The sequence below is a fragment of the Uranotaenia lowii genome, chromosome 2 (assembly GCF_029784155.1).
Source record: "Uranotaenia lowii strain MFRU-FL chromosome 2, ASM2978415v1, whole genome shotgun sequence".
NCBI lineage: Eukaryota > Metazoa > Arthropoda > Insecta > Diptera > Culicidae > Uranotaenia > Uranotaenia lowii.
This window is the reverse complement of record NC_073692.1, coordinates 63,016,682-63,152,437: the sequence shown is the minus strand read 5'-3', so window position 1 is coordinate 63,152,437 and position 135,756 is coordinate 63,016,682. Positions and strand designations below refer to the sequence as shown.

Sequence of the window (135,756 nt, the reverse complement as noted above, 5' to 3'; positions counted from 1 at the left end):
AATTCTTTGTCATTTATGTCAATTTTGTCATTTAGGTCATTTTGGTAATTTTTGTCATTTTTGTCATTTTTGTCATTTTTGTCATTTTTGTCATTTTTGTCATTTTTATCATTTTTGTCATTTTTGTCATTTTTGTCATTTTTGTCATTTTTGTCATTTTTGTCATTTTTGTCATTTTTGTCATTTTTGTCATTTTTGTCATTTTTGTCATTTTTGTCATTTTTGTCATTTTTGTCATTTTTGTCATTTTTGTCATTTTTGTCATTTTTGTCATTTTTGTCATTTTTGTCATTTTTGTCATTTTTGTCATTTTTGTCATTTTTGTCATTTTTGTCATTTTTGTCATTTTTGTCATTTTTGTCATTTTTGTCATTTTTGTCATTTTTGTCATTTTTGTCATTTTTGTCAATTTTGGTAATATGGTCAATTTTGTCAGTTTTGTCAATTTTGGCATTTTGTAAATTTTGTCAATTTTGTCAATTTTGTCAATTTTGTCAATTTTGTCAATTTTGTCAATTTTGTCAATTTTGTCAATTTTGTCAATTTTGTCAATTTTGTCAATTTTGTCAATTTTGTCAATTTTGTCAATTTTGTCAATTTTGTCAATTTTGTCAATTTTGTCAATTTTGTCAATTTTGTCAATTTTGTCAATTTTGTCAATTTTGTCAATTTTGTCAATTTTGTCAATTTTGTCAATTTTGTCAATTTTGTCAATTTTGTCAATTTTGTCAATTTTGTCAATTTTGTCAATTTTGTCAATTTTGTCAATTTTGTCAATTTTGTCAATTTTGTCAATTTTGTCAACTTTGTCAATTTTGTCAATTTGTCAATTTTGTCAATTTTGTCATTTTGTCAATTTTGTCAATTTTGTCAATTTTGTCAATTTTGTCAATTTTGTCAATTTTGTCAATTTTGTCAATTTTGTCAATTTTGTCAATTTTGTCAATTTTGTCAATTTTGTCAATTTTGTCAATTTTGTCAATTTTGTCAATTTTGTCAATTTTGTCAATTTTGTCAATTTTGTCAATTTTGTCAATTTTGTCAATTTTGTCAATTTTGTCAATTTTGTCAATTTTGTCAATTTTGTCAATTTTGTCAATTTTGTCAATTTTGTCAATTTTGTCAATTTTGTCAATTTTGTCAATTTTGTCAATTTTGTCAATTTTGTCAATTTTGTCAATTTTGTCAATTTTGTCAATTTTGTCAATTTTGTCAATTTTGTCAATTTTGTCAATTTTGTCAATTTTGTCAATTTTGTCAATTTTGTCAATTTTGTCAATTTTGTCAATTTTGTCAATTTTGTCAATTTTGTCAATTTTGTCAATTTTGTCAATTTTGTCAATTTTGTCAATTTTGTCAATTTTGTCAATTTTGTCAATTTTGTCAATTTTGTCAATTTTGTCAATTTTGTCAATTTTGTCAATTTTGTCAATTTTGTCAATTTTGTCAATTTTGTCAATTTTGTCAATTTTGTCATTTTTGTCAATTTTGTCAATTTTGTCAATTTTGTCAATTTTGTCAATTTTGTCAATTTTGTCAATTTTGTCAATTTTGTCAATTTTGTCAATTTTGTCAATTTTGTCAATTTTGTTAATTTTGTCAATTTTGTCAATTTTGTAAATTTTGTAAATTTTGTAAATTTTGTAAATTTTGTAAATTTTGTAAATTTTGTAAATTTTGTAAATTTTGTAAATTTTGTAATTTTGTAAATTTCGTAAATTTTGTAAATTTTGTAAATTTTGTAAATTTTGTAAATTTTGTAAATTTTGTAAATTTTGTAAACTTTGTAAACTTTGTAAATTTTGTAAATTTTGTAAATTTTGTAAATTTTGTAAATTTTGTAAATTTTGTAAATTTGTAAATTTTGTAAATTTTGTAAATTTTGTAAATTTTTGTAAATTTTGTAAATTTTGTAAATTTTGTAAATTTTGTAAATTTTGTAAATTTTGTAAATTTGTAAATTTTGTAAATTTTGTAAATTTTGTAAATTTTGTAAAATTTTGTAAATTTTGTAAATTTTGTAAATTTTGTAAATTTTGTAAATTTTGTAAATTTTGTAAATTTTGTAAATTTTGTAAATTTTGTAAATTTTGTAAATTTTGTAAATTTTGTAAATTTTGTAAATTTTGTAATTTTGTAAATTTTGTAAATTTGTAAATTTGTAAATTTTGTAAATTTTGTAAATTTTGTAAATTTTGTAAATTTTGTAAATTTTGTAAATTTTGTAAATTTTGTAAATTTTGTAAATTTTGTAAATTTTGTAAATTTTGTAAATTTTGTAAATTTTGTAAATTTTGTAAATTTTGTAAATTTGTAAATTTTGTAAATTTTGTAAATTTTGTAAATTTTGTAAATTTTGTAAATTTTGTAAATTTTGTAAATTTTGTAAATTTTGTAAATTTTGTAAATTTTGTAAATTTTGTAAGGTTTGTAAATTTTGTAAATTTTGTAAATTTTGTAAATTTTGTCAATTTTGTCAATTTTGTCAATTTTGTCAATTTTGTCAATTTTGTCAATTTTGTCAATTTTGTCAATTTTGTCAATTTTGTCAATTTTGTCAATTTTGTCAATTTTGTCAATTTTGTCAATTTTGTCAATTTTGTCAATTTTGTCAATTTTGTCAATTTTGTCAATTTTGTCAATTTTGTCAATTTTGTCAATTTTGTCAATTTTGTCAATTTTGTCAATTTTGTCAATTTTGTCAATTTTGTCAATTTTGTCAATTTTGTCAATTTTGTCAATTTTGTCAATTTTGTCAATTTTGTCAATTTTGTCATTTTTGTCAATTTTGTCAATTTTGTCAATTTTGTCAATTTTGTCAATTTTGTCAATTTTGTCAATTTTGTAAATTTTGTCAATTTTGTCAATTTTGTCAATTTTGTCAATTTTGTTAATTTTGTCAATTTTGTAAATTTTGTAAATTTTGTAAATTTTGTAAATTTTGTAAATTTTGTAAATTTTGTAAATTTTGTAAATTTTGTAAATTTTGTAAATTTTGTAAATTTCGTAAATTTTGTAAATTTTGTAAATTTTGTAAATTTTGTAAATTTTGTAAATTTTGTAAATTTTGTAAACTTTGTAAACTTTGTGAATTTTGTAAATTTAGTAAATTTTGTAAATTTTGTAAATTTTGTAAATTTTGTAAATTTTGTAAATTTGTAAATTTTGTAAATTTTGTAAATTTTGTAAATTTTGTAAATTTTGTAAATTTTGTAAATTTTGTAAATTTTGTAAATTTTGTAAATTTTGTAAATTTTGTAAATTTTTGTAAATTTTGTAAATTTTGTAAATTTTGTAAATTTTGTAAATTTTGTAAATTTGTAAATTTTGTAAATTTTGTAAATTTTGTAAATTTTGTAATTTTGTAAATTTTGTAAATTTTGTAAATTTTGTAAATTTTGTAAATTTTGTAAATTTTGTAAATTTTGTAAATTTTGTAATTTTGTAAATTTTGTAAATTTTGTAAATTTTGTAAATTTTGTAAATTTTGTAAATTTTGTAAATTTTGTAAATTTTGTAAATTTTGTAAATTTTGTAAATTTTGTAAATTTTGTAAATTTTGTAAATTTTGTAAATTTTGTAAATTTTGTAAATTTTGTAAATTTTGTAAATGTTTGTAAATTTTGTAAATTTTGTAAATTTTGTAAATTTTGTAAATTTTGTAAATTTTGTAAATTTTGTAAATTTTGTAAATTTTGTAAATTTTGTAAATTTTGTAAATTTTGTAAATTTTGTAAATTTTGTAAATTTTGTAAATTTGTAATTTTGTAAATTTTGTAAATTTTGTAAATTTTGTAAATTTGTAATTTTGTAAATTTTGTAGATTTTGTAAATTTTGTAAATTTTGTAAATTTTGTAAATTTGTAAATTTTGTAAATTTTGTAAATTTTGTAAATTTTGTAAATTTTGTAAATTTTGTAAATTTTGTAAATTTTGTAAATTTGTAAATTTTGTAAATTTTGAAATTTTGTAAATTTTGTAAATTTTGTAATTTTGTAAATTTTGTAAATTTTGTAAATTTTGTAAATTTTGTAAATTTTGTAAATTTGTAATTTGTAAATTTTGTAAATTTTGTAAATTTTGTAAATTTTGTAATTTTGTAAATTTTGTAAATTTTGTAAATTTTGTAATTTTGTAATTTTGTAAATTTTGTAATTTTGTAAATTTTGTAAATTTTGTAAATTTTGTAAATTTTGTAAATTTTGTAAATTTGTAAATTTGTAAATTTGTAAATTTTGTAAATTTTGTAAATTTTGTAAATTTTGTAAATTTTGTAAATTTGTAAATTTTGTAAATTTTGTAAATTTTGTAAATTTTGTAAATTTTGTAAATTTTGTAAATTTTGTAAATTTTGTAAATTTTGTAAATTTTGTAAATTTTGTAAATTTTGTAAATTTTGTAAATTTTAATTTTGTAAATTTTTTAAATTTTTTAAATTTTGTAAATTTTGTAAATTTTGTAAATTTTGTAAATTTTGTAAATTTTGTAATTTTTGTAAATTTTGTAAATTTTGTAAATTTTGTAAATTTTGTAAATTTTGTAAATTTTGTAATTTTGTAAATTTTGTAAATTTTGTAAATTTTGTAAATTTTGTAAATTTTGTAAATTTTGTAATTTTGTAAATTTTGTAAATTTTGTAAATTTTGTAAATTTCGTAAATTTTGTAAATTTTGTAAATTTTGTAAATTTTGTAATTTTGTAAATTTTGTAAATTTTGTAAATTTTGTAAATTTTGTAAATTTTGTAAATTTTGTAAATTTTGTAAATTTTGTAAATTTTGTAAATTTTGTAAATTTTGTAAATTTTGTAAATTTTGTAAATTTTGTAAATTTTGTAAATTTTGTTAATTTTGTAAATTTTGTAATTTTGTAAATTTTGTAAATTTTGTAAATTTTGTAAATTTTGTAAATTTTGTAAATTTTGTAAATTTTGTAAATTTTGTAAATTTTGTTAATTTTGTAAATTTTGTAAATTTTGTAAATTTTGTAAATTTTGTAAATTTTGTAAATTTTGTAAATTTTGTAAATTTTGTAAATTTTGTAAATTTTGTAATTTTGTAAATTTTGTAAATTTTGTAAATTTTGTAAATTTTGTAAATTTTGTAAATTTTGTAAATTTTGTAAATTTTGTAAATTTTGTAAATTTTGTAAATTTTGTAAATTTTGTAAATTTTGTAAATTTTGTAAATTTTGTAAATTTTGTAAATTTTGTAAATTTTGTAATTTTGTAATTTTGTAAATTTTGTAAATTTTGTAATTTTTGTAAATTTTGTAAATTTTGTAATGTTGTTTTGTAAATTTTGTAATTTTGTAATTTGTTGTAAATTTTGTAATTTTTTAAATTTTGTAAATTTTGTAAATTTTTTCAATTTTGTCAATTTTGTCCATTTTGTAAATTTTGTAAATTTTGTAAATTTTGTAAATTTTGTAAATTTTGTAAATTTTGTAAATTTTATAAATTTTGTAAATTTTGTAAATTTTGTAAATTTTGTAAATTTTGTAAATTTTGTAAATTTTGTAAATTTTGTAAATTTTGTAAATTTTGTAAATTTTGTAAATTTTGTAAATTTTGCAAATTTTGTAAATAAAGTTAATTTTGTCAATTTTGTAAATTTTGTAAATTTTGTAAATTTTGTAAATTTTGTAAATTTTGTAAATTTTGTAAATTTTATAAATTTTGTAAATTTTGTAAATTTTGTAAATTTTGTAAATTTTGTAAATTTTGTAAATTTTGTAAATTTTGTAAATTTTGTAAATTTTGTAAATTTTGTCAATTTTGTAAATTTTGTCAATTTTTGTCAATTTTGTCATTTTTGTCATTTTTGCCATTTTTGTCATTTTTGTCATTTTTGTCATTTTTGTCATTTTTGTCATTTTTGTCATTTTTGTCATTTTTGTCATTTTTGTCATTTTTGTCATTTTTGTCATTTTTGTCATTTTGTCATTTTGTCATTTTTGTCATTTTTGTCATTTTTGTCATTTTTGTCATTTTTGTCATTTTTGTCATTTTTGTCATTTTTGTCATTTTTGTCATTTTTGTCATTTTTGTCATTTTTGTCATTTTTGTCATTTTTGTCATTTTTGTCATTTTTGTCAATTTTGTCATTTTGTCATTTTTGTCATTTTTGTCATTTTGTCATTTTTGTCATTTTTGTCATTTTTGTCATTTTTGTCATTTTTGTCATTTTTGTCATTTTTGTCATTTTTGTCATTTTTGTCATTTTTGTCATTTTTGTCATTTTTGTCATTTTTGTCATTTTTGTCATTTTTGTCATTTTTGTCATTTTTGTCATTTTTGTCATTTTTGTCATTTTTGTCATTTTTGTCATTTTTGTCATTTTTGTCATTTTTGTCATTTTTGTCATTTTTGTCATTTTCCTCATTTTTGTCATTTTTGTCATTTTTGTCATTTTTGTCATTTTTGTCATTTTTGTCATTTTTGTCATTTTTGTCATTTTTGTCATTTTTGTCATTTTTGTCATTTTTGTCATTTTTGTCATTTTTGTCATTTTTGTCATTTTTGTCATTTTTGTCATTTTTGTCATTTTTGTCATTTTTGTCATTTTTGTCATTTTTGTCATTTTTGTCATTTTTGTCATTTTTGTCATTTTTGTCATTTTTGTCATTTTTGTCATTTTTGTCATTTTTGTCATTTTTGTCATTTTTGTCATTTTTGTCATTTTTGTCATTTTTGTCATTTTTGTCATTTTTGTCATTTTTGTCATTTTTGTCATTTTTGTCATTTTTGTCATTTTTGTCATTTTTGTCATTTTTGTCATTTTTGTCATTTTTGTCATTTTTGTCATTTTTGTCATTTTTGTCATTTTTGTCATTTTTGTCATTTTTGTCATTTTTGTCATTTTTGTCATTTTTGTAATTTTTGTCATTTTTGTCATTTTTGTCATTTTTGTCATTTTTGTCATTTTTGTTATTTTTGTCATTTTTGTCATTTTTGTCATTTTTGTCATTTTTGTCATTTTTGTCATTTTTGTCATTTTTGTCATTTTTGTCATTTTTGTCATTTTTGTCATTTTTGTCATTTTTGTCATTTTTGTCATTTTTGTCATTTTTGTCATTTTTGTCATTTTGTCATTTTTGTCATTTTGTCATTTTGTCATTTTTGTCATTTTTGTCATTTTGTCATTTTTGTCATTTTTGTCATTTTTGTCATTTTTGTCATGTTTGTCATTTTTGTCATTTTTGTCATTTTTGTCATTCTTGTCATTTTTGTCATTTTGTCATTTTTGTCATTTTTGTCATTTTGTAATTTTTGTCATTTTTGTCATTTTTGTCATTTTTGTCATTTTTGTCATTTTTGTCATTTTTGTCATTTTTGTCATTTTTGTCATTTTTGTCATTTTTGTCATTTTTGTCATTTTTGTCATTTTTGTCATTTTTGTCATTTTTGTCATTTTTGTCATTTTTGTAATTTTTGTCATTTTTGTCATTTTTGTCATTTTTGTCATTTTTGTCATTTTTGTCATTTTTGTCATTTTTGTCATTTTTGTCATTTTGTCATTTTTGTCATTTTTGTTATTTTTTTCACTGAATCATTAAAACAACTTCGCTTTTGTCTTTTTTTACTCATTGTTTTACATCCGGATGTTTACATCCGGATAACATCAAGCTTGAGGGACATTAAGATAGGAAGATTTTGCTTTAGAAACTGAGCAACTAGTCCAAAACGAGGGCCATATTTCATGGCCTCACAAACTTAGCCAAAAATAAATGATGGAACAAAATTTCGCTTGTTTTGCTGCCAAATTTTGCTGCTCGAGGGAAAGCAGAAAAAAACATTTCTTCTATTCATAGCCAAAGTTGATTCGACGACGACTAGTAGAGGGGAGAAAACAATTTCTTCCATTCCCCATCAGGGTTTGACTTTTGCTCCAAAGTCCGAACTTTCTGGCTGTTGTGTGCATATTTTCTGGTTGTTTTTTTTCTAAAGAAGTTTTTTTTATCCGGCTACAGAAACACAAGAAAACAAAATATGAGCAAAAACAATTCTAAAGATAAAAAGGCAACGAACAACATGGGAGTTGCCTATTGAAATAGATTTTCTGTTTCTCCGGCTAGTCTAAAGTCAGTGTAAGGGTCAGACGGGCGGTTTTTTTTCGTGGTGCTTGTGTAGCACTGAAAGCCGAAGAAAAAATACATACTTCCCCACTTTTTGGCATGTTTTCGCGAATAAAAATAGTTCAATCCAAAAAGAATTGGTGCTGTGACACCAATAAATGTAACAACTAGCGGCACGAAAGCCATGAGCGTCTGACGTGCGATTTTAATAACATTCTTTACGTTATTTACGTTCTTTACGTTCTTTACGTACTTTAGTTTTTTACTTTCTTTACTGTCCTTATATTCTTCAAGCGCTTTTCGTTATATTGAACAGCATTTACGTTGTTTATGTTCTTAAATTTTTTAAAGTTATTTATCTTCTGTCAGAGATTTCCATTCCTAATGTTCTTATCGTTCTCACGTTCTTCCTTTTTTCAAATTTTAAGCTTAGCTAAGCTTAAGTACAATTTTTATTTATGGTACTGTTTGTTGGTATTTTCTCGAGTTGTTTTTTTTTGCTCTTGTAATTTTTTATTTGAACTCTGTTTACTACTTTTTTTTGTTAATAATAGTTTTCCAGGCCCAACTCAGAACATTGTTGTCGACTCCTCTGTGTCGCTCTCAGAAGCGAGGTGAAAACGGCCATCTGATTTCTGCCAGTTGATAAAGGCAAAGACTTTATCCTGGGTCCAATCGACTTCCCTACACCATTACTGTTGAATTCGGCTCCCAGTTCTATGTAAAAACAGGAAGAGTTCATCAAAAACTTCAGCCACAGTTGTTGTTCGGCAGAATGTGCTGGGAATGGAAACAATCCAAAAAAAAAACAGTACTTACCACAAAAGAGTAGATAGTGGAGCTTTTTTGGCATTCGATTACGTTGCCAGTTCAAAGTTGACACCAATGCGCCCTAAGTTATGCAGAGGGTTGAGGGCGAAAAACAAACACGACAAGTGAATAAATCTTCTTTTTTCCCTACTCTGTTCTGTTCCTTTCTCGCTCTGACTCATGCTTGCTGCTACCTCTATATGAAAGGGGGAATGTTTGTCGCCCTCGATAGAAAGTTTTACTATTTGGCGCAAAGTGCTCCCCAGTGGAAATTGAGTTGGGGTTTTCGGCATTTGCTTTCACCTACCTTCTGCGAATTGCGCTCTGTTCTATGGGATTGGGGCGAAATTATTAGCATGTATCTATAATTAACTATGTGTGGCGATACGGCTGCGGAATAAGTAATCGCACCAATAAATGTGCCCATGATTCGCGGGGGTTGAAAAAAGGATTAGCAAACTGGCGTCGCCCAAAATCGTTTCAATTCCAGTACCTTCTCGCGTTTAGATAAATCCTTTAAATTGTTGTACTTACTTTGTAAAAATAGTTTTAGATTTAGTTTCCGTTTATTTTATATACCAGGTAGTTTTTCGACAGCGTAGCAGAACTAACCAGCCACGAGTTTAAGTGCACCATAATAAATAATATTTGAGAACACCAAAAACACCACGGTAAACTATACTCATTTCGCGTTCAAGGATTTTGGCTGTCAATTATGATAAAGAATATATCCCCGACCGGGATCAGAAACGATGCGTTGTTGGAATTAATGGTGACACGAAAAAACACTAAAACAGCTCCTAAGCGCAATAATAAATTTCCGGTACCTACCTTCCAAACAAACTTCGAGGTCAAGGGAGGAACAAAAAAAAAATGCACGTATACCTATACGAAAAAGAGGCCCAATAAAAGTTGATTAAAACAACTTTTTTAGACTCACAGGATATGATCTTGACGGTGGCAGAGATGCCGAGTTCCTATTCGTTTTGCTGATTTTCAAAATAACATGTAAAGTTTTGTCTGATTGAATTGTTAATCACTGGAGTTGATTGAACACCAAGGATTATTGATAAAAAACGCATGTTAAGAAGCAAGTACTATGATCTCAGGTTCAATTGTATGAAAAAAAAAATAAATAAATAAATGCTTTAAAAGATGAGCCAAACAATATGATTTTATTTTATGTCCTCGAAATTAGCTTATGATGCACCTTTGGCGTCACGGGTTTCATACCTAAACCCCAATCATTAGGTGTGTTCAACGAAACTCAATCGAAATCAATTGAAATGGATTGACAGTTGATCAGCTGTTTTTTCCAATTGACTTCGATCGATTTCTATCAGGCTGTTGAATGAACAGCCACCCACTAATACTAACGCTTTTCTTATTCAGCTGTGCGCTTCGAGATTTCGGGATCCTTTAAGCATAATAAAAAAAAGCTTTTAAGCAATCAACTCAAATCAATACCCACGGCATTTTTCGCCGTATTTTTTAGAATTTTAGACGCTTGCGTTTTCTCCGAAGTCATTGTTGTCCTCGTTATTTTTAAAATGGGTATTAACAAAATGTCGGAAAAAAAAACTTGGTAAGTAAATCTCATCAATTTATTCATACATCAGGGAAAATGACAAAGCAATTGGTAGCCAGTCAAAATTTAATAAAAAAAAATTGGATCGGCCCGGACCCCGTTCCCTGAATCCAACACTAACAGGTATTTTCTCTTTTTTTCCAGTATAAAAACGACCCTGGACATGACATCCTTCGAAGTCTACCTGCGCCACCCTCATCCAAAACAAGACATTAGGCAGAGAAGAATGAATCCAGAAGCTGTTGATGGAAATATACGGAAGCTCGACTCTGGCAGGATTAAATCTATAGGTGGAAATAGAAAGCAAGGAATAACAATGCGAATATCGTCTCTTCCGTGTGAACAACACCATACTCCATGGGAATATCGTGATAAAAATAAATTTCTTTCATTGTTCAAAATATGTAACATTTATTTATTATTATTTAAAACTTATTTCATAAAATTTCACATTTGCTTCGGTGCAGCACTGCACTGAAAGATGTTACTGACACCGGATCACTGACACAGCACCTCTGGCACAGCACCGCCAATGCCACATCGACCGACATCACTTTCACTAGCACCTGTGCAGTCCAGCCAGACACCATTCCAAAACTCCACTCAGCGCGATTGGCACAACACCACTGACGCAGCACGACAGGCACAGCTCCACCGACTCAGCACGACTGCAACAGCACCACCGACTCAGCACAAATGGCACAGCACCACCGACTCAGCACGACTGCAACAGCACCACCGACTCAGCACAAATGGCATAGCACCACCGACTCAGCACCCGACAGAGAATATATACCGCACCGAATGACACCGAATTCAAATAATTTTTCACAACACACCGAATCAGCTGTTTTTTGACAGTAAACAACTGCATTTGTGTTAGTGCGATAGAAACCGATAGAAACGAATCCTGCTCTCGGGCTTGATCGATTTCGATTGGTTTCGATCGATTCCGATTGGCTTTATTGAACGTCAATTGGATTAGTTTCGATCAAAACATTGGCTGAGTGAACAACCATTAACCAATCGAAATCGATTGAAACCAATTTCAATTGGCTATTGAACGGGCCTATTGTTCACCTACATACATATTTAAAAATCACGAGGAACGAGTGAAAAATCCCGGGAATTCCCGAATCGAACAAGAATGGGTCAAATTCGACAAGGAAAATTATTGATTTTCCTTGATTAATGAATTTGACATAATTTTTTTTTAATTGGTTTAGTTTGCCCGACGACCTAAAGTTAAAAATTAAAAAATGATACCAAAACATTTAAACTAAACAATTTCACATATGAAAAACAACAAGAAGAATTGGAATGCTGTGTTTGGAACATTCATCATTTAGAACTTCCCTTTCGTAAACTGTGGACACAAACAAACTATCGGTAAAGAAATTACTCTGTTTGTCCATCGAAAGTAAAAATGTTTTCTCATTTTTGTCAAACTTTTGAACAGAACAAAAGAATGTAAATTCTGTCGGTTTATGTACAAATTCCCTTTGTCGTTTAATTTTATTTTTCTTAGTAGGTACACTTATCAATTTAATGATATTTTTAATGAAATCGTGATAATTAATTAGTTAGTTAATGGTCCCACGCCGATCCTCCGGTGCATAGGGCCGTGGTAAAAGATCTTCACTGTTGACGATCCGGAGCCAGCGTCTTCACCTGGTCCCAGTCAAGACTCTCGTCGACAGTTCGGATTTTAGCGGCTAGGCTTCGCCGCCACGAGTTTCTGGGTCTGCCTCTTCTTCGATGTCCATCTGGATTCCAGTCAAGCGCCTCTCTGCAAATCTCGTTTTCATCTCTTCCCAGCGTGTACCCAATCCATCTCCACTTACGTTCCCGAATCTCGATTTCTAGCGCCTTTTGATGACACCGGCGATGAAGTTCAACGTTTGAGATCCAGTTGCCAGGCCACCAAGCGCGGATGATGTTCCGCAGGCAGCGATTCGCAATAACTTGCAGTTTTCGCATCGTCACCGCATATGTGCACCAAGTTTCACACCCGTACAGCAATACGGATTTGACGTTTGAGTTGAAGATTCGGATCTTAGTTCGTAGAGAGATCTGGCGTGAGCGCCAGATGTTTCGGAGACTCGCAAACGCAAATCGGGCTTTTCTGATCCGGATTTCGATGTCCTTCTTGGTACCACCATCAGGCGTAATCTGGCTACCAAGATACTGGAAGCACTCCACTGTCTCAACCTGTTGTCCAGCTACCACGAAATTGGAACGATTTCCTGTGTTGACTTCCATCGACTTGGTCTTTCTGACATTGATTTTGAGACCTGCTGCCTTGGAGCTTTCGGTGAGGTCGTCGAGTTTGCTCTGCATGCCTTGTTGTGTTTGGGCGAGCAAAACAATATCGTCTGCCAGGTCAAGTTCCTTCTGTTGCTCCATTGTTGAAGGATTCCACGGCAATCCTCGGTTTGGTCTACAGTCAATCGATCCAGTCAAGATCTCATCCGTTACGATGAGAAAAAGCAGCGGTGACAAAATACATCCCTGTCTCACTCCAGCAGTTACCGGGATTGGTTCGAACAAGACACCGTCGTGCAAGACCTAGCACGAAAATGCCTCGTACTGTGCTTCGATGAGATGGACTAGTTTCTCTGGGACTCCTCGTCGTCTAAGAGCAGCCCAGATGTTTTCGTGGTTCAGTCGGTCAAATGCTTTTTCGAAATCAACGAACACCAGCAGAAGAGAGTCCTGGAATTCGTTGATTTGTTCCAGTATTATTCGTAGCGTTGTGATGTGGTCCACACATGATCGTCCGGATCGGAAACCAGCTTGTTGCCGTCGGAGTGTAGCGTCGATTTTCTCCTGGATCCTGGTCAGGATCACTTTGCAGAGTACTTTGAGGGTTGTACAGATCAACGTTATGCCTCGCCAGTTACCGCACTCTGTCAGGTCTCCTTTCTTCGGGACCTTTACGAGGATACCCTGCATCCAGTCGGCCGGGAATGTTGCAGTATCCCAAATGTCAGCGAAAAGACGGTGCAACATTTGTGCTGACAAGGCAGGGTCGGCTTTGAGCATTTCAGCAGGAATGCAATCAATTCCAGGCGCTTTGTTGGATTTCATATCCTTGATTGCCGCTTCTATTTCAGCCAGCGAGGGCGCTTCCGAGTTTACGCCATTAATGCAACTTACTGTGGGCGCTTCGAGCTGCGGGTTCTGTTGGCCATTGCTATTTGTAACTCGGAAGAGCTGTTCAAGTTGTCTCAGTCCAACGCTTGAGCTGATCTTTTCGATCTGTCAGCAGCTGATCTGCTCGGTCTTTCAGCGGCATTCTTGCATTAGTCCTTGCACCACTAAGGCGGCGAGATATATCATATAATAATCGGATATCTCCAATGGCGGCGGCTCTTTCTCCCTCTTCGGCTAGAGAGTTTGTCCAGGCTCTCTTGTCTCGTCTACAAGCTCGTTTATCTGCCTTTTCCAGCTCCGCATATCGTAAGCGGGCGGCTGCTTTGGCTGACCCGGTACATGCCTGCTCAATTCCGACTTTCGCCTTTCTCCGATCATCGATCATCCTCCAGGTTTCATCCAACATCCATTCAACTTCGACTTCCACAAACTTTACCGAGAGTACCATGGCTCGTCGTGATAAATGCATTCTTGATTCCACACCACTGTTCTTCAACTGTTCCGTCTGTCGGCAACTCCGAGGCTCGGGATTCTAGCTGTTCATAAGTACTAAAGCGTTGCATTTTTTTCTTTATGTACACCAGCATTCAAGTTTTTTTTTTCGTCCATCGAAAATTTGAATTAGATTAAAGTTTTCATAGAAATTTATGGACCAAACAGTGAAAAACCCTTTGAAAAAAGTCCGGTGGAAGTTTCCGAAGTAGTTTTTGGTTAATTTCAGAATTCTGAAGCTTGGTTGGGGGAAGTAATGAGAGTGAAAAATACATACTGATAATTTTCGATAATGTGGGGAAGCAGATGTTTTTTTCCCGCTAATACTTGGCCCGTTGCGTAGTGATTACAAGAAAACCTTTTAGTTCTTTGTTGAGAAAGGTATGAAAAGTGAAAGATTCGCATTCGGGAGGCCGAGAAGTACGGTTCGGTTTTTGTGTGTGCTCCGGTCGCGTTTACAAATAGCATTATTTCAATATTTCGAGTGCCATTCGAAGGTTTATTTTATTAATACTAAAGTGTCCTTTGGTTTCGCCTGCAAGTTGCTGTTAGGTTTGATTTGATCAGACTCCCAAAAACCAAGAAATTTTGATTTAAAAAAGCGATAATTTTATGAAGAGGCTCTGCCGCCATTCGGCGAAAATTTTTTTTTCTTCCCCTTTATGTGTGACAGTTCGTCGGCGTCGCGAATGTGTGGTTGCTTTTGTCGGCTTGCTTTGATTTTCGGATTATCTAAAAATTTCCGAAATTGGGGCGATCTGTTAAGTTAAAGCTAAGGTTAAGTTAAAAATCTCAAGCAAATCATCCAAAGTCTGGGCTCAGTGATGAATTCGTTCCTGGAACAAAAAAGTGTTAACGTGACGATGTGGAATATGGGCTTGGGTTTAGTCAGAATGTAATGAAAATCTCTAGGAGCACGAGACAAAACAGGTCTCAACATGGACTTGTTGGAACTTTGTTGGTGCACAACAACAAACAACAAATGGTACAGAAGCAGAAAAACTTGGTGAGAACGTTCTATTTTTTTTATTTTGCTGAACTTCTCTCTCTTTTACACTACTGCTGACTTTATTATTGATGAGTGGATCATGTTACTGCCCGTTTCCAAGTTCTGGAAACAAGTTCCAATTTTTCGTATATGTTCGGGCTCTTTCCAATTATAATGATTTTGCAATACGCTTCACAAAATCCACATGTTTCATTCAGCGGCAGTTAATTTTATTTAATCTGATACACACATTTATAACAAGATCCATAGTAATGCCATACTGAAGTCTGCCAATGCTAAGCTTGATGCGACAGTATCATTTTACTTTTGTGCAGTATATTGGTTGAAACCTTCGATAAAATTATTCTCTACTTTTGTTTAACGAAGTCCCAGGTTGTACCAAGCTACATAACTCAAAAGGCTACATTGCAGGTTACAAAGCCAATGGAAATACATGATAAGTTGCTTTGTGTTTCAACCATTTACTAAAAATTTTCTGATCATTAACCCCTCATACTATCCAGTAGACGGAAAGATACGAAGGCAAAACAGCTGATCTACAGAAACCCAAATGTTAAATTCTATATTCTAAATATTATTGCGGTGAGTATAATGTTGGTAAGTATCGTAATTTCTTAGTTCCTTAACAGCATTTGATGTATCAATATTCCATATATACTTTACTTATTCAAAATAATTTATGAAGCGTTTGGTAGAGATCTCCACGCTTCATTCCGCCCCTGTATCCTGTATCTTTCGCGGTTTTCATCAGATGGTTGGCCTGGCCGTAGTAATATCTGCAATGCATAGGAATATGTAACAGGTAATACGCCGAAAAGAAAAATGATAGACGCAAGTCTTCCATTTTCCAGGATGCCTACATGTTTTGGCCATGTTGATGTAAGAAGAAGAAGAAGAAGAAGAAGAAGAAGAAGAATATACACCAGCATTCAAGTGCTAAATTTCACTATATCAGCATATCAATTGCAATTTTCCACTATAGTACAGCTCTTTGACTGCCATTCTGCATCATATTAGAATTCTACCACTCTTTTAAAATCCAACTAGCATTTTATCAGCTTTGCACAATGCCTTTGAAATGCAACATAGCTCTAAATAAGAATAACAAATGCTATATTTTCTAAGCATTAAATTGGCATCACACAAGCTTGCTTTAATGGCCTTAAGCACTATAGTGGCAATAGGCCAAAGTACATTTGCCTTCATTGATGCTGAATTAATGTGAATTTAGGGCACCGATTGCTAGAAATTTTATTCAAAAAGGGCGTTTTTTTACAAGCAGAGTCACTAAATAATGTCCGATCTATGGATGTCATGAGTTCGATTCCCGGTCATCTTCAGCCGAAAAATAAATAAAAAACATGTAGGAAGTTCAACCCGAGAGATCGCTTTTATATGCACAAGTGAATATCGATTGTATACCATTTACACGAAGCCCCTCTCGAGGACTGTTGGGATACCATCAAGACAGCCATCAACAGTGCTGCGGAGAACGTCATCGGTTATGTGGAGCGAACTCGATGGAACGACTGGTTCGACGAGGAGTGTAGGAGGGTGATGGACGAAGAGAATGCCGTGCGGGCGGCAGTAGTGCAAAGAGGCACCCGTCGAAATGTGGAAAATCACCGACAGCGGAAGAGGCAGCGGGTCCGAATTTTCCAGGAGAAAAAACGCCGCCTGTAGGAGGAAGATATCGAGGAGCTGGAGCAGCTGCATCATTCCCAAGAAACACGAAAGTTCTATCAGAAACTCAACGCATCCCGCAAAGGCTTCGTGCCGCAAGCCGAAATGTGCCGGGATAAGGACGGAGGAATCCTGACGGACAGTCGTGAGGTGATCAAAAGGTGGAAGCAGCACTTCGATGAACACCTGAACGGCGCACATGCAGGAGATCAAGACGGTGGGGGAAGGTACATCGCCGGCGTAGCCAACGACGTAGAGGAGCCACTCCCAACGATGAGTGAGGTTAAGGAAGCCATTCGCCAGCTGAATAGAAACAAGTCGGCTGGGAAGGATGGCATCGCAGCTGAACTCATCAAAATGGGCCCGGACAAGTTGGCCGATTGCCTACATCGGTTGATAGTCCGGATCTGGGACATAGAACAGCTACCGGAGGAGTGGAAGGAGGGGGTAATATGCCCCATATACAAGAAGGGCGACAAATTGGACTGTGAGAACTACCGAGCGATCACTGTCCTCAATGCCGCCTACAAAGTGTTGTCCCGAATCCTACTCCGCCGCCTAACGCCACAAGCAAATAGATTCGTGGGAAGTCATCAGGCCGGCTTCATGGAGGGACGGTCTACGACGGACCAGATATTCACTTTACGGCAAATCCTCCAAAAATGCCGGGAACACCAAGTCCCTACGCACCATCTATTCATCGACTTCAAAGCCGCATACGACACGATCGACCGTAACGAGCTATGGAACATCATGGACGAGAACGGCTTTTCCGGGAAGCTGATCAGACTGATCAAGGCGACGATGGATGGAACGCAGTGCTGTGTGCGAATTACGGGTGAATTGTCGAGTTAATTCGAATCGCGTAGGGAGCTTCGACAAGGCGATGGTCTATCCTGCATTTTGTTCAACGAGACGCTAAAAGGTGTTATTCGACGAGCGGTGAGCGAAATGCGGGGCACGATTTTCAACTTATCCAGTCAACTTATCTGCTTTGCCGATGACATTGATACAGTCGGCAGATCATCTGCGGCATTGGATGAGATCTACCGCAAACTGAAACGCGAAGCAGGAAGGATTGGTTTAATGATTTATACGTCCAAGACAAAGTATAAGCTGGCTTGCGGATCCGAGACGGACCGTACCCGCTTGTCCAGTAATAACAAGGTCACGATCGACGGCAACGAGTTGGAGATAGTCGAAGCCTTTGTCTATCTCAGCTCACTGGTGACCACGTACAGTGACACCAGTCGGCGGCATATGATCAGCGGAAGTCGTGCCTACTATGGACTCCACAAGCAACTGCGGTCGAGAAGACTTAGCCCTCGCACGAAGTGTAACTTGTAGGTACATGACGCTCATTAGACCGGTTGTTCTCTACGGGTACGAGACGTGGAGAATGCCGGACGACAATCCTGCAAAACAGGTGTTTGCTGGCAATCTGGTAAGAACGAGACGAGCGAGGTGGTTAGACCAAGTGGAGCATGATTTGGCGAATGTGGGATGTCCGAGCAGTTGGAGAACGGTTGCCATAGATCGGATGAATTAGAGGAGTATTGTTCATCAGGTTTTTTCTGAGACGGAACACCATGTAAATAAATGTGCATGTACTAAATGGCGGAAACATTATTATTCTACTATTTCCATCAACTTTTCTAGCAACCCTGCAGATAAAGTGCGCATTTGGTATAGATGCTGTCGCAATAGCGCGATTTAGTCCCTGGAGCTAAAGCTTTGCGCCAAGCACTAAGCAAGGAGAACGTAACCGAAAACAAAAACAAAAGAGCGCCTAATTCTGGCCAGTGTCGCGTCGTTTACTTACTTCTGCCCTGACCTATGGTCGTCTCTATGCTGTAGTGAGCTTTATATGGCGAAAGTTTGTCTAGGAGGCAAACATAAAGAAAATTTACGACATTCTTAGTCACCCCGCAGTTGATGATCCAGCTCCAACTAGCTAGCTCGCTAGCTAGCTAGTGCACCATCATCAGTAAGAAGCATTTTCCATTCACGAGCGGCGGAGGTCAGAGATCCAATAACCGAAGAATGACGGGGCATAAAGTTGGCTTCAGTGTGAATCCGGGTGGATCGAGGCCAAAACAAGGCGACGCGGCAGCCAGCGACGAGGTTTGATAACGAGTCATAATTAAGTTCCTGTTGGCATAAATAAAGTTAGGCACTTAATTGGCCCTAATAAATCCTTCCGGCGGCGCGTCTTCCTTATTGTAGCAAGTATCTACCTCTAGTTAGTATGGAATAAAATGGCACCCAAGTTGGAAAACAACTCAAATGCGGCTTTTTCATCGCCTGGAATGGGGGGATGAATGCTTGTTGATGGTGACAGCATGAGTATGTTATTGCTGTTGTTGATTTTATTGTTGTTTTCAAAAGATCCTTCCCTTATTCAAGTGCTGCGGTTTTCTCTCTCCTTCTTTATCTGACACATATATCTGTATACAAACGTTGCAGTTCAGTTGCCTGTTCTTAATACAATCATCATTATTGTTATTGATATTTTTCACATGCATCGTTATATGGCATGGAAAAACATCGCCAGACAAACAGAGCCATAAAATTGCGTCCTCAATCGAGGGAAAAAGACGATGTTGATTCCTTATGCTTGCCATTGGGTTATTTTTCTAAGGTCAACGCACGTAGGGTAGAACAGCATTTATTTGAGCGGGAGCTTGATCCAGATATTGTTTTCGATACAAGGATTCTATAAACATTTCTAAATTATTTTTTATAAAACAAGGTTTTGGAAAAGTAAAAATTTTACTGAAGAAATCACCAAAAACCTTTAAGTTGGAAAGCTGAAGAATAGTACGAAAATAATATTTAAATTTAAATTAAATTCTAATCATTACGAAAAAATAAATTGAAAATTTAGACAATAAAGATGAACGTATCTTTCGAAAGTATGATTTTGTTTTTGAGTGCCGTTCATCAATTGTCAGATCGAAAAAATGATAAACCTATTACTGCCGTTAGAATTATATGATTCTACCCTAAGCGGTTGCAAAATTATGTCATAAAAGAAATTGAACCAGCAATGGCTTTGAATGTTAAGTCTGTCAGTTTTGTTTGTCAACAGGCAACCAGTATTCAGAGTTTTCTTTCAGTGTGAAGATTTGGTCTGAATTATCATTTCACGTTCGAAGAATGCTTTCTCCTTCAGATGATCCATCATATTGATAAATAGATCTTAACGATGCTGTCGTTGGAAGCACAATTGTCACTTCTTACATTAGGATATGAATAATATTTTGGTCTGTACCATCTCATCATGATACTTATTTTCAAAATGTTTGATAACAACATATTTTTAGAGCATACTTAATGTTTCTATTGAAAAATGGCAAACCAAACAATTGAAATAAAAAGTCGCCGACCGTGGCCTAAAGGATAGCGTTCAAGTCTTCTAAGTCAGAGTTCATGAGATCGAGTCTTGATCACGATATACATACATAATATACGTATGTATGATGTACGCCTTAGAATTAAGTAAATTAGATCTCTTTAATGAAACGTTCGTTTTTTCTTTTAAATAAATCGAACAGAAATCACAATATCACAAACTTTAGACATGTGACAATTAGGCTTTCGACGACAGCATAGCCTTCTTCGATTGGTTCAAACGTACTAAAACCTCAAAATAATGAACGAAACTAATGTTAATGTTTTTAATAAGAACAAGTTCACTGGTGTTGTGAAAAAGTGGTAGAAATTTTGACACTTGTGGCTCATTTTGAAAACTTTACCATGCAAAAACATTTTCAAGATCTTCAATTTTGTTCGGCCTTCAGTTTTTTTACAACACGTGTTCTATTTTCGCATGCTGTGATGCAAAAATAGCTCGATTTCTATCACATACGGCTGAAATAGAAACGGTGATGTAAAAAAATACAACGCCCAATGATCTTGAAAACATTTTTGCATGGTAAATTTTCAAAATGTCAAAATTTCTACCATATTTTCTCAACACCAGTGAACTTGCTCTAAATTTCTTTTATGGCTACAATTTTTCTCTATTTATTTGTGAATTCAAATGTCCGTAAGCTTTTACCACTTAAAAGTTATTTTATTTTCGAAACTCAGGATTTTAATGTATTCATTTTCCGTAGAAGTATCTTATTGGAGAGTTAAGGAAAAAAATCTCAGGATGTTGAATTAATTTTCATGAATTTTATAAGTAGCGAACAGTGAATTGACTATACAAACAAAACATGAGTTTGAATGTTGATTTTCGGTCCTTTTTTTGTATTCGGAATTGCAATCGTTATGCGTATATATGGTTTGAAGCAGATTTTATAAAAAAAATTGGCCGACAATTGTTTTTCTGGAACTAGGTTGTTTTTGAGAAAACCGGTGGTTTTATGAAATGTTTCAGAATTGACGTTTCATGACGAGCTCCAAATCTTATGAAACAGTGTTTATTTTCATAAGAAAATTTAAAATGCAAACATAAAATGGGAAAAAATCGCATTACGAATAGAAAACATGTCAAAATTTTAAAAATTTGAGTGATAAATAAAGACAAAAAATTATCAAAAGGATACACATGAAAAAAGGACAATAACCTCTAAAATTTCAACAATGACCAAAACTACAAAGATGGTGTGTGTTTGTTTTTATATTAATGTCTTTCTGAATTGAATGAAAGTTGATAAGCAAAAATATTGAAAAAAAAGCTATGAAACCTGCTGTTAACTGGGATGAAAATGACAAATTTTCTAGTTGTTTAATTCCATTCGTTTGTTGAATGAACGTTTCATTTTTTTTTTTTAAATTTGAGGTACAACAAAAAGAGAATTGATTTATTATTTGAATTTCGACCTTTGAAATATTTAAAATTACCATTTAACGTCAAAATGATCAATATTTCTTTTAAAGTTCTGTTGATTATTTGTTGTAGTAATGAAAAAAAAAAATGATGGAATATAACTCGTTTTTCTCGGGGGGCTTCTTTGACTCAATTTTTCTTCAAATGCTATCCTAGAAAATACAAAACCTTTTAAAAGTGTATAAAAGCTGGAGATAAGTTTTGTATACTGTCTTCAAATAGCCATGTTGTCTGCGTAGAAGATAGTTTCTTGTATCTTCAAATAAAAAAAATTAAATAATCACGTGCAAACATTGCGGAAGAGTGTGAAAATTTTTCAAAAATGAAAGCTCTAGTTTAAGCTGCAAAATGCAAAATTTAATCTTATTTCTTCTTAATATTCTTCTCACCAACTTAAATTCTCTAATTAAGAAAAATGACCGGAGAGATATTTTAAATGATTTTCATTTCATCATTGTTCGTCTGGTTTGTGCTTCATCGAGAAATATTTACCGAATGACAATTGGGATGTATCATCAAGGTTTCCGAAAATTATGTTTTAACAACATAAAATTCTGACTTTCTGTGATTCTACCCTTAAATTTTGTAGAGGTTTTCTGTGCTGCTTTTTCATTTCATTCAAAAGTCATGTCAAACTGCGTCTTTTTTACTTTTTTTTTTTTAAAGAAAATTCATTAACAGTACCAAATTTATCATATTTTCCAATAGAAGTTAATAATCCAAAATAAATATTGACATAAAAAATAATTTAAAAAAAAGGCCAAAATTTAAAAATTCTGTAAAATCTGAGAATATTTCAAAAATTCTGTGTTCTGTGACACACATTCTGTGATGAAAATTTGCTCAATATTCTGTGAAATTTTAGATTTTTCTGTGAATTCGGCAACCTTGAGTATCATTTTGATTTGAAACATAGTTCAAAATTATAAACAAAATACTTAAATATAAATTCCATAGAGATACAGATATAAGAGTTTAAAAATTCAAAACTTTAAGTCGGATTATTTTTACAACCATAATTCAGTGTTTCAAATCTAAATCATTATTTCAAATTTTCAATTTAAAATCAAGCAACATGCATTAAATTAAAAAAAATAATACAAATTCAAAGTTACAGTCAGAGCCAAATCAGCAATTGCCCCAAATGTGAATTTAAATTTTACATCTATGAGACACAAAAAAATGAGATGAGATGTTTATGAATATGGTTCTCATCAGATAAAGATTAGTTGTTATCAACTCAAATGTGACAAAAGTTTCATACGATGCCCTCAAAGCCAAAGGGGCTTAAGTGCAAAAAAAAGTCGGAATAGAGATTAAATGTTTTAAACACAGAATCAGTTATCATTGAAAAAAGCAGATAAGGATTCTAAATGAGTAAAGTACGTTAAACAAAGACCCTGAGTTTTAAAAATTCCGAAAAACCTGGAAATTGAACTTCAGTAACTGAAGAAACAACACAAGACTTAAAAATCTCAATTGATTGAATCTGGAAAAAGGTAACATTAAAATCATAGAAATATTCATGTTAAGAGAATCACTCAATGATATTAGCAACTCAACTATCAGGTCGTTTTTATGAAAAATTGAGAATGATCAACTAGAAAATGATTTACTGAATTCAGGATATTTACTTCAGTAGATCATAGAATTTTGGATTAATCAGTTGAAAATGTTTCAATACAAAGTGTATGTCTAAGACATTAATTGGAGTGGAAATTCAATATAGAAACTCTGTACTGTCGATTGGTCCAATTTAAGGAACTACAGTTTTTTTGAGAATTTTATTTTCATAAGGAGTTCAGAATTTAAAAACTAACGGAAATTTAAATAATGATGATTTAAAAGTGTAATGTTATACCCGGTATATTAATCCAGATACGGCTTGGGTAAAAATCTGAAATGTATATCATAAGACTTATGTGTTCCTTCTTAGAACTGTGGCGAAATTAGCTGCTTAGTGCTTAGTTTTTTCTTTATTTTACCTGTTCTGTATAGAATATCCTGACTGACATGTTTCAATAAAAAAAAATTAAAATTTGTGTTACCTCATATTCACCTTTTCCGGATTTTTTTCCGAATTCGGTTCACATTATTTTTGTCCAGATTTTGGGTTGAAAATTTTGAAATTTAGTACCAAGATTTTGATATTCTCAGGCCACAAAATGCGAGAGAACTCCTAGTTACACTGCTTACTCTAGCGGGCCTTTTAACTGAGGTAAAAGAAAACTATTCTTGTTATTTTTTAACGGTTCCCGTTTAGGTGATATATTTCAAGTTTTCATTCCGATTTTCTAGTTTTAAGTTCTTTTCATAGATTTGAAGAAATTGAAGAAGTATAATAAAAGTAATGTTAAAACTTTTTCTTTTCCTCGACCTCCCTCCCCCACCCCCTTAATCCGGCCTAGGCTTGAACACAATAATATGGATCTCTTTCCTTGAGGGGCGGTCCTAGAGCTGGCTCTTGGGGGGGGGGGGGGGGGGGTTGATTTTTCAAATTTTCAAAAATCAGTCAATATAAAGTAACGTTAATATCTGATGATAAAACGACCATTTAAGTGTGCGGATGGAGATGGAGGGGTTGGCGGGGGGGGGGGGGGGAGGGGGGCTGGGCTGATGGTCAGTTTTATATGAGTCTACAATATAAGCTGCACACTGCTCCTCTTTCCCCCATGAATTTCACTGAACAACATGTATTGCTAAAAATGTGAAACAAGAGATAAATAATGAAAACTTTATCAAAGTTTCTCTACATACTAATTTCAATATACTTCTTACAAACCTTAACCATCCTTTTATAAGACAAGCAGCGAGTCTTCAATATCCACTGCGGAAAAATGCTGATATATTTTTTTGGTTTGTTGGTATATCTGGTATTTTGGTAGCTCTTTAAAGAAATTCTCGTTATGAATGTAATTTTTCCAAAGAAAATATTACACACGTGGCTGATATTTTATAAATCTTCGGAAGTATTTTACTTTCATCGATAAGGCCGATAAACTTATTAATGAACATAACTAACGAGAAATCAATTCTTCATTGAATCGTGATTGGGAAATTTAGTATTATTATTTTCAAATTATGAAACACAATTCTCTTTGAAAATTGTGGTTTGTTTTTTTTATTTCTTAATACATAAAATTAACACTTATGTAAATATAAATTATGTAGAAAATGCGATTATTAAAATCAGTTTCTGAAGTATAAAGCTTCTGGAACCAAATTTTGTTTGATTGGTTCTGGAATTTAAAGTTATCATACAAAATTTTCAATTTTAATTGTACTCAAACGATTGAAATAGAAACAAATGCAACAAATAATTATTAAAAAAGTGATTAATTATTATTTATTATTCACCTGCACAGAATTCTAAATTTTTTGAATGATTTTGAATTATAATAAAAAAAATTATGAAATGAAAGAATAATTCTGAAAGTTAAAACTATTCTTTAGGGAACAGTCTCATTCAATTGCAATTGAAATAGCCAAGCTTTCAGATTCACAATATCAAACCTTAAGCTGAATTTTTAACTTAAAATTTCCATATTATTGTGTAAACGAGCAGTATCGGAGACACAATTGGTGTAGATCTTGAAATCCAGTAGTGTTAGTTAAAAATTGCTAAAAGATCTTCCGACTGTTTAGCATGATAGATTGCCTTGTTGCCGAAAAATTGTGGAAAAGGATAGTTCTAATTCACAAGGGAAAAATTAAAACAGATGCAATCTGATTTTGGAAGATTTTTGCTTCCCAAACTCAATTTTTTGGGTGATTTTTTCTCTCACTTCTTATTTTCTGGCGTTTAGTAATTTTAAAACTTAGCAGTTTAGAGTGAAATCGATCAAATAATCAGTAAAGTAACTAACCTACATGAACAACAAAAAATATGTTCAATCTTTTCATTATCCTTTATTCATTCATCAATACAGATTATAGGGAAGAATGCCATAAAGGTGCCAATTCCCGAAAAAAAAACAATACGGATGTTGTCTAGATAAATAAGCAAAAATAAATTAAACATTTTTCTTTTGCATTTGCTGACTTACATCAAAAAAGAAAGTTTTTTTAGTTAATTAATTGGTTCTGAAAATTTTGATCTTTTTTAAAACATTGAATTTTCACTTGTGCATTATCATAAAAATATCCAAGGTTGATTTTGGTTCAAAATGTTTTTAAAATTCCCTTATTTTACAAAATGGGGAAAAATACTTACTCCTATATTTTTTCCTCTCAGAAGTTATGTTATATTACTCACAGTCTTTATGGAAATTGATCATTAACTGATCATTTTGCTGAAAAGTGCACAAACTTTTTCAATGAATTTTTACCTTGTACTTTCAAAATTTATACCGGAAACAAGAGCTGATACAAAAATTTCAAATTTGCATTAGTGCTCATAAAGAAGTGGAAATAAGTTTTCAAATTCTTTGCACCTCGGAAAATGTGAATTTTGTTTTCTTGTGTTATAGTTGTAAATGTAGATTTTGGGTTCTAGAGATGGATTTGAATCTCTATCGCGAACACCAATCCCTTCATATTGAAACAGCTTTTATAAATACTTTTTTGTTCTTTTTTGGCTCTAAAAACCCATAGAGAAAGCAAAGTTATAACACGAAATCTCTTCTTTCAATTTATTGTTGCTGGAATCTCTTGTGTTTCAACGCATTAGCTTGAATTTAGAAATCTTGAGAAGATTTTTTAAAAGTTAACTCTTACCAGTGCTTTTACTATGATTTTTTTACATTCGATTTCTGTTTGGTAGTGCATGTATTTTTTTTTCATGGTCATCCATAATATGAATGTTTGATGTGATACATTTTAAATAGAAATAAATAAAATCAGATCTAAAATTTAAATTTTGGTTTTTGAATTTCATGATATAGGTTATTAATTTTAAGTTTATAATTCATATTAGAATGATGGAAAATTGAGGGTGAAAAAAAACTCGTGAAAGAGAATCTTTGCTGTGATTCAGAATCTGAATTCTTATTTGCAATAAGTCATACATTCTTTGTAAACGCAAGTGAAAATAGCACTGTTTTAGATTTTAAAATGAGGTTAACATTAGACATCTGATATGACTTTATAAAATTTGAAAATTCTCAATAAATCAGCTGTAAACAAAAAAATACAGAGTTTTAAATTCAAACTTATAGTTCATTTTCAGATACGTAGAAGCTTTTTATACTTTAAGTAAAGTTTTATTAGAATGAATCGTCCTGATTCTGAATTGATAATTTTCCTTCGATTAAGAAAACATTTTGAAATACCAAAAAAAAAATCTTAATTGGGAACTTTTTGCTGCTCGAAACTTTTTCAAAAATAAATTGCATGTGGCATCAACATTTGTTATTTATTACGATTCAATTTGATTAGTGAAATATTGGTGAAAGACAAAAAGAAAGATTAGAAAGTTAGAATTAAAGTCATACGTTTCTTAAGCGCCTACTGGAAAATGGTGCTGGCGATGGAGAACTTGACTTCAATTTAAATTTTCTTACTTTCAAGGCAATTGAACACTTGAAGCATGGTAGAACAAGGTAAAAATTTCTAAAAATTAAAGAAATTTGAAAGTCACATGATTCCGTAAGTTAATAGTTTAATGATTTTCTTTGTTGTTTTCGGCTTAATCTGAACAAATAAAAAAGAAACTGTATATTGCAGGCAATAAATGTATGATGACATCAGAATAAATATTTCAAGTATTTCACCATATTCACCCCCATAACCATATTCACCCCCATAAATGACTTTTTAAAATTTGTCACTTCATTAAAATTAAAAAAAACTGAGAATTTAGAAGCTCTGAATTTAAAGCAAATACAAAATTTATTACGATTTGTTCGTGTTTAGGCATATATGGCATATATGAGTGAAATTAGTGAAATTAAAAAAAAAGTTGTCCCTACATTTCATTAACAGCAAATTCAAAATCAACATTCTAAGTAATTCAACAAAAGTTATTTGGTATAATTCAGTCCAGAGAATTGCAAGTTACAGCTGCTTGAGTTTGGTGAACCGACTTATTTCAAAATTGAGCCTTTTAAGTGATAAATAAACTTTTTTGTTGAATAAACACCCCCACGGAGTGGAAAATTTGGAAATTTGAAAGCACATCTACTAAGAAAAGTTACAAGTTTTATAGAAATTCTAGCATTTGCGTTATTTTGTAACGGTTTTTTGCCGCTTGGGGGGGGGGGGGGGGGTGATCAACCCGATCACCCCCCCCCCCCCCTCCCCATAGGACTGCGCCTGCTTTCCTTTCCCTTCGAATCCTTTTTTATTACATCGAATTCAGCTAAATAGTACAAACAAAACATCATCAAGCATACCTCATCAATGACAAGAGTAATGAAACATTTTTGCCGGATAATCCCATTGCACTTAACCTATTTTTCATTCATTTTCCTTTTTCAATATTGAGTACGAACCAAGCTCAACTGTAACCATGTTCCGGTTTGGTTCAATGCACAAAAATGCCGAAATAATACCCGGAGAACTTCGGTACCAAAACGGAAAACGAAAATTATGCTCTTGTCTTTCTTCCGGGGAGTGTCCTTTTCCTGTTCTTGTGATGATGCTCCACGTGCAGAAGTAGGATCAGTTTTTTTTTGTAGGGTTTTGTCTTGTCCCCCGGACAATTTTGGTAGTAAATAACGTGTAACGTTCTGCTTTGCTGGATGGAGCGAGTCTGGCGGTATTTGAACTTGCTCAGTCGATGCCAAACTACATATCCTACGTACCGAACTTCGAAAGACCACGTCGACTATACGCTAAATGGTCCCTCGTTGATAAAGTCTTGTTGGCTGGCCTATACTTGTATGCTTTTTTCATCTGTTGACTCGAGGACTGCTGCTGCTGAAAATTCTGGCAGAAGGAGCAGGATACAGGACGAACGTGAATTGAGCAGTTTGGCTCGGGTTTTTCCGCCATTCTGCAAAGGTTTTCTCCCCGGAGGCAAAATCCGTTTTTTTGGTTCAAACAAAAGCGACTTTTTTTTATTTTCTTTTTCTGATGAGTTTAAAGTCGATGCAAAATTTATGTGTTGGAGTCAACAAGTTGGCTTCCCATGCATACATACACTGGCTTTTCGCTGGAGTTGATTGTCCTGGAACTGGTGGTGGTTCCAAATGAGTAGTCACGAGAGATTTCTATATTCGGTTGACGGGAAGAATCTACCTTTTGAATATTCCAACAAAGGAAATGATTACATAATTATTCCTAGGCACGAAGGGTGGTGAATCTTCCGTGCATCTAAGAGTTGAGAACCAAACATATAAAAAAGGGTGGGAAATAAGAATGTTAGCTCTAATGTTTTTTTTAAATCAAGATTATTTCTTCAAATATACAGTGAAAAAGTGTAAAAAAATGGTTTTACGAACTACTTGAATAGAGGTCTTTAAGGCGTTTTCTAATATTCCAAAGGTTGTAAAGGAGTTTTTTTTTGCTCTAGCATCAATGAATTTGATATTTAAGTTGTAATAGAACTTTATCAAACTACTTAATTGCTCTATTAACCTGACGTAAAAAGATGAAACATAGATTCAAGTCTGAATTTGAATCCTAAAATCAGCCTTCTTATACAAAAATATTTATTTTTTGATCAGTCAATCACTTTTTTCAGGTTCAAGTCGTAGCTGGCAGCACTATCTTGCAGTTAAACGGAATGGAGAGCCTTTGGCCGATGACATAGTGAGTGCGATGCGATGCGAATTGGCGGAAAATTTACGGACGCAGCCTATGCGAACTCGAGCGGCGGAACAAATTGACATCTGCTTCGGCGCGCCGCGTTGAGTATGTCAGGTTTAAGCGATTCACATACATTTTCATCAAATGTGGTTCACCGCATTGAATCGCATTCACCGCATCGCATCGCATCGCATCGTATTCACTGTGTCATCGGCCTTTTTCGACAATCCGGGATAATTGATTTCAGGTGTGCTGGATGATTTTGGTCAAACTTCGGCGGTGGTATATTCTAGTGCTAGTGTTTTTTTTTTGCAAATACAGAAAAGCTTTCTTCAACGCGAACTCCTACTGTGTTGGAAAAATTACCTCGCAATGATGAAATGAACATATAAATCCGGAAAATCAATATTGAGACTTAATGTGGTTTTAACTGCTGCCATCTTCGACTTGGAACTTGGAAAAGTATAGTTTACTGAAGAAAATCTAGATATTTAAATTCCAACTTCTTTTTAAATATAATCCAGACCGTTTGTTTCATCATATCACGTCATGTTAATGAAGAAATTAAGCAGTTTACTAAAGTATTATAGCTAAAATATCAAATTCCTTACTGCTAGAGGAAAATATCCTAAAACCCCATTAAATCCTTTATAATTCTAAAAAACGGCTAAAAATGTAGTTTTCTGTTCAAATAGTGCGTTGAAGCATTATTATCCACTTTTACAGAAAATTTTAAGAAATGATCTTGATTTTTGCATCGCCAATTGCATCATCAAAATAAAGTAAACCTATGCTTGATATATCCGTTAAACAATTTTAAAACAATTTCTAGAAAAAATGTAACGATTTTCAATAATTCATATTTTAACAAGCGAAACGCACAGTGGTACTATTCATGTTTCGGTCACTAAACTATCTAAACAAAATCTTGACCAAAAATATACTTTCTCGGTTCTCAGAAAACCGATGCTTTTATACAATAGTTTTCAGAGTTGCCATATAAGATAAATCACAAATCGCTTCAAATGATATTTTAACAATTTAAATGTTTACAAGGAATCTTTCAGTGAAGCTACCTACTAATCTAGTGTTTACATTACGGTTGCCAGATTGCGGGTTTGCCCAGATATAATTGAAAATGCCAGGATTTTGCCCGGTTTTATTCAATTTATTTGGCTTATCAAACAGAAAATACAAACTGAGTTGTAATTTATTTTTTATTTGGCCTCCAAAATCAGTTTTGGATGAGGATTTATTTTTGTTGAGTAATTCCTGGGGTTTGACAAAATTTGCCCGAATATCGCCTGGCTGGTTTTCTGGTCGTAAACTTTGAAGTTAAATGCCCGGATTTTGCCAGGTTTTTAAAATTAAATAGCTCGGATTTGTCTGGCCCGGATACGAACTAAAAAAATCTGGCAACCTTAGATTACATTAAGCTTGTCAGATTGTCCGGTTTTATCCGGGTTTTCCTGGATATTCAATGTAAAATTTAGGAAAAGTCAGATTTATTAAAAAAAAACCGGATTATGCCCAGAATTATTCATCTTATTTTTAATTATGCGTCCAAAACGAAATTGTTTTTGCAGATTTTATAAAAAAAATCATGAAAAAATTTATGGTAGCAAAAAACACATTTCATAAATTACTGATAAGTTTTGATGAAAAACATTTTTTTATGCTTTTTTTATGAGTTTTTCCTGGATCTTGATTTTGACAATTTTGAATCAAATGTCCGGCTTTTTCCGATTTTTTCGGTAAAAAATTCTGGCAGCCTTAGTTGACATTTGCACATTTTTGTAACGTGGTGGTTTTTGAGATATCGTTCAATACAGTAGGTCATTGAAAATTTTTTTTGGGCAGGATCGCAAAATATTCAGAAAAGTCACAGTTGGAGACTCAAAACAGCTGAAAATCAACTGTGCGATCAGAGTTCATATGGTAAATCATTTAAGGATTCCTAGAGAATCTAACATGATGGTAGGGAATATTAGATGTTTTATCAAGCGCAAATCAAAATATCGATTGAGGAAGTTACATAATAAAATTTGTCATATAAACAAGCCTGACATCAATTTTGCAAGGTACAAAAAGCTGTCCGCCCTAAAAATAAACAAAATACGGTGGTCAAATCGTCCGCAAAATATTGGAACCGTTAGCGGGGAGATATTTGAAAAATGAATGATGAACTTCTTCATTGGACGCTAGCTCAAAAACCATTTGATAGAACGTCACAGAAAGTTGCACATGTTAACATTACACTACAAGATAGCTTTACTGAAATTTTTATCAATTTTTATCAACTTATTCTCAAAAAAAGTGTTGAATTTTTTTCGAATACACTCCTACTTGGAAGTTAATTCTGTGCTCAATTCAATTGTTGAATGTTGACCTCGATGTTAACAGAGATGCTTGCTGGGTTCCGTTTGTCGTAGACAAAAAATGCATCACGATTTAAAAATTAAAAGAAAATGGATGATCAAAGCTTTCCTCTATCATAAATTTCGACTTACTTTCAGTATTGGTCATTACTATCAATTTTGGTGAAATTACCCATCAAACACAGTAAATTTTGTTGTAAAATTTTTATAAATTACAACAAAATTTCCCTATCCGAGTAGATGTTTCTGGCACAAGATTTTCGAAATTTTGGTTATGATGGTACGTGTTCTCCAATTTCAGCAATTTTTAAGCCTAGAATTTTACAGCAAGTTATAACTTCGAACTACATCGTTTATATCTCATTTCTTAAGGGTGCCTTTAAATTATGATCAAAAACATTTGAAAACAAAACAAAATTTGTTCCCACTTTGATCAATTTTTTCGATGTATTTGTATCTTAGTTGGTTTGCCGTATTTTGATGTCAAATTTTGAAATACGATGAGTGTGAATTTAAAAACAATAAAAAATAATAAAATAAAAAATGCAAATTATTCTGACTTGTTGGTCTAGTTGACTTGATTTCCACAAGCTAGAAAAGCTGCCCACCGGTAAAAGGAAATATAAAAATACGCTGGTCAAACCGTGCGCAAAATATTTGCACTTCTTATGGAGAGATATTTTGAAAAATTTCGCAATGGACTGCAAATCGAACTCTTTAGCGGTCACCTGGCAGGATTTAAACAAGAAATTTTTCGTTAACAAGTCTCGCCTGTATTCCCCTGGGATAAAAAAGGAGAAAAAATTGGAAAATTTAATGTCTAGTACTTGAGGAGGCTAACGATCAGTGGACAGCAAATTACTCAGTCTTTCATAACGATTGACACGATTAATGGTTAATAATACAAAGAAGACTGTCTTTAAATGCTACCATTTTCTTTGAAAAGCACTTCAATGGGTTTCACAAAGTTTATACTCTGTTTAAGTTGGATCTGGATTCGTGCCATTACGCAAAAATGGTGTTGTAGTGATAAAAAGTCAAATATGTTGTTTTTGTGTCGAAGGAGGACAATCGGCTATATTTGTTGTGACTTCGATCATATTCAAAATTTTGAGTTATTTTGATGGCGCACGTGTTGCCTCAAAACTAAAGTTGAAAAATTTCTTCTTTGGACGCTATCTCAAAATACACTTGACAGAACATCAAAAAAAAAAAAAAAAATTGCACATGTAAACATTACATCAAAAGGTAACTTCGCTGAAAATTTCATTAATTTACATTCTTTTATACATTGGAAAGTTCTTCACAAAACAAAGTGTTGCATTTTTTTTTAAATAAAAACTCCTTACTCACGAATCTCATTCTTTCTTCATTAAGACCCTAGGAACACTGCCAAACAAATTAAATCATTCTAACATGTTTTGTTAGCCTACTTGGTTGAATAATTCTACTGAATCAAAGCAATCTGAAGTTTTTCTTTAATTCAATCACGGTAAAAGAAAAGTTCAGATACCGGTATTTCGATAGCAACTTAGTTCGATTGATCAATCGAAAACGTTCACTGAAGAAGCTAGTAAGTTGCTTTCGAAATAATGGTATCTTAACTTTTCTTTTACGGTGGCTGAATTAAAGGATATTTTTCGATTGCTTTGATTAAGCTAATTGAATCGATTGTGGTCTTACTCAAAGTTTTGCAAGATAATTTTCAAACAGTTGAGTTCAAATATGTTTTGATGGATAACTTTATATAAATATTGGAAAAACTATACAGTTTTTCCAGAAAATTTATTTAAAGATAATTTGTATGAAATTTTTGATGAATTCTCTCAAAAGTTTCGTAGAAGTTTTTATATTACCGATTTTTTGAAAATATTTGTCACGAATTTCTCATGTATAGAAGCTTAAATACAGTACCGTTCATGAAAGAAATCGGGTGCATCTACAAATATTCTTCTAATATTGACCCATAGTTATTTCAGTATATAGTTTTTCTTGAAATTTGCACATAATCTAGTTCAACTCACAAATTTTCTTTCAGAAAATTTGGTAAAATAATATTAACAAGTATTGACTGATAGCTGGTAAAATTTCATCCAAGCAATACCATCGAAAAAGGCGGCGTGTTGAAAAGTTGGTCCCGAAATTCAAATAGCTATAACCAAGGTTGCCGAATAAAAATCTGTGATTTTGTGAAAAAAAAAAATCGAACTTTCTATGATTTTATCAAGAAATTCTGTGACGGTTTTCTGTGATGAAAAAAGCATTGATTCGCTTAAAATTTGTTTAACCCACTGCACAGTGAGAAAAAAGTGTATACACTGCGAAGAAATTATTTCCTCCTACACGAAACAAATCTATGTAAACATACTCTTCTTTTGTAAAAATTTTGGAGAATCGATTAGGCATAGTTTCAGACGCCATACGAGTGCCTTTTTGACCCCTAATGGAAAATGGATTTTTTGCTGATTTAACCATCAATTCGCCTATATTTTTCAATTATTTATTAAAAAAGTAAGTTCGGACATGAAAGTTTTGAACCAAATGGAACCTATCTTGTGTAAATTTGTCTGGTATCGAATGAAGGCTGTTTGATCCACCGCACGCATCGATAAATGGAGTTACGGCTTTTTTTACCCTCAATTCTCCTACATTTTTCAATTAATTCAGATAAGGGCATGTTCGGACTTAAAAATTTTAAACCAAAGAGGCCTTTCTTTCGAGATTTTTTTCCATTTAATCGAATGAAGCTATTTGAGTCATAGCACGAAACTGGAGTAATGGCCTTTTTACCCTCATTTTCTCCACATTTTCAATATCATCCAGATAAAGCATGTTCGGACTGCATTTTTTTGAGCTAATGAAACTTATTCAGTATGGTTTTTTTTCTGGGAATCGAATGAAGACTATTTGAGCCATCACACGTATTGGAAATGGAGTAATCGCTATTTTACTCCCAATCCCTCTACAGTTTTCAAATATTTAATTAATTGTTCGGAATTAAATTTTTTAAATGAAATGATATTTATCTTCCGAGGAATCGAATGAAGGCTATTTGAAAAATGTAGGGGAAGTAAGGGTAAAAACAGCCATAATCCCATTTACCGATGCGCGCTCGAGCTCAAACAGCCTTCATTTGATTCCTAAAAAAAATCCCATAACATAGTTTTCATTTGGTTTAAAATTTTCCAGTTCAAGCATGCTTTTCTGGAACACATAAAAAATGCAGGGGAATCGAGGTTTTAACCTCGAGCCATAACTTCATTTATCGTTGCATGCGGTGGCTCAACTAGCCTTCATTCGGTTCCTCAGAAAAAAATCACACAAGATAGGTCTCATTTGGTTCATTATTTTTAAGTCTGAACTTACTTTTCTCATAAAATATTGAACAATATAGGGGAATTAAGAGTAAAACCTATCTCCATTTTCCGAAGCGTGTGGTAGCTCAAACAGTCTTGATTCTTCGAAAAAAAAATCCCACAAGATATGTTTGTTTTCAAAATCTTGTAGCCCAAACCAGTGTTTTTCTGGATTGTTTACAAAATTTGGGGGAATTAGGGGTTAAAAGGAACTATATCTCCGTTCGTAAGCTCGTGAAGCGTCTGAAACTATGCCCAATCGATTTTCTGGACAGACATGTTCACTAAAGAAAAGTGTGTTTGCATAAATTTGGTTCATGTAGGAGGGAAGATATTGAATTTCTTCGGTTTATACACCATGAAATACTATAAAACATGCTAAACCTACTAGAATTATCGACCACAAAAATTTTGTGTATTTTTATCAACTAACTATGCTTCCGATCTCGATTTAGAATCTAACAAGTTCTCTTGTATTTTCAGCTTTCAATATTTTACTTGTATCCCGATTTCCGATACTGCATCTGCTAAATGTCTCGATTATCCTGCAATGTAGGCTTCCGAAAGTTTACCCGATACATTCCAGGAAAATTGCTCTCTTCCCACCTAAAAATCCTAACAAATATGAATTCCTTTCCTCGGGGCAGCAAAGTTGTTGGGTGGCGTGGCGATGATGCGAAAATGAAAATAAAAGTTTGTGGGCGCCACCGTGACGAATCAAATCTTAATTTGCCGCCCGTTTGGCGCCAACATTGCCGAGCAGCGTCAGGACGATAACGAATGAACGGATGAACGAGAAAACGACAGAACGAGGATAGGACCCCGGGAATTTAGCCCGCCAAAGCTAGCATCAGCTCATGGCCAATAGAACAGATCCTGGCTAGCTAGCTGACTTGCTGGCAGTAGTTGGTCCAGAATAGGAATGAATGTTTTTCTCCCCAACTTGTTCCACCTCAGATTGTCATTGCGTTTGAACCGGGACAGATTGGTGGCGAGATTTTTCCGCTTCTATTTTCTCATTCTATGCTTAGTTAGTGGAGCGATGCTGAGTAGTATTGCGAAAATTGGTTCAACAACTTTTGCCAATTGTCCATTAAGTTGATGAATGGATGATTGTCTCCAATGATGCTGCAAACACCAAACCGAGTACTGAACTCTTGTGGAAGCAACAATTTTGGCAAGCTTTGCCGACGTTCTACATGTTGAGTAGGACACCAGATAATGATTTTCTACTTAGACAGGGAGTTAGCGAATCAATTTTTCCCGCTTTTAGTTGGCAAGCGAATACGAAGATTCCACTTATAAATAATTAGTTTAACTAATAAAAGTTCGCTTAATCTTTTAAATGATGATTCGGTCAAAGACGAAATGGATGATCATTTCGTCTCCCGTCAAATACGTCCGATCAGATTTTAGAAATAATAATGTTTAGATTGAATGCAGATGATAATGGACCTTGATCATTACTAGAATCATAAAAAAGAACTATGATTTGGATTGCTTTACCTCTCGATTTCAGCGTGGATGTAGAGAAAAATGAAAAATTGATTGTACATCGCTTAACCATTTTCTTCCCACGAGGTTTTCCACATTTTAAAAATAGCAATATTAATTCACAACTAAAGTCCTACAATGGAAAAGATTAGAGATGTACCGAATAGTGGTATTCGGCGAACCACAGTGGTTCAAATCCCCAAAAAGCCGGAAAAAAGTCCATTTTTCAAGTCATCGATAACCAAATTTTTTATGCTGGAATCGAATCTCCAATATTCTAGGAACGTTATGATGTATTTAGATATTTTCTAGGACTTTTTATACACCTTCTATGAAACAAACATGAACGACAACTTTAACACAAGAATTAAAAAGAGGATTTTTTATTCTCTGCACAAAACAACATAAAAAAGCATATAAATCTTTAAAAATTTATAATTGTTTATACCGAAGTGATGTATTATAATATTATTCACAGTTTGGAGATAAAAAAGTTCCTTACTACCATGAACTTATAAAGTTTCGCTTGATTGACAACCCGAAATTAGATGAAAAAATTTTTCGATTTACTCTATTTATTTTTCGGTAACAGAAATAAAGCTTGCGCTGCTGATCGCCGTAGTAAATTATACACCGTTGGATAGGTGAAAGTCTCATCAAAAACATATCTTAAAATCAGCTGCTAGTTTTTGCTATATTTTGAATACGATGTCATTGAGTGGAACGCTGTTTGGTTTAAAAATGCAAATTTTAAAGTATTTATACAGAGTAAACCAAGCATTGTTTGCTTCGATACATACGCAAATCATACTTAAAACATCAGTTTTAATATGTATCCAACCAACCTACAGGAATTTAGGAGTCCATACTTAGTTTTAACAAAAATATTCATAAATAATTGAAAAATATAAAATTTCCCAGTATAAAGCTCAAACCCCGTTTAAGCAATTATTAAAAAAAACAGCAAACTTTGAAAAAAAATCTAATTTATTATTTTTTTCAAAAATCCGCCTATATTCTTTAACAAAATAGCTTTTTAATAATTTTTTCCCACTTTTTTTGATTTTGAACCACTGTGCGAACGGCCGAATACCGAATATTGACCTTTTCAACTATTCGGCCAAACGAATATTCGGCCGAATATTCGGTCGAATATTGTGTTGAGTTTTCAATAGAAATATTTCTATTTCAACTGCTATTTTTAACAGAAATTTTCTACTTCTGTCATCTCAATGTCCCTCATCTTTTTAAGTCGGTTATTTCCAACTAAATGTATCGAATCTTTTTTTAGTAGAGGTTTCTTTGATTTTCAAAATGTCATCAATAGCTGAAAGGACATCAGATGATTTGTCGCTTCTAGGATGTTTAACAAAAAGAGATCAGATTCCACTGAAATCAGGGACAAAACATGTCAAAACAGGTGTTAAGCTATTTAAAATGGCTTTTTTTATATCGATCTAGATGAATGTCTAATTTTTGCTAGATGTCATCAAAATAGTTGCCAAATAGAACGATGATCTTTAACCTTATGCATACAATACTTTCTTCTACACGTATCCACACGGCCGGGTTTGAACGTTTTTTTTTTTTAAACTTGTTAAAAAAAGGGAAATCTGAACAGTAACCAGGCATTTTTCTCAAACAAACAAATGAAATAAAAAATATAATTACTTGAAATTTAAGGTTTTCATCGAATCACAACACAATCGTGTCTTACGAATAAATTTACTCTAAAAATCGATTTCTAAAAGAAAATTTGAAAAATTTCTAAGAGATATTTGATTTTTTTCGTTTGATTAAGCAAAAAAACTCAATAAACCCAGGTAGAATCCGGAAAGTTAAAAAAAAATGTGGCCATTCCGATCAGATTAAATTTTTCTCGTATTCTTTATTTGGTTAATGGGCAAGCGTAGATATATCAAAAAAATTTGGAATAAACGATAATCAAAGTATAAAGCTAGTATGAAAAATATACGGATACATTTGAAATGTTTAACTGAAACCATAAGTTTTTGATGATTTTGAAGGTTTTTCAACATTACCTTCGGATATTTGATAAATTATTCAACGTCAGTTGAAAATTTTGAGAAGTCTGTTTTTGTATAAATTTTGAATAATAAATATTCGGCCTATTCGGCCTATTCGGCCGATTACTTCGCTCAACTATTCGGTGAGCCGAATATTCGTCTTAACGGTTTTTTGGAGGTATTCGGCGCCGAATATTCGGTACATCTCTAGAAAAGATGAATCACTTTAGACTACTTCAATAAGCCAAATGATAAATTTTGGTAAAGTAGGGTGAACTTTGGTTACCTTCGACCGATTTCTTTTGAAAACGGGCATACAAATTTGGGACAGTCTAGTGCACATGAAAAAATGAACTGCATAATACATGGAATTGCATCACCTCATTGATCACAAACTAAAATTTAAAATAAATCTTTCAAAATTTTCATTTCTGCCTTGAATAATGGCCACCATGACACTTGCGCCAGAAAAACAAAAAAATGCCGTTTCTCGAAAAAATCACGAACTTCTGCAAATATTTCGAGACATGTGGTCATTTTTGCAGATGAAAAAACTATCCTGAAGTGAATAAACTTTTTGACGGAATGATTTTCATGAGTATAGATAAAAAGCTTCACAAGAAGAAAAGTACGTTTTGTTCCCAGTGGGCTTGTGATATAGCTCAGTTGGCAAGTCTGTTGTCTCCTGAGCTGATGTCCACGAGTTCGAGCCTAAGAGTAAACATCGAACATAGTTGTACCGGATGAGTTTTTCAATAACGATTCGCCAAACTGCAACGTTGATAAAGCCGCGAATGCCATAAAAATTGTAAAACGACTATAATCGAAACAAAAAAAAGGTTGGTTCTCAGTGTATCCAGTGATCCACTTAACTTATTCGAAAATTTATATGTTATAGTTGAAATCTTAGTAATCTATCATTAGACTCTTCTTGCATGGGCAATCTTCTGCTCGTCAGTATTTTTATTTGAGAATTATTATGAAAACTTGAAGTTATTGAACATCAAACTTGATTTAAATTCGAAAAATAAATACAACTGTAGGGTGGAAGCTCTAGTTATTGATCAAGTCTCAGATATTGAACACTAGTAAAACACAAACCAAGTATTCAAATATTATACAGTAGAAAATTTAAACAGAAATCGTATCATGATATGAACAGAGTGGAGAGACACTCTCTAGATACACCTCATCCTGGCTTACTGATATTCGCTTCTTTTGCTTCAAAATTTCCAATGGTTAACGACGCAACCACAGTAACGACGGTTTAGCATTTACTCGCGAACGAATCAGAACATGCAACAATAGAGCGCCGTCTGAGTGAACTATGTACAATGATTTTTCGTTCTGTTTGTGTTGCCTAGCTGCCCTTGTTGATTTTCACCTCTACATGTTCAGTCATTGATTATTCCAGCAATCATTCGCTTTGCAACTGAACCCATTCGTTCGCGAGTTGATTCGGCGCTATTTGATGACGATGCTATAGATTAATGCCCAGATTCGACCCTTAAGGAAAAATGCTACTAGGAGGACAATTGCCGGGATGAAGTCATATTTGATAAATTATTTACACAACTTGAGAGAAAATAAGCCAATATTGGCATAAATTTGGTTTTTTGAGCACCACTTGCGTTCCTAGAATTAAATCAGATTGCTTCATGAAGCATTCGTGGCGAAGCATGATCGTCAGCGAGTCGAGAAGATGCGCATAATTCGACGCCGTCTTGGCGCAATGTTTTTATTAGAGCGGATGATGATTGTTTAATGGTTACCGATAGTAACTCAGAAAATAACTGATCACTAAAGTGGGGAGGAAAATAATCTAGGTAGGGGAGATAAGGGCATAACGAGCACCCAGGGCATAATAAGCACTCCTTTTTTCTACAAAAGTACGTATTTTCTTAAACAAATTTTCATGAGGATTTGTTTCGTACTACCTAGAGTAATAATTTTTCACCAAAAAAGAAATATCCTTTTCATCTTTACAGAAATATTAAATAATAACTAGCTAGGTTCTCAAGTGACAAAAATATTATAATTTTTGAGCACCACCAAATAAGCTTTTATGACCTTTAACCCTCATCCGCATTAGAGTGTCATTTTGACACTATTGCAAGTTTGAATGCTCGTAACTTTTTTCGGAAGCTTCAAAAAACAAAAAATTCTTCGGGGACCCTAAATGAATTCAAAAGTTCTTCAATATTGAATCTTTACTTTATTTATGGACGAACCCTGGAAGCCTGGACAAAAAAACTCCCTTTTCCGACTAAGAGTGTCATTTTGACACTCCAAAAGTAAAATCTATTTAATTCGTTTGAATTATTTTGAACTTCATACAAAACTTATATCACTATTAACCTTGTAATGTCAGTAAAATATGCTTAGAACATTATATATAGCTAAAGCTTATAGTTTTCTCGTTATTTAGCATGAAAAAAAATCCGAAAAAACATGCCTCAGGAAAAGTGCTGTAGTTCATACATTACACGTCCAAAACATATTTGCTTTATGCATATGAAAGCTGAAGTTAATGTCTACATCATGAAGCCAAGAAATATTTTAAAATTGTTTTTAATGAAATGATCACAAAAAGTTAAAAAAAGTGGTCTGAAAAACCTACTTTTCATTAGATTGCTAGTAAAAACTGTTTGAGCGGTGGTAGAGCTTTTTTTTTTCTTCAATTGACCCAGTCTATTTGAGTGTTCTTTAGATAGAAACTTCTGGAGTTTGGCAGCTTCGGGTGTAGTTTGCACGGTTTCACACATGTGCTTCCAACTACTCCTCTTAGCTTTTCGAATGTTTTTATTGTACACTGTAAGGGATTAACGATAATCGTCCCAGTTTGAGTTAGCTTTTGCTTTGTTGAAAAGTTTTCTTGTTTTATCCTCAACTTTTCTAGTTGTCTGTTCCACCAAGTAACTTTACTGTTTGAAACACGTTCCTTGAGTGGGCAGCTGGCTTCGAAGGCGTATATGATTTTATTTGTGAAACTGTTTGAAGCTTCCTCTAACTGTTTTGTTGTTCGTATTTTTGTTTCCAACAAAGGATTGCAAGCTTCAAGTGTGTGTTTGTAAAGACTCCAGTTGGTGTTCCTGGGATCTCTATAAACGTCCTTGATTATAACCCCTCCCACTATATCAAATGAGATATGTCTGTGATTAGACAGTGATTCTTCATCGGATACCTCCCAGTTTTTAATTTTATCTAGAAGTAGTGGTGTGCATAGAGTTAAGTCGAGGACTTCCTATCTATTTGTCATTATAAACGTTGGTTTGTTTCCCTCATTGCAAATTTCGATATTATTTTGTGAAAGAAACTCTAGTAAGGACTCACCTCTAGCGTTGATGTCGGTACTTCCCCACAGCGTGTGATGTGCGTTAGCGTCGCAGCATGCAAGGAGCCGCAGCATGGTTTTGAGCCCGGCCCTTTCTCATGTATTCTACAACCATCGGTGGGGGTATATCTGTGCTATCTCCGGGAACATACGCTGACGCTACACTTACCGTGTGCCTACCTTTCGGTGTTGGTATTTCGATCCGTATAGCTGCGATGTCTCCGCTGATGAATTCTGTAAGGGGAGTAAATTTAATTCTATTGTTTACTAGTAAAGCAGCCCTTGGGTGAGAACTGCTTTCATCGCATAGAATCTTACCATTCGGCGTATATAGCCCTTTAACTTTACCCTTGTTAGTCCAAGGTTCCTGGATAAAGGCAAGGTCCAGATCTTCGGCGGCGAATCTTCTGAGTAATGTGCACAAGGCTCCTACAGCATGGTGAACATTCGCCTGGACACACTGGTGTTTATTTTGGTAGTGCTTTGCCCGTGGATGTGGGGCAATGCACCGGCTTTTTGCCATTTGCACATGTTTGCTTTTTCTTTTTCTGTTTGCTCCATATGCTCGTTGTTTTCGGAGCCGTTTTATCGGTCTTCGATTTTGTGTTACCAGGTTTATTGGAGGGTAAAATGCCCCCAACGCTACTCATCCCGCCTGGCCCTGGTTTTTGTTGATTAAGTTCCAAAATGCGGCCCTTATACAACTTCCCAGTTCCTTCCGGTGAGCAATTGGCATTGGATCCACTGTGGCTCTCCTCATTGTTCTCGTTAGTCCCGGGGTCCTGTCCCTGGTCCATAGGTTGGCCCTGGTTCATAGACTCCAGTTCATTGAGATCTAGTGAGGCCTCAGTGGTACCTTTGCTAATCGTCTCTCCTTCTGAGGATCGGACTTGGTCTATCGCCGACTGGTTCTTTACAAGGCCCGGTTAAGGCAGCCCAGGTCCTTGAGCAGCTTTGACGGTGTTTTCCCCTCGGTTCCCCTCGGAGACGACGGAGGCCATTCATTCTTCGAAATGAAATCGGTCAAGTGTTCCTCACACCACGCCTGAACAACCCTTGCGGTGTGGGATGCTGCGCCATCTGTCTGGAAGCAAGACTGACGTCTTATTTTGGAACCGGGAAACATTCAGCTTGTCCGCAGGAGCTTGCTGGAGGCTCACACTCCAAACTCGATCATTTTGGTGATTGACTGTTTGCTCCAAAACGAACAGCTTCTTGTCCGAAAAAATAATCTCGTCATCTGCGCGCCAAACCGAGCAGCGATAACAGCTGCCCTTAACTCTGCCATGGCTCACAACTCAATGTAAACAAACTGCACAGAAACGAAACTCTGCCACTTTGGGCAGCAAAGTTAGCCCTTTCATTTGACATATAGAAGGCACCAGAGAGATGCAACGTGTAGGCTACAGGCGACCCCAAAAAAGTGTGACCGGACTTTTTTGTCACCCTGTACATGAAATTTTGCAGTATCGATTAGCGATTGCCAACTTTGGCGAAGTAAGAGATTTAATAAGCTTTTTTTTTATTACATAGACTTTGAGTAGGCTCACTCATTCGTCTCTGATTTAATAAGCGTTTATATTCGAAGTATCACCAAGGTGGAAGCTATTAGAAATGTAACGCAGAAAACACAATGTTTGGCTCTAGATTTGTTCAAAGTGCCATCTGCCAACAACCGATTTGATTTTATGAAATACCCTACTTATAAGTATTTCAACCCTTTTTTCAAATAGATAAAAATATTTCATGTACATTTGAAACATTACTTTGCAATATACAATTTTTGACTCGTTTTCTCTAGCAAATTGACTGTTCCATCTCGTATGTTGCGACAGGATTATTGATGTATGCTATCAAATCAATATCTTCACTACTACGTGCGAAAGCTTTAGAATTCTAACCTGAGCTTCACAAGCCATACATTCTCCTAACCTCAATTTTCAACACGTGATTTCATAGCTTGAAAAATTGTTAACGTTTTCTTCATTGTCTACGAGTGCCTCCGATGTAGGTTAATTGTCAAGCCCGGAATACGGTTAATAGAAGACAGGGGTCATACGCTCATCAGACAACAAGTGACAGAGCTGGAATGTTGCACCAACTAACAGTCCAGAAGCCAGTAGACAAGACATCATTTCCCGGATGGACAGAATCTACGGAAAACATACAAGAACCTGGTGAAATGGAGCTAAATATCAGCTCGCACGTACCGAATCTTAGAAGACAACAGGTAAATCAAAACCAAATTGAGTGGCTCAAACCGGATCAGGAAGTTCGAAAGAAGAAAGGCAAAATTCTTTCTCAACACGTTCTGAAAACAGCGTACATAGAGCCCATAAGGATTGGTTGATCTCCCTGAATGATAAGATTCATGGAATAGATTTGGAATCTATGAAATTCCCGGTAAGAGTCAAACAGCTGCGCTGCCCATATTTGATAAACGGTCTAACGTGCCATGAACATCAATGCGAGAAAAACGCAAAATAAAGGTTTTAACATTTTGTTTGCATCCTAATACTCAACATAAAGCAGATTAATGTGCAAAACAATCATTGTAGGTTTAGGAAATAGGCGGTTGAGTTAAATTGCAAATTTAGATAAAGAATTAATGGAAAAAATAATTTCAATCTTAGTAGCCACTTTATCACTTTTTTGAAAAATGAATGAAGTAGGGATATTGTATAGAGTATAAGCTATGAAATGGCACTATTTTCTCCATTTTGAAAAAAATGGCATATTAGACCGTTTATCAAATATGGGCAGTGCGTAAACGACCAAACTCGTCGCAAATTTAAAGTTCAACTTGAAGAACACAGAAATTTTGTAGACAATGAATCCAGGGTAGCTGCTCTCGCAACGGCAATGGATCTCTCCTTAAACTGGGAAAAAGGGGTCTTCAAGAAATGTGTGAGAAAAGCTTCACATTTGAACGCACGGGAGTCGATGTTCATTAGCACCCCCAAGAAACTGCTAATGAATAAAGATGACCAACCAATTATGTGCATTTCACCTTCACCAAAAAGTCAATTTCATAACAAAACCATCTTTCGACGATTACTACGACATTTGCAGTAATTTCCTGCCAGTGACCGGTCTACAAAAAAAAGTTATTTTCAATCCTTTTTTCCCATTGTGAGAACGGAAAGTGTCGTGTCCTTTAATACGTCATGTGTTAATTGTGAACCTTCTCTTTTTTTTTAATTATCCAGCAGTTCGATTAACGACCAATTTTTTTTCGATAACTCCAAGCCTTGATGTTTAATGAGATTTCAATGAAATAGGTGTACATTTTTAGAAAACGTTATTCTAAAGTTGTCTCATACTTCAATCTGATAGCTTGTTTACGAAATAAAAAGATTTAAAACACCTTATTTCAAGGGTTTTAACTTATCCATCCATATGTTGAATATGTTCCCAAGCCATCGCGAGTTCAGTTGCAAAAACATTCATGTGGACAAACAACACCATTAAACTAAATTAAAACTATCCATTTGTGGATGATTCTGCTGGTGTGCATTTCTGCTCCGGTACAGTAACTTTGCCGCTCACATATCGTTGGTTCTGCGTAATCTCAATTCCCCCGGTTTGCCAGACCCAGTCGCACAGGAAAACTACGAAGCACGACGAAGCCATCACCATTTTAATCCCTGCGATCCCGGTCCAAACTTATAGTTGAAATTGAGTTTGGAACGAATTGTTCTAATTAGATGTGACATGGATTAGCAAAAAGAGATCCTTCTGCTGGTGCGTGGTGGCAGCAGGACAGCAGAAAAAAAGCTCTGTAATAAATCAGATTGGTGATAAATTTTTTAACATTCGCTGTTCTGGTAGCATAAGTAAGAAGACATTCGAAAGTGTAATTTCAGTTTTTGCTGAGATGCATTAGTAAAGTTGTTTTATTGTGAGTGCAGTTTGGATTGGCTGAATAAAATTTCTCGAATGTTTCTATCAATTTTAGCAAATGGGAAGCCCTGCTTACCACAAGTATGGTGGCTCCAGAGAGTTTTGACATTTGAAATAAAATTAAAATTTTATGCATATCAAACAAGGAGAAGTATCTGCAGATATGTACTAACCCCTTTGTGGGGAACCATAACTTATGCAATTATGGTCATAGAATTTTAAGACTAGAGGACGAAAGCATTGATGCAGTCAAAAGGTTTCTAGCGATTTGAGGATGACAAATGTGCTGCAATATAACGTCGATCGTGCTAGAGTTACTCAACCGAGAGTTTGACTGTATAATTTTCATCCACGCCGCAACTTTCACATAACGTTTTTGGGTTGACCAAATACTTTATTATTGGTGATGAAATATTCGGTAGAACAACGAAGCCATTTGAATATATTGAGTGCTTTTGCCGATTTATGATTGAATTGTTAGTTGAAAAAAATAAAACGAAAAAAATGTCAAGAATTGGAGGACCAAAAATTATCAATTCAAGATTCAGTTTCAGGATTCAAGATTCAGATTCAAAATTCAGATTCAAGATTTAAGATTTAAGATTTAGATTCAACATTTAGATTCAAGATTCAGATTCAAAATTCAGATTCATATTGGAATAGAGTAATTCAATTCTCGCAAAGTTTGTTTTTATTATGTTGTGTTATTTTCAATTCCAATCGAACGTAGGTAACGGTTTTTGATTTATTCTGTTTAGTCAGCAGTAAACTTGGAACGACACATTTCAATCATCCTTGAAAAATAATGGCAAGGCCGCATTATGTTTTTCTGCTTCTGCTTCTTCTAACTTCTGAAACCGAAAACATTCTGACCAAGGTTCTGTGTGCTGTAATGGGATGTCCGCAACGAAAAGGACACACTGATTGACGTATACCCACAACGTACAAAACAACCCACTACGGCACCACCGTTCTGGTCAATAAAAAAAGGGGAAATAAATACTGAGCCGCGCGATAAATGTGCAAACCTTGCAAGGCTTATCGATAATAGAGAACTCCACTTGGGTGAGTTATTGGTCCGTATGGGCTCTTTCCGGAGGTTTACTCCCTCCGTTTATGGTTGGTTGTTGTGGGTTGTATCGACGAAAAACGAAGCTTTTCTTGACTTTATTGATTGGCGGTCATTTTTGATTAAAATGGTTAAAAATTCGATTGAGGGTTGGAAACGGAATAGGTAATTTGATTGCTAACGAGTTTCGAAGCTTATACCATTTTCTAAAAAAAAAATTCTGATCGAATGCTTCACTACAACACATTCTATGTTATTTGCCCTAAAAGTACAGGGTGCTCTTAAGGATGTATCCAAATTGGACGTTCGATTAAATCCGCCATTTTTTCAGACGATTTCGACAAACTAACATAATTTTGAAACTTCATCTAACCCTCATACTTTCCTGAAATTTTTCACGTTACAATCTCCGGACACTCCTGAATAGCGTTGACTGATCTAGTTGACAGATCAGCAGTAATGTTAATTGATTCTTTTTTGTTTTTCAATGAGAAAAGACATAGCTCCGTTAAACAGCTAATTACTTTTTTGCCTAATAAGATACGAGGTTACGGTCTTGCACAAAGTTACTCAGCGGAAAATTTTCTGTAGGACCACGATCGGTTACTCTGAAGAAACAAAATTGTGTTGATTTTTCAGTACAAAATAATCAATTTTCCGATTCATATTTAATAGTCAAATTCACTCATGTAAACATTACTTAGAAATTCAGCAAAAAATCATCGATTCAGTCTACTCTCCCATGACAAATTTGATTTATTTTGCTCGATGTATTTTCGAGCAATCCGAAAAATATGTATGGGAGCCTTCTCTCCCTAACTATTTCCCTAATTGAAAAACGGAGGGATCTCAAAATAACATAGAAATATTATCGTATTCAAATAATTCCCCATGCCAAATGTGATTCCGTTTACTTGATTATATCTCCAGTTACGCTAAGAATTGTAACCGAGCCCCCTCACCCTTTCTATCTCCCCACTGAAAAGAAGCAGTGTTACTGGTGCTACCAAACATGCAAAGAAGCATTTCTCGTACCCAAATACCCTTCCATCTCGAGTTATGCAATTAACATGGCATAGAAACTTCCTATATACCCATAATGCAAGGCAGGGATCCCAAATAATCATAGACACATTTTTTTGTATTTTAATACCCTTCCATGCCAAATTTGGTTTAAATAGCTTGATTAATTTTCGAGTTATGTAAACAAATATTTGGAAACTTCCATTCCAAATTCCCCACTAGGGGTAGGGAGGGGTATCAAATATTCTTAGAAATATTTTTCGTACCCAAAAATCCTCCATGCCCAATTTGGTACAGATTGCTTGATCCATTCTCGAGACATGCATACGTTTGTCTTGTGTTTGGAGGACTTCCACTCCCATCCAGTGAGAGGGAGGGGTCTTAAACCATAATAGGAACCTTCAACGACCTCGGTTTAGTAGTTTACGAGTTTACAGAGAACAGACAGACAGACAAACAGACAGATATCCATTTATATGTATACATCAGTAGACTGAGTCGATTTGGGATCATTTTTGAATTTCTCAAACCCTGGGGTCTAAAAAGCTTCGTATTGGTCCAAAACTCATCCATGATTTTTTTGAAGAATTTTCAAATAACGTTTACATGAGTAAATTTGAACTTTTAGGTTTGTATGGGAAAATTGAATATTTTGTTCAGAAAAATCAACATCGTTTTTGTTTCTTCTGTGGAACCGAGCCAGCTGACAATTTTTGTGCCAATTTATAAAATTCCTTAGAGAAATTTTTCGCTGAACAACTTTATCGAAGACCGTCACTTCGTATCTTATTAGGCAAAAAAGTTATTTGCTGTTTAACAGAGGTATGTCTTTTCACATTGATGAACAACAAATACAATTGACATCACTGCTGCAAGAAAAGTAGTCATGCAATACCTTGCTAGGCGCCCTGCAGAGATGTCAATTGAATTTATTGTTTATCAATGCGAAAAGACATATCCCATTCAACAGCTAAATACTTTTTTGCCTAATTAGATACGAAGTTATGGTTTTCGACAAAGTTGTTCAGCGGAAAATTTCCTTTAGGAATTTTATAAATTGGCACTAAAGCTGTCTGCTGGCTCTTTTCCACAGAAGAAACAAAAACGATGTTGATTTTTCAGTACAAAATATTCAATTTTCACTAATCACTAATCACTTATCGTACTTCCATAGCCAGAACTTATGTCTCAGTCCCAAAGAATAATAAAAGTGACTTATTATTCTTCTTGTCTTTGTTCATGTTTTTAATTATTTCAACATAAAAACATTAAAATAATCAAAAATACAAAATGGTTGGGCATTCCATGTGGCAGAAAACGCAGAGACATCCGGAACACAGGAACAGGAAGAAACGTGGACCACCAGTACCATACGTTTCAAATGGGCAATATCGTTGGAAGCATGCTAAGAAAAATGCTCCTCGATGAAGAAACCAAACTTAATGCAAAGTAGATTCGTCAATCGCTAGGACTATTCTTTAGTGGCTGGAAATGATTTATGTTGTACACAGAAATCACAAATTCTAGAAATAGAAGCATTTTGAAGAGTTGAAGTAAAAAAATAAAATTCTAAGCTTTATCTTTTTTTTGTTGATCTGTTTTGGATTTCTGTGTATAATCACTTCTGGTCATTGACCAAGGATATAGCGCCTTTACTCGCTCTTGCAAATAAAAAAGAACAAATAAAATATTAGAAAACAAAATCAAAACCTTTCGAGATCTATTAGAAACGGGTTCAAGAATCGTTATAAATTTTGGAGCATAGAAACTTGAAGTTACAAGCTGTCAGAAAATGTCAAAGACGGCGAGTTGCTAACTTTTTCCAAAAAGATATGGTGAAAATAAGAAAAGGGGATCAAGTATCCCCACTCTCCCCTACTTTTGTAACTTATTGTGATATTTTCTTTGAAAATGTAAAAACAAAACATGGAAATATCTACAACAAAAAAGACAAAACAAAGAATGATACAAAGAATTTATCATATTCAGTTTCTGAAAGCACATTCTTGAATTTTTATGACATTGGATTCTCTTGAAAAAAAAACTATAGCAGTTAAGCAGAATTTAATGTAATTCTATTCAGAACCAAATTTTTGGATGGAAATTTGCAATAGTGCAAAAAGGAATGTTTGTGATACAAATTATTATACAATTACTAAACATATAAAAAACACAAAATAAAAAGATGTTTAATATGACTTACCTTTGATAACTCCGGCTGATGATAGCTATCTGCAAATAACGGAAACTTTTACATATTCATTTCTTTAATTGCCTGCACCACCGCAATACGTCCGTTTTTGAAACTTTCAAAAAAAGATCGCAGCAATCACAGAATCTAGCATTGCCAGCAACAGTTTTTTTTCTGTAGTAGGAAAAGTAGACTGTAGTAGAAATCACCCATTTTTCGTATAGAACGCCATATTTGATACCGAGAAATTTACTTCGCATTCAATTACACGCATGGATTCCATAATTTCTTCCAAATTTCAAGCACAACTACTAATCATCATATATCACCATATATCGCCATAATCACCATTACTTTCTTCACACAGAATTCTTATGTCCTGCCGAAGCTGAGACTAACTATTTTTCACTAATTCAAACATTCACTACAGAGCTTGTGGCTAGGCATATATCTTTCTTTTCAAAACATTTAGTAAATAATGCCAATTAGTGCGTAATGATTTTCACTCACGTTCCCATTCCCCATTATTCCGAATTTGCATTTAATTTAGCATATTTTTCAAAACCATGGAACAAAACGAACGTCGACCTGGGAGCTGCGTTGGGGGTACGCTGAACTTTGAACGGCACCCCGCGAAAAGCTTCCATGTATGATTTAACCGTGAAATTCACTCAAAACTAATATTCTCGCACATTCTCAAATTCATGTTTTCTGAAAAATAGTTTGAATCAATTAATTTAGTAAAACTTTATTTGCTGAAATTTTTCTGCACGAAAAAAAAACGCGTGTTAACTGTTCAGCACACGCCTACTCTTTCTCAGTACAAAATATTCATTTTCCCATACAAACCTAAAAGTTCAAATTTACTCATGTAAACGTTATCTAAAAATTCTACAAAAAATCATGGATGAGTTTTGGACCAAGACAAAACTTTTTAGACCCCAGGGTTTGAGAAATTCAAAAATGACCCCAAATCGACTCAGTCTAATACATCAGCAATAAATGTTGAGCTGTCAATCGTCTCGCTTCTGCGAACAAGTCCTATTTTTTGTACGTTTTCCTCCGTACCGTTTACTTGGAATTTCTCACTTTTTTCTATGTTTAAACTAAGAATTTAAACTCAATTCTACGAGTTTTTACTTAAAATATAAAAAAATAAACTAAGTAAAACTTACATGCATCTTAAATCAATACTTTCTTATAATCATTTCTTTAGTTCGAATCTTTCGTATGTCCACTATAGATTGTTAGGAAATTAATGCGCTCGACAAGTCTCGGTTCTGCGATGTCTGTCAGAGGGCGGCCGACCAAGAAATGACCAGGAGTCAGAGGTCGTAAATCTTGTGGGTCCTCGGACAGCGGGGTAATAGGCTGCGAGTTGAGCAGCGCTTCGATGCGGGCCAACACTGTCGTGTATTCTTCGAAGTTCATGTTCGCTGTTCCAGTGATGCGCTTAAGGTGGTACTTGGCAGAGCGCACACCGGCCTCCCACAACCCGCCAAAGTGTGGGGCATTTGGTGGGATCATGTTCCATTCGATGGCTGACTTGGAGCAAAAGCTGGGACTGAAACAGGTCGTACATCTCTCGTAACTTTGAGCGGCTGCCCACAAAGTTGAGACCGTTGTCGGAGAATAATCTGGCACACTTGCTCCGACGGGACACAAATCGGTGTAGTGCGGCGATGAAAGAATCGGCTGTCAAATCGCCCACTAGCTCTAGATGGATCGCACGTGTAGCAAAGCATACAAAGACGGCCACATATGCTTTGTTCGAAACAGTTCCACGCTTGTTATGCTGTCGCAGGTAGATCGGTCCGGCAAAATCTACCCCAGTGTTGTAGAATGCATGCACACCTTCCAATCGCGCAATGGGTAGGTCACCCATTTTCTGCTGCATTCCTACCGGTTTTGCTTTCATGCAAGTGACACACCGGCGAATAACCCTTCGCACCGTACTGCGGCCATGCAGAATCCAAAATTGATGGCGTAATCCGCAAAGTAGAAGCTGTTGAGCGGCATGCAACATCTCAACGTGATACGCACGAATCACGGCGTGAGTGAAACAGTGCGTGGCTGGCAGAATAATAGGATGCTTCTGACTTTCGGGCAGTTGTGCGTGACGAATTCGACCCCCCACTCGCAGAACATATTCTGATCGATCTAAAAACACAGATAAGCTGATTAGTTTACTTTTACTGTGAATTACCTTTCCGGCGTCGAGGCAGCTGAATTCGTTGGGGAATGTCTCTTGTTGCGCAATACTGGCCAATGCAACCGTCGCTCGTTGTAGCTCTGGAATACGTAGGTCGCCGTATCGATGCTGTCTGTCTTTCTTGGGTCGTATGTGGTCGATGTATCGTAGAACTAATCCCATTATTCGCTGCATTTTTCTAAAGTTGTTCTCCGTCGCAAACAGGTAAAACATGGCAGGAGGGTCAGTAACTGTGAGGCTTATGCTTGGGGTTTTCGTTTCCGGAAGTTGCTCGGTCGGGATGTGCTGGAATCTTTTAGGCCAATCTTCTTCATCGTGGTACAGGAAGTTCGGGCCTGACCACCAGATTTCGCAATCTCGTATCTCGGAAGGCAACAATCCTCGAGATATTACATCTTCTGGATTGTCATGCGTCCCCACGTATCTCCACTCAATGCCTTTAGCCAACTCTTGTATCTCGATGACTCGGTTGCTTACGTAGGTTTTGAGTCGGCTAGGGTCGGTCTTGATCCAGGAAAGTGCTGTGGTGGAATCGGACCAGAGAATGATTCTGGAAAATGAAATCTTAAGGTTGTGCGTTATATTGGAAATCAATCGTGCAAGTACAAGCGCACCGCTTAGCTCTAATCGCGGTATCGTGAGTTTAGCGTTCTTTAAGGGTGCGATTCGAGATTTTGAGGTAAGGAGGGAAATTTTACAGTTGGTCATATCACAAGATCTAACATAGACGCAAGCTCCATATCCCAGACTGGAGGCGTCACAAAATCCATGCAATTCAACAGATTGCGGATTCGAATGGGGAAAAACACAACGAGGAACAACTATTTCACCCATCTCTTTCAACTGGTTGCGGAAAACCTCCCAGATTTCAGCGTCGTTTCGTGCCAATATTTCATCCCAGTCTACGTTCAGTTGCCAGATTTTCTGCATTCGTACTTTCGTAGCGAAAATCAACGGACCCAGCAGTCCCAATGGGTCGTAAAGCTTGGCGATGTCAGAATATATGGTTCTTTTTGTCGTCTGTCCCAGGTGGAATTCAATTTCGTGCAATCTGGTCAAAAATACGTCCTTTCTGGGTTGCCAGGTTAAACCCAAAGTTCTTGTGGTTTTCTCATCTTCGAAAAACGCTCTTTCGTGCTCAGTATTATCAATTTGCCTCATTAATTCGGGATGATTCGACGCCCACTTGTGGAGATTGAACCCACCGGCCTGGGTCATTTCGACGAATTGAGTCTGCAGGTTCAGGGCATCTTCTAACGTGTCCGCTCCACTCAAGATGTCATCCGTGTAGACATCTTCGGTTCCCGCCTTCGACGCTAAGGGGAAACGCTCCTTCTCATCCATGCAAAGCTGTTCAAGTGTTCTTGTAGCCAGAAAAGGCGCACAGGCTGTCCCATACGTTACTGTCGTCAAGTGGAACACCTCTAAAGATTCGTTCGGCTGGCGACGCCAAAATATCTGTTGGTACTTCTGATCTTCTGCTCGGATTCTAATTTGCCTGAACATCTGCCGTAAATACAATCTTGGGCACCCGCAATCGTAGCACGATTTCGGCGAGCTTGGGCTGAATGGTAGGGCCAACGTAAAGGTGATCATTCAGGGAACCTCCCCTCGAAGCTACTGCAGACGCATCAAAAACGACACGCGTCTTCGTCGTGGTGCTTGCCAAGTTAAGCACTGCATGGTGTGGCAGAAAATATCCTTCTGAGCAATTGGTGTCACACTTAATCATATGGCCCTGGGTTTCATAATCATGCATAAATTCTCGGTACTGCTCGTAAAGATCTTGGTCGTGAATCAGTCGTTTTTCTGTCTGTAGAAATCTACGCAAAGCTATCGTTTGACTGTCACCTAATTCCTTTATACTGGGTCTCAACGGCAGACCTACTTCATAGCGACCATTTTCCGATCGGCAGCAAGTATCGGAAAAACTTTGCTCTGCGGCTCTTTCGTCTTGAGTCAACATTCGAGGCTCATGAATGGACTCGGCTTCCCAAAATCTGCTAATTTGCTCGCTCAACGCCTCATTCGTAACGATCTTACAGACATTAGAGATCGTTCGATCAACTTCTGGTCTTTCAATAGCACCACCTACTACCCAACCAAAGACGGTTTCTTCGCACCAACAAGGAGGATTTTCAATTATGGTATGGGTTTGCCCAGTAAACATTTCATGGAACACTTGTATTCCAAGAAGCATATCAATTATTCGTGATTGACTAAACCACGGATCTGCGAGTACTATCTCTGACGGAATTTGCCCAGGATCAATATTGAACGAATTGATTGGCAAGTTTCCTGTAATTTTGCTCATGACCAAACTTTCTGTGCTGTAGGTGAAGTCTGACTTGTAGGTGGAGTGGATCTTTACTCTGACCTGACTCGAAATCATCTTAGGTGCACCCGAAATACCTTCAACGGACATGTTCACCTTCGTCTTTCGCAAGCGCAACGCGCTTACCACACGCGTGGATACTAAATTATGCATCGACCCACTGTCGAGCAAAACACGACAATTGATCAAATTTCCAAACTCGTCTTCTATCATGCAAACTGCGGTATAGAGAATATACTGTTTTGGCTGCGAATTAGTACAAGCAAAGGAAGCTACTAGCGCGTTTGAGGACGTTGTAGGCATCTCAGGGGTCCTACGCGGGGTAGGTGTTGGTTGAGTTGGCTGGTTAGCATTGTTTTCATGCAACGTAGTGTGGTGACGGCCTCCACATTTCTTGCAGGAGCTCCCCTTGCAGTCTCTAACATGGTGTCGGTTACTGAAACAGTTCATGCACAATCCAAGACTGCGCACCTTCGAGATACGATCGCGTAATTGTAGCTTCAGATAGTCTTCGCAGTTGCTCAAATAATGATTCCCCTTACATGCAAAACAAACAGGGTTACCATATGACCTGCCGGTATTGATTGCTAAAACCTTAGATGAGTGTGACCCACTTCGCTCATTGTGCCCGAACCTTCCTCGAAAGCTTGAGCTTTGAACCTCTTCTTTATCCTGGTCAATGCTCTCTAGGCATCTACATCTAGACTGTAGGTACTCGAGAAGTTTCTCCCAAGATGGCAACGAATGATCAGTGAACTTAAGCTCAAAATCCTTTCTGGTGCGGGTATCCAACCGCGCGCATACCAGATAAACCAAGAACTGTTCCGATAAAGGTTCTAATTTTAGCTCAAGATTCGCCAACGCTCTAATGATACGAGTAACGTCACTCAGTAAAGTTCGTAATGCGGATCCAGACTCACGAACTAAAGGTTTCAGATGAAACAGCTGAGCAATATGCCTATCTACCAACAATCGCTTATTCTCGAACTCTGAACATAATGCCTTCCAGAGTGATGAAAAATTGTCTTCGGAGGACTGGACATGACGGGCTGAGCCATCTTGGATGGCAGCCTTCAGGTAGAATAGCTTCTCACTTTCTGACAAACTTTCACGACGTTTAATCAAAGAATTAAATTGGGACTTGAATGTCAGCCAGTCTTCCAATTGGCCATTGAATCGGGGAAGGGGAAAATCTGGCAATTTTGTATGGGAGTGTTGTGTTGAATTAACCGCTGCTGGGGCACTTATCGGCTTGGGAGGATCAATTTCTCGGATAATCTTTCGAACTCGGTGACGGATGTCATCAAACAAATCTTCTATCTTCTCAATCGTCATCTGCAGGGACCCAACCTCATCCTCCTTAATTACCCCATATAATTTAACCTCAGTTTCATGCAATAAAGAACGCATCTGGTCAATCGACTCAAGCTTGTCTTCGAGAAGTGAACTTTCTTGCTTCTCGGTATCAAACGAACGCACAAACAAAAGCAATTTTTCCGCTCGGGACTCAATGGAGTCTATCATACGATAATAGGAGATCACCTGGATCTTCTTTTCAGCCGCCATTGCGAAAAAGGAAAAATACTCAAAAATTCAATATTCAACTTAACTTCCGGAAACAACGCACCCACTTGCACGATCTTACCTGACTTCCAATCAACGATTCCACCGTTTTATGACCGACCCTGAAAACATCAAATCATGCTGGCATATCATTCATACATATCCAGCAATCCAGCCTCGTGGGGGATCAAACTGGCATCAAAATGGCGAATTCTCTCGAGCTCTTTCGACCTGCACAGTACGTCATCCACTCTACTGCACCATGCAAACCGCTTTCGTTCTTTTGTAGCACTTTTTCCTCTGGAACTGTTTCACGCAACTCGATCGTTCATGCACGTGTGATCGAGGGTTGAAGTTCCAATTTCACTTATTTCTACCGATCGCTCAATGTTCATGCACTTGGATCGGGTTTTTATTTTTGCACTTATAGTTCCATTAATTTGGATTTCATTTATCGCACAAATTGTTCAAAATTTCCAGGAACAAGCCACAATTGTTCCGCAGACACAATGTTCCATTGTTCAGAACACGTTGTTCACAAAGTCCACCATTTTGTGATCGCACAATCGTTCCGATGTTTTTTCGCGGGTGAACGTCCAAGTTCCGCGTTTTCTGAAGTCACTTCACTAGCGCACTGTATTTCCGGAAAACTAGACCATATCCGGTTCGAAGGACCACTATGATTGTTCAATTACCTCGACTAGCTCGAGGGGCTAGTGAGGTGGCCACAGAAAAGGCACTACGGAGCACTTGCGACGTTCACGGACTTAGAGTACGGCTCGGATATAAAACTCAAACGCGCGGACTCCAGTAAAAGTCGACCGTCTCGTGCGGTGTTCAAGAGCCAAGAGGCAGATTTATTCAAGTCTACTAATAATCTACCCTAAGAGAGACCAAGTTTGGAGACTCTCTCCTATTACTATTCTAGTAACAATAAGTGTATTGAACAAAGGAAAAGCTCATCTACTTCTCTGCCATAAAACTACTACAGTACAAAACAAATATTTAGAACACAACATTTTTAGGGTGTTTCAGCGTTAACAGGCCGCATTCATACTTTCCATGCGTTTGATATGTGATGATAATGCTCTAAATGAATTCTACCCGATCATTTCAACCATCATTCATTTCATCTAACCTTCTATCCATCAATAAAAGTTTCATAATCTTTAGATATCCCTACTTAAAAGGACATCATTTTTCACCGACAAGGCCGATAAATTTAAAGTAACAATGCTTGGCACAGTTTATGATTATGTGCAAATTTGCCTGTTATTTATGGTATTGAAGATCCCTCCTATTTTTTTTCTAAAGGGTGGCTTCTTCAACCTACAAACCTTTAAGTTACGTTGAGACTCAAGACAGTTTAGAAGCTCATGTCATGAAAAATAGTTCGCTTTTGAATGATGTTGGAATTTAATTTGAAAGGAAATTTATTTTGATTATGATAATTTTAACGAACTTAATTTTTTTTTTTCCATGGAATGGGTAGCAAAGCACACCGGATCAGTTAGTATTTTATTAAAACCTATTCCCATGCCTACATAATATTCTAAAAATAGTTCCAGGTTCAGGCATTTAGAGGAGAAATCAGACTAACACCGTTAAATGACTATTTTATATAAAAGATAGATTGATATAAATAATGTGTGATGCAATCTCATAACAATTTCGACATCATGCTTGGCGACGCCTAATTATAGATGCCTGATTCGAGGCTTGATGTATGATAACCTATAATTAATATACGCTGGTCAGTAAGTAATCTACCTAAAACTGGAGTATTTGGCCACGGTGCATGGTGTCTTCAGATTTTCTATTTTCAATATTTTGTTATAATTTTAACTCTACATGTTTACAAAACAAAACTCTAAATAATATTGATTTTTTCTACTACTAACAAACACGATTCATCATCTAATATGTTTTCTTCAAATTCATCACACTTGGAAAAAACTAATTAACTTAGTATTTTACAAACATGACCAGTGGATTCGAAAATTAAATCTTGCTGGAAGCAATATTCAATAATCAATCATTTCATGCTGTACGTACCCACTAGGTATTTGTCTCAATCTACCGGCTCAAGTCTTCGATTATGCCAACAATTTTGATTTGAGACTGATACCCGACAACTGCCTTCCGAGGAAGAATTTCGCTCCGAACTGCAGCATCCTCCTCCGTGCCTACAGTTCATCATCAATCGGATGTGATTATTTTCTCAGTCCTATCGACGCATTTTTTTCCTTCCTTCCTTCCTTCTAGATGCTGAGAAATTTCCAACCCGGAACAATTCACCGGAGAACGCCGAACCGATGATACCCGATGCCTCCCTCGCACCACAGAGTGATAGTAAGGAAAACATCGTTTAAGAGGATTGCTTTTCCTTCACAGACCGACCTGGAGTTGGGAAAATTGCTTTTCATTGTTGTGCATCGAAGAAGGATTTGCTAAATTGCTATCCGTTGGTAATTGGATTGAAATGAATTGGTTTAAAAAATGTTAAAATTACCACGTGCCTATTGGAAGCATCCCGCTAATTTTATTTGATTTTTTTTTTAAATATAATCGAATAATTGATTTAAATGATATTTTTTTTTAGAAAATCGAAACATTTATCTTATTGATAGAATTTCCACCAATCAACAAATCTCGACGAAGTTTCTACGTGAGACTAACATTGTTAAGTGAATTTTAATTCCAGTTCCAATCTGAAAAATAGACAAGAACATCCTGCTCAAACAAGATGAATGATTTACTCTTATTTCAACTTTTTACCCGTTTTCAATCCAGCCCAGCTGAAAGCCATCGCTAGAGCTCTCGTTTCGAAGTGAATGATGCTTGAGATGCTTCTGCGGATGCAGATTTTTATACCAGTTTTTCTCTTCTCATCTCAGTTTCAGAGCGCTTCGTCCTTGCTGCACGGCGCTTCCGTTTCCGTGTCAAAGGATGGTTTTTCGTTCCGATGATTTACGGTTCCACGACGAGTGGATGGAGTGGTTGTTTTCGGTTTTGCGGAAACTCTTGGGACACTTGAAATGCGAAACGAAACGGAAACACTCTATCGTTTTTGCTTGAGTGTGACAGAGTTAAATATGTATGTTTCACTGCTTAACAACCAATCAATGACAACACAATTTACAACATATTATTATAAGGTTAACAATAAATTTCAAAAGTTTTAATCCTTTCAAAAATTTTTAAGGAAAAAAAATTGTGAATTTTTGATATATTTTTTTTAATCTTTGTAAATTTTTGTACATTTGTAAATTTTTGTAAATTTTTGTACATTAGTAAATTCTTGTAAATTTTTGTAATTTTTTTTTAATTTTTGAAAATTTTTGTAAATTTTTGTGAATTTTTGTAAATTTTTGTAAATTTTTGTAAATTTTTGTAAATTTTTGTAAATTTTTGTAAATTTTTGTAAATTTTTGTAAATTTTTGTAAATTTTTGTAAATTTTTGTAAATTTTTGTAAATTTTTGTAAATTTTTGTAAATTTTTGTAAATTTTTGTAAATTTTTGTTAATTTTTGTAAATTATTGTAAATTTTTGTTATTTTTTGTAAATTTTTGTAAATTTTTGTAAATTTTTGTAAATTTTTGTAAATTTTTGTAAATTTTTGTAAATTTTTGTAAATTTTTGTAAATTTTTGTAAATTTTTGTAAACTTTTGTAAATTTTTGTAAAGTTTTGTAAATTTTTGAAAATTTTTATAATTTTTGTAAATTTTTCAAATTTTTGTCAATTTTTGATAATTTTTGTAAATTTGGGTAAATTTTTGAAATTTTTGTAAATTTTCGTGATTTTTTGTAAATTTTTGTAAATTTTTGAAATTTTTGTAAATTTTTGTAATTTTTTGTTTATTTTCTTGTAAAATTTTGTAAATTTTTGTAAATTTTTGTTAATTTTTATAAATTTTTGTAAATTTTTGTAAACTTTTGTAAATTTTTGTAAATTTTTGTAAATTTTTGTAAATTTTTGTAAATTTTTGTAAATTTTTGTAAATTTTTGTAAATTTTTGTAAATTTTTGTAAATTTTTGTAAATTTTTGTAAAATTTGGTAAAATTTTGTAAATTTTTGTAAATTTTTGTAAATTTTTGTAAATTTTTGTAAATGTTTGTAAATTTTTGTAAATATTTATAAATTTTTGTATATTTTTGTAAATTTTTGTAAATTTTTGAAAATTTTTGAAAATTTTTGTAAATATTTATAAATTTTTGTATATTTTTGTAAATTTTTGTAAATTTTTGTAAATTTTTGTAAATTTTTGTAAATTTTTGTAAATTTTTTGTAAATTTTTGTAAATTTTTGTAAATTTTTGTAAATTTTTGTAAATTTTTGTAAATTTTTGTAAATTTTTTAAATTTTTGTAAATTATTGAAATTTTGTAAATTTTTGTAAATTTTTGTAAATTTTTGTAAATTTTTGTAAATTTTTGTAAACTTTTGTAAATTTTTGTAAATTTTTGTAAATTTTTGTAAATGTTTGTAAATTTTTATAAATTTTTGTAAATATTTATTTTTGTACATTGTTTTTAATTTTTGGAAATTTTTGTAAATTTTTGTAAATTTTTGTAAATTTTTGTAAATTTTTGTAAATTTTTGTAAATTTTTGTAAATTTTTGTAAATTTTTGTAAATTTTTGTAAATTTTTGTAAATTTTTGTAAATTTTTGTAAATTTTTGTAATTTTTTGTAAATTTTTGTAAATTTTTGTTAATTTTAGTAACTTTTGGTAAATTTTAGTAAATTTTTGTAAATTTCTGTAATTTTTTGTAAATTTTTGTAAATTTTGTTATGTTTTTTAAATTTTTGTAAATTTTTTTGAATTTTTTGTGAGTTTTTGTAAATTTTTGTACTTTTAATTTGTTTATTTTTGTAAATAATTGTTAATTTTGTTCATTTTTTTAACTAACAAAAATTTCCAAAAATTTTTAATAACTTACAAAAATTTAATAAAAATTACGAAAAATGTCAAAAAATTTCAAAAATTTACTTAATTTTTAAAATTTTCTTAAAAGCAAACTAATACAACAATTTTCAATTTTTTTATGCATTTGAAAACATTTTAAAATCCCGGAAAATTTACTTAATTTATCGTCCTTAGGGTTTTAAACTAGTTTCAAGTTTTTGTGGTGTGCTAAATTGGATTAAATTCATTACAACCTCTTTTTCAGAACTACATCTCGAAACGCCACCGCAAAAAAGTGAGCATGCTATTTGAGTGGAAAATAGTTGATGAATCTCGTAAAAGGCAAACTTTTTCACTTCCAGTAATCCGTGCTGACAAAAAATAAAATAGGTCCAATTTGCGGCTCTAAAGGTCCGGGGAGCTAGTTACTTTTTTTTCTTTTTTCTCAATCCTCCCTTTTTATCAAGCTCTGATGTGGGGATAGTTGTCAGCAAATCGAGGAAAATCCGATTATGAAGTTTCCCGGATGGCAGTTGTTGAAAACTGTCCCAATCGAGTGAATTTGTCATCGCGTACTGTAGAAAGAGATGACCAGGATAGGGACATGAATAGAGAGAAAAAAAAACAGATAAAAAAATAACGGAAGAAAAATCCAACGCCACGGAATAGAAAATAATATAACTGGGATAAATGTCGCTCCAGTGAGTCTCTCTTCTTTATAGTGTTTCACATACACTGGCAAACATACAAATACCAGAAGCCAGAACTAAGCAGAAATAGTACACTTCCGCTCTACACACCCTAACGCGAATTCTGCTGCTGTTGCTGGTGCTTGGAGTGGCTTCCGGATCCGGACGTTGATTTATGTGCATTTTAATTGGTCCCCACACCACCACTTGGTCCACTTCTAACTAGATTTATTCACGCGACGACGCACGGTCTATTCCGGAATTAGAGATCGGGGTATCCTGGAATGAATGAACAAATTTGCGGAAGGTTAAAAAGCTTAAATAGCTACTACGACAGCTCATGCAGATAGTTCCGGATCATCAGAAACATTTACCGGATTACCCACCTAGTTTTGAATCTGATTCTGATTTGCAACGTGAAAATATCAAAAAGAGAGATCGAAATACACAAAATTTTAAAATTAATAAAATTAATCAAATTTGAAAAAAATATATAAAAAATCAAACCATCAACTGAAAATTTAAATAAAAACTGAAAAATTAAAAAAAAAAAAACAGAACATGATATAAATTCACACTAATTTAAAAACACATACAAAAAAATATTTGACATTTTATGTTTTTTTTTTGTCATTTTGAAATTTTTGCAATTTTTGTAATTTTTCTTATTTTTGTCATTATTTTTTATATTTCTTTTTTTTTGTCAATTTTATCATTTTTGTAATTTTTGTAATTTTTGTCATTTTTGTAATTTTTGTCATTTTTGTCATTTTTGTCATTTTTGTCACTTTTGTCATTTTTGTCATTTTTGTCATTTTTGTCATTTTTTGTCATTTTTGTCATTTTTGTCATTTTTGTCATTTTTGTCATTTTTGTCATTTTTGTCATTTTTGTCATTTTTGTCATTTTTGTCATTTTTGTCATTTTTGTCATTTTTGTCATTTTTGTCATTTTTGTCATTTTTGTCATTTTTGTCATTTTTGTCATTTTTGTCATTTTTGTCATTTTTGCCATTTTTGTCATTTTGTCTCTTTTGTCATTTTCGTCATTTTCGTCATTTTTGTCATTTTTGTCATTTTTGTCATTTTTATCATTTTTGTCATTTTTGTCATTTTTGTCATTTTTGTCTTTTTGTCATTTTTGTCATTTTTGTCATTTTTGTCATTTTTGTCATTTTTGTCATTTTTGTCATTTTTGTCATTTTTGTCATTTTTGTCATTTTTGTCATTTTTGTCATTTTTGTCATTTTTGTCATTTTTGTCATTTTTGTCATTTTTGTCATTTTTGTCATTTTTGTCATTTTTGTCATTTTTGTCATTTTTGTCATTTTTGTCATTTTTGTCATTTTTGTCATTTTTGTCATTTTTGTCATTTTTGTCATTTTTGTCATTTTTGTCATTTTTGTCATTTTTGTCATTTTTGTCATTTTTGTCATTTTTGTCATTTTTGTCATTTTTGTCATTTTTGTCATTTTTGTCATTTTTGTCATTTTTGTCATTTTTGTCATTTTTGTCATTTTTGTCATTTTTGTCATTTTTGTCATTTTTGTCATTTTTGTCATTTTTGTCATTTTTGTCATTTTTGTCATTTTTGTCATTTTTGTCATTTTTGTCATTTTTGTCATTTTTGTCATTTTTGTCATTTTTGTCATTTTTGTCATTTTTGTCATTTTTGTCATTTTTGTCATTTTTGTCATTTTTGTCATTTTTGTCATTTTTGTCATTTTTGTAATTTTTGTCATTTTTGTCATTTTTGTCATTTTTGTCATTTTTGTCATTTTTGTCATTTTTGTCATTTTTGTCATTTTTGTCATTTTTGTCATTTTTGTCATTTTTGTCATTTTTGTCATTTTTGTCATTTTTGTCATTTTTGTCATTTTTGTCATTTTTGTCATTTTTGTCATTTTTGTCATTTTTGTCATTTTTGTCATTTTTGTCATTTTTGTCATTTTTGTCATTTTTGTCATTTTTGTCATTTTTGTCATTTTTGTCATTTTTGTCATTTTTGTCATTTTTGTCATTTTTGTCATTTTTGTCATTTTTGTCATTTTTGTCATTTTTGTCATTTTTGTCATTTTTGTCATTTTTGTCATTTTTGTCATTTTTGTCATTGTTGTCATATTTGTAATTTTTGTAATTTTTTTCATTTTTGTCATTTTTGTCATTTTTGTCATTTTTGTCATTTTTGTCATTTTTGTCATTTTTGTCATTTTTGTCATTTTTGTCATTTTTGTCATTTTTGTCTATTTTGACAATTTTGACAATTTTGACAATTTTGACAATTTTGACAATTTTGACAATTTTGACAATTTTGACAATTTTGACAATTTTGACAATTTTGACAATTTTGACAATTTTGATAATTTTGACAATTTTGACAATTTTGACAATTTTGACAATTTTGACAATTTTGACAATTTTGACAATTTTGACAATTTTGACAATTTTGACAATTTTGACAATTTTGACAATTTTGACAATTTTGACAATTTTGACAATTTTGACAATTTTGACAATTTTGACAATTTTGACAATTTTGACAATTTTGACAATTTTGACAATTTTGGCAATTTTGACAATTTTGACAATTTTGGCAATTTTGACAATTATGACAACTTTGACAATTTGGACAATTTGGACCATTTCGTCAATTTTGACAATTTTTACAATTTTGACAATTTTGACAATTTTGACAATTTTAACAATTTTGACAACTTTGACAATTTTGACAATTTTGACAATTTTGACAATTTTGACAATTTTGACAACTATGACAATTTAGACAATTTTGACAATTTTGATAATTTTGACAATTTTGACAATTTTGACAATTTTGACAATTTTGACAATTTTGACAATTTTGACAATTTTGACAATTTTGACAATTTTGACAATTTTGACAATTTTGACAATTTTGACAATTTTGACAATTTTGACAATTTGGACAATTTTGACAATTTTGACAATTTGGACAATTTAGACAATTTTGACAATTTGGACAATTTTGACAATGTTGACAATTTTGACAATTTTGACAATTTTGATAATTTTGACAATTTTAACAATTTTGACAATCTTGACAATTTTGACAATTTTGACAATTTTGATAATTTTGACAATTTTAACAATTTTGACAATCTTGACAATTTTAACTATTTTGACAATTTTGACAATTCGGACAATTTTGACGTTGTTAACAATTTAAACAATTTTGACAATTGGTTAAGCCTCCAATAAAGAATCAACGGAACAGAAACAGCTGATCCTAGGCTAAAAATGCCATTGGATTGTATGCTTTTCTCATTCCTCTGCTTCTCATTGAGTTGCGTTTTTTCTTCCCATATCTCACAGTTTTTTTTTTGTTTTCAAAAAAAGGCGTGCAGTCACATCGTAATCACGTATCGTGTTAGTGATGGGACACACTCGCCACTATCAGACCTCAACTTCTCTTTTACTTTTTTTAACCAAAGAGTAAAAGAAAAAATATACCCATTGACACATTGTTATTTTCACGCTAATTAAATTATTCCTGTCACGAATCAACCTCCCCCTAAAGCTTGGACTAGAGTGTGGGAAATTTTATCTTAAGGAATTTTTCCGAACCCCGTCTTGGCACTTTTCGTAGATTTCGTGGGAAGGAGTAAGGGAAAAGCTATGGCATTTTTCACATTTGGACGCCAGGACGTTCAGGTAACTGCACCAATCCAAACGTGAAGGAATTTCTGGCCCCGAGCTTTAATATCACGAACGAGGGTTCACGTGACGTGATTTTTTTCCCCGGCGTGATGGTGACAAATCGTTTCGTTTGGAGTTTGGATTTTTACCTGATCGGAGCAGATTACGGTGCGGTTTTGCCCGTTGAAATGTAATTTGTGGTTTGTTGGTTCATGAGAAACGCCTTATCGAATGTTTGACCGAATGGAGTAACTCTGCGGTGAGTTTTTGTTCTTCGTGCAGCGCCTGATCTTGAGTTCACAGTTTTTACCCATTGAATCCTGAATGAAAAAAAGCTCAAAAACATAGCAAATGGCAGAGTTTAGAAGTTTTTAAACAAATGATTTTGAAACTTTTTTTTTATTTTCCCATTGAACGTGACATTGCCCTAAATTTTGCATCCTTATTGATGCATTTCCAGTGGCTGGTACAGAATTAGCTTTTCTACTCTCTGGAGCCACTTGTAATCTTTCGACCAAAATCGTCAATCAGGTAAACTAACCAATAATAGTTTTGCGTCAAAACTTTTGACCTTTCAAACTTTACCTTCACACCCTTTTACTTAAAATTTATTATAGCCATTTTCTACCTCGTGTGGCCAAAATAGTCCATAACTCATCACATTTATAGAGAATATTTGCCATTGTTGTCGTCTGTGTACAAAAAAAACTTAACAAAACTTGAATGGACATCGTTGAGTCGTAATGAAAAAAAAAGTCGATAGCTTTAATTGACCAACCAAAGCTATGAGTGCCTTAATTGCCATCTGGTTCATTGATTTGCCCTTGGATTGAGGGAAACATTCGGAAAGTCGGAAAGTTGGACCCTCGAGTAGCAGCGCAGTCCGGCAAACTCCCGGGGGTTCTATTAATTTTCGAAAATAAACATATTATCGCTCTTTCACGGCGAACGCAAACGAATACCTTCACCTTGTCAGGTTGATTGTTCGCTGGTATTTTTCCGAGACTTTTCCGAGGGCTTCGATGTTTGTTTGGAGGTTATACTTGACCTGGTCTTTTTTCACAACATTCTTTCGAAAAAAAAAACAACGACAACGTCGCGGCATTTGTGGTTTGGCCTGATGAGAAATCGCGTGACTGGCCGAACCACAACTCCAAACACGGATTTACTCTGTTCTAATAGGAATTTAATTTGGCCGTTCCTCTACGCCAAAACATTTTCCCACTTGAACTGGATTCTTGAACCGTGTCACAGCGCTGCTAATGGCCACCCCCGCACCGGGATAAAGGATATGCTAAGCCGTGTTCTTCGATAAAGTTGCGATGTTAAAAAAAATGATGATTGATTCAGTAGCCTAAAAAATAATTAAAACAAGTTTTCCACGAATCTGAAATAGAAAAACAAACAAAAATTGACAAAAACTTACAAAAATTTACAAAAATTTACAAAAATTTACAAAAATTTACAAATATTTACAAAAATTTACAAATGTTTACAAAAATTTACAAAAATTTAAAAAAAGGATTTTGTTATTGTTTAATTGTTTGCTGCCATTGTTAGGAAAAGTGAAACGAAACGGAAGCAAAACTCGGTTTATAATGCTATCCATTCCCATTTATCAAATATAAAATTATGAGCTCCAAGTCCAATGTCACGACGATGGCAGTCAAATAATCGAGACAGACACAAAAAAACTCGAGAGCACTTCTTTTTACTACCGCAATCTCCATACAATTGCGAAACTTTTACAGCAGCTAGCCAGCCAGCTCGCACCATCATAAATCGAATAACGCCGAACATCCATTAATACCGCTCAATTTAATTGAGAATTATGTCCCATTCTTTTTGATTTTTCGCCTGATACTTATACATACCTTCTGGACTGTCAGCTGGAAGAGAGTATCCAACTGAGGAAAGGTTTTCTTGCTGATACGGCATGCGCGGCGATTGATTGTGTATCTCGCGCTTTATGGCAGCAACGACGTTGTCGTCCCGGAAACTGCCATTGGCAAACCCCCGGCTAAGGCATATTGCTGCTACTGACTGATATTACAGCTGCTGCAGAATTAACTGTGGCAAGAAAATGGATTTCCCGCGATTTGTTTTGGCCCCTTCACTCCACCACCATGCATGAGATATGATGGACCTCTTTTATCACCACGCGCGCGATTTTATTTCAATCCCCATCGAGGCAACTTGTGGATGAGATGCTCATTCTCTCGATCTTTTTTAAATTTCTAGTATGAGAAGAGTTGAGAGAGATGTACTCTACGATCTCGCGAGATGCAATGTTCGAGGATATGGTGGTACAGGGGTGTACTTTAAAAAGATACTTTAGGCAGTTGGTTTAACACGTTCGTCGCCACGCTCATTTTGGTAGTTTTACTAGCCGGGCCCAAAAAAATTTTCAGAGAGAGAAAGCAAAGAGGGAGAACTCCCATATTTGAAACGTGTGGCGAAGCTGAGCGGTAAACTCAAGTAAGAGAGCGTCACACGCTTTTTGATGTGACGGGGCCCCCCAGGAAATACACCCGTCACCCGAATATGGGTGCCGTGGCGACGAACGTGTTAAAGGGTGATACGGTCAAAATTTGGTCAATATCAACTTGACGTATTTCTTTCAATTTTGCATTTAAAAAAACCTGAACACCCCTCATTTTGAAGGGGTGTGTGTGTAGAATGTTGCTCCTATTTTGATTTTGGAATTCACTCTTCAGTTGTCAAAATGCCGTCCAAGGAAGAAGAGCAGCGTATCAAAATTTTACTCGCGCATCGCGAAAATCCGAGCTACTCGCACGCAAAGCTGGCAAAATCGCTAAAAGTTGCCAAATCAACCGTTACAAATGTAATTAAAGTGTTTGGGGAACGTTTGTCGACAGCCAGAAAGTCTGGATCGGGGAGAAATCGAAAACCGGAAGCCGCTGAGACGACAAAGAGAGTTACCGGTAGTTTCAAGCGAAACACTAATCTCTCTCTCTCCGAGATGCCGCAAATAAGCTGGGTGTATCGTCTACAACCGTGCATTGAACCAAAAAAACGAGCCCGACTATCGACTTACAAGAAGGTAGTGACTCCAAATCGCGAAGTTTAACTGCGTGGTAATGGACGACGAAACCTACGTCAAAGCCGACTACAAGCAGCTTCCGGAACAGGAGTTTTATACCGCAAAAGGAGGGGGAAAGGTAGTATGTGGGGCACATTGAATGTATTGGTTTGTCGGCACATTCTCTCAGAGCATAAGCAAGCATCTACGTCAGTCTCGGCGCAACAGTCAGCCAAGTGAGTCGCAGCACTAGTCCCACGGTTTGGTGGGTGATCTCTGTTCGAGCCACGTTGCACATTTGGCGACTGACAGGACTTGTTTTTTCTAAGTGACATGTTATGTGTGACGTATGAGTGTCTTTTATAAGTGAGAAATCGTTTTCCATAATTTATCGAACCTTAAACAGAGATCACCCACCAGAGAAAAATACACGTGGAATTCAAAGGCGGAGCGGAACGACCAGTGCTGCCAGAATAGCAGGTTGTGAGTATTTTTTGCATCGAAACAAAAAGTGAAAATTCGTATAAAAACAGGCGAGTTGAGAGGACAGCCTGGAAATGCGTGTTGGGAGGACCGCAAGAGTAGAAACAGCATGTTGAGAGGACAGCTGTGGAAAAAATAAGGCAAGTTGAGAGGACAGCCTTGAAATGCGTGTTGGGAGGACCGCATGAAAAAACAGCGTGTAGAGAGGACAGCTGTAAGTAATAAGGCGAGATGAGAGGACAGCCTGAAAATGCGTGTTGAGAGGACCGCATGAATAGAAACAGCGAGTTGAGAAGACAGCTGTGAAATATATAAGGCGATTTGAGAGGACAGCCTGGAAATGCGTGTTGGGAGGACCGCATGGGAAAAACAGTGCGTTGAGTTAAGCTGTAAGTTAAGCTGTAATAGTAACAAGACGAGTTGAGAGGACAGCCTAGAAATGCGTGTTGGGTGGACCGCATGAATTGAAAAAAAGCGTGTTGAGAGGACAGCTGAAGTTGTAACTAGGTGAGCAAAGAGGACCGTCGTGAAAATTCCTCATGTTGAGATGACAGCTGTAGCAGTAAAAAGGACATCCTTGAAATGCGTGTCGGAAGGACCGTATGTAGAAAAGAAACAGCGCGTTTAGAGGACAGCTGTAATAGTAAGAAGGAAAGCCTTAAAAAATTTGAAAACAGCATGTAGAGAAGACAGCTGTGGGAATAAAGTACGAGTTGAGGAAACAGTCTAACGAATACGAATAAGAAGAATCACATGGATTGTAAAACAGTGTGTCGATAAAACAACTGTTATAGAAAACGGAGAGTTATTAGAACAGCCTCATAATTGGAAGTTGGAAAACCACACAATTAGAAGTTAAATGCGTTAAGCATGCAGCAGTTATAGGAAAAAAGCTGTGATTTGAGAAAGCATAAAAGAAAGTAAAAGTTTAAAAAATCGCAGCGCGTTTGGAGCATTACAGCAGCAGTCGGAGCATTACAATTTTGAGATGAAAAAGAAAAATGAATGCATGTAAGTTGTAAGCATTGAAAATACTTAATGGATAGAGATGAAAATCGCCTTGACAAGGGGAGTGCGTTCTTGAAGTAGCTGCATTAAAATAGATAGCATGAAGAATTACAAGTCAGTGAAGAATATTTGTGATAGGAGTATGCATGAAAAACAGTGTCAAAATATCAAGTACATGCAGTAGCCATTCGCTTAGCGGACATAAAAGAGCTCAATAGATGCGCCCATCACTTAAAATATTCGATTTTCGAATTTGAAAAAAAAAATAATCATAATTTTGGAGGAATATGTCATTATTTCTCGTTTATATTATAAATCCTTCAGAAAATATAAAAAAAGAGTGAAACAGACGGCATTCAAGTATCAAATAGTTATTGAAATTATAGAGAAATATTGTTGATGAAAGTGATCAATTAGTAGAATTTATTAAACAAAATATTATTGAGAAGCAACTGCCCAGCAAACATAACATCGCATTAGAAATGTCAGCTCAACTCGTTAACAATGTTAATGCGAATCGTAATTCCTACCGAACCAAGTAAATGATCGTAAAAATGGTTAGTTAAAGTCTACCGACTCGTATATAACAAAATTGCGCCATGTTTGCAAATTTGTCTCCCGCGTGCGGGATTCAAGTGAGAAAACAACCTTGTTGTTCTCTCTGCGATTAGCAGTGCAACCAGATTTCTAAAAATCAGAGGGTCCATTTGGTTAAACTGTCCAATGAGAGAAGCAGCAAATATTATCGCTGGCAACGGTTTGCATGCATTGAGAGCAAAACTTGCGCTCTCTCGCATACTGTCAGGATGTACGGTAAAAGGTGTTGTATATCGTCAAATTTTCCCAACACTTATCGCATAAGCCAGAAGTTAAAAATATGTACGTATATTGCCTCCACTTTAGTACGTAAATGCTGTTTTTTCGAGTTTTATAAGATGATTTTATAATGTATATGAAGCGTATTGCAAAGTTTTCTCTTAGAAATATACCTACAAAAATGTTTGCTGGGTGGATATTGTTTCAGCTATTGAGAAAACGTCTAACTACCGCTGTGTGATGTGTCCGATTAAGGGGAACTGTAGTATGTTTGATTGAAGAAATATTTATTATTTGTTAAGACTAAGACTGATATATTGATATATTGATTTTTCTGTAGAGATGTTTTAGAGATGTATTCGTTGTGGTATGAGTTTAAGTTTGTCATTTTGTGATTAGGCAGTCCTGTGAGATTAAGATGTATTTGCGTGATTTAGCCATACAGGTGATATAATCCCGATCGGTTGCAAACGTTTGTTAAATGTTTTAACAGCGCTTCCAAAATGAGTCAATTTTTTATTGAATACAAATATTGAAAGGGGAAAAATAAAATTCCTGGCAGATCTGGATCTTCTTGAGACCAAGCAGGAGGAGATTATATGCGATGATGTGCGTGTGAAAGATTTCCACCCCATGACATATAAAAGAGACGATGACGTAAACTTTCGTGTCGGGGATACCGAAGACTATGGTTGCCACACGTATAGATTTTTTTTCAAGAACAGAATTGGTATAAACGAAGTTAAGAATTCTGAAATTTGATGCAAATTTGAGGAGAGAATCCTAAGGTGTTAGAAATCGAACTAACAGTAGGATTCAGGAAACACATCGAGCGAAAGTATTTTGGAAAGTAATCCATAGTGTTTTTTAAAGGAAAAATGGATTGAGCGGCATATCAGTTGTATTGGCGGTTGCACAAAGATCATGAAATGTATACAGATATTTTATTGAATTGCGTACTGAGATCAATTGTGTTGCTGATACAGATTTTATATCGGATTTTTAATCAAAAGAACAATTATGCAATGAAGAATAAACATTTGAGGGTGGCATCGCTAGTTAGAATTTGTCGGCATTGGAAACTTGAATCGCTGAGAGCTCATTGAAGTTTTGAGAGTCGTCGTATGGGCAAAGAACCGAAAAAGAAGAAAAATATCCGCAGTTCATGGATGTCACAAATTTATCTAGAAAACTAAAGATATTTGGGACTAATTTTAGTACAGATTATGTATGCACATTTGAAAGATAATTGAAATTTGGAACAGATTCTTCAACATTGTACACCAACACTAAAAAAGAGAGCTTGAAGAGCTTGAGAGTTACAAACGAAATCGAACGACTACATTGGATTATAGCCAGAATTAAAAAAAACGATGATTTTAAGCATTACTTTCTACAGCAGTTTAGAGCTTCCGAATAAAAACAATACCTTCATGAAATGTTAAATGTCTGAATACCTAAAAAAAATTTATGACGGAAGTCCGAGAATCTGGAAAATTCAGACAAAATCTGGAATATTGACATCACTGATAAACAAGTTGTAATTGAAAAGTTTCTCTGCTAACGATATTGTTTGTGAATTTTTATCATCCGAAAGGAAGTGGATGAGAGAATAATGCTGAAGGTATCCTGACAGCGTCCATAAAAAACGCACACCACTAGAATAAGAACAAGGCAAACCGCTGTATGTATTGCAGAGAAACGAGATTTTGAAAACATTTGATGCAATCATCGAGATCGTTTGATGTTCTCATGTGTCAACACAGAGCACTTTTAAGCATGCATTGCTAAGCTAGCTAGGCAGAATAGCGAAATGAATCTTTAAGGCTGCTGAATCTGCAGATGCATAGTAGAATATGAAAAGCGTGGGGTTGAATACACGATGGTGGTTTGGAAGGGCTTAAAAAAAAGCGCGCTTGTGAAAAAAAAATTCCAGAGAGGAAGGGAGATGTGTGGGGTACATTGAATGTATTGGTTTGTCGGCACATTCTCCCAGAGCATAAGCAAAGATACCGTCACTTCAAGATAAAGAAGTGGGCTTTGCCGCGAACATTAATTCTTCTATACGGACTTTCGATGTTCGCAACGCCACCTTAAGAGTTGGGGCAACAAGATTCATGCATCTAGCCATGGTAACCAATGTGTGTCTTGGAAAAACAAATCTGCTTTATAAGTATATCTGTTGGAAGTGAGTACTTCAGAGCCATCTACAATGCTTTAAATGGTAAAAATATATTTTGGTTGACCTTTTGGACGAATTATTATCCATATATAGCCATCCGGAAAAAAATTGATTTGAATTTGAATTAAACCGAAACTCTGCTTTTCTAATTTTACTCTGTTCGAGGAGAAAATCATCTATTGAATACTCAATTGGGAATCTTTTTGTTCATAAAAACAAGTATGTTGAAATTGATACCAACAGTGCGAATACGAACAACGGTTGCTTTGATAATTTTGTATGTTATTTGACGTTGAAGTTGTTGAATACTCAAACCATTGACCCCCATGGAGGGTGTACAAGCTATTTTAGTCGCCTGTTATGATAACCCTTCTCAGAAGGGAGCAGCACTGAGCGTATAGAAAGATTTTTCGATAAGTTACATGGGTCTGGCATAAGCAAGCATCTACGTCAGTCTCGGCGCAACAGTCAGCCAAGTGAGTCGCAGCACTAGACCCACGGTTTGGTGGGTGATCTCCGTTCGAGCCACGTTGCACAGGTAGCAGATATTTTCAAGCACATGAAAATGTCAAAGTTCGCGAAGAAATATCTGGTTTGGCAAGCCATTTGTACCTGTGGCTTGAAAAGCAGCATTTTCATAGCTTCAGGGACTGTCAACCAAAAAAATTGCGTGAAAGAGTGTTTGAATAAACGTCTGCTGCCTTTCCTGAAGAAACACGGTTGTTCCGTACTGTTTTGGCCGGATTTGGCATCTCGCCATTACGGTAAAAAGTTCATGGAGTGGTACGCCGCCAACAACGTGCAGATGGTTTCCAAGGACAAGAACCCTCCCAACACGTCAGAGCTCCGCCCAATTGAAAAAATACTGGGCTATTGTCAAGCGGAATCTAAAGAAGACCAAAAAAACTGCTAAGGACGGGCAGCAGTTCAAGGCAAACTGGCCCGGCAATTCGGATTTGGAAAAGCGGAAGCCTAACTGAATATTTTTCCTGAATTTAATACTAATTAAACTTGAAAAAGAAAATTAATTTGATTTTTTAATAAACGATTTCACCGATTTACACTCGTTTTCCCTTGACCAAATTTTGATAGTATCACCCTTGAAAATCCATTATATCGAAATCAGAATTCAAGCAAGCTTCACTGTCAAAAATTGCAGTTATACGGTAACAATTATTGTTTTTTTGTTAGATATGAAAGTGTATCAGAAACATTGAGATTGGAATTATATAACACCACCCCAACGGTAACACTTAAAATAGATTGTACCTTATTTTACACGAATAAAAAATGAATGAATTGAAAAAAAAAATGCTGCTCTCCAGAAATATTTTGTAACCGTCAACCAAACGTGGTTTGAAATTGAGAGTTAGCAGGCAACGTGCTTTCAAGATTGAATAAGATGAGCAATTCCTCAGAGAATGCTCCCAATAAGTTCTCCGTGGGATCCAAGGCTGGAATCACTACCTACTGCTTACGAGAGCTTCTCAACGTTCAATTTCAGCAGCACAAGCGGGAGCTGTTGAGTTTGATTGGATTGAATGAGGCAATCAGCCAGCTAGCGGAGTAGGGAGAAATTCCCCAGCTCTGTTGGTTCTCTGCATGCCGCCAGAATCAACTGTGGTAACTCTAGAAGAAAATCACTCCGACTGGTGGTTGTTTGTTCTGGGGACTGGCAGACTGACTGTTTGGTTCGTCTGACTGACTGGCTGGTGGAAGGCAATATTCATCTCGGCGCCCAGCCGGGAGACGGTTAGTTTAGTTTAGTCCGTCGCGGAGCTCGGATCGCGGAAAAGCGCACAACACGGGTCTCTCGGTGTACCCGTGATGTTACCTTTCCTGGAGCCTTTACACCAACCATCCTTTCGCAGTCATCTATCTCACCTATAACTGATAACCGGAAGTTGTTTTTCGACACCTGCAGAGCAAGGGGAGCGAGCTAGAGGGCGCTTGCTTTCGGTGGTCATTTCTGGTGCTAGTCCTACCGGTTTGACCACCCCTTGTTCCCGGTTTCTACTTCTGCCCTAAATACTCTGTCTTCATCAAATTTCACGTTCCGGTTTTCCGCCCCCTTTTAGTCGGTGCCTGTGAAAGTGAGTCGCGATTTGACACCGCGCATTTGGTCGTCAGCTACCTATTTCTTTACATAATCGGTTCCTGGCTGAAGACAATCTGGCACGTCGAGTTAGTCCGGGAACCATTTTATACGGTTGATTTCGGTTCAGTGTTCCATTAGGAAGGAGTTGCCAGGAAAAGTGTATTTGACGCCTGGCGTCCCCGTCTCAGTCGTTTGATTGAGAAAAAAGCAACCGGAAGTGAGCAGCGAGGCGCGGAGCAAGGTGCGAAAGTCCTCAGTCTTCAGGCTTGATGTGGCAACTTTTCCGAACAACGAAAGGACGAAAAACCACTCAAGTGGACTCAATTTCTTCGTTATTTGTTTTGCGTTTCTTCTTTTGGGATAGAAGAAGTAAGCTGTACGTACCAACTACCTACTGACTGGATTTGCTTTTAAGCCACTCGGATATCGGTTCAGTTCGATGGGTGGGGGGCAGATTTGGTGGAAATGTGCTGGACGCCAAGTGTAATCAGAGTTGGATTTTTGCGATGTGCAAGTTCCGATGGGGGAATCGCAAGGTTTCATTGTCTTAGGTGCCCCATGTTTTTGATATTGCAGGAACTCAGAATAGAAAGTTTAGTATTAGGAATCAAAACTGTTGATGAAAATGAATATAAATAACGTAAAACAAAGGAATATGGACATTGCTTATAAACTGTTAAACAGTTCTTCCCATCTTTGGAGCTGATGTTTACTTCGAGTGATTGCGTTGGAACAAGTGCGAAGGAAAAACATAAAACAACAAGAAAGAACTGAAATTTCACATAAGCGTGAATGAGAAAGGAAGAAAATCTGGATAAAACTGAACAGGAAATACAAAAAATTCTATCAAAAGAAAACAAATTAATGAAAATGCTAGTTAAATTTTCACCGTAGTAACGGGAAATTACTGGTTCTTAAAATGTGTTTAAAAATAACTGTTAACAAGCAAGTCCAAAATATGGCTTAAATCACCCTTGACTTGAAACATTTGATTTTACGACACTATAAAACGTTCAAAAATTGAAACTAATTTTCAATTCAATGCAATTCAATCAACCTTCTGTATTGGAACTCAAATCTTGACACACAGAAACCCTACCTCGTCTTTAGAATGGGGTTATATTAAGAAGTGTAACTAAACAAGAATAGAGTTTGAAACGATCCATTTTAACATTAAAACTAATTTCCCCCCCATCGATGGTCAACAGAATAAGCAAAAAAAAATGTAAAATCTAATATCCTCTACGTTATTGCAAAAAAATTTGATTTAAAAAAAAGTTTATGTTATTACAAATGCTATGCTAATATAACATGTTTTTAAAAAACCAATTAAAGACTCAATTTTGTATCGTTTTTCTTGTTCTTCTGAATGTTCAAGATAATTTTCAAAAAGGTTTCGATAGATTCCACATGACCACAAAATTAAGATTTTTTTTTGAGGTACACTGAATTTAAAAGGTAATTTTGACTAATTTGGGTCTCTGAATCTAAATATGCAATATTTCTATTAGCTGTTGTTATTGAAATAACTTTCGAAAATATGTAAAAAACATTTACAAATTTATACTTTTCCCCCTTTGAACGATTTTTAAAAGAAGTTTTAAACCCAATTGAATTTAAATATTTTTAAAGCATTAATCTAATCGTTTTCCAGGTTTTATCAAATTTGTTAAATGATATCATTCTTTTTACTTTCTGCAGTAGATAATGTGAAAAATACTTGTTATGAAATCTTTGAATTTTTTTTTTCAAAACTGTTAAATTTTACTGTTTTTCGTCATATTATTCCTTAATTGAATGAAGTATAATAAACATGATCAGATATATTTAAAAAATACTGCGTTTGAAAATTTTCATTTATTTTTATTATATAAAATCATGTTTGTTAAATTGATCATGATTTTTTATATTGTTTTTTCAAAAGTACGAAAAACGATTCAAAGTAGCAACTTTCGAACTAAATTTTAATGCGCAATGTTAAATAAATTGGTATTTGCTTTGTGTTTTCAATATTTACAACAAAACTTGATATTCCCTATTTTTAGTTTTTTATCAGATTCTTATTGATCATTCACGAAATCACCCACTTTCCACCATTTCATTCGTCAGTGAACATGTAGTTTTTATTTTAAACTACAAAAATTAAATTTTCAAGCCTTTTATTTTGACAACTGAAAGTCATTTCATTAAAAAGGTCTTCGATCACCGGTACTCTTGAAAAGCTTTTAAAAATATTCTTCTTGTTATCAAATTAAATTCAACCATCAACTATTGAATAAACTCTCCCAAGTTAAAAATTGTTTTTTTTTGTCTGATTGAAAATTCACATTTCAAATCACGATTCAATTTTTTTTTTTAAACTTAAAATACTATAGCGGAATTTTTAAACCAATCCTTCAGTTGAAAATGAAGAAAAGAATTTTAAATTAAAATGAATTATAAATGACATTTATCATCATTTTCCTAACAATTAATCAGGTTTATTTTTTTAACTAATGTGATATAAATTTACGAATTCTGTATTTTTAAAATCCATGTTTTGAAAAAAATTATTTCAAATTTGTAAAATAACTGCTTAGAAATTCTTTTGTAGCAAATTTCTAGTTCTTAATTAGAAATTACCGAAAATAGAATTGATTTTAATGCTTCATTGTGATTCGTTTTGAAAATTTTGGTTTATTTTGTTGGTCAAATTTATCATTTTTTAAGTTTATGTGGTACTCATGAGTTAAGAAAATGGTGTTAGAAATCCATATCCTTATTTATTGTGTATTTGTGGTATTGTTATTATTTTTAGCTAAATTTGAATTTGGACGATTCCTTCGCATATGCCTGCATTGTGGTATTTCTTTTTCTTGATTTAAAATCTTTATTGTTTAATTCATTGCTCATCTTTCATTTTAAATTCAATATGCGATAAAATCTGTAAATTTATAAACCTTTAAGTTTAACCCTCTAAACTACCAAAAATCATCGACTAAAATCGTCATTAATCCAAAGCCTATCATTATATTAACTTACTTTTACGATTAATGTTTCAAAACATTCAAAATTTACTATTTTATTGGTTGAAATATTTCAGTTATATGTGAAACAATTTCAACGAAACTGATAGAAAAAAATGTTTCGAATCTGTCCCAATATGTTAAAAAATTTATGGAAAAAACATAGTTAAAGTATGTGAAACAAAGTACTGAAAAATATTTTCCTCGGCCCTAATAGTTGTGCAATTTTTTAAAGAAAAAAAAATGAATTTAAAGTTATTTGTAGAACAAAAGTTGTAAGTAATAAAAAAAAAATAAGCCTTTGTGAATTTTTACCGAAAACATGAATTTTAGGTGATTAAAAAAATGGAACAAATAAGTGAATACAAGAAAGATTGTTCTCCTTTCTTCAAATAAGTTTCAGTCTTTGAGGGAAATAATTCCTTATTCAAATTCTCTAGTAATTCCAATTATTTGTATTTTAATAATAGATTAACTCTCGGATTTACTTTTTTCTTAGATGAAACAAAATCTATTTTCTTCTTCTTTTACCAACATAGCCAAACATGTAAGCATCTTGGAAAATGAAAGATTTGCGTCTTTCATTTTTCTTTTGAACTCTATCTTTGTAACGTTTTATACTAGAAAAACCGCACCAGTCAAAATGACTGGTTTGACACTTTGTTTGTTGAATATCTTTTAAATACTTCGATTCAAAAATCCGAATAAAATACGACTATTCGTGAATTTTGAATCTCCACAAATATGTGTATCATCCCACTAGCTCTTTTAATAAGCGAAATAAAATTCACAACCCTATAACTCAAACAAGATTAAAAAAGCTTGCTTCTGGTTTTATTTGCCATCTAAAAAAAAACACTGATTTTCGAAGCGAAGTCATGAAGATTTGTGGAAAAAGTTCTCAAATTGAACGCTGTGTGGCGCTTCAGGCACTTCATTCCCAATTTTATTGGTCTGTTTTGTAGCTCAGCTAGAATCCAACTTTCTGTCAAAATTTGGCGAAATTTCGTCAAGATTTGTAAAAGTTATGTTAGATTCAACACATGTCCATTAGCGTAGGGTTGCCATCCGTCCCGCAAAAGCGGGACATGTCCCGCTTTTTTGGTGAATGTCCCGCTGTCCCGCTTTTTCCTCAAAATGTCCCGCTTTTTTTCTTGGAAAACTTTTACAAAGTTGACTAACTTACACTTGAAAAAATCAAACTTTTGCCTAAATTTTAATTCATTGGTTCAACACAGAAAAGGTTTCAAAAACTTTTTTTTCTTAAAATAGGCAGGATTTTTCATATTTCATACAAGTCATTACTGAATAAATCTTAGCATTACAGAAAGATTCTTATTCAGTATGGAGAAATTATTGTGTAGGTTGCTTTCAAATGATTGAAGAACCTAATTTTTCGCCGGAATCTTAATTAGTATACAATGATGGAAGTTTTCTTGAGTTTTCAAATGTTTAAAACAAATTTGAAACACCGTGACGTGAAATCGCATTGTCCAGACTTTGCACTGTTATCATTCTAGAAGTCAACCAATTTACTTGAAAATGAAGAAAATTGTAGCAAACGGTCGCAAATTAAATTTCCTTCAAAATGAATATAATTTGGTCATAACAAAATGTAAGTTGTTTTTGTGTGATCGATTACTTTTGTGACGTGAACTAACGCTAGAATTGACCATTTTTGACTTTAGTACATACAACTTTGATTTCCTGTTCTTTCTGTGGAAATAGAATATCGATGTCTTCGAATGAGTTGTAGAAAAAACAATTTCCCACAATTTGATGCACGTAGCTTTTACAGCTTTCAACCACAACGAACGAAGTTTTGCTTATTTGAAGTTGTGACGGGAATTCACTCAGTTTAAACAGGACAGGGTAGATGACTGAATTCACGTCACAAAATATAAAGTTATACCGAACCATTCTTTAGAGCCTTCAAATTTTATGTGCACTTTCAAATACGATATTTTGTTGTTCCGACTATTACAAACATAAATTTTCAGTATCTGCATCTAACTTTTCCTTATTTTGATTGGCACTTGAATAGCAACATATTAAGGGATCATACGTTAAAATAACTACTATCTTCATTTAAAGATTCACAAAAAATTTAATATTTTTTTCAATCTTTTTTAATTTATTAAAAAATCAACTAAATTATGCTCGATTTGTGATAATCCGACCATCTGGAGGGTCAAAACAGCTTTCAGAGCATATTTTCCATATAAAATTATACAATAAATCAATTTTGTGACGTTAATTCACTCATTCACGCTGTTGTAACTCAGCTGGATTCCAACCGATTTCTATAAAATTTAGTGTTTTAGAAACGTCTTATCATTTTTAAAGATCTTTTTTTTTATGTCAGAAAATGTCAAAATTTTCTCGTAAATTTAAAAAGTTCCCTTTTTTATGTAAATTCAACCATTTGCGGCTGTTTTTGTTCGATTTTCAAAACAACTACATTGGATATAACAATTTTCTTTTGCATAATGAAGCAGTGTTTTTTAGCTTCAAAACGTACTAAAAAAATTCCAAAACAAATTCATCCATTTATTTTAATTAATTATTTAGTAAAAGTTGTCAAAATAACCACTTTTTCCAACAAAAAATTGATTTTCAAAATCATGTAATATATGTGATTTGAATTATCAAAATTATAGACAAGTTTGAGATTTTTTTTATACGCGGATGTGTCCATTGACTTGTAGGGCTTATATTTATGTATGTATGTATATGTATGTATGAAAACCCACCAGTGGCTGATAGGTCTTTCGACCCGAGGCGGTACGGGAAGTCTCGATCGCATATTCAAATATTGTTCATGCTTAACTCATCAACAATAATTGCAGCACAACCAAGGGGTCCGTTACCACTGGCTTGGGACAGGTTTGACTCATCTCACTCCCTTCCAACTGTTCGAAACAAATAAAGAATTCTGAAAAGGTTCTTAAGAAACCTTCTCATGATTCTAAATTTGTCGAGATACTCCGGCTGGCTTGAACCCACAATCCATTGTATATCAGTCTTCCGATTGTTTGATGTCTTGTCCAACCCCCCGCTGAACCCCATAATAGAGTTAAGCTATTTTGAACACTAAAAACACTTTTTACATCTTACCTCTTTTTCATTTGAAAAGGATACATGTTGGGATAATTTCCAGGAATATTTTAAAGACAGGAATGGGCAAGCCTGCAGCCAAATCCGTCAGTTGCCAACAATCGCTCTTCTTGCACTTACCGGGAGTTGACCAACGTGTGAAAGGGTTTGAGAAACGGCTAGTGACCAACAACACCCACCTTGCGAGCAACAGCAATTGCTCAGCAACATTTGGGACCCGTAAAAGTTCAATGAGTTCCGAAATTGAAGGTTCGGCATCACCATTGCCACCCGGTTCACCACGTACGATCTTCGAGCCCCAAGACATCCCGCAGTAGCATTTCCTGTTGGCCGACCACCTCATCGAGTACGCACTACACGGTATTTTGGATTTCTTGATTAGTGTCACCCCCTCGTCAAAGTCGACCCGAGGTTCTTCGTAATTGTGCTCTGCTAGCCAACCAAAAAAGGTCGCATGAGGCACACCCTCACCAGAATCCCCGTGGCTTGATCAAGGATTCGAGGGCTGTTGTAGCTAGCCCTTTTGGTCAGCTAATAATAAACTGGCCAGTTGCGAAGCGTTGATGTTACTTCCCGCAGCATTGCTGATACTGATTGCATTGGTTGCAGAGGACACTGCTGTTAACGTCGTGGTAATCGTTCCGGGTGTTCTTGAAAACAGATTGAGAATCTCTAACATTTGAAGAAATTCTCAGCACAAATGACAAGAAATTTTTCTCCAAGAGTTAAAATTAGCAGCAAAAATCAATTTTCAAATGTCCCGCTTTTTTCGGCTGTGTCCCGCTTTTTTATCGTGAAATGTCCCGCTTTTTTCTGAAAGTATCTGGCAAGCCTACATTAGCGTAATTGAGTAATTTTTGGTGATAAATTTCACGTGAGCTTTCATTACGTCGTGTGAAACAACTTAAGAATTCACAGAAAATTCCTGCATAAGTTATCAAAACAACTTTAAAATTTATTTTTTACACAAAGAATATGTTGTCCAGACTACAATTATTCTAATTTAAAAAAAGTTTCGACTGAATTATGTCAGTTTTTGTATTTTTTGTAAATAAACTGTTTGTTTTCATTTTGTTTCATACCACGAAATGAAAGCTCACGCGAGAGACATCTTTTATGCTAAACAAGTATGAGTAAAAATATTATGAATTGTGTACTCATTTATTCATATTGTAAGACATAAGATATGAAACTGAATAATTTAAATGAAATTTCAACATGGGTGAATGTGGGTGGGTGTGAAATAGTTCTCAACTTGCTTCAGAATACAAAATATGTTTGAGTCAGACGTTGGAGGAAACGAGAATATTTAAATCAGTTTAAATGCTATTTGACATACGCGAAAATTATCAAAAAATATACTCAAAAAATGTTTTAAACAGCCGAAGGAAAGTTTTGTTTAAATTTTTTGTGTTCAATGATTGTAATCAGGGCGTCTTGTTCAGCCCTAAATCTGTTTGCTTACAAATCAAATACATCAGATAGGTATTTTAAAACCTACAATATCAGGAATAATCTTTAAGCAACTTGTTGCCAAACTTCATAGCGATGGGTGCTAGAAAATATTTACTAAGACAATATTGAAGTAAAACCGTGCACCCATGATCAATACCCATGACCATTAAACATGATTTTCTTATAAGATTGATAATGTATATTAATTTTTTGATAATTATTTGAAATATTCATTTTATGACATACACACACACAATCGTCAACTATGCCAAAATAAGATGATTCCGTGCTCCCATGGTGAAAAAATATTTTATAACAAAAATATTATCGAATTAGTAACAAAATAATATCGAAAGAAAAAAAAGTTTAAAAAAATATTTTATAACAAATTTCCCCTTTATCAGTCATTTTGACTGGTCACGGTTCGAATAGGTAGGATATTCAATTTGCCGGTCTTTCTAGTGTTAAATATGCATTGCAGAGATAACTAGGGCCAGGCCAACCGTGTGATAAATACCGCAAAAGATACTGGAACAGGATGAGATTAAAGATATGCAAAAGAAAAATCAAATTATTTTTAGATAATATTATATTTACTCCAACGTTTCAAGACTGATTAGTCTCATCTTCAGGGAAACTACAAAAGTTGTGAATACTTAAATTTAAAAACACTACATTGATCTTAGCATAATCTTTGTCCTACTTACAATATTGTCATCTTTTCTGTCACTTTTGTTAAGTTTAATGTCTGGATTGTTCACTATTTTTGTTGTTTCTATGGAAGGTAAAATTATGGTTGAATAATGATTTTTGATTTTGAATTTGTTATACTGTTATTTGTTATAATTATCAGTCTTGAAACGTTGGAGTAAATATAATATCATCTAAAAATAATAGACTGAAGTGCCGTACATAAAAAATATTACATCCAATTACCAGTCGATCGAAAATCTTATAGAAAAATCAAATTTCATATAAATAAAATAAAATAAAAGTTTTATTCGGCAACACTGAAGATAAGCAAAATAAAATAAGCTCCTATGGCAACTTTTCTTTTTTTTGGCAACACTATAATATAAAATCTAAAACTGAAAAAGGTCTCACCTCATAAGTTGTCATCGAGGGGATAAATTCTTCACTGTTTCGGATCCGTTCGTCTTTCGTTGGCTGGGGCAGAGCTGATGATGTTTTAATACTGAGTACTATTGCAACCTTAACTTCTGAAGCCATTTTGGGGAAAACGCGTGTAAATCGGTGAAATCGTTTATTTAAAAAATCAAATTAAATTTCTTTTTCAAGCTTAATTAGTATAAAATTCAGGAAAAATATTCAGTTAGGCTTCCGCTTTTCCAAATCCGAATTGCCGGGCCTTACGCTTAACCCCTGCCATCAGATTTTGTACAGCCACCTTGTCCACCTTCTTCGCCACAGAAAGCCAGTTTGCCTTGAACAGCTGCTCGTCCTTAGCAGTTTTCTAGGTCTTTTTCAGGTTCCGCTTGACAATAGCCCAGTATTTCTCAATTGGGCGGAGCTCAGGCGTGTTGGGAGGGTTCTTGTCCTTGGGAACCACCTGCACGTTGGTGGCGGCGTACCACTCCATGGCCTTTTTACCGTGATGGTAAGATCCCAAGTAACACAGATTAAGCCAACTAGCATTATGAAATAGCCTGATTTTGGCTTTATTAGAGTCCAGGCGATGTTATAGAATGCGCTTTAGCTTTTTATGAAGAATAATGCTATAGTCCAAACGAAATTTTGCTGACCATAATAAAGCTAAAATTGTTACTTGGGATGCTAAATCTGGCCAAAACAGTACGGAACAACCGTGTTTCTTCAGGAAAGGCAGCAGACGTTTATTCAAACACTCTTTCACGTAAATTTCTTGGTTGAAAATCCCGGAAGCTATGAAAATGCTGCTTTTCAAGCCACAGGTACAGATGGCTTGTCAAACCAGATATTTCTTCGCGAACTTTGACAGTTTCATGTGCTTGAAAATATCTTCAACCTTTCCCCTTCCTTTTGCCGTATAAAACTCCTGTCCCGGAAGCTGCTTGTAGTCGGCTTTGACGTAGGTTTCGTCGTCCATTACCACGCCGTCAAACTTCGTCAGCATCGTCGTGTACAGCCATTTGCGGCATCTCGGAGAGAGAGGTTAGGGTTTCGCTTGAAACTACCGGCAACTCTCTTTGTCGTCTCAGCGGCATCCGGTTTTCGATTTCCCCTCGATCCAGACTTCCTGGCTGTCGACAAACGTTCCCCAAACACTTTAATTACATTTGCAACGGTTGATTTGGCAACTTTTAACGATTTTTCCAGCTTTGCGTGCGAGTAGCTCGGATTTTTGCGAAGCGCGAGCAAAATTTTGATACGCTGCTCTTCTTCCTTGGACGGCATTTTGACAACTGTAGAGTGAATTCCAAAATCAAAATAGGAGCAACATTCTAAACACACACACATCTTCAAAATGAGGGGTGTTCAGGTTTTTTAAATGCAAATTTGAAAGAAATACGTCAAGTTGATATTGACCAAATTTTGACCGTATCACCCTTTATAATCATTTATCAGTTAAATTTTTTTCTAACTTTTGAAAAAAAAAAACATTTATTTTACGGATCGAAAATTTTGACGTTCTTGCAAGGCAACGCTTATTGAACTCTATTCCTCCAATGAACGAAATTCTTGCTCATTACATTACCCCCGAAAGAAATTTACTTTCAACCTGTTTCGACTAAATTTTTTTCCTCAGTTCAAATGTTCGTGATTTCTTTGACGTTTGTTGTTCTGTCAAAAATTCGTACACCCGAAGATCTTAATGTTTTGTTCTACATTCTCCATCTGGAAAAATAAATCTCCTAAAACCAAAATTCAACAAAACAAATGAAAACTCCAACCGCTTCAAAAAGAAACTATGAAAGACTCAACAGCTGCTAGTCTGGAAATCTTTCAGCTGCCACCATTTTTGGGATGCCCTTTTTTCCCGAACCCAAAAGAAACTCTTAATTTTTATCGGCGAGTAAGTCTGCCTCTTAGAATGGATCAGGACATTGTTGCATGGGTCGTAGAAGCAAAGCAAATAAAAGTACCCCCCGAAGAACGTGCTGCCGGGTCTGTTGTTTCACTTACGGAAAATGGGAAAAGTACACACAACGGAGGACGGATCGGGGATTGATCCGCCCGCATACGAGCCGGAAAATTGGGATTCGATGCTGGGTTTTTCTCTTTTTTTTTAGAGCTTTCCGTTCTGTTTAATCCTTAGAAGGAATGCTGTGTCATTGATTGCGATGGAGGATGTAGAATTATTTCGTTAATGTTTACACTTGATTTAACGTTACTGATTTCCTAACGCCCCAGAAATGTAATGAAACTTTTGAATTCGGATCACTTTGCGTCTGCAAATATATTCAATTATTAATAATCAAAACATCGAAAATAAGAATTTAAACCTCGGTGGAAAAAGCAAACTTAATTGAATAAAGGGTGATACGGTCGAAATTTGGTCAATATCAAGTTGACGTATTTCTTTCAATTTTGCATTTAAAAAACCTGAACATCCCTCATTTTGAAGGTGTGTGTGTGTGTAGAATGTTGCTCTTATTTTGATTTTGGAATACACTCTTCAGTTGTCAAAACGTCGTCCAAGGAAGACGAGCAGCGTAGGGGAAAGGTTTCCTAAATGGGCCTATCGGGTTAAATGACCCTACGGCTGTTTGATGAAATGGCTGACTAGACAGCTTACCTGACCACTGCATTTTGAGGGTGATACGCTTAGAACATAAGGCAAGAAAGAATTTTATGAATTCACAAACTCAAAAAAATTTAAAAAATCATACAAGGTTTTGATAAATTTTGATGTAATATTTCGACTTTTAAAAATTATACCCTAAGAAGCTTAAAACAAAAACTAGGATGGTTTTTGTTTCTCACTCAAATGAACTTAAGAATTTAACATATTTCAGCTTTTGTGGAGGTTTAATAATGATTATATAGTGAAATAATAGAGTGTTTTTGTATGCCCCCATCATGTTTGTAAAATGCCTCCATCCTTAAATAACAGGTTAAATAGAATAAATAAATGATTTTTATCATTGAACCTTCAAATCTAAGCTCTGAATAACATCTTTAGAGAGAGTTGAAGATCTAAAAACAGATTTGGTAAAGTTTTTCTCATGGAAGAACTGCCTCCATAGTATGGCAACCCTAACTTTTGTTTTCTTCCATAAAATTATAATATACATAGATTTTTTTAAAACCTCAACTTTGTCGCACGGAAATTATTACTTTCTAGCAGTTTCAATGGAATTATACGGAAATATTTCCCAAAAAACAGAAATTTTGTTCAAAACATAAATAGGCGCATTTAGCCCGCACGGTTTGAGGTTCGGCATTTTAGACAACACTTACAATAAAATCGTTTTCTCGGAAACAGAAGAAAATTTTAACATAAAAATTTCTCCATTGTATAGAAAACAGATGCCTGCACAAGTGTATCTAGTTTTTGTACACATATTCGATGTGGTATTTGATTAAATCAGTGTTCTGCTTAATAGGCGCATATAGCCCGCTCCTCCCCTATCTAAATTTTGCTCACGCATCGCGAAAATTCGAGCTATTCGCACGCAAAGCTGGCAAAATCGCTAAAAGTACCCAAATCAACCGTTACAGATGTAATTAAAGTGTTTGGGAAACGTTTTTCGACAGCCAGGAAGTCTGGATCGGGGGGAAATCGAAAACCGGAAGCCGCTGAGACGACGAAGAGAGTTGCCGGTAGTTTCAAGCGAAACCCTAGCCCTAACTCTCCGAGTTGCCGCAAATAAGCTGGGTGTATCGTCTACAACCGTGCATCGTGACAAAAATCGAGCCGGACAATCGACTTAGAAGAAGATAGTGACTCCAAATCACGATGATAAACAAAATACGACGGCCAAAGCGCGATCCTGGATGCTGTACACGACGATGCTGACGAAGTTTGACTGCGTGGTAATGGACGACGAAACCTACGTCAAAGCCGACTACAAGCAGCTTCCGAGACAGGAGTTTTATACGGAAAAAAGAAGGGGAAAGGTAGCAGATATTTTCAAGCACATGAAACTGTCAAAGTTCGCGAAGAAATATCTGGTTTGGCAAGCCATCTGTACCTGTGGCTTAAAAAGAAGCATTTTCATAGCTTCCGGGACTTTCAACCAAGAAATTTACGTGAAATAGTGTTTGAATAAACGTCTGCTGCCTTTCCTGAAGAAACACGGTTGTTTCGTACTGTTTTGGCCGGATTTGGCATCTTGCCATTACGGTAAAAAGGCCATGGAGTGGTACGCCGCCAACAACGTGCAGGTGGTTCCCAAGAACAAGAACCCTCCCAACACGCCAAAGATCCGCCCAATTGAGAAATACTGGGCCATTGTCAAGCGGAACCTAAAGAAGACCAAAAAAACTACTAAGGACGAGCAACAGTTCAAGGCAAACTGACTTTCTGCGGCGAAGAAGGTGGACAAGGTGGCTGTACAAAATCTGATGGCAGGGGTTAAGCGTAAGGCCCGGCAATTCGGATTTGGAAAAGAGGAAGCCTAACTGAATATTTTTCCTGAATTTTATACTAATTAAACTTGAATAAGAAATTTAATTTGATTTTTTAAATAAACGATTTCACAGAGCTACACGCATTTTCCCTTGACCAAATTTTGACCGTATCACCCTTTAATTAAATGTAAATGATATTGAGTGTAGGCTCTAAGCTGAAACTTTAGCACCATAGTCATTTAAAATAATTCGTTTTAGAGTCTGTGTGTAATTTGGACTTATTTCGCTACCACACACTTTTTTTAACCAGAATGGAAATTTTTAAGAACCCGATAAGTTTAAAGTCGTAAAAATTGAAACTCTACACACCCTGTCTGAAAAAGTATTTTTATTATAACCAATATTATATTACTTTGGTACATACTCAGTGATCAAAAACATTTCAAGAAAGTGCTGAATAAGAAAATACATATTTATATAAGAGACCTGACGTTTCGAGTTTGATAAGGTCATATCAATATACAGTCATTTTTTTAGGCTTCTGAAACATATCAAAACTTAAAAGTCTTTGTCTGATCAAATCAAAATTGGAACTCAGATTCTAAGCTACTTGCATAAAATTTGAGATCGGAGTAATAAATGAGAGAATTGGAATTTCTGGTACCTATAATTCGACAGCATTTATCAGATTTTATAAGATAAGATTTTGTGTTCAAACAAAAAGAAATCTCAATATTTCTTTCTCTGATAAAATATCATTCTAAAATTTGTGCATTCTTTAAAAAAGTTGAGAATCCACCCCCATAAACGACGATGGTTTTGAAGAATGATCATTTTACGATAATCTAAAATTGAATATAGTTAACGGGTGATGCCATGTTATATTTTCAAAATTTCAAGTTGAGGATTCAATTTTAAAATTTTTATTTCTCTCATATTGAATTAATCTATTGAACTCTGGCCTCTGAATTCTAAAATGTTCAATATATTTGAAGAATTTCGGATTGAGTAACCGATGAATACATTAGAACTGAAATTTAAGTTTGGATTCATAAATCGAATTTTAATATTAATTTCTGATGCAGCTCCGGAGTCACATATCAAGTTTGATGTTAATTGCCACACTTGGTATTTAATTTTTTCCTCTGCAATTTTAGGAACAAATTCTACCGAATCTTATTCGTACTAAGCCCTTTAAAAATTTTGTTTCAATTCCTAACCTGAAAAATGAAATATTTGTGGTTTATTGTTGGAAATCTTTAAAATTAGAATCCGGTTTATGAACTTGAGTGTTCAATGTAGGGTTTTGAATTTGGCTATTTGACGGACTTTCAAAAGTGATTCCTCAATTGAATCACTTAAGATCTGCAATTTTCAACATTTTTAACTTATAAAGAATGTAGTAACTATTAAAAGCGCAAAATCTCATCCAAGATCGATAATTCTACTACATTAAAAAAAAAAATAACTTGTTGATAGGAATTTGTTTCCGAATATTTAATTTTAATAAAATAAGACTACGCTTGCAAATCTCCCAATTTTTTTTTTTCGAATTGTTGCACTTTATTTGCAAAACCGAAGAAAAATTTGAACTATGTCATTAAAATTATATATTTGCTTCGAAATTTTTTGAGTAAATTCGATCGAAAATAATGTGAATTATTTTTGACTGATGCATTTGTAAAACAAAAGTCAAGTGCTTTTCTTCATGGTTTTTATTAAATAATTCTGATATTAGCAGATATTGGAGAAAATGTACCGGACTCGCACGGCCTGGATACTTGCAGAAAAATATCTTGAAAGATTATTGGTTAGAATAATTTCGGATTGAGTGGTTTCAAATTTGCTTATAAACATTAAAATTCGATGTCTGTGATAAGAATTCGGATTCTGTATCCAGTTTATTGTTAATGAACTTCAGTTTGGATAATCATTGGGGAAAAATCCTGATTTGAATCTCGGTTTTGCATTTCTAACTTCTTTAATCGATACTCATCATTTCGGAATTATTTTTTTTTAATTTTGGAATATGCAAATATATATCTAAAACTATAAACCATTTTGAAGATTTGAAATTATCACATTTAATTCTTATGCAGAATTGGAACTAAAAAATGATTCGTAATGGTGATCCAGAATTGGAAAATCCAAAACTGTGCTCTAAATTACACTTTTTGGCTCACAATAAGTAAAAACTACTATCTGGAACTTAGATTCAAAAATCGATTTCAAATTCGGAATTCAGATTTTGAACTCAGGTTCAAAAGGCAACACACAGATTCGGAATCAAAATTAAAAATTCCGATTCTGTTCGAAGTTTAGTTTTATAATCAAGATCAAGATATAAATATGAGAATTTCATTAACGATTCAAATGACAAGCGATCGCAGTTTCATAATTTGGATTCTAGATTCAACATTTAAATTTTATTTTCAGTATAGAAAACAAATCAAATAAAATTAAAAAAGGTATTAATTTTTTAAAAGAAACCTTGATTTTATTTTTTATTAAATTAAACAGGATTCTAATAATGAAATATTGAATACATTTTTAATGATAATCTTTGTGTGGTCAAACTGGTACTGGTTTTGTGTTTAACATTATTTATATTGCAGATTCTTTTTAAACAAAGTTTCAAACTAAAATCTTTAATTTTTATCGAGTTTACAAGATTAGAAAATAAAGCTGATTATAACCGCAAACTTAATCTCTTACTTTTCTAAATTTTCTAATTTTCTTAATATTGGATAAATTTTCTAACAATACTTCAAGTGGTCATGCTTGTGGTTTAAAAGAATTAGCTTGCTTCTTTCTAATTTAAGTCTATACAAAAAGTTTTTCTTTAAAATGAAATCTTCAAATCCCTTATTTATTGAAAAAAAATGGAAACTTCTGGGACGAATTTTCGAAAGTTGTATGCATTGTTCATGCAAAAATGTTATAGGATAAATTCTGCACCAAAACCCCTCCCATGAGCCGGTTTATTCATACGGCTCTTGGTCGAGATATTTTGTACGACGTTTTGTTTATTTTAAAATACATACATTTGAAATATTTTTGAACAAGAACTGGGACAGCTAAGAGCCCTGAAATGTATGAGTTGATCCCGATTTTTAAGAATTTTCACCATTAAATTAAAATTCTAATTTTTCTCGCCATTCCAGAACGGTTTCCCATCCTGAAATAAACGACTTTAGATTAAATCCTGAAAAAAAATTTCACCAACATAAAATAAAAGAAATTAAGGATCCAATAGGTTTTGATTCAGAATTCGAAATTCCACTGGGAAAAACCCAGTTTTCTCAGGGCCATTTCTATTCCTAGTATATTTCCGGTTTTCCCGGTTTTTTTCGGTTAGCTGGCCACCGTGAAAAGATATAGCGGTTTAAGTCAGGAGTGTCAAATTTACACTCCAGGAATACTTTCGAGTAAAAATTTCTGGGACGGATGAAGTTTGAGTAGGTGTTTATCTCATTTGTTCTAAACTTATGTAGATTAAAGTACATAACTTTGTACTAGATTATCAAAAGATGGAAAGTGAAGTTAATTGAAAAAATATTCCACCACTTTTATGCTTACGTCGTTTTACATAAGGATTATTCCGCAAACGTGATTAAGACCACCATTCATAAATTCAATTAACAGTAAAAACTCGAGCCTTCATTTACGAGCACCGAAGATTGGATAGGAACAAGAGGCAGGATACGAGCTTGCTTACCATGCAACAAAAAAGAAGCACAAGATTACAACCAACTACCGTAAGAAGACCTGAAAACGGAACCGACTTTATGAGGGACTAGAACCTTTATACTATATGTGGTGCCAAACAAATTACCATTTCAATACATTTCCACCATCTCTGACCCCGGCAGACCTTCTCATTACCCGATTCAGCTTTTCTTTCTACCACACAAGAAGAAACCGCATAAGATTGGATACCTAACTAAGTAGAGTTGATTCTGAAACAAAACCAACTCAGGCTGAACCAGCTGCTGAACTTACATGAGCCTGAGAACGGGTTTGGCGAATCGAATATGAATGTGTTAGTGAATGTGTCTGTGTGTTTTCCAGTGTGCCGCCATTAATGGATTTCTCCAGTGGGTAAACCAGCCAGTGGCCGATCCCCGGATTTTCCCTCTACAACAACGACAACAACTAGACACTGGTCCTGTCAGCAAGCCCCAACCAGAGGCCAAAAACCGGAACCACGAAGCGCGTATTTAGGAGTCCTACCAGAGCCCAGTGCCCAGAGAAAAAGAGACAGAAAATCGGATAAAATGAATAAATTTTATGCGATTTTTATGCTAATCATTCTGATCACCTTCACAGCCGGGCCAGGTATGTGTAAACTTTTTAGCATTTTTGTTTCCTTTACAATTTTTTTTTATGTTCTTACCCTGTTGTTCCGAACCACTAGCATAATTCCATTTTACCTTGGACCAGGTCCGTTGTTGTTGATGATGATGATGATGGTGATGGTGCGGGGCCGGAATAAACCGTAGCTTGCTCGCCTGGCCAATATCATCATCATCGGAAAATGGAAGGAAATTCCATCCGCCGAATTGCACCTTCAAATATGCTGTGGTGAGCAATCGCGCATTTCATATATGGCGCGTGGTTATTCGAAACGTGTGGAATATGAACCGACCCAAAGATGCCCGTTTTTAATGGACATTTGTGAGCCGGGCGATGGACTTTCTATCCTTATGTGGGGGTGGTGTTCGGTTTTTCTCATTCTACCTATCATATATCCTTGCTTTCTCTAAGTAGATTGTTCTTTCATGGGTAAATTTAAAAAGGCAACACGAACCAAACACGTTCCGCGCCGCTAAAAATAACACCGTTAGTTATGGCTATCGTTTCTTTTTATAAAGCTCTCGGTGAGCAGCACGTATAATACTGTCTGTAGGGATATGATCATCTTGAATAAGATTCACACGAAAGAGTTCGATATTTTTGAATTTTTGAAACCAGACGTAGAACTACGTCGTCTACGTGAAACGGCTACAGGAGTACAAATTGAAAATCTCGCACAAATTCGCATCACAAAATTTGTTTCTTCAAAAGACATCCTTATTAAATGACATCTTACGATACCTAGCGGTTTATCAAGCATCTTAGTAGTATCCTGATTCTTATTCAGATCCTGATCCTTGTAAAGTTATGAATAAAATCAACAAAGTAATTCAATAAAAAATTTCTATTTCTTGAAAAAAGAAAAAGTCGTAAAATAGATTCAGAAAATTCAAGATACTCCAGAAAAACTCACTATAAAAAATGGATAAAAAAGCTCTGGGAATAGGATGTAGAATCAAAAGACTTGGGTGACTTGGAAAAGATTGTGGGTTTTTGGGCAAAGACACGGTGTACCTTCCATCCAAGTTTTCAGAACCGTTTTCTGAAAATGGTCTTCACACATTTGTCCCCGAGCAGACATTAATGGCAAAATTATAGTAAATTTTGCTATCACGCCCTGAGAGCCGAATTTGCTCTCATTTTGCTTGACATAAGGTGGTACACAGCAAAAATGAGAGCACAAATTTTCATATTTGGTTAGCAAAGTGATACCAAATTTTGCTAAAACTGAGACCCCAACTACACCTCGTTTTTCGAGAGCTTGGAGAGAACAAGGATGCTAATATAAGGCATCACAAATTTATCATTAATAGCAAAATTTGACAATAATGCGCAAAATTAATGCCGGTCACGGTTTTTTTACTTCTTTCAAAGATTTAAAAATAAATCGCAGTAAGTATTAAATATACTCACAATTGATGTCATTTTGCTCAGAGGACACATATCCGAGATAAATTTTCCGGAGCTAACTGGATGGCTTCCTGTAGTTCCGGTAGTTACTTGCAACAAATCGTAAGCCGTTCGTCATGCCAGGATGATTTCCCCGATTCCAGGTCGCTCTTCTTCATCGTCGTTCTCGTCTTGGACCGAATCCGATTCCCCGTTGGATTTAAAGTAAGAATCCGACTGTTCCGAGGGAGCTGGTTGTTGTTGCCTGGGTGCAGCATTTTTTGGTTGTTTAGATACAGCTGTCGGATGAGACACTACCAAGTATTGTCGCTATTGAGAAAGATTTGCTTAGCCATTCGCTTCAGGAGTGTTTTCGGAAGCATCTGATATAGAATTCACCACTTTCACAAAACTTTTCTTTAACAAATCTCCGATTTTTCAATTCCAGCAAATTTATTTCGTTACCTTTTACACTTTTACACGGATGCCAGAGTTTCCAATTTTTGGCTTCTTAATATTAAGCGTTGCCGATCTTTTTTTTCTTGAAAATCGTGTTATGAATAGAATAATTACAAACTTTATGAAATGCTATAGCATTATATATTATGCAGGATGTAAGATTTATAGTTTAGATGAGTTAAAACCTTGTTACAGCAACCAAAATTTGGCAACCATTATCTAGTGCGGACTAGACTTTAGGTAATTCTTTTTTTACAAATTATGCTATGTTTTTCAACAAAGTTTATCCCAGAGAAAAAAAAACTGGTAACTGATAACTCCAAACGTTAGAAGCCAAAAATAGGTAACTCTGGCATCCGTGCTAACCAAAAATGTTAGCTTCGTTCAATCGTAGGTGAAAATCGGTTTCAACTGGTTTCTGTCAACTAATAGTTGTTCACTGGATCAATGTTTTGGTCAAAACTAGACTGGTCGTTGTACAACGAGGAAAGTTGAAACTAGTCAAAACCGATCAAGCTCGGCAGGAGGATTCTTTTCGATCTGGTAGAAATCTGTCAAAGTTGATTGGAAAGAGACAGGTCAGGTGATCATCTGTCAATCCATTTCTACTTGTTTCGACCAGACTTCTTTGAACAGGTTTATTATTCATCAAGATGGGCTGAGAGAAACAAACAAAAAAAACTGGATGAAAAATCAGATCAGTTTTGGAAATTTAAGTAAAATTTTATTCGCAGAATGCTTTCGGAAACACTATTAAAGCGTTTGTCGAAATTTGGAATTGTTCGTAACGGCGGTAGGGGAACATGCCCTATTATGCGCCACCTAAGCGAATCGCTGATTTTCTATGTATTCCACGTACAAAATGTGTTAAAAATGAGTGCAATCGTTGAAGAAAATTGTTTTCTACAAATGCCTATGATTTTTTATTACTCAAATTGCTATAGCTGCTTCAAAAACTTGATTTTTAAAAACCTTATTCAAAGCCACAGAACAAAACTGTGTTGCAAATACGCGCCGCCGTGTATTCAATACGCGCCTAGCAGCCGAACACAACCGAAAGCAGCTGAAGACCGAAAACACACCAATTCTTACAGACACTTTGAATGAAAATAAAATCAAAATGGACTTAACAAAAATTAAAAAAAAAGTAGATTTTTTGGGCTGAATTAAGGCTCAAAATAAGGTTTTAGACTTTTTGTTCATTTTCAATGAAAATTGGCCTTTTTGAAAAATTGATGCTATTTTCAGCCTACTACGATTGGCGCGTTATAACGAGCGCATGGGCCGTGATAGAACATACCCATAAAAAACACACCATAGCGAGTTCGGTATAATTTTTTAGCATTAAATCATAGTTTAGATTCTCCTCTATCGATGTGTCAGAAAATATTGTCTTATTCGTTTTTCTCTGCTTGGTGACACCTTATTGAAAGTGTTTGAAAATTTAGATCGAAATAAAGAAAAACCTAAATTGTGAAATTATCACGACACAGGAGCATTTTAAGGAAAAATTCATTGTTGCCATAACCAATCACAGCATTTAGAACAAATTGGTAATATTTTGCAGGCTTAAAATGTTTCAGATTCTTCAAAACAAGGGTGGCGCGTATTAGCCACATGGGGCGTTATATGAACTTTTCCCCTACCCGGAGCAGTATCAAACGAGTCAACAAATGTTGCTTCACCCAGACAACAAGACCGTCTAAGAACAAAAGGATTTTAGTTCTAAATCCAACAGGGAATCGGATTGAAGACAAGGACGAAGGTGGAGAAAATTGGTGTGAAGCGTAATATCATTTTTAACCATCGGTTCTCCCAAACGGCTCAGTCGAACAAGAACCCCCCTCTCAAGCCTCAGGGTTGGCAACCCTCGAAATTCGGAGTCAAGGAAACACCTCAATGCGCTCAGTTGAATTCCCACTTTATTATTTCCCGAACACGGCTTGTGGAACACTTTTCTTCCCTCCCTCAAGAGTTGTTGATAGTCCTACCTTGGGGTTATGCGAGATGACCAGTGGCATATACGGCGTGAACCAGGCTTGATCCGTAGATGGTACGTTGGTCCACGAGGCTAGGGTCAAATCCGGATGTCTCGTGGGTTGTGATCTACTTCCGACCGGTGGCGTTCTTATCTGGCCTCCAGAACACCGAAGGCCGTGCCCCGGCAGGATAACAATAACTGGACTTGGCTCTGGATTAGGCGGCAACGTTGCACCCCGCGTACCTGGTCCCACCTTGGGTGCTGAACCAAGCACGAAGGTGAGTCTATCGACGTTGTAGGAATTCGTCAGTATAAAAAACTCACGCGTGGATAATGCCCGGTCGTAAGGCGCTTGCCAGGCGGGAATTGGGATAAACGGCACCGCTCGTCGGTTGGGCCGGATCGTTGAGCACAGCACCGCAGGTTATGTTTTCCTAACTAGGAATTCGGGGTCCCGTAGGGACATGATGGGAGAAATATTTGCCATTTTAATGTGTTGCCTGGTATGGGGTTCAAAATGGCTATTACCTGGTAGTTCCATTGCTTTATCAGTTGAACTAAAGCAAGGCCGTGGTCAGCTCAAGATATCCATGCAAAGTGAGGCCGTTTCAGAGCAAGATCTTTGACCCCATAAGCAAGCTACCGGCTTTGTATTTGTCTTTCCGTTCTTCCCACCATGCCCTATTGCGTTTCCGATGTGCACGACTACTAGCGCCATCTCTTGCCATATTTCAACAGATTAGCTGAATTGTTGAACGGAGACAACGGACCAGGTCATAGTTGGCTGTTCAAGTTCTTATGTAAAAAGAAATATAATTTACCTGACAACGCCCAAAATAAGGCGGGTAACAATAATAATCTACCTGACAACACCCAGAAAAGGGTAGGTAGGCCCAAGAAACTGACAACGGCACATTTGCCGAGCATTCGAAGGTTCTTTCTACCTACAAATAATTCAGAGCTACCTAGCTTGGACAATTTAAGGGAGGGAAATGATACACTTTCTTCAGTCGATAACCCACTGAGGATGCTAGCAAGTAGCTAGTGAAATACTAGTATTTGGGTCTTTCAAATACTGTAGCTGAATTCAAAGGAATCTTCGACTACTTTGAAATCATAGTTTCATTCAGCTAAGAGGTTCTTCAAACCTTTGATTATTAGATAGACGATCATTAATGTTTCAAAAGGAAAATTCTGAATAAATACCAGCACCACATGTTCAAAAAAGCTGTAGCACATGCTGGACAGTTCATTGCGGTTACCTAGTCATGATTTTGTCCTTCTAGGCAAAGCGAAAAATAAAAAATCATCTGATAGCCTACATAGATCGCTCAGAACTGATACATGTCAGTTATGATCCTAAAAGTTGAAAGTCGTCAAGGGAAGGAAAGCATCGAGACTTTCGTTGCTGATAGTCTGCGTCCTTTTTTACCTCATCATGTATCGCAAAAGTGTTTCAAATACGGAAGCGTCGTTGTCATGCATGATTGTTTGTTTGATTTGGTTGAAGAAGGAAAATTTTACTGCTTTGATTTTTTGGCTCTGAATGTAGTCAAGCATGGCTCGGTGAAAATGATTGATTTTCGGAAGTTTGGTTCGCGGATCGTTATTGAAAAACTTATCCGGTACAACTGTGTTTGATGTTTACTCTTGGGCTCGTACTCGCGGACATCGGCTCAGAAGACAACAGACTTGCCAACTGAGCTATATCATGAGCCCCATGTCGATGCATGTGATGTTTGAAAAGTGGATCTCTCTTTCGACAAATCACCCCTTGATGTTGAAGGCCCGCTTGACTGAAGTGTTGCTGGCTGACTGTCTCCCTTCACTTTGAAACACACCAACGTATGGTGTCTACCCTTACAGGTCCTGCACCAGAATTTAGACTGGCAATCCTTAGCCATGTGCCCAGACCTGAAGCAGTTTCTGCATAACGACTCTTCAACAGAAAATCCCTTTCATTTACATCCAATCTTAAAAACTTCTGACACTGATGAAGCAAATGGCTGTCCTTACATGCAGGACATCTGAATCCCGAAGACTTCACGTTATTAGATAAGTTCTGACACTGACCGTCTTCTGTTTACCCCTTGAGGCTGCATTGGCTTGTTGTCCTTAAACCTTGGCGGAAGAGCTTCTAAAACCCGAACTCTACGATGAAGAAATTCCGTGAGTTCTGATACAAGAAAGTTAACCAACAGTAAGTCCTTATATTCTTCGGTCTATAGAACTTGATCAAGTGTGTGGACAATCCTCTCAAAACCCTCCAGAATCTCACCCTGGGATTCCTTCACCATCCCTGGCAGCTTGAAAAGTGATTGCACCTGCCGTTTTTTCAGCTGCTTACTATTATTATATCGTTTTAAAAGCATGTCCCACGCAACTGTATAAAGCTTAGTTCTTTTAGAAATGGGACAGTTACGAATGCGTGTATCTCAAAAACCTTTCGTTTGATCTAAATACTTTCTATGAAGGAAATGAAGGTAATCTTATGATAATTCAAAAAAAAATTTGAAAAAAATTATTTATCGTTTTTTTGTAAGAATAAATTCTACTTTATTCTTGGTACCTCCCTTCGGCCAGCGCACACTTTTTTCAGTCATGATAATGATCAGTTTTTCAAACTAATACTTCGTCTAATCTGTATTTTGGGTGGCTACATCCCCCTCCTTCAATTTCTGATACTTTTCGGACCAATACTTCTCTTTTAAAAGGCCACTGAGGCAACTTTAGTGGATACAGCTGTTTCGAAATTAACAAATTTGATTATTTTTGAGCCACTTTTTGAGCGTTTTTAATGGAATTTTTGCTGGCAAAATCTGGCAATAACGAAGTAAAACCAAGAAGAGATTGAACTTAAAGTATAATCGGTTAGTATAGATCGTAGGTTGCGAAGGGTACATAAAAGATTACTCTTTTTAGGCTTTTGAAAAGAGTGAAAATCATAGTTTTCGTTTTGAAAATTGTTGTTTTTTTCCACAGGAGCATAATTTTGGCAAATCATTATATTTTATACAAAATGACCAGGAAATACATATTTGATATATTCGGGACCTTGCCACGATCAGACGTGGTATAGGATTCGAACGCTGGAATTTGTTTAAAATAGGGTATTTCATAAGTTTTGTCGTTCATCAGAAATCATCTGTCCCATAGCCTCGGAACCAGATATACAGCTTACGAGCTGTGGATCTAGCAAAAAAAATTTTTTTGAGGTTTGGTTTGAATGACTCATTTAGAGGCAACACTTTCAGCTTATCGGAGAAATTTTTTTTTTGGAAATTTCAGCGATCTACCCTTAGTTTTTCGCTTATTGAAAATTGAAAATGCTGGTATGAGACTTGACTTCAATGATGACCCTTAGCCGAAGTTGCCGATCATATGCTTCACTCCAATGGTTGATTTGAACTTTGGGGACATTTTTGACAGTATTTCCATACTTTTCCACCACTCACACACAGTAGTTCTTTGAATTATCAACGGTTTTGTCGGCTATCTATTTGATAATGATGGATTTTGAATGAAACTGTGCAAAAATATTTTTTCCTTTTTCTCTTGCATCGTAAATATCTCAAAAATGCGTGAATTTTAAATTTTGAAAAAAATTGGTCGGATAGTACTTTTTACAGGCTACTAGTAAACGAGCTATTAGCAAAAGAAAATGTCCCATTTCTAAAAGAACTAAGCTTTAATTTGTTCTCGTGATTTGTAGCGGATCGATCAACGCCTTGGGTTCTCCTTGTAAACACCCCTTCAAATAGTGGAACTTTTCCACCGGTGGTATTTCCTGCTTCCAGTGAATCAAGGACAGGTACAAATCACGAAAACCCAGCCATTCATCAATGTTTCCATCAAAAGATTGAAGCTTGATTTGTGGGAGCCGAACAGGATCTACGTTAGCCATGTGACCAAACTCTGGTTTATCTCAACCGCATCCTGACGCTCCTTGACCGTTTGAATCAGAAAGGATTTCGCATGATAATACCTATCACTGAATTCCTTTCGCTCCTTGTCGTAGATTTCATCAGCCGCTATTAACTCCTCGTGAGATTTAACCCGATCAAAACATTCCCAAATCTTTCCCACAAATCATCGATTGCATTCAACCGTACCGAAATTTGTGTTAGGCTCACGTCTTCTTGGAATGTTTCGACGAATATCACCAAACGATGATTGGATTTCTTTCAACTTTACTACCCAGTAAAGGGTGATACGGTCAAAATTTGGTCAATATCATCTTGACGTATTTCTTTCAATTTTGCATTTCAAAAACCTGAACATCCCTCATTTTGAAGGTGTGTGTGTGTAGAATGTTGCTCCTATTTTGATTTTGGAATTCACTCTTTAGTTGTCAAAATGCCGTCCAAGGAAGAAGAGCAGCGTATCAAAATTTTTCTCACGCATCGCGAAAATCCGAGCTACTCGCACGCAAAGCTGGCAAAATCGCTAAAAGTTGCCAAATCAACCATTACAAATGTAATTAAAGTGTTTGGGGAACGTTTGTCGACAGCCAGGAAGTCTGGATCGGGGGGAAATCGAAAACCGGAAGCCGCTGAGACGACAAAGAGAGTTGCCGGTAGTTTCAAGCGAAACCCTTACCTCTCTCTCCGAGATGCCGCAAATAAGCTGGGTGTATCGTCTACAACCGTGCATCGAGCCAAAAACCGAGCCGAGTAGTGACTCCAAATCGAGATGATAAACAAAACACGACGACCAAAGCGCGATCCCGGAGGCTGTACACGACGATGCTGACGAAGTTTGACTGCGTGGTAATGGACGACGAAACCTACGTCAAAGCCGACTACAAGCAGCTTCCGGAACAGGAGTTTTATACGGCAAAATGAAGAGGAAAGGTAGCAGATATTTTCAAGCACATGAAACTGTCAAAGTTAGCGAAGAAATATCTGGTTTGGCAAGCCATCTGTACCTGTGGCTTGAAAAGCAACATTTTCATAGCTTCCGGAACTGTCAACCAAGAAATTTACGTGAAAGAGTGTTTGAATAAACGTCTGCTACCTTTCCTGAAGAAACACGGTTGTTCCGTACTGTTTTGGCCGGATTTGGCATCTTGCCATTACGGTTAAAAGGCCATGGAGTGGTACGCCGCCAACAACGTGCAGGAGGTTCCCAAGGACAAGAACCCTCCCAACACGCCAGAGCTCCGACCAATTGAGAACTGGGCTATTGTCAAGCGGAACCTAAAGAAGACCAAAAAAAAACTGCTAAGGACGAGCAGCAGTTCAATGCAAACTGGCTTTCTGCGGCAAAGAAGGTGGACAAGGTGGCTGTACAAAATCTGATGTCAGGGGTTAAGCGTAAGGCCCGGCAATTCGGATTCAGAAAAGCGGAAGCCTAACTGAATATTTTTCCTTAATTTTATACTAATTAAACTTGAAAAAGAAATAAATGATTTCACCGATTTACACGCGTTTTCCCTTGACCAAATTTTGACCGTATCACCCTTTACGACATCGCCAAGAAATTCAACGCCGACCGGTGCACCGTCTGAAGGATTCGTCTGCGCGAAGGGATACGATCCTATCGGGCCAGTAAGCAATCAAACCAGACATTGAAGCAGAATTTAGTGGCCACAGGATGTGCTCGGAAGTTATACAACAAGATTCCACGAAGTACGACGGATGCATCCTCATGGATTACGAAACGTACGTGAAGATGAATTTTGGACAGCTTGCTGGCCAAAAATTTTATAAAGCTACTGCAGTGGTGCACTGCACTGGTCGGGGTGGTGTCCCCGGCAAGTTCGAATTCGTTTTTGCCGATAAGTTTGCAAGAAAGTGTTTGATCTGACAAGGTATTTGCAGCTGCTGACGAAAAACCCTGGTTTTTGGGAAAAAATAAGACCATGAACTCCGAAATGTACAAGGAGGAGTGCCTGAAAATCGTTTTTTTTATCCGTACATAAGATCTCACAAAGGACCAGTAAAGTTTTCGCCAGATTTGGCAAGGTGCCATTACTGCAAAGATGTACTACAGTGGTATCGGGCCAACGGGTGGATTTTGACGAAAAGGACATCAACCCACCCAACTGCCCTCAATTCCGCCCTATCGAAAAATTTTGGGCAATTGTCAAGCAGAAGATGAAGATAAATGGTAGGACGACTCGGGTTGCAACCGAGATGAAGAGATGGTGGAACAAAATGGCCGCTGAGGTCAGCGAATAGGGTGTCCAAACTATGATGAGTGGTATTAAACGAAAAGTTTGAAATTTCATCAAAGCAACATCGGAATAATTTTTTTTATTATTTTTCCTTTGAAGTGCAATAAAAACTCTACGTTTTGAGTAAAAAATATATTTATTTCGTTTACATAGCTCCGAGATAGACCCGTCCAGATTTATCGTGATCCATGCTTTACTGTCACTGTCATAAAGATTGTGTAATAATTTTATTAATAATTGTCATGTAGACCAACAATTATCACCTGAAGTAACAATAAATCAAATCAAGAAATTTCTCAAAAACTGGTAGCATTGATGTCCCACAGGTGTGTTATTTCGGGTGACGTCACTTGCTCGACATAAGAAAGAACAGGTGTCCTCTGCCAGGAGGCTTAACGTTCAACACGACCAGCTTTGAACAGATGATTTGCATGCATTTAGTATGCTGAACAGTCTGTCTGTCTGTTTAGGTCAATGATCGTTCAGCATTCATGAAATACATGCGAAACTTGTTAGCAGATTTGTTGTTGAACAGGAATCATAAATTTAAACAATTTTAAATCATATTTATAGTGTAGGTACATATTTACATACATATATCTACCGACAGTTTGATGACATACCCTTGTCATTATTTTCGCTCCAATGGGTGTGAAAGTGATAAATTTGTCGCTCATCGCGCTGCTATACTATAAAGGAGGCAATTTTGACATTAACAACTCTGCTACTCATGAGATGGCAAGTTGACAGAACAGTTGCTTAATCTTCACTAATTGATTGGTGCTTGTTATTCCAAATGTTATGTGCTCATTTTTTTTTAATAGCGCGATTTCAGCGCAGGTTGTAGTAATAATTTTTTTTAGCTGGTTGATGTCATTACCGACAAAGAAAAAAGACTTCCTATTTCCCCTAATAGATGCAGATAAAAAAAATCCATTCGAGTAAAAATAATATATTTCGCCAATGATGTCTATTACCGGGGGCAAACGTTCGATGGAGTTTTTTCCCCCGAAAACAAAGTTACTTTCATCATACTTACGTAACGTACCTATCCGATCCGGGATCCATCCCCGGTTACTCGTTAAAACTTCAACCATAAAAAAAAGAAGGAAGCAAACTCAACAAAGTACCTACACCATTTCATCAAGCCCAATCAATTTTCCAAAGTTGTGAGCCGACGGATCCGGCGTGTAAGTATGGTGGCACCGGTCGGTATCAGACCCGCACAGAGCTGAGGCCATCTCTGCCATATTTGCCATGCTATGAACCCATGTAGTTAGATGTAGATGGTACCTTCTTTCAACAAGCTCGAGACGGACAAGAACCCACAAGAACAACCCGCCAACAATCTATCACGTTGCAATAAGGCTGACAGCCCCAGTTCGTACCTACCTACACCTAAAAGAAGTCATAAGAAAACAGAAAACCTCCCCCAACTACCCAAAATCTCAAAAAGGAAAAAAAAACCAACACCAAACAAATAACGTTGCGAAAGCCGGCCATCCAGCCAGCCAGCCGAATGGAAGTAGTCAGAGAGGCCCCGAAAAAAAAAATTCAATCCACGGAAACGGAACCCAGCCAAACTTCCTCCCTTCATCGACCTATTAGGAACCTACGTAGGTTGATGGAAGTACCACCCCTAGTAGACTCATCGCTTTTCAAAGTGAAGCAACGTGCGCGCTGTAAAGTTTACATCCGCGTGCACATCGTTTATGTAACCGGGAGTAATCGAAATCGGCAGTTCCCGAGATTCGAAAATTTACTTAGGGGTACTTACTTCGTTAGGGAGTAATGCATGGAAAATGCGTTCACTCGAAGTTTATTTTACTTAAAGTTGTCGTTAGTTGATTACGAAAACTGGTATACCTATTGGAGTATAAAAATGAGATTTAATAGCTATTTGAACTATTATCAAGTCCCAGCGCCGATGTTCTAGCGAATAAGCTGGAGCGAGTCTGGCTTTGGTATGCCAGGCGTACTGGGTTCGTTTCCCGGTATCGACAAGAAAACTTTTTGGTTTGAATCCTATTTGTAGCCGACAGCTAAGATGTGTTTTCTCATATAAGTGACTGTATAATAAGAATGTTCGATCAGTTGCCAGCTGCACATCTGTAAGTAAACCAGCCCATCTGATTGACTCGTTCTTCCAACATAAACCTACATCAACACAATGCATTCATCCATAACAGTTCATACGAAGCCATGGGGTCCGGCTGTGGTGTACGCGTTGCATTGGAGATTTGTAGAATTTAATGATCTAAGAATGCATGTGAGCTCATTCTTAAGCAGAAACTGCGGTGAATCCGTGCACTCATGTTGGATAACCAACATACATACAAACATGCATGCAGAACTTCCGAAATGGGTTTAATTTAAAATTTAATATTCAGACTGAATTACTATGATAAGTTTGCCAGATTGCCCGGTTTTAACCAGATTGGCCCGGATATTTAATATAAAAATCCGGTTCGACCCGGTTGCCCAGATTTCATTGAAAAAGCCCGGATTATGCCCGGGTTTGTTCTCATTCTCATTCTTAAATCAAACTAAAAAAAAAACAATTTGTGTTGTACTTTTTTATGCGTCCAAAATGTTTGCAGCAAAGCAGGGTAGGTAAATTTCGTCCGTCGTCCGTCTCATTTTTGGTACAGAATCTGGTACAGATGACAGATTTTCAAAATTTTGTACTGATTTGTACAGATTTTTGACTTACAAAAACTGAAAAAAGTTTCTACATTTTGTTTTGATTCAGTTTATCGAAAACTTTATAGAAAATAAGTCAAAAGTTAGCTTTTATTATTCTGACGATAGGAGTTCCTTACTGGGTAGTGAACGATGGAACAATTAGATTTCCAAATTGGCTACAAATAATTAAATATCTGATTATAATCCCTCAGTCTTCAGCAGTGGTAGAGCGCTGGGAAAGGAATACTGAAATTCGCTGTAAATTTTTCTGTATCGTTTTTTAACTGTTCGGAAAAAATCAGCAATTGTTGAAAAGATTTGTAATCGTTCAAATTTTAACTTTCGATTCTCAGTTTTGTGTAGCGAGTCATGTAACTCAGTTGTTTAGGTGCTACATTTAAGTCTTCTGAGTTAATTGCTGCAGATTGAAAAGTAAAAATCGAAGTCGAATACACCAGCTAGATTATCCAATACCAGTCTGTCAACTCCTTCGCAAATATAAACTTTGAACTATATAAAAATGTTGTTCGGTTCATGAGAACTACCTAAAATCTAACTCTGTTATAAGGTATAGCTATTTTTAAGAACAACCATTGGTCAAACAAATTTTAATTATCAGCTTCAAAAAGTGCAACAAAATTTGAGTGACTTAATACGCCTGAACATACAAGAATTTGTCAGAGTGAAACAAAACCTAATTAAATAATTGTTTAATGTAAACAAGTGCTTTTCAGCACTTAAAAAAGTTTTATTGAAAATCTCTGAATAAGAGAGTAAAATTTTGAACCTTGTGGGTCAGCGATAGAGGGTAGATTGATGAGAGAAATTTGACGTTTGAAAGATTTTTTTCTTTTATCATTCAGTCTTCCTCCCCCAGGTAGAGCGCATTTTCTCGCAAGTAAATGCCAATAAAACCAAAGTTCGTAATCGTCTGAGTGTTGACGCATTGGACGCCATCCTCAGAACGAAAAGCCATTCAAGATTAAACGGGGGATCGAAAAATGTCGCATTAAATGAGTTTCACAAATAGTGTTAAACTAAAAATCTGTACTATGTGCAATAAAGTATCTATGTTCCTTATTAAAGATTAATATTAAGGAAACAAAATCTTCACATATCAACACATTCGATGCAGAACTTTGTTTTCTTTCGTACAGATTTTGGTACAGATTTTTTCGATTAGCGGAACAGATTTCGATGTGGCAACACTGCCTACACATGGTCAAATTTCTCCTGAGATAAACTGGCTAAGCTCTTCACACTTCGAACGGCTGCTGACGGCAATTTTGTCAATTTTGTCAATTTTGTCAATTTTTTCCATTTTTTCCATTTTGTCAATTTTGTCAATTTTGTCAATTTTGTCAATTTTGTCAATTTTGTCAGTTTTGTCAATTTTGTCAATTTTGTCAATTTTGTCAATTTTGTCAATTTTGTCAATTTTGTCAATTTTGTCAATTTTGTCAATTTTGTCAATTTTGTCAATTTTTTCAATTTTGTCAATTTTGTCAATTTTGTCAATTTTGTCAATTTTGTCAATTTTGTCAATTTTGTCAATTTTGTCAATTTTGTCAATTTTGTCAATTTTGTCAATTTTGTCAATTTTGTCAATTTTGTCAATTTTGTCAATATTGTCAATTTTGTCAATTATGTCAATTTTGTTAATTTCGTCAATTTTGTCAATTTTTTCAATTTTGTCAATTTTGTCAATTTTGTCAACTTAATAATAAATCGCGTTTCCATATGCTGGGATATGAATGTTTTGCATTCAAATTTCATCCATCCTAAGATTTATTTTCATGATTTAAGCTTACAGAATATTTTTTAGTATTTTTTACCCCTAAATGTATGCAGCAGATTTACACTTTTTTCTTAAAAACATTTTTGACAGAAAAAAATATAACATTTCATTTGAACAAAACCAAAAATTACTGCAATTGGTGCTTTATGCGTTATGACATCACAAATGTATCAAAAACTATAAATTTTCAAACGTTTCCATTTGATTTTTCATTAATAACAGAGTTTGTTGCAACTTACCCCTTTTTCTTAGTAGGTTGAAAATCGCAAGTTATTATTAATTTAAAAATAACTGATTAAACCAATAATTTTTCTGACTACGTCAATTGGTTGTCTCATCAACCTTAAAATTTTTAATGTACAAGAGTTATGGTTACCAGTAAGCATTAAGATTTTAGAAGCCATTGAAGTTGAAATGTGTTGCATGTTGCCCCAGTTGACGGTACTGTTTAGAGCAAAACTTTTTCTTCCCTCTTGGGGGCCCCTTAAGCTTGGGGGTTCGAGGTTATTGTCCTTATTGCCCCTCCCTTATTCCGGCCTTGTTAACTAGTGAATCTGAATGAAAATTCTGACTGATTAAACTCTAATATTTCAATTCTGGATCATAATTATAAAACTTGTTCAAGTATAAATTCACCTCAAAAATTAAGAGTCAGAATTTCAAATTCAAATATGAGCAATGGTTTGTAATTTTTAATGTTTTCTTTTAATATTATGGAGTGATGAGTATCGAATATAAAAAAAAACTAATTTTAGTTTCTAATGCAAAACTAAGATTCCAATTAAGATTTTGTCCCAATGATAAACCGAACTGAAAGGCTGAAAGTCAAGAATAAAAATCTGGATTCCACAATCCGATCACAGAAAAGGCAACAAATTGTGATTTTTATTAAAAAAAAAATAATTCAAACCTAAGCTTACCAGATTTTTCCACACTTATCCTGGCAGGACAAATCCAGTTTTTTTTTTATATAAAAACCTTGCAAAATTTGATTCTTTAGTTTACAACCCAAAATCTATTATCTTGGCTCCTTGGCTCAAGAAGAAAAAAAACTTTTTCATCAGAACACATCAGCCAGTTTACTTGGATGCAATTTGCTCGATAAATTGTTTTGGACGCAAAATACATATGTAACTGCCATTACAAAATTTGAATTTTCTTTGATTTCGCAAATAAAATGAAAGCATTCGGGCAAAATCCGGGCATTCTGGCAACTTTAGACCTGGGATAAGATTTCTAGGTTCAAGCCTTAGTTCTGGGTCGAGATTTTAGCTTATTCACTTAGGTCGTTCATCAAAATTTGATTAATGATTTACAATTTTAAGTTTAGATAAGAAAATTTTTCTTGAAATTTTTGGACCTCTTCCCTGTTTTATTATTCTGATCGGATTAGGCCGGAACAAATTTCAAATCCTTCTTTTGTCACTCGGAGTTGGAACATCGCGAGGGAGGAGGGGGGGGGAACAATAAAAAATAATGCGAAAACAAATAAATAGGAATGAATTTCACGAAAGCTTGTATGCAACAAAATTGTATACTATATCATATCACAAAGACTATAAATCTAGTTATTTTTTATCGAAAAATTCAATAAAATTAAGAACTCCTAATGCGAAATAACTTCCATCTTCCAAAATTTGTTTCTTAGTCTTGTAATTTTTCGGATATTTGATTTTTTTTCAAAATTTACATAAAATGTTTCAAACTTCATTTATTCTCCCCTTCGGGTTTTTTGGAAATTTCGAAGGGGGAGGGGGGTGACAAAAGAAGAAATTGATATTTTTTCCAGCCTTATTGGAGTTGAGTCTGATCTGTGGGTGTATAAGCAATCCAGATTCGGTCAGGATCAGACGCCCGGTTTTAGAAAAAAAAACCCTAAATTTTGTCCGGATTTTTTTCTATTTTAGGTAAAATTTAACAAAAAAAACTTAAATTGAGTCACGATTGATATTTTTATGATCAAAAACGATTTTTAACAGTTATATTCATCAAAATAATAATTGAAAAAGTTTTTGAGGCTTTAATTAAAGCAGCGCTGCGTTAAAATGATGTGTTTCGATTAAAAATTTGTATTTTAATTGATTCTTTTTCATATTTCTCTTGATTTTGTTCGATTACTATTTGATTTGATTGAAAAATTTGAAATGAGATGTCCGGTTTTTTGTCAAGTTATAAAAATACTCCGGATTTGCCCGGATACCAGCGGCAAAAATTGTGGAATGATTAATTAATCATTCCACAATTTTTGCCGCTGGTATCCGGGCCAAGCAAATCCGGAGTATTTTTATAACCTGACGAAAAACCGGACATCTCATTTCAAATTTTTCAATCAAATCAAATAGTAATCGAACAAAATCAAGAGAAATATGAAAAAAATGCTATCATCAAAGACTACAGTAAATCGCTATTAGGTGTCATAAAACAAACAAACAACAATGAATATAAATTATTTTCATTCTATCTTTCTGTCCCAAAATAGTCAAATAATGTTGTCACCAGGGTGCTGACGGGACCCACTGATTTCCACTTTAATTGCTCAAATCGAGCACAAGATTCAATTCCGGCATATTGGATTTAATTAATTTCTCTTCTGGTGCCATCGCATCATCGCTATGGCGGCGGCGTCGTAGGCACGATCTGTCAGCCCAGCTACGTACACGGCTTCATCATAATGTTGATGGCCGGGACGTGCCAACAAATCGACCCCTCAGCTGTGAATTTGGTAGAAATTTATTGGGTGAATAATTTCAGATAACAGGAATGAAAATTTACTGATGTTTTAGTTTAAAAAATATATAAAAAGAGGATATGCTTAAAACCTAAATTGTGAAATTTTGAAGTCAAATTAAAAATTTTGGCTTCCCTGCGTTGTGCTTCAAACGGGCCGAAATGTCTGTTCATTATGGCTGAAAAATGCTTAAAAATTTAGAGCATCATTCATGAATGAGAAAATAGATTCTTCGGTCCGTTGAAAAGTCCCACCTACCTACATACGAGCGTAGCCTGAAATTTATGAGTTTCGTTCACCTATGTGAACACAATTGATGGTGTTCGCTCCTTCGCGAAACTCCACAACGGATTCATTGGAATTTCTAATGAACGCAAGTGTGAATAAGGGTACACATGCTGTATTACAATTACAATTTTACTTTTCTGGATGTCTGTAGAAGAATTTAATGGTTTGTTTCGAAAGTTGTTTGAAAAAATTGAAAACTACATGAAAGGAAGGATGTTATGTAGCTCGACTCATCTCAATTCATGGCGACCGTCAAAAAAGTAAAAGAGGACGTATAGAATTTAAGACTTCACAGACTTCTGCTACGTTAAAAAATTTAAATAAAATCAGTTAGTAGAATTCTGACGTAGTAAATATGTGTTCCCGATTGACTATCCCATGATATTGATTTATCTTTTATGGGGTAAAATTTTAATATAAATATATTTTTACTCAAAAAATGTTATCAATTGTTCTCGGAAACTATCACGAAAATTTTTTTAGTTTCTCACCCGTTAGATTTTTTTCAAAACAACTAGGAACTTCCTTCCAACATTTTGGCTCGGTTGAGTTGAAGGGCAACCATCAATGGGAAAACCTTTTGGCGGCAAATAAAAACCATTTGAATAATTCTTGTTCGATCGCTTTCGTTCGTTTTGTCGGTGCCGAAGGCTGAGTTGCTCGTAGTATTCAGCATTAGCCAGTGGCAGTCATCAAATTCTCATCAGCACGTGCTCGAATGTTGGCTAGGTTTTCTCGATTGGCTGGCACTCTTCCACATGATTCTCCTCCGCCCTCTTGCGGTTGATTGGTTGGTCCGACGAATGCTGCTAACTATATGCCTCAGTCGCTAAAAGGTGGAATTGTTTTTTCGCGTTCCCTTTTTCCCCGATTTTCATTGATTCGAATTTTCCTAGATTTGCCTCCGTGCCGTCGTTTTGTTGCCGAAGTGTGAATCCGAAAATGCTCAAGGAAGGTCAAGCAAGGTATATCGTCCCGAAGAAATTAGGATACATTTTACGATTATTAAAAAACGTGACGTTGTTTTGTCACTCTCATTTCTAGGGAGGGAGCAAACTGCATCATGCAGAGTTCGAAGGATGATAATCCACCGTTGGGTCTGTATTTGTGGTGTTGTGAAATAGCGTGCAAGTTGTCTGGAGTTTTGATTCTTATTTTTACGGTCGCCATGTATGGAAAAATATTTTTTTGTTGGAATAATTAACTGCAATAAATGTTATTCAAAGTTTGTCTCATAAGTTACGAAAAAAAAATTAAGTCACTTCGCACTTCATGCAAATTCTGGCTTTCTAACCAACATACCATGTACCTAGACTAGGAATCAAAGCTTATTTATTCATCCACGTCAATGAGGACGAAGATTTAATTAAAATTCTACCATCATCCTGAGAAGTGACTTAAAACGAACGTATATCAATGCCCATTACTCATGACATGTCAGTAATGAGAAAGAAAAAAGCAGATATGAGCCTAGCTATGGAGGTATGTTACGATGCTCTATTAGATCACTCCAGGAAGAAAACGACACGACGGCACTCGTTGCGGCACGCGAAACATTTCGATGATTGAAAATGACTTCTTTTTCCGTGCCGGCATTCTCACATTCCCTCAGTGGTGCCTTTAGCGAATTCTTTTCGTCACGTCAGGTGTGTGCACGTTCTGGCTTCTTTCTTTTTTCTTCATCCCTTTTTTGCTCAATGGGTAGTTGTTATAGGTTAGTTATGCAACAGCACAGTATGAATGGCGGCAACATCGCGCGCGCCCTACGCCACTCCACAGACACATCTCATTTTTGCGCAAGGAATGGCGAAATTTACGATAGCAATAAAATAAAGCATTTGTTGTGTGCTATTTTAAATGCACATTCAGGCGCACACGTTTTGGAAAGGATGAAGGCAAAAAAACTACGTCGCTCGAAGTAAGTAGGAATATGTGGTTGCGCGACGCCCGGCCGGTTGATGTGAAGCTCGTTTTGTAACACTCAATATGCTTACAACTCCTCCAAAGTGAAGGTACTGAATCCTTTCGGGAAGAGTCTGGCTGAGAGCAATCTGAGAGCAGGTGTCGTTTTCTATTCGATGTTCACATAGTTAGGAGGATCAATATTAATCTCTTGACGTGCCAGACAGACGACTACAAAAAAAAACGTCATTGTACGACCTTTGAAAAACGGCTGAATAAGCTGTAAATGAGAATGATAACAACCTATACACAATCTAATAAAAAAAAAACTTAAAGTTTTCTTCCTGATAAATCAGTCTTATAAAAATAATTGGTGGCTCCAGAGAGTTCTAAATCCTCCATCTCGATAAGGGTTAGTATTTTGAGAAAATCGACTGAAAAACTGATTTTGGCAGAAAATAAATTGCAAATAAATGCAAAATTGGATCGCCTCTGGCGAAACATATTCTTACATCACTCTCTAGGCCTTAGACATTTCATTTTACGACTTTATATGACGTTTCTAATCTAATCAATCGTAGATTTCGATTAATAATTCATTTGTCTTTTCGTATTGAGACTCAAATCTTGACACACAAAAACCTTAATTCGTGGTTGAAACGGGTGTTTATTAAGAAGTGTATCTGAAATTTGAAACCAACCATTTGAACTTCAAAATTCATTCAAAGAATACAAATTCTAAGTATCACAAGCTGGTAACCATGTAACAGGTGTTGAATACTCACGATAGCCAACAAATTTAGTAAAATAAAAACAAAAACCTAGAATCGATGACTTCAAAACACATCACTTTGATTATATAAAAAGGGTAAAAGTCATTTCAAATTTTATGCTGGAATGAAATATTTTTCAAGAAACCAATTTCAGCCTAAAATGTATTTCGTGTTTATCATTCTTCCGAATCCTTAACTCCATATTCAAAATCGTTTTGATACATTACTCAAGGCTTCAAATTTAACATTTTTTCTAGGTGCAAAGAATTTAAAAGCTCATTTTGATTAATTTGGGTGCCTTGAATTCGGGGGGTTTTTTTCTATCAGCTTTGGTTTTTGAAATCACTTTTGAAAATAATGAAAAATCATTAAGGAATTTCTTTTTCGAAAAAACTTCAAAACATAAGAAAGGAAAGACTTCAAATCAAATATCCAGTTTCCCTATGGTCGCAAGTAATTTTCGTTTCGGCGGAAAAAGTTTTAGCAGTCTTCTACTTGTTCACTTTACTCCATTTATACTATTTATTATAAACTATACAACTGTAATCTTTAAACGTGGAAAAATCTGGGACTTTTTATTTCAAAGTTGTGGTCCAAAATCCGGGCAATATCCGAGCAAATTTGTCAAAACCTACTTATCAATAACCAAGAAAAAAAAACTTTTAATTTTTTTATCTAAATTAATCAGCAGATTTTGATTCGTAACAAAAAATCAATCAAAAAACCTTTAATGAGTATATTTATGTAACTTGCTCAATTTTTTTTCATAATTTTCACATAAATTTAATTAATTTCACAGTTAAACTTTTTTCATTTTCTTAAAATAATTTTAAAAAGTTTCTCATTGTTTTTCAATTTTGAACTTTTGTGTTCTGATGAATAGAAAAACATAGTTCTACCTTTTGCTTTTAGGACCCAATATCTCACTTGACGGCTACAAAATATTTCGAAATTTATTATTTTAGTTTTCATTAGTTTCTTATTGATCGTTCCATAAATCACGCATATCCCAACCTTCACTTTGGCAGAAGAAGTTGTCAATGTAATATATTATTGTGTACTTCTAAAAAGAAAAGCCTGATAACTGGAAGAATTTAAAAATAAAAAAAATGATTTTATATCTGATTTGATCACTGGAACTCTTGAAATAATATTGATATTTTTCTATGTATCAAATTAAATTTAATCATGAAGTTACAATTCAGATCGTCAATAAATATTTCTTAAAGTTCAAAATAATACAGGGGAATTTTCATATTCAAGCCTTTAAATGAAAATGAAGAATGCGGAATGTTGATTAAGACGAATTCTATTTTTACCAGGTCTGAAATTTATCTTTGAATTCAAATCTAGATTCTAATTAAATGTGGGTGAGTTTTTTAATTGTTTTTCCATTATTCTTATGTCCGAAGCATTAAATTCTGAATTTCCTGTGTTTTCGGAAAAATTGAACTTAAATTTGTGAACTTGACTTCTTAGTATTTAATTTTAAGCAAATGTCTAGTTCAGGATAAAGAACATCATTTTAAATAAATTATTTATGAGTTGCCTGAATGATTCAAAACCTTGAAAATCTGGATTCTGGGTTTTGAATTTTGAAACCCCCCCATTGAACGGGTCCTTCGCACGAGCCTGTCTGGAGCCACCATTAATTTTAGAGAAATAAATAAATAACTACAATTTTTCCATGACCATAACAGCTTACAAAGTAAGCTGAAAAACCACCCATAGTCCCATCCCATAGCCACCTCAAAGTAACCATAGCTACCGCTATGTTTATCGTAGAAATCACCGTAGTAGCCTGTGTGTTTATTGAGGCAAAAGCGCTCGCTTCTTGACGAACCAGTGACCATAGCAGACGTGTTAGCCAGAATAAAACAATTACTTTACATGATGAATGAAAATTTGTGGGTGACTATAATCCATAAATTCTCTGATAAGCTGGAATGAGTGTTTTTTATTATTTACTAGCTGACCCGGTGTGCTTTGCTACACCTTCCAAAAATTATTGAAATTTGTGGTCCCTAGTTATTTAACTTTTCATTTATTTGCACAAAATTCTAAATTCAATTTCAATATCATTAAAATGTTTTTTTCAAAATAAAATTGCAACGTTTTTATTTTGAAATCTTGATTATTTTTTTTTAGATCCGTGTTTTCATCCTTTTTATGACTCTAGATTTCTTTGCTTCATAAGTTTATAGCTTATGTAATTTTTATTTATATATGGAATTTTCGCTGTCCCTTCATTTGTAGAGAGGGTCTCCAACTATCATAGAAAAATTTTCTGTAACAAAATAACATCAAGGGACACTCTTTTAACCTATCCGTTCTAGAATTATTATACAAATTGTGAGAGTGAACCCCTGCATCATTCCTTTAACTTTAATGGAAGGAATGGGGTCTCATAACATCAGAAAAACACTTCTTATATACCAATACGATTACATCGATTCATTCTCGATAAGCTCTCGAGCTATTAAAAAAATGGGTGACTCTCTCCCCAGTTTATATCTCCCCTCTGGCAGGAGAAGGGGGTCTCAAACCATCGAAGCAACATTACCCGTACACAAATATGCTTCCATGCAAATTTGGTTCCATTTTCTTGATATATGAGTCTCCCTCTTCCCATTATATCGTTCCACTGAATGGAGATAGGGGTGCTAAACCACCGAAAAAACATTTCTTGTACTCGAATACCCTCCCATGCCAAATTTGATTTCGTTTGCTTTATTAGTTGTCGAGTTGTGCCATAAAATTTGTATTGGAACCCCTCTTGATGCCTATCATCCGCTACCTCGAAGGAAGGGATCAAGATCAAACATTTCGTGTATTCAAATGCATGCCCATGCCCAATTCTGATCCCTTTGCTCGATTGTATCATTGTTCCCATGTCATATTTGGTTCCACTAGTTAAATAAGTGCTTGGTTTATGCAAAATAATCGTATATGAGCTCCCGTCCTCTCTAACTGTATCCCCAATTGAAGGAGAAAGAAGTCTCAAATAAGCTAATCTCCTTTTTACGTATCAAAATGCTATCCCATGCCAAAATTGTTTCCATTTGCTCAAGTTACGCGAAAAATTGTAAAGGAGCCCTATTTCTCTTCCCTATCACGCAACTGGAAGGAGGCAGTAGTACCAAATATTCACAGAAACATTCCATGTGCTCAAATACCCTTACAAACCAAATTTAGTTTCATTTGCTGGTAAGTTCCCGAGTAATGTAAAAATAGTATGGAAGCACCCTCCTCCCTCAAGGTTCTACAACTTGAAGAACAGAGGGTCCTCAAAATATCATAGAAACATTTTTCGTTATCAAATACCTTCCCACACCAAATTTGGTTTCATTTGCTTGATTAGCTATCCAATTATGCTGAAAATTGTAAAAGAGGCCCCCCCCCCACACTTTCTATCTCCTCACTATCTTCCTCAATTTAAAAGGTATTAAAACCCCCTTCTTCCTTCCTGAATCTTCACTGGAAGGAGGGAGGGGTCTGAAATAATCATAGAACCATTCCTCGTATTCCCCTACCCTCCCATGCCAAATTTGGTTCCATTAGCTTGATTAGTCTTCCAGTTATGTAAAAAATTGGAAGGTAGGCCCCCTCCCTCCTTTCTATCTCCTCACTGAAAGGAGGGAGGGGTACCAAATATTCTTAGAAATATCCCTCGTACCCAAGTACCCTCCCATGCCAAGTTTGGTTTGATTTGCTTGATCAGTTCTCGAGTTATGAAGACTTATTACTTCTATATGAAAGACCCCCTCCCCCCTTCCTGTTAAAGGGAGGGGTCTCAAACCATATTAGGAACCTTCCCGGCCTCCAATACCCCCACCTGCCAAGTTTCAGGTAAATCGGTTCAGTAGTTTTCGAGTCTATAGGGAACAGACAGACAGACAGACAGACAGAAATTCATTTATATATATATAGACTAGCTGACCCGGTGTGCTTTGCTACACCTTTCAAAAACAAATGTTATTTTCAGAAACTGTTATTGTTTTGTTGGCATTATTTTAAATCAAATAACAACATAATTCATAAGCAACCGCTTTTAAATGAGAACTGCAGCTGGAGTTTCGAATTGCAATACAAAGATGACTTAAACAAATTTTCTGAATCTTGATCTGTGAATTTGTGTTAAAAATATGATAATTTTAATCTGTTATTTAAGCTTCGCCCTGAAAAAGGAGGGTCTCAAATCAATCTTACGCAAACAATCTAACTTATGAAATATGGTTGTTTTTGCTTGATATGTTCTAAAAACTGATGAGAGAGCCCCCCTGTCCTCCCTCTCACCCCCTGCTGAATGGAGGACGGGATCTTCAATAGTCATACCCATTTTTTTCGTTCCCCAAAATCCTCTTAGATCATATATAGTTCCATTGGTCGATAAATTTTTGAGCTTTTCAACAAAATTTATATGGAGCCCCCTCCTTTCTTCCCCTCTCAACACTGTGAAGCGTAAGAGTCTATAACAATCGTAGAAACATATCTCGTAACCAAGTACCTTTCCATGCCATATTTGTTTCCATTGGTTAGCTTCGTTAGCATAAATTGAGAACTTATGCTAACAAAATTGTATTGGGCTAACCTCCCTCCTCCTAAATACCTACTCACTGAAAAGAGGATGGTGTGTCAGATAATCATAGAATCATACCAAAATGAATTTTTATGTTAAGTTTTGTCCATTTTTCGGATTTTGTTAAAAAAAAAATGTAAGCATTCCTCTTCCCTTCCTATATTCCCAATTCTATCCTCCTACTGCAAGAAAGGAATCGTTTCACATAGGAAATTTTCTAGTATTAAAATACCATGCCAAATTTGGTTTAATTTGCGTTGTAATTTATTGTGTTATGCATAAACTTGAAAGGAAGTACCATCCCCCCTTCCGTTCTCCCCATTGAATGGAGAGGTGAAAACTGAATATTCTTAAAAATATTTTTTCGTATTCAAATACTTTATGATGCCAAATTTGGTATCATTTGCACGATTTATTCTCAAGTTATGCAAAAAATTTGTATGGAAGCCTCTTTTTCCCCCTTTATATCTTTCTGCTGAGAAAAGGTACGGCTTCAATTTATAGTACAAACATTTCTCGTGTCCTATTACACTCACATGTCATATATGATTCAATTTGCTTGATCAGCTCTCCAGTTATACTGAAAATTGTAAGGGAGACCTCGCCTCCCCCTTTTCATCCACCTCTTCGAAAGAGTGAGGGATATCAAATATTCATAGAAGCTTTTCTCGTACCCAAATATCGTTCCATGCCAAATTTGGTTTTATTTGCTGTTGTAGTTCTTGAGTTATGCAGTAAAAATTGTATGAAACTCCCCTCCCTCTTTCCTTCCTCCCCGCTGTAAGAAGGAAGGGGTCTCAAACAATCATTAGAACATGTCACGTTCCCAAATACACGCCCATGCCAAGTTTGGTTCCATTTGCTTAATTACTTTCTTAGTTATGTTAAAAACTTTAAAAAGGCCCCTCCCCCTTTATATCTCCCTACTGGAAAGAAGGAGGGGTCTCAAATAATCATAGGAATATTTTTCGTATCCAAATACCCTCCCATGCCAAATTTGGTTCCATTTGTTTTATTAGTTTTTGAAATGTGTAAAAATTATGAAAGAGGCCCCTCCCCCTTTCAACTGGAAAGAGGGAGGGGTCTCAAATAATCATTGAAATATTTTTCGTATCCAAATACCTTCCCATACCAAATTTGGATCCAATATCTTGATTAGTTCTCGAGTTATATGAAAAATTGTAAGGTAGCCCCCCTCTCCCCTTCCTATCACGCCACTGAAAGGAGGAAGGGGTACCAAATATTCATAGAAATATTCCTCGTTCCCAAATACCACCCCATGCCAAATATGATACCATTTGCTTGATGGGTTCTCGAGTTATGCAAAAAATTGTCTTTTGTTTGGGAGGCCCCTCCCCCCCTTCATGCAAGAGGGAGGGGTCTCAAACTACAATAGGAACCTTCCCCTGCCTCCTATACCCCCACCTGCCAAGTTCCACGCAAATCGGTTCAGTAGTTTTCGAGTCTATAGGGAACAGACAGACAGACAGACAGACAGACAGACAGACAGACAGACAGACAGAAATTCATTTTTATATATATAGATACTGTTTATGAGATACTTATAAAACCTCGTCTGAAAGCAAGGATGGACTAAAACAATCTATTTAAGGATACTCAAATCTACATAAAGAAACCAAATTGCATTGAATAAAAAGTTGTTTGATGAGATAATTCTTTTCGTTACCCGTTCTTCATTTATTTGAAATACAATACTTGGAAAGCAGTCTTTTAAAATGTGATTTTCATTCTTTGTCTCATTTTCAGGTCACTGCATCAAGTGCTACAACTGCGATTCAACCAGCAATGAGGACTGCACCGAGCTCAAGAAAAATTCCGGCATCATAGCAGAGGTACGTTTGCAATTGAAAGCTCTAAAGAATTTTTTGCATTGATTGAACTTGATGATTATTAAATGGTCTTCCAGACCAGACCGAACTGAACACCAATTTGAAAAAATGGAGTTATAGGGTGTCCCTTTAGCAGGTCAAAGCACGATTTAAAATGAACAATATACACTCAATTTAGGAGCAAATTGATTTTTTTTTTCACTTTTATGTTCTCTATAGCAACCTGTATACACATCTCAGGTGGCGATGGAAATCCCGTGCTAAGTGTTAGTAAAAGTTTTTTTTATAAACATTGAAACCATGACAATTCGTGACGTCAGTTGCATTTCCAAACAAACAACCAATAGCGAAAACTATAGAGAAACCAATCATTGCCAACTGCTGTTTACGATTCTCGCCTAGGATAAATAAACATTAGACCGCTGCAATAAATGACTTTTTGCTCCTATATGTTTTTTCGATGCCAAGCTTCAGTGTAAAATTTGAGATGATTTGGTTGATTCCTGAGTTAGCGCAACGCGTTTCAATTTTGTATGGAAATTTGTATGGAAATAGAAAGTTTTTGCACATTAAATCATCCAGAAAATTCAAATAAGCTTGAAATGAAGTCGGTCTTTAATTTTTGGTTTTGACTATTCTTACGCTTCATTTTTTGCTTGCATGACAAGCAGCTAAGACTTTCATGAAAAAAGTTATAACCATTTCAAAATAAAAAATCTGAATTCATTGGAAAGCATTCAAAAATGGCAGACTTTGCTTGCTAGAGCTAATAATATTTTTATGAAATGTTTTGGTAAAGGTTAGATTAATCAATAAATTCTCTGGCAACGCAAAGCAGATTTGAGAGATTTTTTATTTCCATCCTACTGTTACACAGCTTTCAAACGAGCAGTCAAAAACGATATAATTAAAAAAATGGATTTTGGAAACAAAAATTAAATACAACATTGAATTTCTTTTCTGGGGTACAATTTAGGCTTGTGCTTTGTTCACATGAAATGTACTGCAAGAATCAAGGAACATTTTTCATCCAAAGTTATATTTTTTGGAACTTTCAGAAAATCTCTGGCGATTTATGAATGAAAAAATTTGTTTTCCCATACAAAATTAAAACTCGTTGCGCTAATTCAGGACTGGATGTATTCCTTAAAAATTTTTTATTGCTATTTCTGGCAGCAAAAACAACCAAAAAAAGTTATGGGAGGTGTAAAAATTTAAGAATTTGAAGTTTCCATACAAAGCTTGCAGCGGTCTAATAAACATCCTGGCAAGTGACGTAGGCTTTGTTTACCTTTTTACTTCTTGAATAACGAGTTCTGTATTAGTGTGCGTGTTTCTTCATCACCTTCTTTGTACCACATTGTCTCTATAGTCCTTTTAAACAGTGAATCAATAAGAAAATAGATTCCAGTCAATCGTAGGCCAGTGGTCGAATTTTTGATCGAAGACTGCTCATTAGCTTCAGCATAGACTGAAATACGATCATTTTGGCCTCTTTTTTTAGTATCTTGTTTCAATCGGTATCACTTGAAAACAATTTCTCGGATTCATCTCTGTTTGTACGATCTGGACTTTGTTGTATTTGTACCAAACCATCGTATCTTTTGGGAAGTGAAATAATGCCAAATTCGGCCAAAACAGAACTGGGTGATCATGCTTGCAGATTATAGCAGCAGGTATTGGTTCAGACACTCTCGAACGTAAACAGTTGTGTTAGTTTGGTCAGTGGTCACAAACGGCTCGGAAAGCATGCGATACTGACATTCGGTTTACCGAATCATTGCCTTTTTTTACCAATTTTTTCAATTTGAATTGATATCTCCGTCTCGTCAATACTTTGGCCATCCCGAACAGTGTAATATTCCACACACGGAAGCGTTTTGTTGTCAAACTTGCAATAGTTTTCGTCGTAGATGATAAAGCACTTCAATTATCCACACAGCAGTTGATCAGCTTGACTCGGCTTTGGCTTCTTCTGTTTCTTATAGACCCAATCTTATCTTGGTACGATGGACAGCGCTGAGAGGGGATCCACGTTTTTACCCACATCAAGGCAGTTTTTCTAATGGCGTAAACACGCATGACACGCATGGTCCAATGTTTAGTCCACCGGACCCGGGTTTTGAACATTTTTTTTGTTCACGAAGCTGCTTTCCTCTCAATACTTCCGAATCGAATTTAAGACCGCTCCAATGCTTACTTCTTCTACCAACAGGCTCAGCGAAATAGTGGAGCTTACGATTCTCAGAATTTCAATTTGAACTGTAAACAACACCACCCACCAGAAATTAACTGTTTAAACGTCATTTGAAATAAGCAGAGTTGTATCAAAATCGTTTTTGGACATATTGGGACACCTTATTTCTGTTACAGCGGATGCGAAACTACCCATCCAATCGCAATCATTACATTTTTCGACATTTTTATGATTTTATTCGAGAATGTCAATGTTACAGGCAGTAGAAATGGCAAAAATGCGTTGCGTGAAATTGAACTGAGAGCCACCAAAGGGGAAAGATGATAAACAAGTGTTGGACATGAAAACTGTTTTTGCGCGAAATGATTTTGTTTGTGTTGAATTTTTAGATTCCAAACCATTCTTCGGCTTGTCGAAAACTTATAAAAAAAACCCCGATTTAATACACTTGACAGTGGATTGTGGCCTTTCCTCCAGAATGTTATTTATATCTTATGACACAAAATAATAAACAAATGATACCTTGAGATTTCAAAACTCTCTTTCATAAAATAACAATTATCTTCTCGTTTTTTGGATTGATTTTTTTCGGTGATTCAATGAATTAACTGCCGTGTATTTTACGTTTCGGTTTACTTATTTTATTTCAACCATCTTCAGAATTAATTTTATAAAAAATAAACGAAAAAAAAATGTTTTAATTAATTAATATAAACTTTCTCATCTTTCCTATCTACTATCTTCCGCTTACACTAATAGCTTTTTTACACTCGCTGGGGCGTGATGTTATCTTTAGACGTCATCTCTCTTTTCACGAATGTACCGACGGCAAGCGCATACGAATACATCGAAGACAAATGGCACATACTTAGGAAATACACGACCATCCCGCTCGCGTCATTCGGAAAAGCATTGAGAGTTGTACTGGGAGCGTCTTTTTTCCAATACAACAAAAAGTTCTACAAGCAAGTCCACGGAGTCCCTATGGGCTCACCAATTAGTTGTATTGCAGCAAACATCGCGATGGAACAGCTGGAAAAACAATGCATCGACAGATTGAGGGAAAAAAACATACCTCTCTGTCTACAAACGATATGTGGATGATTGTTTCATCGTCGCTCGCGAAGAGGATGTGGAGTTAATTTTTGCCGAATTCAACTCCGCACACACGAGTCTCAAATTTACCATCGAGAGAGAAAATGAACAAACAATCCGTTTCTTAGATATGACGTTGCTAAGGAAAGATGGAAAAATTGAGAAGACTTGGTACCCCAAACAACCAGATGGGCGCTACCTAGATTACTTCTCGGAAAGCCCATACACACACAAAATCAACACCGCTTACGCGCTGATCGATCGTGCTTTGAAACTGTCGGATGCCTAAAATAGGAAAACCAGCATCACCACAGTCAAGTCGATACTGAGAAAAAACAATTATCCGCAAAACATGATAGACAGCATTGTACAAAGAAGAGTGCACAATTTGTATAATACCCTCGAAAACAAGCAACACATACCCGACGGTAGCCGTTTCATGTCGTTGCCGTACATACCATGTCTGACCGAGAAAGTTGCGAAAATCTTGCGCAAACACAATTTGATTGCAGCTCCTAAGCCGTGCGACAAAATCAAGTCCAACATCTTTACGAAACTTAAAGACCCAATTCCGATCATGCCACAAACAAATGTCGTTTATGCCATCACATGCGCTTGCGGAAATGAGTACATCGGACAAACGTCGCAAACTCTTGCCAAACGCATCAAACAACACGAAACCACCGTGCGTCTAAAACAGAAAGCTACAGGCCTAGCTCAGCATGCGTTGGAAAACGGCCCCGGTCATGTGTTTGATTTCCCGAAAACGAGAATTCTCGAACGAATCCAAAATACAACACACCGTCGGATAGCTGAAAAATTACACATAAAGATGCGAGAGAATCGTGCAGTTAACATCCAACAGGACACAAAAGGCATCTCGAGCGTGTACAACGGACTGTGGAAAAAGCTGCGGGAAAAAGAGGAAATGGAACTACATTGCAAAACGGAACACATTCAGTCGACAGCTAGCCGCAGCAGCAGCAGCAGCAACAGTGACTAGAAAAAATCAATGTGACCGCCCCAGCGGGTTTAAAAAAGCTATTAGTGTAAGCGAAAGATAGTAGATAGGAAAGATGAGAAAGTTTATATTAATTAATTAAAACATTTTTTTTTTCGTTTATTTTTTATAAAATTAGTTCTGAAGATGGTTGAAATAATTCATTGAATCACCGAAAAAAATCAATCCAAAAAACGAGAAGATAACAACAACGGTGACTTAAACATTTAAAGAAAAATAACGATTAAAGAAATTCAAACGCAGAATATTAAAAAAAAATCATATTTTTTTAGGATAAAGTATCTATAAAAAATCGTTGAAATTGCCTCATTCGCAACTAGTTGGCGGTTTTCGGATGGCTAGATCCTGGAATAACCTGTATGATCCCGTTACTAGTATTTTTTTTATTAAGAATACTTTCAATTTACTCTTCTTGGAGTTTCAGCATATGGTAATCCAAAAATGAACCAAATATAAAATCGAAAAATTCTATTTAAAAAAATTATGCCCAACCGTGCGTTTAAAATTTTTCAACGTTTGCTTTGAGTAACCTTTGAAGTGAAGAAAACGAAGGTATAGAGAATATCATTGGGTGAAATAATGTGTGCATCTCACAAACTCTAATGCAAAACCAGCACCCAAACAGTTCAGCAACTCCATCGTCAACTACATACAATTGATAGACAATTTTTTTCAATTATGTCAGTTTTGTCAATTCCGTCAATTTCGTCGATATGTTCATTTTGTCCAGTTAGACTAAGGTTACCAAATTTTTTCAGCACGTGGGCCGGACAAACCGGGCAATTTTTATTTAAAAACCTTGCCAAATCCGGGCATTCGATTTCAAATTGACGACCATAAACCCGGGCAATAACCGGGCAAATTTTGTCAAAACTCAAAAATTTCTCAACCAATATCAAGAAAAAAAAATGAAAAAAAGAATCGTTATTTAATAAAAACTCATCGATAGATTTTGAACCGTATTTTAAAAGGTTCCATAAACCCTTTCATGATTATTTCTATAAAACTTGCTCAAAAAATTTCGTTTTGGAGGTGTTTGTTGTAAATAAATCCGGGCAAAATCCGGCCATTTTTCAATGGAATCCGAGCAATCGGGCCGGGCCGGGCCGGACTGTTTTTAAATTTAGAATTAAATAACCGGGCAAACTTGGATAATACCAGGCATTCTGGCAACCTTAAATTAGACATTTCTCTCCAAGCTGATCATTTGTATTCTGGTTTTCCTATTTTTACCAATTTTTTAATTTTTTTAATTTTTTTTTCAATTTAAGCAAATTTTATCATTTTATTATTTTTGTAAGCTTTGTTGTCTATTGTACAACAAGGTTTTCCTGTCGAATAAGTCACTGATGGGATTTTTTTTGATTTTGTCTTTTTTGTCAATTTCACAAACTTTTTCAATTTAATCAATTTTACTAATTGGATGAATTTGGTAAATGTTGTCAAATTTGTCAATTTTGTCAAATTTGACAATTTTGTTAGAATAGACAATTTTGCGAACAAATTCTATTTTGTACTTTTAACTTTTGTCATTTTTATGATTTTTGTGCATTTTGTAATTTTTGTGATTTTGGTTATTTTGATGATTGTTTTGGTGATTTTTTTGTCGTTTTTGTCATTTTTGTCATTTTTGTCATTTTTGTCATTTTTGTCATTTTTGTCATTTTTGTCTCAATCTTGGTTTGACATCTTGGCATAAAACATGGAATATTTCATTTTTATTTAGTAAAGATAATGAATAATTTTTTTCATCTCACTTTAATTTAAAACCCATAGTTATTCTTAATATCTGAATCGAGCTCATCAGTTCATTTTGTGTAAAACGATTTCAAATGTGACAGTATAGCAGTGATTGAATTTTGCTGAGCATGAGTTGATCAACCATCTCTCGCTCAACGCTTTACTCGGAAGCAAAGGTTGCTTTGAGGCAGCGAAAACGACAAAACCGATGATGTATACGCTCTCAACATGGCCGCCTTCATGAAGCAATATACATTCGAGGCAGCGAATCCAAAAAACCAAACGAATGGCACTCACCAATTTTAGCAAACAAATAGCTTTTCCCCACAAATGAATGAAATTATATAAAAGTTTACAGAGTGCTTTAAAGCGTGACTTAATTCACAGGATTTAGGGAAAAAAATCAATTTGCATTCTACAAAGTTGATGATTATCGCTTCAAATTACGGCAATTATTTCAAGTAACGATAGAAGTTGACATTTTACGCCTGGAAACAATTCATCACCGAAAGCAAAAGAATCAACCCACCGAACACTACAAAGTAACTACATACATATGTGTATTCACATAGGACGTGAATGAGCAGGTACCAGCTCACTGCTCAAGTACCGGTGTGGCCACTTAATTTTGAACGCCACTTGGCATTATCACGTGTCCTTTTGCACGCTACAGTTAAGCTTGGAAACACATTTTTAAGAGATGCGGAATAAAAAAAAAAAACAAACAACCGATTAGGTGGATGAGGAGTTATTTTTTGTGGAATCACATGTGTTACTTGCTGCGACAACAATGTTGCTGAAGTAACAAGAAGAACGTTTTTTTACTCACATTTTTGTGAGGTTTTGGTTGAGTTGACTAAAAGCATCTGTTTGGTTGCTCGAAAAAGACCGTAATCACATAAAAATGTTTAATTGATTTACGTAGAACACACAGGAGAGCTTCCGATGAAACTATATTTGTAATTTTTTTCGGAATGTATGAAACACTTAAAGTGAAAGTAAATCTTCTTAAAACAAAAAAAAAAAACGAATAAAAAAAAATTGAATGAGTAAGCAATTATTTATCTTTTGACCTTAAAGTGCATAAAATTACTCGATTGAATGAAATCTCGCGTGAGCTTTCATTACGTCGTATAAAACAAAACGAAAACAAAAAGTTTTTTTACAAAAAAAAATACAAAAACTAACATAAACTAATCGCAACTTTCTTTTAGAATGTTTCTATTTAGAATGTTTGTAGCCTGGACAACATATTCTATGTGTGGAAAACAAATTCTGAAGTTGTTTTGATAACTTTTGCAGCAGTTTTCTGTGAATTCTTAAGATGTTTCATACGACGTAATGAAAGCTCACGCGAGAATTAAAAATGATATTTACTCTGTTATATAATTTTCCTCGGTAACAATTGTTATCGTTTTTTTTCTTGCCACCTTCCATTTATTCATGAACCTGGTAATTGCGTGAATCTTCCAGGTTGAACCTACCGATAGCTCGACAGCTCCAAGCAGTAATTTACATGAAAGATAATTCCAGCTCTATAGCTCTCTACATCCGTCAAAAAAACGCAATTTATCTTAAGAAAAAAATAATTCAAAATTGTACGTAGAGCTTGTACTGTAAGTGATTAAAATTGACAAAAATGACAAAAAATGACAAAAATGACAAAAATGACAAAAATGACAAAAATGACAAAAATGACAAAAATGACAAAAATGACAAAAATGACAAAAATGACAAAAATGACAAAAATGACAAAAATGACAAAAATGACAAAAATGACAAAAATGACAAAAATGACAAAAATGACAAAAATGACAAAAATGACAAAAATGACAAAAATGACAAAAATGACAAAAATGACAAAAATGACAAAAATGACAAAAATGACAAAAATGACAAAAATGACAAAAATGACAAAAATGACAAAAATGACAAAAATGACAAAAATGACAAAAATGACAAAAATGACAAAAATGACAAAAATGACAAAAATGACAAAAATGACAAAAATGACAAAAATGACAAAAATGACAAAAATGACAAAAATGACAAAAATGACAAAAATGACAAAAATGACAAAAATGACAAAAATGACAAAAATGACAAAAATGACAAAAATGAAAAAAATGACAAAAATGACAAAAATGACAAAAATGACAAAAATGACAAAAGTGACAAAAATGACAAAAATGACAAAAATGACAAAAATGACAAAAATGACAAAAATGACAAAAATGAAAAAAATGACAAAAATGACAAAAATGACAAAAATGACAAAAATGACAAAAATGACAAAAATGACAAAAATGACAAAAATGACAAAAATGACAAAAATGACAAAAATGACAAAAATGACAAAAATGACAAAAATGACAAAAATGACAAAAATGACAAAAATGACAAAAATCACAAAAATGACAAAAGTGACAAAAGTGACAAAAATCACAAAAATGACAAAAGTGAGAAAAGTGACAAAAGTGGTAAAAATGATAAAAATGATAAAAATGACAAAAATTACATCTTAAAATCCCAAGCATGATTTTCGGTAGTTGTCTGATTTTTATAAGTAGTACATTAATTTTAATCGATAAATGTTTCCAATATCAGTTTGCCAAATATGGATTTTCATTTCTACTCAAATCAACCGATAGAAGCGATTTTTTCTTCAGTTTGTACCATTCAGAATTGATTGAATTTCAAGCTATCGGAAAAAAATACCACGAAATGTACGACACTCGCTGAAAAGTACCCACAGAACTTCCACAATGTAACCATCCATGTCATCGAGCATCGTTCGTTGATGCTTCATTTTTCGCAAAGCTTCCAGCCCAACGTCAGTCGTTCGGGGGCTGGCTTAATAATTGACAACCGATGAAATCACCCTTCATGTCGCCCTGTCAAAACGGATGATTGAACACCTGTTTCTGGATTCCGAAATTGGTTTCCGGTCCCTGTCAGTCCATCAGCAGCGGTGGGGTTTTTTTTTGCTTGCAACTCTCAGCTCTGTGAAAGCTACGCCACTGGATGGTTTCGATGATGTTGCATCCTTATGAAGGACTTGGAGTTTAATTTTTAAAGAGAAACGGGAACTGTTTTTATTTTACCCGAGTCCCATTGTAAAAATTATTTATTGTTTCTATTTCCAGACATGCACTCCGAGCAAAATGGCATCGACGACCGGAAATTGGGTGGCCGATCTGACCCGTATCGAATACTTTGGTGGAACAGAAATCACAGTGCCGATGGTGTGCCAGAAGATTGTCGCCAGTAACGGTGAGAATGAAATATTTACCACTTAAATAATAATTCCAATTTTTTTTCTCTACCGATTTCTGTAACCAACTTTGAAGCATCTGACTTAAGACTGAGTGGATTATTTGCAATTGTTCCTTAAAATCAAATCAATAAAGTTTCCTGCAAAGAGATAAAAACGATACATAGTAAGAAAAAAAAGTATTGAAAATTACAATTTTAAGCCTCGAAAATTCATTTCGAATAGTTTCTTCATATTCAAAATTTTTAAATTAGAGAGAAGGGAAGGGAAGAGAAGGTTTCACCAGAAGCGCCAGTTCAAAAGATTGTTTGATGGGTTCTTGGTACTTATCTTAACAGACACATCTTTCATGGAATACTTACTGGAAACAGGAAGATGTACTGAAAAAAGACAAATCACATCTGGCCCAGTGGCTCCAGCGAGTAGAATAATATAATGAACGTGCCTTTTTGTTTTAAGAGCAATGTTTATGGCTATTTTTGTCTAAACTTCTCGAATGGTAAGTTTGTTTAAAAAAAATATCTGAGCTTATCTGAATAAAAAAAAAAGATTTCTGCTTTATACGTTCGTGTCTAATGCCTCCATACAAACCTTATCGAATATGAAAATATGATTCAAGTCCTCTTATATGTTTTGTGATTGCGATCAATGACTAAAATTTTTCCAATTTTCAATAAAATCAGGGATTTCAGTGATTTTTGTTCACCGTCCCTTTTTCTGTATGTCTATGCTTAATACCTGAAAAGTATCGAAAATGTCACAGCAAAAAACAGTTATTCAAAACTTTTCATTAAATTTATGAAGATGACAAATCGACGTTATTTATTATGTTCAGTTATTTAAAGGGCCTCATCTGTGCAAGTTATATACTTTCAGTGAGGATTAGGATTTTCTAAAGCTATTGAACAGAAAAAGTTGTGGCAACAATTGTCGAATTACCCTATAAATTATCCGACCAATCATCATCCGACACATCACACGATCGAACGATCGTTAACACACACACTACCTACACACGACACTCGATCGACACTTTTGATCGAACACGCATTGTTCACCACACTCGTTCGCCAATCTGGCTTTGTACATAGTTAAGAGAGTAATAAACCAACCACCAAAGAAACAAGTCGACGTTATTTTCTCTCCACCGAAAGGTCCCCCAAATTATGGTGACCCCGACGCTAGATCGATAATTTTGTTTCACGCAAAAAGTTAACCGCGCTCGGAGAATAGCAAAACAGTTAAGTTTACCGCACCCTGTGAACAGTTCTTTCGGTTATCCGTGGTTTTCGCGAATTTGCAAAAAGTTATATTATTATAGACTCTGTGAATTCCATGTAATCGCGATGCCGAACACCGAACCGAAAAATGAAGATGACGATTGCTCTAAAGCATATGCCAAACAAAGTGAAGTGGACAAAAGTGCCATGGTAAGCACATGTGAAAAAACCACGATTGCAGCCCTGGAAAGCCGCATCGAAGCCGTTTCAAGGCGGCTCGAAGAAGTTTTGAGTGGTGATTTCCGCGGTAGAGGAAGATCCCGTGCCCGTTCCAGAATTCGGTCCAAAATTCGAGGCTTCACACAGAAAAGTAACCGCCGGTGGATCTGCTGGGTCCACTACCGGCACGGCGTGAAGGCAACCAAGTGCGAGAAACAAAAAGGGTACAACCCAAACGTCCCGTGTATTTTTTACGATGGAAGTCTCTCAACCTACACCCGTCGTGAAAAAAACTAAACCACGTGCAGCCAACCTGCACTAAAACCACCGTCATCCAGAACGAACCGTATCCATCGAAAATTACCAGCATTGCACTGCACCCAAACAACATTTTTCGCATCCACGTCCGTGATCAAAAAACCCATCAGAGCTTCCTGATCGACACCGGCGCAGACATTTCGGTAATTCCACCCACGCCACGTGAGCTTCTGAATCCAATAAAAACGGACCAGTTGTTCGCTGCGAATGGAAGTGCCATCAACACCTACGGAACCAAACGCCTGAACATCGACATCGGACTACGTAGGCCATTCGTGTGGGTGTTTACTATTGCGGATGTTAAATCCCCAATAATTGGTGCCGATTTTCTGAAACACCACGACCTTCTGGTAGACCTGCGCCGCAACAAACTAATCGACAACCGGACCAATTTGGAAATCAACAATATTAACGTTGTTTCCGAACCGCTAATCACCACATACCACGTGAACTCGCCTTTTGCCGATATTTTGCGAGAATTCCAGGACATCACCATGCTGAGCATCAACCGACGGCCAACCAAAGCGCAAACCGTCCACCAGATCCTCACTAATGGTCAACCCGTCTTCTGCCGCCCTCGTCGTCTCCCAGTGGACAAGCTGAACGAGGCCAAAGCTGAGTTGAGGTTTTTAATGGAGCAGGGAATTTGCCAGCCTTCGAAAAGCTGTTGGGCCAGTCCGTTGCACATGGTTCGGAAAGCAAACGGAGCTTGGCGCCCCTGCGGCGACTACCGAGGACTGAACGCTACCACCGTGCCCGACCGGTACCCCGTGCCACACATCCAGGACTTCTCGAACATCTTGAGTGGTAAGAAATTTTTCTCTTGTATTGACCTTCAAAGAGTTTATCACCAGATCCCGGTCGCGCCAGAGCACATCCCGAAGACAGCCATCACGACCCCTTTCGGACTGTTCAAATTCCGATTCATGACGTTCGGACTCCGGAATGCTGGTCAAACGCTGCAGCGCCACCTGCATGACATTTTGGGTGACCTAAATTTTGTGTTTCCCTACGTCGACGATCTTTGTGTTGCTTCCGAAGACATCGAGCAGCACAAGCAACATCTACGATTGGTATTTGGCCGGTTACGTGAGAATGGTCTCGCCATCAACGCTGGCAAATGTCAAATCGGCAAACCCGAGGTCGAGTTTCTTGGCCACCTCATCAAACATCAAACCCAAACCGAGCAAGGTCGAAGCCATCATCAATTTTCCCCGGCCGGTGGTGGCGAAGCAGCTGAAACGATTTTTGGGAACCATCAACTTCTACCGTCGTTTCATTCCACGAGCGGCGGAGACCCAGCAAATTCTCCACTCGATGATCCCGAATAATGTCCGAAACGACCAGACAGTTCTCCAGTGGTCGGAAGAGCAAAATGCAGCGTTCGAAAAATGCAAATCGGACCTGGCAAACGTCGCTCTTCTGGCTCACCCCTCCGCCGATGCGAAGCTGGCCTTGGAAGTCGACGCGTCGGGCACTGCGATTGGAGCCGTGCTGCATCATCAGATCACCGAGCAAGGTCGTCAACCATTGGCATATTTCTCCCGAAAGCTCAGTGACGCGAAGAAGAAGACCAGCACCTACGATCGCGAACTTTTTGCCATCTACGAGGCGGTGAAATATTTTAAAGATCTCCTCACTGCCCGAGATTTTTGCGTCTACACCGACCACAAGCCGCTCACAACAGCATTCCTGCAGCGGCCAGAAAGAGCAAACCCGACACAGCAACGTCATCTCACTTTCATTAGTGAATACACCACCGACATTCGGCACATTCCCGGCGAAGACAACAAGGTTTCCGACATGCTGAGTCGAATCGAAGCTATCACAAACACCAATGAAGCTATCGATTTCGACGCCGTGGCAGCCCAGCAGAAATCCGATCCCGAACTCAACGACTTTCTGGCGAACCCGCCGGCCAACACCACCATGAAGCTGAAGGCACTCCAATCCATACTATCATCGGTGCCTATCTACTGCGACATTTCGACTGATGCGATTCGGCCGTTCGTGCCGAAAAAATTTCGGTCCAAAATCATCGCCAAGCTGCACAACGTTTCGCACCCAGGAGTTCGTGCGACCACCCGTTTCGTCACCGACCATTTCGTCTGGCCATCGGTGCGACGCGATTGCAAAAACTTTGTGACGCATTGCATCCCCTGCCAAAAATCGAAGGTTCATCGGCATAACAAGACCCGAACATCCCAGATCGCCATCCCTGGCGAACGTTTTGCGCACGTGCACATGGATCTAATCGGACCACTCCCACCATCCGAAGGTAATTCTTACTGTTTAACTCTAATAGACAAGTTTTCTCGTTGGCCAGAGGTTTTACCAATTCCGAACATGACGGCAGCTACCGTAGCTAAAGCTTTCGTCAGCGGATGGGTCGCCCGGTTCGGAGTCCCCACCATCGTTACCACCGACCTGGGGAGACAATTCGAATCCGAACTTTTCCGAGAGCTGACTCGACTGCTAGGCATCACCCATTTGCGCACCACTCCGTTCCACCCACAGGGCAACGGACAAATCGAGCTCACACATCGACAACTCAAGGCTGCGATCATGTGTCACCAGAACCCGAGGTGGACAGAATCGTTGCCGATCGTGTTACTCGGTATGCGAACATCTTTGAAGGAAGACATCCAGGCAACCACAGCCGAACTCACCTACGGCACACCACTACGCCTGCCCGGAGAGTTCTTTGCCGAGAGTAGCAGCAGTCCGAATCCATCGCCCGAGTTTGTTGTCGATCTGAGAAGAATGATGGCGAACCTCAGACCTACACCGACGAGCAATCACTCCAAGCAGAAACCGTTCGTCCAGAAAGAGATGGCCACATGCAGTCATGTCTTCGTCCGTGTTGGTGCCATCGAACCACCGCTGTCACAACCGTTCGACGGCCCATACCGTGTGCTTCGGCGAAAGAAGAAGGTTTTTATCGTCGATATCAACGGTAAGCCATCTCCTATCGTCCAGGCGGAAGAACCCCCATCAACACCGATCGTCGAACCACAGACAGCACCCGCAACTGAACCGAAGCCTTCACCCGATCCGGAACCAACACCATACAAAACTCGCTCCGGACGCCATGTACGAATCCCTCGCCGTTATTGGAAAAACTAAAGGGGGGAGTATTGTGGCAACAATTGTCGAATTACCCTATAAATTATCCGACCAATCATCATCCGACACATCACACGATCGAACGATCGTTAACACACACACTACCTACACACGACACTCGATCGACACTTGTGATCGAACACGCATTGTTCACCACACTCGTTCGCCAATCTGGCTTTGTACATAGTTAAGAGAGTAATAAACCAACCACCAAAGAAACAAGTCGACGTTATTTTCTCTCCACCGAAAGGTCCCCCAAAAAGTTATTGACAGACTAAAATAGAACAAAACATTGCTCCAGAGAGTGAAAAAAAACGTTAAAAATCACATAAATGCCTTGACAATTCAGACATAAAATCATTTTTTATGTATGACTAGCTGACTCGGTGTGCATTGTCACAACTTCCAAAAATAAATATAATTTTGCTCTCTGTTCTCTCCGATTCCCAGAAAACGGCGACACAATGACGTACCGGGGCTGCCAACTGGACGGCGGAAAAACGGACCCCTGCCAGATCGCCTTCGGCAAGGCCAAACTGCAGCGGGGCGTCAACATTGAGCACTGTTCGATTTGCAAGGACGACGAATGCAACGGGAGCCACCGGCTGCGGTTTTCCCCGGCCGTGATGGGCGTGACCACCGGCCTCACGATCCTGCTGACGGCCGCAACGACGACGGGCGCCGTAAACCGGATCAAGGACCTACTGGTTTACTAGCAGGTGGTTCTCTAGTAGATGCTTAGAAGACTTAGAAGGGCGAAACCTTGCGGAATCGGTTTTTATATGACTATGACAGTAAAACTATGAAGATATTCCTAGCGTGTAGATCAGGTTTAGGTAGTGCAGAACAGTTCGTAAGAAAAAAGTATTGATCAACAAATGTAAATATTTAACAAATGAAATAGAATGTAGGGAATTGCTGAAATCTTGGACTCTTTCTGTACGATGCAGAATGTCCGATAACGTTAAACTAGATGTCCTTAGAGTTTCAAATATGTTAACCATTTGCTTTAACCACTCACTAATTAATAAGAAGAAGAATAAACAAGTCTGTCCATGCTAAAGAATAAAGCATTGACGAAGAAGAATAAACCTAGATTAAGGCAAATCGTAAGTATGCTGTCGCGAATATATACAATACATATGTAGACGTGAGTATCCCAATGATGATCAACATTTTTCGGTAAATTATAAATTCACGCATATGCCTTCGTCGTAAGCCCACTGCGGGAGATTGTACATTTGCGTATTCAGTTGATAATGAAAGTGAAATAAGTTCGGTACATGTGTCAACACTGATGCTAACATGAGCATGCACTCTTACAGAACTACATGGAAATATGTAATAATAAATACATTAATCGATAAGGCATTATACTAGCTGTAAAATGAACAAATAAATACAAAAAACTATCTGAGTCATGAAAATAACTAAACCTTAAAACAAAAGCGAAGTCAATAGGAGATCGTCCTAGAAAAAAAAGCTAACAATTGCTGACGCATATCTGTCAAACAATTACTAACAATTTATAACAGAAGGAAAAAATAACTTAATCTGTAATTATTCTCTCAAAAGTCAACTCGAAAAAACCTTAGTTTCTGCCTTTATCAAATATAATCTTTGTTCAAATTTTTCCAATAGTCACAATCAACATTAAATAGTTACTGCAATAATACCGGAATTGAACCTCAATTCCTAGAGATTTCAAATTTTCTAATCTCAAGCATTCAATAAAAAAAAAATTAAAAAAAAAATCAAATAACAAAAAAATGAAATAGTATTTAAGTGTTTCTTATATCATTAATAAAGTCCTTTTTTCAGAAGCTTTTTAATTCCTATCTATGAGAAAAAATAATGACGTTTACTATAAAACATGAAATGCAAAGCAACATATAGCAACAATTGACAAATAATTGAATTACGGTTAGTGAATCTAATAGGTGAAAAATTATTCAAAAACAATAGCAGTTTATGTGCGATGTAACAAGCTCCAGAAAGAAGCAAACAAAAGGAAAAATATTTTAATTATTAATGCCGCATTCGTACGAATGTTTGTACTGCGCAGCTAGTTAAACCACACACCACAAGCAGAATTAACATAAAAATACACAAAAAACAACCAATCTAGCGAATAAATTTGCTGTCTGCTGTAGTAGTAGTAGCTTCAATTTGTTCCGTCAACAGCAACTGCACGTTATTATTGATTGATTAAAATCAAACCAACCATCTTAAGCCGATCAACTGCAAAAACAACGAGAAAAAAACATCAAAATTAACCAGTTACGAAAACAGCAAATCAAACAACAAAAATCAAATTCGAAAAAAAAACAGAAACACAAACCTAAACAAACAGGCAA

At 35.3% G+C, this 135,756-nt stretch overlaps 3 protein-coding genes across 4 annotated transcripts; 1 reads left to right on the top strand and 2 right to left on the bottom strand.

Moving 5' to 3' along the window:
* Window positions 1-51,570: 51,570 nt before the first annotated feature.
* Window positions 51,571-53,673, bottom strand: LOC129741472 (uncharacterized). The gene has a single exon (XM_055733211.1). It carries the CDS (start codon window positions 53,671-53,673, stop codon window positions 51,571-51,573), a length of 2,103 nt encoding a protein of 700 aa, XP_055589186.1.
* A 145-nt stretch (window positions 53,674-53,818) lies between these two features.
* On the bottom strand, window positions 53,819-56,230 carry LOC129741471 (uncharacterized). Its single transcript, XM_055733210.1, has one exon. The coding sequence runs from the start codon at window positions 56,228-56,230 to the stop codon at window positions 53,819-53,821; it is 2,412 nt and encodes an 803-aa protein (XP_055589185.1).
* Window positions 56,231-74,792: 18,562 nt separating this feature from the next.
* Window positions 74,793-135,153, top strand: LOC129747752 (uncharacterized). 2 transcript variants are annotated; one of them, XM_055742101.1, is made up of 5 exons: window positions 74,793-75,373; window positions 92,295-92,561; window positions 119,107-119,192; window positions 128,389-128,515; window positions 133,850-135,153. In XM_055742101.1, the coding sequence occupies exons 2-5, from the start codon at window positions 92,501-92,503 to the stop codon at window positions 134,113-134,115; spliced, it is 540 nt and encodes a 179-aa protein (XP_055598076.1). In that variant the 5' UTR covers window positions 74,793-75,373; window positions 92,295-92,500; the 3' UTR covers window positions 134,116-135,153. The 2 variants fall into 2 exon arrangements, with proteins under 2 accessions (XP_055598076.1, XP_055598077.1); XM_055742102.1 differs by lacking the exon at window positions 74,793-75,373 and adding an exon at window positions 75,390-75,508.
* Window positions 135,154-135,756: the final 603 nt, after the last annotated feature.

Excerpts from the sequence above, each read along its gene's own strand:
- LOC129741472 (XM_055733211.1), bottom strand. The coding sequence starts at position 53,673 with ATGGATGAGAAGGAGCGTTTCCCCTTAGCGTCGAAGGCGGGAACCGAA.
- LOC129741471 (XM_055733210.1), bottom strand. The coding sequence starts at position 56,230 with ATGGCGGCTGAAAAGAAGATCCAGGTGATCTCCTATTATCGTATGATA.
- LOC129747752 (XM_055742101.1), top strand. The coding sequence starts at position 92,501 with ATGAATAAATTTTATGCGATTTTTATGCTAATCATTCTGATCACCTTC. Across the intron at positions 119,193-128,388 it reads ATTCCGGCATCATAGCAGAG|ACATGCACTCCGAGCAAAAT; the intron begins GTACGTTTGCAA and ends TTCTATTTCCAG. Across the intron at positions 128,516-133,849 it reads GAAGATTGTCGCCAGTAACG|AAAACGGCGACACAATGACG; the intron begins GTGAGAATGAAA and ends TCCGATTCCCAG.